Source organism: Gastrolobium bilobum, unplaced genomic scaffold (genome assembly GCF_033153095.1).
Source record: "Gastrolobium bilobum isolate Gb01-03AN ecotype WA unplaced genomic scaffold, APGP_CSIRO_Gbil_v1 utg3131, whole genome shotgun sequence".
Classification (NCBI taxonomy): Eukaryota; Viridiplantae; Streptophyta; class Magnoliopsida; order Fabales; family Fabaceae; genus Gastrolobium; species Gastrolobium bilobum.
This window is the reverse complement of record NW_026896554.1, coordinates 112,134-234,720: the sequence shown is the minus strand read 5'-3', so window position 1 is coordinate 234,720 and position 122,587 is coordinate 112,134. Positions and strand designations below refer to the sequence as shown.

Genomic DNA, 122,587 nt, shown 5'->3' with positions numbered 1-122,587 from the left:
TATTTTTAGGACGCTCCTAATCTAACACTGCTTCAATCTTACTCGGGTCCATTGCCACTCCTTCAGATGAAATGACATGGCCCAGAAATTGTATCTCAGAAAGCTAGAAATCACACTTTAACGGTTTAGCATACAACTGATGCTCTTTCAGAATCTGCAAAACAATCTTTAAATGATCAGAATGCTCTTCTTTGCTCCTTGAATATATCAGTATGTCATCAATAAAGACAACCACAAATTGATCCAGATAGGCTTTAAAGATCCGATTCATATAACTCATAAAAACGGCTGGTGCATTCATAAGCCCAAAAGGAATAACCAGGTACTCGTAGTGCCCATATCAGGACCTGAAAGCTGTCTTCGGAACATCATCCGACTTTATCCGGATTTGATGATACCCGGACCGAAGATCAATCTTAGAAAATATAGTCGCACCACGCAACTGATCCAACAAATCGTCTATACGCAGCAAAGGATACTTATTCTTGACAGTAACCTTGTTCAACTGCCGGTAATCTGTACACAATCTTATAGACTCGTCCTTCTTCTTAACAAAGATCACCGGGACTCTCCACAGAGATACACTCCGTCTGATAAAATTCTTACTAGACAAGTCTTCGATCTGCTTCTTCAATTCAGATAATTCCAGAGGTGACATCCGGTATGGGGCAAGAGAGATAGGCCCCACGCCAGGTAACAAGTCGATTGTAAATTCAATTTCCTTCTCTGACGAAAATTCGAAATTTCATCCTTATCACAGTCAAATTGAATGCTTCATTATTAATTCAAGCTCTTTCTGCCTAGTTGCGGTCCAAGTCTGCTGTAGTGCAGCCAAAATCGCTACAACATGATCCGGTGGTGGATCATGATTATTAAAGGTTCTACGAGTTCTCCTTGGAGGAACCATATCTCTGCATATATTACACTAAGGAATGAGTTAGCTACGCTCACACTCAGTGATCACACATGCATTATACAGCACTCCAAGAAAACACTCAAGAGCTTCCAACTTCAAATATCTTTATGCTATATATCATGTAACTCCCTAGAGCAACTGCTCTGATACCATAAATGTAACATCCCCAACCTCAAGCCGGTTCAATTAACATGCATATGATACTTAACAGAAACAGCGGAAGACTTAACTTACAAAAATACGAACTAACTTTTTCTTTTTCTTTAATCCTTTTTCACATGACATATCACATTGCATACTTCTTCTAATTTAATTCTTATTTTACGGAGACGAAAATCGAACAGAGTAACCTCTGTAAATCGGACAACTGGGGATTTTCCAATCCCACTCTCAAGAGTTCCTGATAGACAGTTTAAACAATATATATTTCCAGAAGTACCAGTCATGCAAATATACTCAGATACCCATCTATGGGCGCATGCTGAACTTGGCTCCGTGCCACAAATCTAATAGCATGCAATCCAATACATAACATAACTGAATACTACATAGTCATATCATCATGCCTGAATACATAAATGTACATGTATCGAATATGAACATTATGCAACAATACATCTTTTCCAAAAATACGTCTAAAACAAATAGTAGCATCCGACCACCCAGAACTCCACATCCCCATACTAGTACCTCTAGCCACGGTTAGTGTCCTGGTCCCATGAGGCTCTTCAATTAACTGTGTTCCTGAAATCATATCCCCAAACGGGGTTAGAGACGAATCTCTAGTAAACTCCAGGTTTATGGAAAACCCTCTATACCCTGGGCTCACTTCCTGCATGACAGTCAGATACATAATATACAAAACATCATATAAGCAATTATCATAACTGAACAAAGCATATATACATATCTTATCAAAGACAAACGCAGTCATTCCTAATGGATGACCCCAAGCGAAAATCAACGCACGTAACAAATATCTTTTACAAAAATCATCACAATACTCATATCAGAACAAACGTGTTATATCAGAGACGTACGCAATCGTTCCCAAGGGATGACCCCAAGCGGAAATCAACGTACGTAACAAATATCATTTACAAAATCATCATACATATCCCATAAAACATGTCATATAATCAAATATCATAACTAAACAAAACATATACACATATCTTATCAGAAACGTACGCAGTTATTCCCAAGGGAGGACCCCAAGCGGAAATCAACGCACGTGTTCCCAAGTGAGGACCCCAAGCGGAACCAGAACATATCAGAGGCGTACGCAGTCATTCCGAAGGGAGGACCCCAAGCGGAAATCAACGCACGTGTTCCCGAGGGAGGACCCCAAAGCGGAACCAGAACATATCAGAGGCGTACGCAGTCATTCCCAAGGGAGGACCCCAAGCGGAAATCAACGCACGTGTTCCCGAGGGAGGACCCCAAAGTGGAACCAGAACCTATCAGAGGCGTACGCAGTCATTCCCAAGGGAGGACCCCAAGCGGAAATCAACGCACGTGTTCCCGAGGGAGGACCCCAAAGCGGAACCAGAACATATCAGAGGCGTACACCATCAGTCCCGAGGGAGGACCCCAAAGCGAACATCCGGGTACTATACAATCAATGGCCAGATATTGTTACAGAAATCATATTACAGAAGTCATATCATAACAAAACATATCATATTAACACATATCAAAGTAAATACATCAAAACAAAACATATCATATTATCATATAGCTCTATATGAATGCATCTATATCATATATCTCATACATATCATACAACCTGACCACAGTCCGTACACTATGGCGGAACACAAAGTAGGAGCAAACCCCATAAACATAGAGCTTACCTCTTGGAGCTTTACAATTTGCTTACTTGAAGAACAAGCTATTTATCTTGCTCCACGAGAATCCAAACGTTCACAGTCTCTAGGCACACCTAGAGAAGGAATTCAACACAAAACTCAATAAAATGATATAATGCCATGTAAATATACAAGACACATACTTTATTGTTTATTTTCTTTTTACTTAATCATATTAAGTCATGAGTGGGTGGTTCTTTGTTCAACAAATCCCTACAAAATTCCACATGTTCACTTAGTCTTAGGATAGTCCCAAAAGGCCTTTAGAACACTCATTACTCCTCTTACCACCTAAAAGCCTATTTTTCCCAATTTAAGGCAGAATGCCCATTACAAAGGAGCTATAAGATTTCTCTTTGTCTAGTGCCTAAACCCAAGCTTAGCCACCTATATAAATTATTTTACACATATAAGTGTTCTTACTTTGCGAAACAATATCTCCGCACATATACTTCCTTTGAAAATGGCCAAAACTCATTTTAAGGCCATACAAAGGAACTACCTTATTTTCTTTTTTATTTCACCAAAGCGAAGGTCTATACACCTTAAAATATTATTCCACGCATAAAATTATGCTCGCTTTGTAAAACAGTAACTCATAGCACATACTTCCTTTGAAAATGGCTAAGAGGCACATACAAGAAATCATGCCAACTTCATGATTCCAATGCTTTAGTCCATCAAATTCAAGCTTATCACACACCTTTAATCCAAGATTCATTAATTCATATATATACAGTACTGTTCCTCTCTACATTACTATTCATGTATACGTCATTATTCACGTATACGACACTATTCAAAAATACGTTATCTTTAATTTTTTCAAATACATTTTCACCGTTAAAATTCTCATCTAAACACTTTTCTCAACATGAGCTAAACTTGAATCAAGCTCTAACATGCTCAATCAAAACAAATTTTCAAAATGAAAACCTAAATTCAATCTTCATAAAAACATGAAAAGGAAGGGAATTTCTTACCACAATGCACTCTAGAACAAAGGAGAGATGAGTTCCTAAGCTCCCATGGCCTCAAGCTCCATCAAAATCTATCTTTTCCATGAAATTCGAAATCTTTGGGGGAGAAGATCTCTCTCTACAGTGAACCCCACCCAGAAATATTGGTACCAATAGGTTCCTCTCGAAATTTCTCACAGGTTTGGCTTTGGAACGGAGTGATTTGGAGGTCTCTAGCTCAAGTTATGAATTTTGGAAGATTTAAAACCAAAATCTCCATTCTTTCTTTCCCTTACTGTCGTCGGATGAAACGTAGAAGAAGGAGAATAGTGACTTAATTGAGTCAATTAATGAGTTTACTTTATCAGTGGGTATAAGCTTATCTATCTACACACCTCCATTCATTACCAAACTTTACCCTATGGACTAGAATATTTTTCTAGTCACTTTTTTATATTTACTTTCACTTTTTGGATAACTTTATTTACCCGCATTTTTACTACTTTACTGTCATTTTAACTCTCTTTTTCACCAAAGGTGACTTATTTCTTTTTCTTTATACTTATCCTTCAATATTAAATCCATAACTACTAATGAGGGCTATTATACCGTACATCTACACCGTGTCTGGAATCGAAATGAAAAATGAACTGCTGAAATCAAGTAGCTTATGATACTAATGAGGCACTTGTCTCAAAGCTATATGTGTATGGGAATTCAAAGTTCATGATCTATAAGAGGCCCTTAAACTTTCTGTTGAGGCTTGCGCCCCTTATTAAACTTTATTAGTCTTTAGACCCCCAATAGACCATCAGGTCCAATTGGATAAATTAATTTTCCTTAGCATATAAATAGAGAATTGTTAGTTAACTTGGTTTAATTTTCTCACTTGTACAAGTGCATCTCATCATGACAAAAACTTTTTGAGAGGACATCTTTTCCATAGAAATCATTACTAAATATTTCACACAAAGTAAAATTATGCTCTATTGCCAAAATCCTAACTATCATACCGATTTATTCAAATTCCAAACAGAGAAAGTGTCAGTGATGGTTAATGTTGACATGATGAGTTATAAGTGACAGCCTACCTACATATAATAGCAATGACATTAGTGAGGAAAGGAGGAAGGATTTCAAATGGTTCTGTAACAGCCAACTACTTTCTTCGTGCTTTTATGGGTAACTCATTACACGGTTGACCCCATTATGGTCTAGTCCCTCTCATAATTCATAAACCTAGCCAATATATGCCAAAATTAAATGTTTAGTGTGTGTTTAACACCATTATCTTAGTTGTAGTTCATGACATGTCGTCTTCTTATTCATTTGTAGTCAAACAACAACAGCAAACAGTTTGGAAGATGACAACTAAGTAAGCATCAAAATATTTAACCAAATACTGCAACAGATTTGGATAACAAATTAACAAAGGTCGGTTGTGAGTTGAGCTAATTCCTTCATTAATACCAAATTATGGTCCATAGAAGTTAGTACAATGCTAAAGTGCCCACCATAGTGACTTCTCGTTTTATTCCTCATGGGGACCATTATGATGGATTTGGTTGTTGAAGGAAATATCTATGATAATACTGCTGTACTATTCACTCAGTACATCTATCCAATAAAAAATGAGGAATGACTGTCATGCTTGTATGGAAAGGAGAGATGTATATACTACAGATGTACAGAAGATGATCTCGTCGTTGAATATGAATTCAAAACATGTAATTATGTCAAATCTTTTTCCTCTTATTGAATCTGTAATTACTCCATAACTAAAGGTTTCTAACTCCTTATACAAAAAAAAGGTTTCTAACTCCCATCATACCATTGTGGCAGTCATTCATGTAAGTTTTGGAGTTTTGACAGAGTGCTGGCTCATACCCCTTGCTAAAAAAATAATTGTCCCTCATAACTGAGGGAGCTGGAGTTCGAAATTCTAAAAGCTTTTACTGTAGATAGAAATAGAATAGTTAAAATCTCTGTCTTATTGAATGTAAAAAATCATGGGGTATTGGGTTAGTTAGTAGTAGTACTCTATTAACGGTCCCTCAACTGTCATATCAAAGACATGTCAGCAAATCCTCATTTATTCTCCTGCACTCTTGGTACTTCTTTTCATACAGTTAGATCTACGCAATTGATACAATGTTCCTTTTATGTTGGGCTATTTTCAACAGCAAAATGTGGACATTAATGTACTGATACAAGTTAGTTAGATAAAAAAAGGCTTTGGTGGTAATATCCCCCATTATTGCTGTCATTTTAGTTAAGTAGGAAAAATACTTTGTTTTTTTTTTTTTTATCATCTCTTTTTTTGGCTGTGTGAATCTCTTTACAAGAGAAAAAAAATCAGATTCTTATTACGGGTAAAACTGTAATTAAGAGAACCTAACCTCCCTCTTAATTCTAAAGTTTGAACTCATACAAGTGTTGAATGCACAAAATGTTAGGAGTTCTGTTGCGCTACATTTCATGGAAAATGGAGGGTATTGTGCTTTATTAAACTTGCTTTCTTTCTTGAACTTGATGATATCCCCTTACTCAGTTTGGTACAGTGATGCTTGTGTTCTTGGTGTGCCAAAACTGAATTTCATACTGAGGTAATATCCTTCACTTCCTGTAAGTCCCTATTTGAATACTTGCAGTCCCTAACTTGGAACACTTATTATGACATCCATGCTTGAAGATTGGAAAATATAAGGTGTTTCTTAGCAAGCTTGTCCATTTCTGGTTACCTTTGCTGCTCATAGTTTTAAATTGTTCTTGGATCCTGATTCCTATTAAAAGTTTTTATCCTTCTTCTTCTGCTTGCAATTGGAGAATTATTCTAGTATGATATATTATGTCTTCAATTCCTCTTCTCTCGTGACTTTGTTATTTTTAATGTTTTCTCTAGTTGGGAATTGGGATGATAGACAAAAATCTTTTGTTTTGCTTGCCTTTTTTTGGAGGAATAAGCAAGTTGTTTTTGTTGAAATGGTGATGGTATTCTTGCTTTGAGTTGTTTAGTGCAAGACTTTACCCATCTGCATACCTTTAATCACCCTATCTTCCTTTACGTGTCTAAATCTGGTTCCTTAAATAGTTTTCAGTACTACAAGATGAACTTTCTGCAGTAATCACTGACCAGATAAGGTGGCAAAAATGAGAAATCAACACCAATGATTTATTTTTATTTTTTTAACTTAGGTGAATGCCGCTACTTTTGGCAAATAATGCTTTTTCTTTATAAAGTACTAAAGGAGAATCAAACTTTAGCTTTTTCTTTTTTAGTTCTATTTTTTCTTGGATTCTCAATTATCACAATGCCTTTATTTTCCCCTTCTCCCTCCCTACCCGGTTGTTTCTGAAACATACAAGGAACAATTTGTGATGCGATTTCTTTATTCTCAGAGCAAAGTGCACTTTAGTCCTCCATAATTTAAAGTTCCAAGGCAAGCCTTTGGCTTTTTACTTTTTCTTTTTAAATGGAAGAGTCACTAAAACACTTGGAAGTATTGAAAAACGACAATGGCTCAACTGATGCATCTGAAAAGAAGGAAGTACCTTTCCTTCCTTACTTACCTGCTTCATGGTAAGCTTTGATATTCTTTTTTGTTATATGCAAAGCTGCAATAAGTGATGTTTTCTGAATAAACACAAATATTTTCGTACTCAACGTCAAAAAAAATTAGTGAAAGAAGTATGTTCAAATTATTTGAATTCATTTCTGTACAATTTCTAAATTCATAGCCCGTTTCATCCTGTAAACTATTCAATACCATCACTTTCTGTTTGAATTCTGCTTCACTTTAAAAATTGAAAATTATCACTGATTTTAGACTAGGTTCATGCAAACATACTTACCCCCAAATGGTTCCATTTGTTTGAATGAAAAATAGTTAATTTTAACTTTTATATATGTTCTATTTTCCTAGCTATATGACCAGCTAACAACTTAGCCAGGAAAGGATGAAGAACAGTTAAGCTCAGAACTTTGAACTATCAGTTGCCTCGATTTCTCACCAATCAAGACCCATGAAGTTGCAGTTCTTTAGTATTGCACTTGTTCTGTTAAGCTCCACCCTCTCTCTCTTTGGCTTGATAGTTGCTGACTTGAACTCTGACAAACAAGCTCTCTTGGAGTTTGCTTCTACTGTTCCACATGCCCCAAGGCTCAACTGGAATGACTCTACTTCAATTTGTACCTCATGGGTTGGTGTAACTTGCAACTCTAATGGAACTCGTGTCATAGGCATCCATCTTCCAGGAATTGGATTAACTGGGTCCATTCCAGAGAACACCATAGGAAAACTTGATGCTCTTAGGGTCCTGAGTCTTCATTCCAATGGCCTTAGAGGAAATCTTCCTTCTAACATCCTTTCCATTCCTTCACTCCAATTTGCACACCTTCAGCATAACTACTTTTCAGGTGTAATTCCTTCCACTGTCTCCCCTAAACTCATTGCATTGGATATTTCCTTTAACTCCTTCTCTGGCAGTATCCCTCCTGTATTTCAGAACCTAAGAAGACTCACCTGGTTGTATCTCCAAAATAATTCCATATCTGGAGCTATTCCTGACTTCAACCTTCCAGCACTCAAATATTTGAATTTGAGCTATAATAACTTGAATGGCTCAATTCCAAATTCCATCAAAACATTCCCTTATACTTCTTTTGTTGGGAACTCTCTCTTATGTGGGCCACCTCTAAATCATTGTTCTACAATCTCCCCTTCTCCATCTCCTTCTCCTGTTTACCAGCAATTCTCTCCAGCAACTACCCAAAACCAAAAAGCTACCACCCATAAGAAAACCTTTGGCCTAGCTACTATTCTTGCTCTAGTCATTGGAGGCATTGCATTCCTCTCTCTACTAGTTTTAGTGATCTTTGTATGCTGTTTGAAGAGGAAAAACAGCAAAAGCAGTGGCATACTGAAAGGGAAGGCGTCTTGTGCTGGAAAGACTGAGGTCTCAAAGAGTTTTGGTAGTGGGGTGCAAACGGCTGAAAAGAACAAGTTATTTTTCTTTGAAGGTAGCTCTTGTAGCTTTGACCTTGAGGATTTGCTAAAGGCTTCAGCTGAAGTTCTTGGAAAAGGGAGCTATGGAACAGCATACAAGGCTGTTTTGGAGGAGGGAACAACAGTGGTAGTTAAAAGATTGAAGGAAGTTGTGGTTGGAAAGAAGGAGTTTGAGCAGCATATGGAATTTGTAGGGAGACTTGGAAGTCACCCCAATGTCATGCCCCTTCGAGCTTATTACTTTTCCAAAGATGAGAAACTTCTAGTTTACAACTACATGCCAGGAGGCAGCTTGTTTTACTTGTTGCATGGTACGTTCTACACTATAGCAAAACTGTGCTCAGTTTGTTCAGAAGTAGCATTTTTTATTATTTCTACATGAGCCTCTGAGTTTTAACCAAACTAGGATAAATCAACTTTACTCACAATCAATCATCAAATTCAATTAGGAAATGGAAGTGACAATGAAAGTTTAAATATAATCAAGTTGGCTTTATGTGACTTGGGTCCATAATGTCATCGGTGATTTTATGCCAATATGGTTAGGTAGTTACTTATTAAATCATGCCAGTATGATGGTATGCTAGCTTGCAGACTACTGTATGCATTAACATATCATTACCAAAAAAATAAAAAAAACAAGATTATAAAAGCGTTGACTCATGAAACAAAATAGTGCAATGCATGCTTATATATGCAGCCAAACAGGTAATGTGCTAGTAAGAAGATTGAACATTTTTTAAATTAAGCTTTTAATTCCTTGAAAGAACCCTGTTTCCTTTTGAAGTAACTCTTGGAACTAATTGTCACATGTATTTACCAATGTGAATTGTAACAATTCTATATCTTTGCCTAATTCTTCTATTCCAAACAATAGAAAACCGTGGTGCAGGAAGAACTCCGTTAGATTGGGATTCAAGAGTGAAGATTTCACTTGGAGCTGCAAAGGGAATTGCTTTCATTCACTCCGAGGGGGGTCCAAAATTTCCACATGGAAACATAAAGTCAACCAATGTGCTCATAACTCAAGAACTTGATAGCTGCATCTCTGATGTTGGATTGCCTCCTTTGATGAATACCTCAGCAACCATGTCCAGACTCAATGGCTATAGAGCTCCAGAAGTTACTGATTCCAGAAAGATCACACAGAAATCTGATGTTTACAGCTTTGGTGTGCTTCTACTTGAAATGCTAACAGCCAAGACCCCAATGAGATATCCAGGGTTTGATGAAGCTGTTGATCTTCCAAGGTGGGTGAGGTCTGTTGTTAGAGAAGAATGGACAGCTGAAGTCTTTGATGAGGAGCTTCTGAGAGGCCAATATGTTGAAGAGGAAATGGTGCAGATGCTTCAGATTGCACTGGCTTGTGTAGCTAAGGTGCCAGATACAAGGCCTAGAATGGATGAAGTTGCTAGAATGATAGAGGAAATTAAACACCCTGAGTTGAAGAACAGGCCATCCTCTGAGTCTGAGTCTAATGTGCAGACACCATAAACTCTTTTGCCTACTAACTGCAGTTGAGAGAGTTTTAGGAGATAATGTCAAGAGATTGTTGGGCTTTCCTCGTATTCTGTTCTGTCCTCAAGCAATAAGCATATTTCATTGTGAAATACTAATGTTTATATTCATGTTGGCATTCAAAGTTTTCATGTTTCACTCTGTTTATTACCTTTTGAAACTTTTGGCTGATTGTTGTTCGGTCTATGGAAATAATTCAAGTTTCATTGTGCAGACCAAAGTGCCCGGTTAACAAACATTTTCTTTTCCTTTCAAGCATTTAGGGATAAATTTGTAGTCCCATTGTAATGGCACTACAAGTATAACACATAAATTTAACTATCTGCGTTTACAGTCATTTTCTCGGCAGCAGCTTCATTTCTAAATCACATAAATTTATTTATATAGGTATAGTATGTATTACATCAAGACAAAAAATTTACCCAACATTTAGATTCATCTTTACATAGTTTAATTCTTTTACTTCACTTATCTATTAGTTTATGGGTTAAAAGTTTATCCTTTTAAAAGATGTAACTTATGTCATTTCATCAATTTATAACGTACTAAGGGTAATACATAGTTATAATATTAAAGTTATTATTTTTTTATTTTTCACGTCAACAAACAGTGTCTGAAGAAAGAGAGAAAAATACAACTTAATATTATAACTATGTACTACCCTTAGTACATAGTTATAAATTGCTGAAATGACATAAATTACATCGTTTAAAAAGACAAATTATTTCCCCTTAGTTTGTATATATACAAAGATGATGATCATCTTAGTATAAGTTAGGGTATGTTTGGTAGAAATTTTATTTTGGGTTTGATGGGGAAGTGTGGGTGGGTATTGAAAAATACCACGTTTGGTTCAAGATTTTTAAAAAAAATACTAGGCAAATAGGATGGCTGGAAAATGATTTTGGTGTTGTTAATTTTTTTGGTGAAATTTACTGTTACAAAATACTACTTGAGATGTGGTGTTTTGAGATAACTGGGGAAGTGAAAACAGGTGCGAAGTTCCTCCGGAACATAGATTTTACAAATTTAAATAAATTTTTCCGGTAATATTTCGGTCTACCAAACATTTTTTTAAAACTTTTCTATCAAACTGACTTTCTTACCATTTTCTTAGTAATTATATTTTTCTGGTAAAAAAATTTTCTCCTCTACCAAACACCCCCTAATACATTTTAAATCTTAGTCTTTGATTTTACTTGCAACTCACTTTACTAATAGATTAGATTTATTAAATGTAGTAGGATCAACAATTAATATGGGAGGTAAGAGTTGTTATTCTTATATTAATATGCAGCAAGATCATTTTATAACAATATAAATTAAACTCTTAGTAATCTCATGAGAGAGACATATGGTACTCTCAACCTCCATAATTGTTTTATATGGGAGTGGATTATCTCAAGTTGAAAAAGATATGATATTGTTATGTGGCTAATCATAATCATACAAAAATTGATCAATAATGATAAAAGAGGAGAGAAAAAAAATATTGAAATAGATAATTACTAAATCATAATCGTTGATTTACTTTTGTATGGTTATGATTGTTTCACATAATCATTTCATTTTTTTTGAACATGAGAGGATGTATTTCCACGTATAGAGAACTATAGAATTATAATTCTGAATTAAATTAAAATTTCATTGGAAGACATTGCCAGTGATAATAGTCGAAGGACGGAAGTGAAGGTGATTGTTGACAGTGGTGATGGGGCACGGTGGTGAAGGGCAACAATGACGAACGGACTCCAATGGTGTAAAATCTTATATTATCATTTAGTAGACATTAAATATAGTAAATTTTTCTACACTAAGTTTATTTATATTAGATCCTAATTCTAAATAATTAATCACAACTATAAAATAAATAAAATTTTACAATTTAAATTTTGAAATCTCCAAATTCTTAACTATATTAGTATATTTTGTTAAGTATAACTAAAATAAAATAAAAATAATATATGCTTGCATTTGATTTATTTATTTTTTTCATTTTCATTTGATATTTTTTAATAATTACAAAAATGTCACATTATTTTTACTTTATTTGTTGTTTTCATGATTTTGCAAAGGATATGCTGACAACAAAATCATGTTTTTCAGTTTTTGACATTTTATTCGCTCTCTGTTGTCTATGATGCACGGACACGGACACGGGACACGGGACACGACACGACACGCCGACACGTTAATTCTAAAAAAAGGCATATTTGGACACGTTGGAACACGTTTTCATATTAAATAAAAATTTTAATATATATAATATGATTTATATTTAATACATATAAGAGTCCATAATAAGTAATATAATCAATTAAATATTTAAATTTCATAACATAAATATAAATATAAATAATTTTTCGTAGTTTGTTAATTTTTAATGTCTAATTTTATAACAGAAAAAAATTAATTTATAAATTATTTCTTTTATATTTAGTTAATAAAATAAAATTAAGATTTAAAAAAATAAAAAAATAAAACAAAAAAAGTGTCCCTAAATGTTGACCGCGTGTCCCCAAATATTGACCGCGTGTCGGAACGTATCGGAGAGTTGACCGCGTGTCCGAACGTGTCGGACACGTGTCCAACACGTAAATTTCAACAAAATTTGCGTGTCCGTGTAACGGAGTCTGCTGTAGTACCGAAGATATTTCCGTACTCATACCAGCATAGATTGGCCCATCCCTTACAGGCTCACACTCGATGCCCAACATGCCATGTGGATTATGAATCTAGTGGACCCCACGCTCGGGACCATATCATCTGTACTATAATAAAGAATTAGATTTGCTATTCAATATTATGTTAAAGGAATTAATGTTTCAGAAATAATTTTATTTTATATATATATATATATATATATATATATAAATAAATAAATAAACTCTATACGAAAAGAAGAGAGAGTTTATCAGAAAAAAAAAAGAAATAAAAATTGGTTCCATATATTTTTATGTGTATTTAAAAAATAAAATTATCTCCTATAATATAACAAACAATAATTTATATATTGAATTGAGCTAAGGCATTACCGATTTAATAAATCATTAATTAAATTAATACATAAGAATATATAATAAGGAAAAAATGTTTATCCTTTTAAATGACACAACTTATATTTTTTCACTCTCACAAAGAGGTGAGACTCACACCTTTATTTTTTTTATCAACTCTCTCCCCTCCTTTATCTATCTCTTTCTCTTTCTCTCTTTTAAAATGACATAATTTTACATCCTTTAAAATAGCACACTTTTCCCATATAATAATATAATAATATAAGCATTATAACAATCATACGGCATTGGTTTGGTTTAGTGGTAGATATTACATGTAAAAAAAAAAAACATCAACTCATAAATTCAATGTTAATGACCTAATTCCCAGTTGAACAGCTAGGGATTGACATATTTGGTCCGGTTTAAACAACATTGATGTTCGTATTCTCATAAAAACACCAATTCTTTTTAATCTCCTATTGACTATGATGTAGGTAGGATAAAATCATATGCTGTCTGTTGGAAATATTCTAATACGAATAGTGATAAATTTTCACATTGATTAAAAGTGAATCAAATGATGATTGTATAAATGCAAAAATTCCGTAGACCTATAATCTTAAAGTTTGGGTTAACATATAATGTCACTTCACTGATTTATAATTTGGCTCATTGCTAGATATATTTATTAATTTTGATAGTTATTCTATATTCCATGGTTTCATGTACTTGTATATGGTATACTTCCGAGCGCTTCTTTTGTGGACCGGGAGCACGATGCTCCATATCAAAAATAGAAAATAAAAAGGGATTGGGAGAAAAATATAAGAAAAGAGAGAGGTATAAGAGTAATTTTTTTACCAAAAAAAGGAAAAGGAGCACAAATTTGTTTTATACTCCTGGAGTATATTAAAAAATGTCGTGTACTTCTCCAATTAATAAATCATCACACGTGAATAAACAATTCTCACATTTGTACAAAATCGTAACTCCATCTAAAATTAAGTATCTCCCAATTTATACTCTCTTTTAAGCCCAATCAAAGTCACTTTTATGGTTTGTGTAAATCAGTTAATACAATGATTATGCAAGCATCATCCATCAACTTTAGTCACATAAATTCTCATGCATGTGGCGTATGCAAAGAACATGTTCTATTCTTATTTCCTATGCTTGATGCTTTTAATAGAAGTTGCATAGCTGATGAGGATAGGGATGGACAGTGACATTCCCTCTAAAATTCCATTATAATGATACATAAGCAAGCAATCCCAGAGGCTCTCTAGTCATTTTGGAAATAGATTATCTCGTGTGTAATTTAACATGATCATGTCATATGGAAGGATCTTAACCATTAATAATTAAATCAATAATAATGATTGTGTAACTTCCTATCCTTACATTTTTTTTTATTTTTTTTTGTAAATAAAGAGGGGCTAAGCCCCAGAAACAGAAAGACTATCCTTACATTTTTTTTCTCTCCTCCCTTATCATCATTGACTCACCCATGTATGATTATGATTGCTCCACATGACATGGTCATGTTAATTAACACATAAGAAGATCCACTCCCAGTCATTTTATTCTTCAATTATTTTTTTCTTTCTCCATATGATAAAAGTAATATATCACGATGATTAGTTTTAGAACGCCTTGTTTTCATCCCCACTCACCTATTGCTTTTATCGAATTCGATGCCAATCATTTCAGTTTATTCTATCCACTGCTCACATTTTAATAATACCAAACAAATCATAGGAGAATTGCATAATCATCATAACACAATCAATATTTTTGATAAATTAATTAGCAAATTGATTTTGGTGAGCAAAGAAATGGAAAATAAAAACATGGTGCCTCTGTACTCAACTAGTTGCATCCACCATCAAAAGCTGCGGCTTTTACAAGCAAACCAAAGAGGACAAATGGGGTGGAGAAGAAGGGGCTATGGTCACTGTCAAGTTCATACACAGTAGATGGTGGCCACCTCTTTATCATGGCTTCCTGTTGCTCTGGCTTCATCACCCTGTCATGTCTTGTCCTTATGTACACGCGTGGCACCTTCTCCACTTCATCATCCTCTGTGAATTGTGCACTGGTCAACGCTAGCAATGGTCCTGGCCTCAACAGCATTGCAGCCAAGGTCGAATCCTTAGGCATGATCAACATTTCTAAGCGTGTCATTACACTATTCATTGCTAAGATTGGTGAGAATTTTGGTGCACATGCATATGTTCACTATCTTTTCTAACTTTAAAAGCTTGAGTAGATTACAAATACTGGCTAGAATATTTGCTAAAGTTGTTATCATTTGAAAGAATTTTCTTTGTTTTTCTTCTTTTCCCAAGAAAAAATGCCATAAATGGTCCTACATGTGGCAAAAGCAGTGAATGAAATTGATGATAAACCAAAGCATATGTCATGTGGGGTACCCTACGGCAAAATGGCCCTAGAAAGTGACCAACAGTTTTATAAAGACTGCATGCTCAGCATGTCCTTTATATGTTTTTTTTCTTTTGTTTTTTTTTTTGGGTAGAGAGAAATACACCTCATGAGGGCTCAAAGGATAGATGATTTTGCGTTGAAATTCTTTCTTCACCAAAGCACTGGTTGGAGGCTTATCGTGTCCCAATCCAAATCCTAGCTCGTACACATCCCCAAACTCAGATAAGTCAGGTGCCCCCTGCTTGACACAAACCAGAAACATTTTCTAATCATCATTATATCTATGATTTACTAGAGGCACAAAGAAAACTAGCTACTCTAGTGTCATACAATTGTATCAATTAGGCTCATTAATTATTTGTTTCTTTTCAATTATTGGAGATACATTGAACACGATGAAAATTTTCTATTACCTCCGGAGGACAAGGTAGACCTATGGAACAGACACGGCTGTCGGATTGCACTCGTTAAGGTGGAGGAAAAGGAAGAAAGAAAGAGATTCTACAATTTCTTGTCTCCAAACAAGATAGCTAGCAAGGACGCTTATAATGACCAATAAAAGGATTGTTATTTTAAAGGGGTTTAGATGGCACACAATTATTGATGATAATTGAGGGTAGACACGGTTGGAAAGGTAAACAGGAAACTTTATTAGAATGAAGTTGCTACAATGATTAAGCATAAAAGACAATTAGCTTTGTCCGTTTACATTCTAGTTCTAGGCACCTAAGAGATTGGGTTAGTCTTAGATTCCTTTTCATCATTTTTATGAATTGAAATCAACATTTTATATAATGTAAACTACAAGCATCCCGGGTCAGAATATATACCCATTTTGTTTACCATTATTAAATTACAAATAGTTCGTTGTCAAAGCCTGAAAAAGAGGTAAGTAGACATCAAGGCCATTGACTATTGAGAACTCTAATAATAAGCTAATAAAATAAGAATTGTCTCCAAGAGAAGGGAGAGAAGACAGGAAGATAAAATAAAAGAAAGAAATTCCTAACTTTTTTGGTTAAAAAATAATAATCCCTTTTTGCTAAACAAACTCCCTATTGCTAAACAGCTGCTGGTTGGTTTGTTTATGGCGCTAACCTTAAGAAAAATGTGAGAGTAGGTACATGCATAACTGTAAAAAGCCTCTCAGTTGCCTAAGAACCAATGTCCTTTTGTGAAAACAGTTGGCAACCAATTATTTCAACAGAGCATCAACATCATCCTTGCTGGAAACCTTGAAGATTCCAGACACTGAACAACAATGGAAGCCAATACACATCACTATCATATTCACTCACCCCCCAAGTTTATGCACACACATGGCAACTCAATTAATCATCATAGTACTCTATTACCAAGCTCGGGTTTAAAAAAAGAAACACGCATGGCATAATGAATTAAATCTTAAGAAACAAAATAAAGAACAAGATATTCAAAGAGGGTAAACAGAACAAGGTTTTGTGAAAAGGACTCACATCTTTAAGATCTTCATCGGTCCAGCATCCCAACTTGAGCATAGTTGCTGCCACATACACTGCTAAGTTGATCTTATTGGCAAACTTATGACAAGCCTGAGTTATATTCAACCCTCCTGCGCTATGCCCCACCAATATAACCTATAGAAAGCACATGACTGATACGATCAGCTGGTATAGCCACTCTAGTTGATCAAATGTTCCCATATAATATATAAGGTGGAGAAAGAGACATATGGAGAGAATGGGACCAATACCTGTTCATTCTCCGGCAAAGCAGACATGAAATCCATGAGAGGTTTATTATAATCATCAAAAGTTAGAACAGAATCAGCATCAGATTGATCAATTCCCGCACTCTTTAGGTCTATGCAGGAGACCTTGTAGCCGGAATTCTCCATAAGACACCGAATTTTGTACCAGCACCAACCTCCTCCACCTATGCCATGTACAAGCACAAAGTGCTGTTTCAAGGGAATAGTTCCTCTAGGATCAACTCCTCCTTCCCCTTTCACCGGCATGGCTTTCTCTGCCTTCACTGACATTAAGCTTTCTCAGTTTCTTTTGCTTTCAACGATATATATATATATATATATATATATATATATATATATATATATATATATATATTATGTACGATAGAATAGTTTAAAGGGGTCGTGACGCATGACATTTTCCCTTTTAACTTTCCGTGCTAATCATATTATTGGAATATTCAGGAGCTATTATATAGAATATTTATACTATCATTTTTTTTAACTATCATTCATTATAATTATATATTTCGTGAAGTATATATTTATAGGAGCAGGATATATTTATTATCAAAATTATTTATTATTTTTATAATCAATCTAATCACTGTTAATTTCCGTCAATCTAACGATTATAATTTATTCAAAATTAATAATTAATTAATAAGTACAATCCAATAATTTTTAATAAAGTATAACCATTAGATTGACGGAAATCAACGATGATTAAGTTGGTGTAAATGTGGTAAATTTTTTTGATGGTAAGTATATCCTTCCCCATGTTTATATTTATAATATTAAAATTTTTTCTTTTCTCTCTCTTAAAAAACTTTTCAGAAATTTTCAAATAACTGTAGGCTAAAAAATTTAATTCAACGGTGATTAGAGTGATAATAAATTGGAAATAAAAAAATAATAGTATGAATATCCTACCTAATTATATAAGTAGATTATATTTATAATTTTTTTATTTACAAACTATATATTTTGGATAGTATATTCCTCTATTTATGTACTTTCCAAAAAAATTAGCCAAATTTGTTAAAAAAAAAATTATAAATACAACGTTACTCTAATTATATATAGGGAAATCATTTTGTGAGGTATTAAAATCTGTGCTATCTTCTTTTTATTTTTTATTTTTTTAACAAGTGATGGGACTTATCACTTGTTGTGTCTATAGCATGAAAAATATTATTTCATGTGACACGAGAAAAGAGAAACCCTTATATATATTTAGGGTTTTATAAGAGTTATGTTGTAGGAAAAATGATTGTGTTATGTTATAGAGATTCGTTTTGCGTGCTGAAGTTTTTTTTTTTTTTTTTTTGCTGCGGGCCCCACAAAATATTGTGTGTGTAGGAAACTTTTTGTGGTCATGTTAAATGATAGATGATAAACCCATATATTTATTATATTGTTGTCATTTTAATCCATCATCCGAACTTTGAAAATGTCAACATAGCTTACATATGTGGAAGATAACTCAGTCTTGCATAACACTGGCGTAGGATGCACTCAGCCGGGAAGACTTTTGCTCATCAAGTGGTTCAAGAGGGCTCCAAATTGCATTCCTGTGCTTTTCAGGATTGTGTCCTATAAAAAGTTTAAATTTTGGGTGTGCACAAGAAAATTTTTGTCATGTTTTTTATCTGTAAAAAAATTACCCTCATAATAAATAAAAGAGTATTATTACTAATAGACTCTTGTATTAGCGTCACTCTCATTTCATTAAAAAAAATTACTATGATTCAAATCGAGACAAATGTGAAAAAAACTGTGCCTATTAATTCACCTTTTTATAACTCTTATCCTATTCATTGTAATTAATTCATCATTTAGTAACCCTCCTTATTAATGGATTCCAATGTCAATTTTACTTTTCAACTCTCATCCCATTTATTGTAATTAATTCGCCAATAACTTTCACCATAAATTGATTTCAAAGTCATTGTTACGGTAGTTTGGTTCAAGTGAAAATTTTCGTTTACCAGATAAATGTAATTATTAAGAATCTACAAGAAAAGTGAATTAGATAGAAAAGTTAAAAAAAAAAAAAAGTTGTTTGATTAGGCCAAATATTACCAGGCAAATTGATTAAAGTTTTTGAAACTTATGTTTGATTGAGAATAAAATATTGATAGATAAATGGTATAAAATTACAAATATAATCCCATAAAAAAAGTGAAACTTTGGCGCTTTAGATGAGGGTATTTAGGTCTGTTAGTGGATTGCTCTTTTGCCATTTAACCGGTTAAATGTAAAATACCACCCGCAAGTTGTCATTACAAATAATAACTTTTGCTTGCTTTCTACGAATAAATAAGGAATGTTATGCAAATACAACATCTAGAAAAATCTTGTAAAAGTGTCTACCAAACATTGTTTTCTTATTTTTCCAATTTGATTTGTAGGTAAGTTTTAAGAAATTTTGAACCAAATAGCACGTAACATTTCCAGCACGCATCGATCAATTTCCAATTAATTAAAATATTTTATTTATAATTTAAAACATCAGTTCATAAATAATGCCCCGCACGCAATGTGCCAATTTGAATATGAAGGACAATTGGTTGGAGATGTAAATCTTCTCTCCACTAAGTTATTAAAATGAGGGTTTTATAAGAGTTATGTTGTAAGAAAAGTGATGGTGTAATGTTATAGATATTCGTTTTGCGTACCTTAATTTTTTATTTATTTTTTTATTTTAATAAGTGTGGGCTCCACAAAATATTGTGAGTGTAGAAAAATTTATTGTGTTATGTTAAAGGATAAAATGAAAACCCTTAAAAGAAAAGTACTAATATTAGTTTGCCAAGTTTACGAAAGAACTCGTGGTTGGTAAGCAGACGGGCATAGGTGGTGACAGCGACGTCACTTTCTTGATCCTACACCGGAGCACATTTTCTATAATTAGGGAGTATGTACTCTCGTTTCTAAAAATAAATAAAAAAATATAGAAGAGAATAATTATTAAAATAAAAGTAATATAATTTTTTTTTATATTTAATAAAAGATGTATTGAATGCTCTGATATATTTAATGTACCTAAAATATTTTTCCTATATCATAATTATAAATTCAATGAGGTGTAGTCCACTTCTCGTGAAGCTATGCTACATGGAGAAAAACTTTCTTGCATCGAGTGTTCATTTTATTAAAAATAAAGAAAATTAGAACTTAAAAAAAAAAAAAATTATATATATAAGTAAAGGGGGAAAAATTTATTTTAATAAAAAAGGAGCACCAAATAATACTTGCCGTGCACCAAAAATTTTCTCACGAGTTGCCAGCGGTGAAGGGGAAGAGACGTAGGGTGAGACGGTGCTAAGACAAGGAGTTAGATGGATTAGCGCATATTCCCTAATGTTGTAGTTGACATTCCTCCTTATTATAAGTAATTTTTCTAAACTAATTCTATGATTAAAATTATATATTTTCTGTCAGTTCTTTTGGTAAAGCAAATGCACATTTAAAAAAATTCATACGTCTCTTTAAATTAATATTTTTAAGGGACATGATTGGTATTTTAATAAATAGCAAAGAATTTAAATGACATCATATAATATAAGACTTTACCATAAAATTAAAATAGAAGAGAGGAGTTATATTTATAAATTTTTTATTTATAAACTCTTACAAATCGAATTATGTATTTCAAAAAATATACGCTTAAATATTTGTATTTCTGAAAATACAAAATTTAATTTATTAAAATTTATAAATATAACTTTGTAAACACAAGAAAAATTAAAAAATAGACATTCATGTAAAGAAGATTTTGCTTTGGAACTGGTGTTTCGTCCTTCAACAGGACGGCAAGAATTTTTATTTTTTATTTAATGCATAACTGTTAATTGCATTTGATAGTGGACACCGTCGGTTGTGCGACACATTATTTTGTTTTATATTAAATTAATCATCCGTTGCGTATATTGCTGTAACACATTGATTTGGTTTTTTATTAGAATATTGCTGGCCGACAATATCCTTCTTTTTTCTGTAATAATTTATTTGTTATTTACATATGCTTTATAATTTTACAAGATGACTCATACATAGAACATTTCCTACCAATCGATCGACATATATGATATGACTTAGCACTAGCTAGTACTCAAGGAAAGATATAAAAGAAACATACGACATTAATAGTATATTCAATCCCTAAACGCCATGGAACAAGGATAAAGTGGACCGCACCGCTCTCAACCTCATGCAAGCTTCAGATTCCTGCGCTGGCCTAACCCGCCATTTTTTGTAACGATGATAAAGGTGGAAAGTAAATAGGACACGTTTATGGCTGAAGAGCTGATTCAGCAAAATAATGGCAAGCTCAAGCAATAGAGAAGATGCCTCATTCATGGAAGTAAATAAAGGTTGGAGGAGATTCCCCATAAGTAGGGGTGTAAATGGGCTAGGCTGGGCTAGACTTTGACCTTCCTGACCCAAGCTTACGTAAAAAAAAATTCAGCCTATTTGGCCTACTGGCCTGCCAAAGACTTTATTTGTAGGTCAAACCCGGCCTATTTTTAAAAATAAGAAAGCCCGACATGGCCTACAGACCTTGTAGGCCCACCACTGTAGATACTAAGCAAAAAAAATAATTGTATAGAGCAAAGAAAGTTTCATTCATGAATGCACTAGTACTTCTCATAAGAGAAAAATAACAAACAAGAAAGAGTCAACATAATATCTCAGCTTTAGAATGTATATCATAGATGAATAGAGTCAAAGAAATGGGGAAAATAAGAAAAATACAATTATTGGGTGCTGAAATAAAGTCTACAAGAGAATGTCATTCATCTAAAAATTAGGGTTGGTATCGGTACTTTGTCATGCCACATAAAATAAATATTATTTTATTTTTAATAAATTAAATAGGTCAGCCTACAAGGCTTTGGGCCAGACTTGACAAAATTGGCCTACGGCCTATTTGTTAAAAAAAATTTCTTAAAAGCCTAAGCCTACTCTATTTTTCTGAAAGGCTGGGCCAAGTCAGGCTTAATGTAGGCCGGGTTGTAGGCTGGGCTGGGCCAGCCTGACCCATTTACACCCCTACCCATCGGGATACTGACCAAAATGCCATTGTTCATCAACTTTTTTACTTAAATGCCACGCGAACAGTGTTATTTCTCAATCTGCCACGGGGGCAAGTTCGCTTCTGACACAAGCGACCTCGGTTCGCTGACGTGTCACATTTTTAGTGGATAACAAGTATTAAATTTAAAAAAAAAATTCAAAAAAAATGAAGTTCGCCTACCATGTAGGCGAACTTGATTAAAATATTGTTGGAACCGAGATCGCCTGTGTCAGAAGCGAACTCTGACACCACCAGGAAGCTGACACATCAGCAAACCGAAGTCGCTTGTGTTAAAAGCGAACTTGCCCTGTGGCAGATTGAAAAATAATACTATTCGCGTGACATTTAGGTAAAAAAGTTAGTGAACAGTGGCACAATAGTCACTGTTCCCTGCCCATTAGCATAAAAAAGCCTTGTGAGTTCAACCAAGGTGTGAGGTTGTGTCATCCCTGATCTGGAAAAGATCATGCGTGCACAAAAATATGAAGGGACACATGTACTGAAAAGTCAACCACTCCTGATGTTAAGTTTGTGAGACCATATCGGACTATCATTTAGATTTTAGAGTACGTGGTGAGGCGATCCAAATCCAATCGGTTTAAAATAATTAATTTTGATGATTTTGTGGCCTCATTATTAAAAGGGAAAGAGTTTAACCGAAAAAGTACAGACTCAAAAAGTAGCTTATGGTGTAGATATATAAGTAATAAATTTAGATTAAATACTTTTTTCGGTCCTAAATTTTACGACGATCGTTTTAGTTTCTAGCAAATAAAAAATTATTTGTAGTCCTAAAAAATTCAAAATAAATTTATTTTAGTTCTTTTGATGAATAAATCTTTGGTGCTACTATTGCACCAAAGATTCAGTATATCCCACCAATAGAAACATTACATGTCAGCTAAAGTTTTCTTTTCTCTGCCAAATTTTTTCTCTTTCCTATGATTGTAATGCTCCCATTAGTGAGATGCACTAAATCTTGGTACAACAGTAGCACCAAAGATTTATTCTCTTTTGAGGGACTAATGTGAGTCTTTTTTTGAATTTGTGAAGGACCATGATTTCGACTAGATAGGTCCATTTTGAATTTTTTAGAGAGCACGGATAGTCATTTTATTTGCTAGGGACTAAAGCAGGTATCGTGAAATTTGTTGAAGACTAAAATTGATATTTACTCTAAAATCTAGTATGTTACCCAAAAAAAAAAAATCTACTAGGAGCCGTTTAGTACAAATTTTTTTTTAGAATTTTCGGTAAACTGAAAGTGGTAATTTTATCTATCCACATTTGGTATGAGATTTTTAAAAAAAATTTGAGAATCTGATTTTTTCGAAATTTTATTTTTGTGTGAATTTTTTAAAAAATACCATCCAAGAATACCACTCACAGGATGGTATTCTAAGATTTCTATAATAAAGAAAATTTTAATACAATCAAATATAATATCAAAAAAATTAACTCAATATTTTCATAAATATATTGTCCACCGAATAATTTTTTGATAATATTTTTGAAAAACTTACTTTTCAATCATATTCTTAAAAATTGTCATCCCCGGATAAAATAAAATTGATTCCCTACCAAACGCAGTGATTTAAAAAGGTGAAGTAATCTAATTGTATCATCTGCACACGAATCAAACGGATGATGACTAAAAGTAAAAAGTATGATGGTCAGGTCAGCTTGCAGAGTAACTACTAACTATAGCCATTCGAAAGGGAAACTTCAATTGGGCAGACTTGCACGATATCAACATGCCGTTTGTACTCATCATGCATGCATCAGATACAGTACTTACAAAAAGTTCATTGTCACGGAGTATACAATTTTTATAGCGGAGTTGTCCCTTTTCCCTTTTTTCTATATCTTCCTTTTTCTAATTTATTATATATAAATTTATTGATTTTATTTAATTATTTAAATTTCTAGATAATTGATTAATGACGTGATATATCATAGTCTTGTAATTATTAATTTAGAATTCAATTTTGTTGACTTATTCTTCCGATAAAGAAATAAACTTTCAGTATACTGCAGGCGAGTATAATTTAAAAGGATTTATTAAATTAATATTAAACTATTCATCTAATTTCACTTAATATTTTATGTTTGTTAAAGAATTGATTATTGACAAAGTTTTGTATAGATCTTTTTAAATCTCACTCTAATTGCAGGTTTTTCCTTAATATAAAAAACACCAAAAGAAAAAAAGTTTAATGAATTAATCACTTCTTTTGAATTTATCAAATAAATATTTAAGGTATTTTTAGAATAATACATTCTCTTTTTATAAAAAGCGTTGTTCATTGTTATAAGTATGTGTCATCCCGAAGACAAGACAACGATTATTTTCTCACCACTGGTACAATGGTACCAAACTTTTGTCAGGTCCAAAGAAAAGTCCGTGGCGGGGGACTACCATCAATAAACTAAGTTACTCCAAGTACACTAAGTGAGTCTGACACCACATTTCAACCCAAAACCTTAAGTCATTGGGTTCATAGGTCCTTTCACTTATATACTCTTCACTTAGCCCATTACCAACCAATGTGGGACTCATACTTGAATATCTCAACAATCTCCCCCTCAAGTGTGAAACCCAACATTGATATGCTCTCCCTCAACCGAGTACCTCAAGCGCAAAGTACTCGATCCGCCTCCTAGCCAATCACCATGCTAGCTCGAGCCCAACCCGGCTTTGATACCACTGTTGGAAAAAAATTGGTTCCCTCAAGCTCGGCTCAGGGGCCTTTGCGAAAGTCAATCAATGAGATCCTCGATCTCGGATCTCGGTAATACCTCGGTAAGAGGAGAAAAAACCTTTGTGTGGAGTAACGTGGAAGGAGGCACCAGAGTCAACAATCCAGGTGCAGTCATCATATGTAACATTCAAATAATTATCCTCTCCAAGGAGGAATATCTCGGCATCCGGGTTGGCAGCCACCGCAGTGGTGCTCTTGTCTTCCCTCTTCTTGGGAATAATCTGATCCGGCTTCACAGAGTCGTTCTTCTCGTCATTCTACAGGGTCCAGCAGTCTGGCTTCTTATGACCTGTCTTTCCACAGTAAAAGCATTTCAACTCATATTTCGGCTTTGACCGACCTCTGGACTTTTCTCGTCTGTCACGACCTCTACCCCGGCTTTTGCTTCTACCCCGGGAGTCAGATTTCCCTTTGTTCTCAACAACGTTGGCCTCAGACGTGCTTGAAACATCTCGTTCTCTTCTCCTGACTTCTTCGTTCAGGAGGCTGTCTGTCACGACATCCATCTTCAACTTTTCTTCTGGAGCTGAATTACTCAAAGTCACCACCAGAGTATCCCAGCTTTCAGGCAGCGAGCTCAACAGTAGCAAAGCCTGCATCTCATCATCAATTTTCATCTCAGCTTTTGACAGCTGATTCACAATACCTTTATAGGTGTTTAGGTGTTCAATCATGCTCATGTCGTCCTTGTATTCAAGCTTCACAAGTCGGCGAACCAGGTATGCTTTATTCTTGGGAGTCTTCTTCTGAATCATGGACTCCAGCTTCGTCCACAACTCATACACGTTCGTGAACTCGGACACGTGCTCAAAGAGGCTTTTATCAATATATTTCCTAATCGTGGCTACCGCCTTCCGACTCAGGATCTCCCACTTCTTATCAGTTTTTCCTGTCGGTCTCTCATCAAGGGTAATGGGCTCATGTAGATCTTTGCAGTAGATATGATCTTCCATCATCGGTCTCCAATAGGTGGAATTATCTGCTGTCAACTTAAACATGTCACCATCATTGGTTATGCCACTGGTCTCCATCTCGTCTCCCTCAGAACCCGTCGAACTCGGGATCTGATACCATTGTTGGGAACTCGGTTCCCTCAGATCAGCTCAGGGGCCTCTGTGCGGAAGTCAATCAACAAGATCCTGATCTCGGATCTCGGCAATACCTCGGCCTGAACTTCACCGGGTCAAGCAGCGCAGCGGAAAGATCAAAACAAAAAATCACAAAACAGGAGAGAGAGAGAGAGAGAGAGAGAGAGAGAGAGAAGAAGAAGAAGAAGAAGAACACAACCAGATTTAACGTGGGAAAACCTTCTTCAATGAAGAAGTAAAAAACCCATGGGGACCTAGTCCAGATCAAAAATCCACTATGAAAATAATGGTTACAATATAATCAGAATACATCAATGTGGTGGTTAACTCAACCTCTCCAACAATGGTGATAATCAAACTACCCTAGAGTTGTTTCGCTCAAACTCTCTCTAGAGATCTCTCAAATGCAAAGCATAAAGCTTTGCTCAAACAATTTTCTCTCAAATATCTGTCAAATAAAATTCTCTCATATGACCTAGCCTCCACCCACAACTAATGAGTATATATAGAGGAGGTGGAAATTAGGGTTAGAGTTTTTAGGAAACCCCTCAAATGGGCTTGGGCTTAGCATTAAAGGAGGAAGCCCAACAACTTTCAACTTTTTCCCCCCTCGACCCATCTATCGCTCTTAGTTATTTTCTGCACTTTTTATTTTATTATAGATTATATATATTCTTTATGAAAGACAATTTTATGATGATTAAGGCTTTATACTCTTATCTGTCGACTTCCATACACCAACTCAACTATTATGTTTCATTTTCTGCACTTTAATTGTTGATTTCCACCTCATATTTAAGACCTTTCTTTCTTTCAAATCCTCCCTTCGTCTCTCTCAGTGTTTGTACCATGTAGCTCTCTATTTCAACTCGTTTAATGTATTTCTTAACACACTTTTCACGTAAAAATCCTTTAGATTTTGAAGTGTGTGAATAATTTATACGATTATTATTTTATTCTTTTTAGTTATCTCAGGCTCAAATTTAACTTTTTTATTAAAAGAATGAGAAGTCAATCATTAAATTCTAAATCAGATTCTAATATTATGGAATAAACTCTCCCATGACAGATATATAACCAATGGCCCAATGTATCTAAAACAGAATCTAGTTAATTAGTTTTAACAAGAGCTATTAGTTGTTACTAAATAGATCTCTATTTAAATAGAGATAAATCATCATCTGTAACTGATCGATTCATTTTTACAATTCTGAGATTCAGAAACTCAGTTCAATTCCTTTCTCTTTCTTTATCTTTCTGATACCTTTCATGGTATCAGAGCCAATCTGTTCTATGGCTGTGCAAACTACTATTCATACATTCTCAAATCCAGTATCTGTCAAGCTGGATGAAGACAACTTTTTACTTTGGAAGCAACAAGCGTTAGCCACTATCAAAGGCTATGATCTGGATAAATTCATCACACAAGAAGTTCAAGATTTTGTACCTGCTGCAAATAACACCACTGGAGAAAGTGTTGAAGGCAATACTGCAACCAGCAATGAAGGCACACAAAGCTCAGCTGCACAAAAAGCTATCAATGCTCGACAAGATCAGTTACTGATGTCATGGTTACTATCTTCGATGTCAGAAACTCTGTATACACGAATGGTTGGCTGCTCCAGCTCTTTTCAAGTCTGGCAGAAACTTGATGAATCTTTTGTCTCTCAAACAAGAGCAAAAATTAAACAATTAAAAGTGCAGCTGAATAACACCAAGAAAGATGGTGATGTATCAAAATACCTGCTCAAGATCAAGAAAATAGTAGATTCCTTGGCAGCATGCGGTGCACCAGTAGATTCTGAAGATCACATAAATGTTATACTCGATGGTTTGAATGAAGATTATGATTCATTTGTTACTTCTGTTATTTCAAGAACAGATCCTTATACAGTAGGAGAACTTGAAGCTCTTTTGATGGCTCAAGAACAAAGATTAGAAAAGCATAGAAAGAATCTTGCAAATACTCTTCAAGCTAACTTGGCTCAACTTCAAATTAGAAGATCAAATAATTCCTCAAATTTCAACAGAGGAGGTTTCAATCAGAATAGAGGAAGATTTCATGGAAATAGAAGAGGAAATCAATTTTACAGAGGAAAAGGAGGTTGATTCAACAGCAATAACAGACCTCAATGCCAAGTGTGTGGCAAATATGGTCACTTAGCTTTGGAATGTTTTCACAGATTTAATCAAAACTTCCAAAGTCAGCTTGACAAGAATAATAACTCCAAACTGCAAGCAAATACAGCAATAACAAATCAGAATGGTGGCAGACAACAAGATGAAAATGCATCTGATTTTTTCTCTGTTATAGACAACAATTTGTATCCTGATTCTGGAGCCACAAATCATTTCACACCAGACTCTCACAACCTGCACAACAAATGACCATATAATGGTCAGGATGTTGTTCAAGTAGGTAATGGTTCTAACCTAAAAATCAAAAGCATAGAACACTCATTTTTATATTCACCTAACAGTTCTTCATTCTTTACTTTGTCAAATTTGTTACATGTACCTGGTTTATCTAAGAATCTGTTGAGTGTATCTCAATTCGCAAAAGAACATAATGTCATATTTGAATCTGTTGAGTGCTTCTCAGGCTACCAAGGAGACTCTTCTCCAAGGCAGACTTAAAAATGGACTTTATGCATTTGATAGAGCTTCAAAGTCCAAGAGTTTTTCTCCTGAAGACACTTCCCATTTAAACAATTATGTTTTCCCAAATACTCACAGAAATGCTACATGTAATAATACTTCTAGTATTTCTACCTTAGGTCTTTGGCATTCTAGGCTGGCTCATGCCTCTCTTGATACTGTAAAGTTGGTACTTAGGCATTGTAAAATACCATATATCAATAAAACTGATTGAAATCTGTGTTGTGCTTGTTGTATGGCAAAAATGCATCAACTTCACTTACCTAATACTGATACAGTCTACAATAAACCTCTTGAACTTATTCTTTCAGACATCTGGGGTCCTGCACCTATAGAAAGTACATCAGGTGCAACTACATAATATTTGTTGATGCCTTTTCCAATTACACTTAGATTTATCCATTGGTAAACAAATCACAAACTTATGAAATCTTTGTTCAATTCAAAACTATGATTGAATTACAACTAAACACTAAAATAAAAGCCCTACAAACCGATAATTCAAAAGAATATCTCAAACTAACTCCATATCTAAAACAGCAAGGCATTGTCTAACGTTTAACCTGCCCATATACTCACCAACAAAATGAAAAACCAGAGAGGAAACATAGATATATAGTGGAAACTGGATTAGCACTTCTAGCACAATCTCATTTGCCACAAATTTTTTGGGAGGATGCTTTCCTCACTGCTGCTTATGTCATTAACAAATTACCTACACCTACTTTACAGCAAAAGTCACATTTTGAATGCCTATTTCATATATTTTCTGACTATTTTTTTCTTAAGACTTTTTGTTGTGCTTGCTACCCTTACTTAAGACCCTACAACAAGCATAAAATTGACTTTCGATCAGCAAAATGTACCTTCATTGGGTACAGTACAAAACATAAAGGTTACAAATTCCTAAGTCCAACTGGTCAAACTTTTATTGCTAGACATGTATTATTTGATGAATCCAATTTTCCTTATCTTGAGTCATCTATCACTACTTCCACTTTAACATCCACTCATCAGTCTTTGAGTCTTGTCGTTCCTATCATTCCACATACTACTAACACTAGTCTTCCACATACTTCAATCATAAATGTCCCTCTTATTAATAATACTTTATCTTCTCTTACCAACTCAATCTTGGGTGCCCCACCTGTCAACTCACTTAGATATCACTCTAACAGTACAAATTTGAGTGTTCCTATACATGATTTTTCTATTAGATCTACTAATCCTACTTACAGGTCCCCTATTCCCTCTAATACTAACTACAGGGCTAATTCAAATCCTCCTCAAGTTTCAGTTCATCTAATGACTACCAGAGCCAAGGTTGGTATCTTTAAATCGAAAGCTTACTTAACAAGTTTAGAGCCTACTACTACAGCTGCAGCTCTTGCTCAACCTCATTGGTTTCAAGCAATGCAAGAAGAATATCCTGCCCTCCTACGCAACCATACATGGGAACTAGTTCATCTTCCTCAAAACAGATATCTCATTGGTTGCAAATGGGTATTTCGTACAAAATTTAATCTAGATGGAACCATACTCAAATACAAAGCCCGTCTTGTGAATAAAGGCTTCTATCAACAAGAAGGGTTTGATTATCAGGAAACCTTTAGTCCTGTAGTCAAACCAACTACCATTCGCATTGTTCTTTCAGGTGCACTCTCAAGGAATTGGCATGTTCATCAACATGATATTAATAATGCCTTTCTAAACGGTGATCTCCAAGAAGAAGTCTTCATGCAGCAGCTTCCTGGTTTTGTTCATCAAGACAAAACACTTGTATGTAAGCTTACCAAAGCACTTTATGGTCTAAAACAAGCACCTCGTGCTTGGTTTGAAAAGCTCAGCAACACTCTACATCAACTTGGCTTTGTCACTGCAAAATGTGACTCTTCTCTGTTCATATCCATTACTCAAACCACACTCTTTTTGTACTAGTGTATGTTGATGACATCCTTGTTACTGGCTCCTGCTCATCTGCCATCAAGTCTTTAATTCAGTCCCTGAATCAAGCATTCTCACTTAAAGATCTTGGTCAACTATACTACTTCCTTGGCATAGACGCTACAAAGACAACATCTGGTGGCTATTATCTTCATCAGTCCAAATACATACTGGATCTCCTCAAGAAAGCCAACATGACAGACTGCAAAACCATGCCCACTCCGATGATATCAACTTCCAAACTTTTATCTCGAGATGGCTCTCCTCATCCAGATCCTACCCAGTACCATTCTATAGTTGGTGCTCTTCAGTATGCTACAATAACCAGACTTGACATAACTTTCAGTGTTAACAAAGTGTGCCAATTAATGCACAATCCTTTAGACACTCACTGGAAACAGTAAAAAGAATCTTATGTTACCTGAGTGGTATGATGTCCCATGGTCTGGTAATCAATCCTTCCCCTAATTTTAATTTAGCTGCTTATTGTGATTCGGATTGAGGTTCAGACATTGATGATCGTCGCTCCACAAGTGGTTTCTGCATCTTTTTTGGATCCAATCTTGTTACTTGGTCCTCGAAAAAGCAGCATGTAGTCAGTAGATCCAGCACTGAAGCTGAATATCGGTGTTTGGCTACTACCGTTGCTGAGCTCACATGGATCTAGTCATTACTATATGAACTCAAGATTAACATTCCGCGACCTCCCACCATCTACTGTGACAATCTGTCAGCTGTTTTTCTTACTGCAAATCCTTTGTTCCACTCTCGTACCAAGCATTTTGAGCTTGATCTCCATTTTGACCGAGAAAAAGTGTTGGAAAAGAAAGTGTCAGTTCATCATGTACCTGCTCTAGATCAGCTGGCTGATGGACTCACTAAGGCCATTTCCACTTCACCGTTTATTCAGTTCAAGTCCAAGCTTCGTGTTCTGGACTCCAAGCCCACTCAGCTTGCGGGGGAATGACAAATATATAACCAATGGCCCAATGTATCTAAAACAGAATTCAGTTAGTTAGTTTTGACAATAGTTGTTAGTTGTTATTAAATAGATCTCTATATAAGTAGAGATAAATCCTCATCTGTTACTGATCAATTCTTTTTTACAATTGTGAGATTCAGAAACTCAGTTCAATTCCTTTCTCTTTCTTTATCTTTCTGATACCTTTCATCCCAAAAATGTAAGCACTTGGGAAAAATATATAAATAATTTTATTATATTTTTAAACATTTTGTGTGACTTTAGAGTAACTGATTTTAAAATAAGTCACATGATATACTCAGTGGCGTAGCCACATTGGAACCAGCAAGTGCCTTAGCACTAACTGGTTTCCAAAATTAGAAGTTTTTTTTTATCTTCAGTGACGGTAAATGGTTTGCTTTCTCCATAGTTGCTGGTTCTAGCACTAGCTTCCTTCATAGTTGGCTGATTTTTGGCACTAGCTTTTCAATTTTTCTAGCTCCGCCATTGGATATAGTTAAACTTTACTCTTTTTATTATTCATCATCAATGCCTCTTTTTTATGTACCTTGCCCCTTACGAGCAAGTATCATTTCAGTAAACAAAAAACCAAACAAGATATCGAATATTATCAAAGCCAAAGCGAAAGTAATATATACAGAGCAAATAAAATCCTATTATAAATTTTTGATGCAGCTAACTTTCCTTGTTTTAAAAATATTGGCTAATATCATCAGAATTCAAATTTGGAAAGATATATCAGTAGCATTTATGCTTGGTTTTGACTTTTGAAGAGTGAAAATGAGCTACAGAATCACCATATTTCCTATGTTTGGTGCTCTATACTGTGTCGGTTGGACACAGAAAATAATGTAATGGACTTAAGGGGATGATGGACCCCTTACTTTTTGCAATTCATAAGCGGGCGGGTTTAAAGAAAGAGGGCCTATTTAGTGCCCTATGTAAGAAGGAGGAATTGATAGTATCAGGATGAAAGTGGAATTTCCATTTTTTTTTTCTTTAATCGGGTTGTTTCTCATAAGATTGTGGGGGGGAGGGGAGGGGAGGGGAGGGGAGGGGAGGGGGTGGGTTTATATAAATTAGTGTATTAAATAGTGGAAGGATATTGTAACAACCAATTAGTGTTATTATTAATTAATTTCACCGTTAGATCAATTATATTGATCCAACGGTTATATTTATTTTCATCTTCGTGTGGTTATGATTTATCATATTTAATATTTAATATTTATTTTCACCTTTGTAAGTTATGATTTTTCATACATTAAATATGAAAAATCATAACCATACAAAAATGAAAATAAATATAACAGTTAGATCGACATAATCGATCTAACGGTGAAATTAATTGATAGTAACATTGAGAGTAATATTAATTAGTTGTTACAATATCCTACCCCATTAAATAATTGTTAAATATAATAGAATTTATTTATACGGTCAAATCCATATATGATGCATATTATATTAAATCTTATACTATGAAAATGTATAGGGTTACATTGTATTTAGAGAATGGGTTTCTCAAAATTATGTAACTATAATTTTCTTTAAGGTTGAAATGATATTTGTAACCACAACAATAATTATATTATAAGACGTCTAATTAAATTTTCATTAATTACAAAAATTATTCAAAGGATAGGAGATTTCAATAGTCATCATATCATATGTCAGCCTGAAATCAATGTTATTGGCGAAGATTATGGGTTATGGACCTTAGGTAGATGGTAGAAATTTGTTTGTTCTCCAAGGATATTAGCGTGTAAAAGGTTATTTTTTCTTGTGTCGTTGGAGATAAGAGTATTTTTCACAAAAATATTTTCAAGTGGGCCCCACAATATAAAAAAAATGAAAAAGAAAAAAAATTGATGGCTCAAATTGTGAAGAGTCTATAGCATGAAATATGTTTTTGGGTAATCTATAGGTAATGTTATTGGAATTTTTTTGGGAAATATTAATCTCATGTTACATGAGAGTAGTTCTCTCATGTTATAGAGAGAATTCAAGTGGGGTCTACCATTAAAAAGCAAAAAAGGAAAAAAAGAGAGGAGGTACGATTTTCGAAGTGAGAGAAAATGAGATAACAATCTCATGTAAAACGAGAGTAGTATTTTCCAATTTTTTTTTACGAGACATTTTATTGTGGAACCCATATATTATTTTCTTTCTCTTTATATCATTTTCTCTCTCTCAAAATGTGGTCTCTACAGGACAATATTTTTTTTTCATGTAACAGCACAAATGCATTCCCCTAAGTTTTTTCCAACAGATAAGAAAAACATTTACCGTGTGAAATGTCTAAAACTCCTAGCAAAGCGTAGAGTGCCAATTTTGGGTGGACTATAAGATAGGCACGAGTAAGCCGCTCTACTTATGAATGAAAGTAACTAGAGTACTTGATTGTATTGCTAATGAACTAGGTCCTATTTTGGGATTTGATTCGATCAGCTTCTAGAGAGGGGAGCATCCACTTAGTACAATAGTTTTGCCCATCACATTATTCTTCCCTCTTGATAATAGGAGAGGCCATTCCTGGAGTTCCTTCTAGAAAGAATATTACGACTATTGGGTTTACGTTAGTTCCATGTTAGTCCTATAGTGGAATTCATCATAAATTCATTTCAATGATGGTGATCCTCTTAGAGGTGAGAACATAAGAATATTTTCATGAATTGATACTCTTCAGTGCCACACCTTTCATAATAAAAATGTCGTTTGAGTAATTCTTCAAAGAGAAAAAATTCCAAGGTCCTTCGGCAATTTTAAAAGCCATGGTTGAGATATTACAATTTGGGTTTTTAATATAATAATTAGATTATTTATTTCAATAGTTAAATTAATTTAGTTATTCATTTCAAATAGTTTAATTTCAAAAAGTTTTAAATACTACTGCCCCTAATTTTGTAAGTCAAACTCTAACTTTAATCATTAATTTAATATGCTACATTTCTAAAAGGACATAAAGTGAGGCCACAATTGGAAGTCCCCATGAGTAGGCGATTGTGGATTTTTGCACTCGTCCACTTCTCTATGACTTTACGCGAATAACTTAAAATATAAAGAAATCTGTTCATTGCACGAAAATAATATCTAGTTCATACTAAAGAAGAATTATTACAAAATTTGAATGTGTTATCCGATCATTCCTGGATGTGGCTTTAGTAATTTTGACTTAAATAAGGGTACACATTATTCTATATATTAATTATAGAGTTTAATTTCAATATATTTATTTCATTGATGTAATTTCTTTCATTATTTTTTGATTATAATCAAACTCACTAAATAATATGGCAAAATATTATTAAACCCGACTGTAAAACTTTTTCAATGCTAATGATTGAATTATTGTTTGAGTTTAATTTTAATGTATTATTAATATAAAATTTTGTCTGCTATAACACTCGATTATGTATTGGATTTGTAACTTTTTATGTTGCATGAGAAATTGAAACTTTCATTCCGAGAGAGAAAGGGGCACACCTTAAAAAAATAAAATAGAAAAGTGGTTGTCATCATGAATGTGCAAAAGAATCAAAAAATTGAACCGTAATTAAAATAATTAATTTTTAAAAATCAGTTCATGAACCAAATTAGTGTTTAAAGAACCGCTTTAAGAACAAAACTGGTTTTTAATATTTTTTTCTTTAATTTTTTAATTCTTAATTTTTAAAATATGATCGACCCAAACTGATTTTGAACCAAATTATTTTTTAACCAAACTATTTTCGAACCACGCCGTTTAAATCAATTCGTTTGGATTCTTTGAAGAAATTGGTTTAATTTGATCCATGGACACTCTTAACTGTTTCAAACATTAAAATAAGGGTAGGAGAAGAGATTTTTCTCAATTGCAGGATAAATCGAGAAGAGTTTTGGTGTTTCTGTACCATCAAATTTTAAGTGGTCCAAACTAATAAAAATGTGACAACTAATCAAAAAAGAGGAAAGAAAGGAGAGTAATTTTTTTTTTTTTATACAAATGTCAATCTCTCAATGGAAGAAGCATATGAGGGCGGGACCACTATAAATTTTTCCGGATAAATCTGTTTTCCTTATATATTATCACGGTATAAGGAAACATGCTTTTTTTAATGTAGCTATTGTAAAAGCAAACCTTTTAAAATGACGTATAACCATGTGATTGAATAATTGCATGAAAAAGTTGTATGCTACCTAAAACTAATAATAAGGAAAATTAAACTAATGATCAGGAAAGAAATGCATTGTATAATAAAATTATTTTGTGGGCTTTTTCTTTGGTTAGATAAAAATCCCACCAACTCTTGAGTAATGGAAATGAGCGTTGAGGGCTTGAGGCTAAGAAGAAAGACAATTACTGACGAGTGACGGGTCCAGTGACAAGTACCCCCGACATTTTCGAAGTTCTACTTGTTTCTTTTCCCGCCAGAAATTTAATCGTTTCGCGAGCATCGAGAAATATGGGTGGGCCATGGCCCACACTTTAAAGAGCAATTCAATCAATTATTAATGAACCAAATATATTATTGGCTAATTGGATTGCCAAAACAAACATCCCTAAAAAAAAACACTATTTAATTTAAAAGTAATTGGTTTATCAATTAAAAAGAAGAAAAAGAAAAGAAAAATTACAATTAAGAATAATAAATAAATTTCATATATAATTTTAATTATTATTCCATTTACATCTAACGTTGATTTGATTTTAAAAACTTAAGAAGATTGAATTGAATTTTGAGATGATGGAAAGGCGGGATATGGTACCCGAACCGAAATTGAGGGGCCACGTCACTCTGTCGCTTTGCCTTTTGGTTTGGCTCTCTATCTTTTAAATCAAAGGCAACCACTTTGCTTTTTCATTTGTTCTCTCTTTTTTGTTCACATTTGTTACTTTTCTGCCTAGAAAATTCTGCACTATCTCCTCTTCTTCTTCAATCTCTTAGTCCTTCGACTCAGCTCGGTAGAGGTTAGTGAACTTCATTTCTATGCCTATCTTCTCCATTATGCTAATCTTCTGCTTTTATTATTCCTTTCTTGATTTCAAGTAATTCAGATTTTGCGTTACGATTCACCGCCCCAACTCTGCATCTCGAGATTCAGTGGATTTGGTTTGTTGAATTCATTTCGATTGTTCAATTGACCTTTTATTGATAATTTGAAATGATAAAATTAAAATGTTATGCTGTTTTGTGGTTTCATCGTGATTCACTTTGTTTGAACTAGTATACTGTAGATGAGAGTCTGATATCTGTTCAAGGGAAAACCGAAACTACCGTGACTGTGGTCTTTTCATTAAATTGTTGTGGAGCTTGAGCTTTGGGTTTTGGTCATCCATAGAGCAATAGTCATGGTTGTAATTTGTAAATGAAGACAGTAATATATGTAAATACATAATCAAGCTTGTAAATTAGGGGAAACATGATCAGTAATTTTCTCCTCATAACCACATTAAGGGCTTAGAACTAGAGGGAGTGAGTGTCTGAGTGTGTATGAAGAATAAAAATGTATTACTCTTCTACTAATGCGAGTACATGAATTAAGAAACTCAGACAGGACTAATAATTAAGCTGTGATTGTGATTCTTTAACTTTGTTCACTTGCGCAAATGAGTCGTAGGCTCAATAATGGAATCGAAGGAAGAGAATCTGAAGTTTTTATGCTCATAAGTTTCATTAAACACAGTGATATTTATATATGTTAGGGAAGGTCACTCGACTAACAAATGCAATCTTGCAGGGAGAGATAATTTTATAGAATTTAAGATGTCATCTGCTTCAAAGAAGTATATTAGCAGAACAAGATCACTTTACAAAACTGAATATTCATTCAATCAAAATCAGAAAAAGATCAGGTGTACAATGCTGAATTTATACAAGGAGAAAAATGCCGTAACAGAATGGCATGTGTGACAGCTAACACTAACAAACCAGCACCACATGTGCAAAAATAAAAAAACCGAATAGAATAGGCACCACTAAGCACTATCCTAACAGAAAGCAATCTTAACAGAAGATAACAAAATAAAATAGCAAAATATACTAAAAGCCCCCCTCAAGATGGAGAGTAAATATTTAAAAAACCCATCTTGGAGACCAGAACAGAGAACTTTGAAGGCAGTAGTGGCTTAGTGAAGATATCAGCAAGCTGTTTGGATGAAGGAACAGGGAAAGTCTTCACATGCCCTTTGAGAATATGCTCACGGATGAGATGACAATCTATCTCAATGTGTTTTGTGCGTTCATGGAACACAGGATTTGCTGCTAAATGAAGGGCAGATTGGTTATCACAGAAGAGGTGTGCAGGACTTGGATGCAAAACTTTAAAATCTTTGAGAAGAGAAAATAACCAAAGTAATTCACAAGTGACATTAGCCATTGACCGATATTCTGCCTCGGTTGAAGAACGGGAAACCGTTTGTTGCTTTTTTGACTTCCATGATATAAGTGAGTCACCAAGAAAAACACAGTATCCAGAAATTGATCGGCGGGTTTCAGGGCATGTGGCCCAATCAGAATCACAAAAGGCATTTAATTGAATAGAAGATGTAGTGGGAAAGAAAAGACCTTGACCTATGGTATGTTTAACATATCCAAGAAGCCTGTAAGCAGCCTGAAGGTGAGGAATTCTTGGAGAAGTCATGAATTGACTGAGATGAGTAACAGCATAACAAAGATCCGGCCGCGTAATGGTGAGATAAAGGAGCCGTCCAATGAGGCGTCGATACATGGTTGGATCAGAAATAAGATCACCATCTGTGGAGGTTAAACGAAGTCCAACATCCATGGGGGAAGTGCGAGTTTTACAACCCAGTTGACCAGAATCTTTGAGTATCTCAAGAGCATAGTGATGCTGACAAACCGAAATGCCTTTGGAGCTTCTGGCAACTTCAAGGCCAAGAAAATATTTCAAACAGCCAAGATTTTTCAACTTGAATTTGTTGTGTAATTGATAAGAGATAAGCTGCACTTCATGAGGATTGTTAGAAGCAACTATTATGTCATCAACATAAACCAATATAACAACAAGGCAGGCAGTACTAGAACGAATAAAAAGAGAATTATCTGAAGCAGATTGTATGAAACCAAGCTGAAACAAAGTATCAGAAAATTTTGCAAACCACTGTCTTGAAGCTTGTCGAAGGCCATAAAGGGACTTGTGTAGACGACATACTGCATTGGGAGGAAGAGAGGCAGACTGAATTGAATATCCTGGAGGGAGATGCATATATACTTCCTCATGTAATTCCCCATGAAGGAATGCATTATTAACATCCAGCTGTACAAGAGTCCAATGGTTGATAGCAGCAAGGGCAAGAAGAGTTCTGACAGTGGTTAGTTTGGCCACTGGAGAGAAAGTATCTAGAAAATCAACACCCTCCTGTTGATTGAATCCTTTAGCGACCAAGCGAGCTTTGTAACGCTCAAGAGAACCATCTGAATGATATTTAACTTTATAAACCCAACGACATCCAACCGCATTCTTGCCAGGAGGAAGAGAAACAATTGACCAAGTTCTGTTTATCTCAAGAGCAGATATTTCTGCAGCCATTGCGTTCTGCCATTCAGGTAATTGTGAAGCTTCTGTAAAAGTGGAAGGTTCATAATGAGATGAAATGGAATTGATGAAGCCCAAATGAGAAGAAGACACTTTATGGTAAGATAATGAATTTGTAAGGGGGTGAATAGTTGAAGAGGAACAGATGTAGTCTTTAAGGTGAGAGGGTGGGTTAGAGGCACGTTTTGGACGCTCTGAAGAAGGATTAGCAGTATCAGGAGGTTGTGAAGGTAAAAAATAAAGGTCAGGTTGTGATGTGGATGATGAGTTGTGAAAGGAAAAGGGGAAATTGTCCTCATAAAAAACAACATCTCGTGAAATGAAGGTACGGTTACTCTGCAGGTCAAGAAGCTTGTACCCTTTATAACCAGAAGGGTAACCAAGAAAAACAGCGGGAAGAGCTCTTGGGGAAAATTTATGTCGGTTTTTTGGTAGTGTGGAGCTGTAACAGAGGCAACCAAAAATGCGCAAATGAGCATAGGCAGGTGGTTTGTGACAAAGCAGTTCAAAAGGAGACTTAGAAGATAAAAGAGGGGAAGGGGTTCTGTTTATCAAATATACAGCAGTTGAAACACAATCCTGCCAGTAAGCCAAGGGAATATGAGACTGAAAATGTAATGCTCGGGCCACATTGAGCAAGTGCTGATGTTTTCGCTCAACAACAGAGTTCTGCTGGGGTCTGTCAACACAAGAATGGAAAACTTGAATTCCATTAGAAACAAAAAAATGAGATAAATTGAACTCAGGAGCATTATCACAACGAACTGATTTAATGGAAAAATTGTATTGAGTCCGAATTAAGGTGTAAAATGAAGGAAAGACAACAGAAAAGTCAGATTTAGCACGTAAAAAGTAAACCCATGTGAACCTAGTTGAGTCATCCACTATGGTCAAAAAGTAACGAGATCCCTCTACAGAAGGGGTGTGAAAAGGACCCCAAATATCACAGTGTATAAGGTCAAAGGGAGAATCAGATAATTTGGGGTTTAAAATAAATGGAAGGCGTTTCTGTTTGGCAAGAGGACAAATAGAACAATGATGCGAAACTTGCAAATTATCAGTAAATCCCAAAGTATTTTTCATTGAATTTAAAACTGAAATAGATAAGTGCCCTAAACGTGAATGCCAGAGAACTGGATCACGAACCTTAAAAGAAAAACAAAGGGGTGGGGGAATGTTTACAGGGGGAAAAAGGTTGTGACTATCAAGCACATAAAGATCCCCGTGTCTTCTAGCAATCCCAATCGTCGTTGCTGAAGCACGGTCCTGAATAAGACAATGGGAAGAACAAAAATTAGCAAGAAGAGGAGAGTCACGGGTTAAGGCACTAACAGAGAGAAGATTAAACATAAAAGATGGAACACATAGAACATTTAACAAAAGAAAAGAATCGGAAATAGACACCGAACCAACAGTGGAAACAAAATCAGAAGAACCATTAGGAAAAACAACCATAGAATTAGAAGGAACGGAAGCAACAAGAAGATCAGAGGAAATACAAACATGGTGCGTAGCACCTGTATCAAGAACCCAGCAAGAACTTGGAAGAGAACGAGGAGACATACCACTGAGACTAGCAACAGAAGGAGTAGTCGTGGTAACGGACGGAGCTGAAGAAGTGGACGCCGGCGCAGAACTCTGTTGAATGAGCGTCAACAATTGATTGTATTGTGTGGGGGTAAAGGCTAGAGGAGAATCGGCGGTGGAATTAGGTCTAGGGAAATGAGATGGAGATTGAGGGTGAGTCACGGAATGGAAGGAGTGGGCCTGAGGTGTATTTTGGGAAAAATTGGGCCTGATGGGTTTGGGTTTATAACCGGGTGGGTATCCGTGGATTTTAAAACACTTGTCACGGGTATGACCCGGAATATTACAATAGGTACAAACAGGGCGTGAACGGCGTTGGGTGGTGGCAGCCATGGATGGGAAGGAAGAATTAGAGGTAAGGGAATGAAAGGAAGGCGTTTCTGGAACAGCAGAAGCAGGGAGAGAAACAGAAATTTGTCGTTGTCTCTCTTCTTGAAGAATCAGAGAAAAAACCTTAGCAAGCGAGGGAAGAGGTTCCACCAACAAAAGTTGAGCACGGGCTGATGAAAACGAATCATTGAGTCCAATCAAGAATTGCAAAACATGATCCTGTTCGCGCTGTGTTTGGATCGTGCGGAGAGCACCACATGTACAGGAAGGAAGAGGAAGATAGTCGTGAAGTTCATCCCACAGAGACTTAAGCTTGGTGTAGTAGCCATTGACATCCAAAGAACCCTGACATAGAGACGAGATTTGTTGCTTTAGCTGGAAAATCCGCGGTCCATTAGCCTCAGAAAAACGAGTTTGCAAATCATTCCACACTTCGTAAGCATTGGAAAAATAAAGAAGACTATCTGCGATCTCCTTCGAAACAGAATTCAAGATCCATGAGATGACCATGGAATTACAGCGAAGCCAAGACGCAAAAAGAAGATCTGAAGTCGGTGGTCGAAGAACAGATCCATCAACAAAACAAAGTTTATTCTTGGCAGTCAAAGCAAGAAGCATAGCCCGACGCCAAGAGTTGAAGTTGGATCCAGAAAGTGTATGGGAGACTAAAATAAGACCGGGATGATCACCGCTCTGCAGAAAATAAGGGCTGGAGCTATCATCCATGGTTGCTGAAGAACCAGAAGAGTCAGCAGTGGTGGAACGGTTAGTATTGGTGCCACGAGCCATGGTAGGAGGCGAGGGCTAAAGGTATACATCTGATACCATATTAGCAGAACAAGATCACTTTACAAAACTGAATATTCATTCAATCAAAATCAGAAAAAGATCAGGTGTACAATGCTGAATTTATACAAGGAGAAAAATGCCGTAACAGAATGGCATGTGTGACAGCTAACACTAACAAACCAGCACCACATGTGCAAAAATAAAAAAACCGAATAGAATAGGCACCACTAAGCACTATCCTAACAGAAAGCAATCTTAACAGAAGATAACAAAATAAAATAGCAAAATATACTAACTTTTGATCTACAAAATTGTGCGCTTGAGAATTGAGATTCAAAGCATGCTATGCCGGATATTTTCCATTTGCTATCTATCTTGATTGTAGGATTTTGAAATTTTGTAAAGCGCTGGATTTGTTAGTGGTTTGTTTGAGTTGTACGATATTATTTTATAGTTACTTCGTGTTTTAGGAATATAAAGAGAAAAAAGGGTGATGGCTGGTCGCTAAGTGATTTTGCAATCCGGATTCATGTTATTTCTATTTCTTTTTAAATTTCTATAATTTGAATGACTTGTTCCTTGCTGATTGTTGATGTTTAGAATGAAAATGTTGTAACTTTTAGGATTTCTTTTTCTAGTGCACAGTTCTTACCATAGACTATATCCTCAGAAACTCGGATGGAGGGCTCTGGCAATTCTGATGTAGGTTGTGACCAAGGAAGTCTATTGGTGACTCCATATTATACTCCGTATCAGAAGCAGATATTGCAGAAGTCTGGACTTCAACCTGTCAATATGGACTTGTCTCCTAGCACAGGTGGTGATAGCACTGTGGTTTCTACCAAGGAGGGCTCTGGATCGCCTTCCTCATCATCCTCAGATTCAGAACCTGAATCTATTATCCCATCTGTAGTCCATTACCATGGCATGCCAGTGAATACGGATGGCGAGGGACTCCCTGAAGGTATTAAGCTGAAGGAAGAATTTCCTGATCTGGAGCAACAAATTCAAATAGTTGGTGAGGAAAAAATAGATAATATATTGTGGGCGAGAGGGAATGAAAGTTATGATGAATTGCTCAGAGAATTCATTAAAAATGAGGAAGAGCTTAAAGTTTCCAACTTTAAACTTCAGCTCTCAGAAACGGAGATTGTCAATTTGAAGAATCAAATTGAGAAAAGAGAGGATCAGCTTGATAATGTGCGGAAAGAATTAAAAATGAAAGAGGATAATCTTGAATATGAAAAAGGGAATGTACTGGAGTTGCAAAAACAAACGGCTGATTTGGAAACTCATGTTCCAGATTGTTGCTACAAGATTGCGAAGTTGGTGGAACAGCTGGAGTTAGCCAATGAACAGCTTAAGACATCGAATGATGAAATTGCAAGATTAAGAGAAGAACTTAGGAGTAAGTCATCTGATACTCATGAGTTGCAAGGTCAGCTTGATGTGGCACAGGAAAATGTGGCCACTTTAGAATGCCAGCTTGATTCAGGAAGAAAGCAGATTGGGGAGCTAGAAGACAGGATTACATTGTACAAAGTTAATGAAACTAACCTTGAGCTTGAGGTGCAAAAATTGAAGGCTGAAATGCTTGATGCCCAGGTACAGTTCTCTCTGGAGAAAGATCAGTTGCATTCTGATTTTGTGAGTTTATCAGAAGTGAAAATACAGTTGGGCTCTAGACTCGAGGAATGGGAGTCTCGAAGCAATGCATTAGAAAACAAATTAAGGCAATTCGAAGCTGAGAAATTGAAACTAGAAGAGCTGCATGCTAGTCAACAAATGGTTTTGCAAGGTGAAATCAGTTGTTTGAAGGAAGAACTTGGTCTGAGAAGACATGATGTAGAAGCTGTGAATAATGAATTTGACAGGCATAAGCAGAAATATGACCTGCTCATGACTGAAAGAGATGGAGCCAATGCTAAGACTCATAAACTTATGGCTGAGGTAAGCTTCCGAGACAATCAAATTGCAAATTTTGAGAGAGAGCTATTCCAGCTAAGCGCACAACAGGCAGAGTTGATCTCTGGGTCTGAAACGAGACTGAATCTAGTAAATGAGTTGAATCTGAAAGTTGAAGAGCTTGAAAAAGAGGTGACTAGACAGAACGCTGTGATCTCAGATCGGGCTGAGGAGAAGAGGGAGGCAATTCGGCAACTATGCTTTTCTCTTGATCATTATCGGAGTGGATATCAAGAACTTCTTCAAGCATTTACTGGGTACAAGCGTCATGCTGTTATAGCTTCCTAAGTTGTGTTCAGTTGTGTCTTATCGTTTTAATATGTACTGTAGATCTTTGCATATTATCAATTTTGCATGACTTTCTATTATTGCTGTTGAGCATCTAAACATTACATAATACTGTCTTGATTCCTATCGAGTTAGGTCAAACAGTTACGTTGGTAATTGGCGTTGATGAAGCCTTTATGTTCATTTCTCATAGCCTTTGTTTCTGGAGTTGGAAAATGATGTTTTTCATAGTCCAGACTTACAGTTTTAAAAGAAATTCAGTCTAGGTTTCTGGTGTTGAAATTCTTTGTCATTTTGTTTTTTATTCCCAATTTTAATTTCGTCTAAAATGATGGTTTTTGGGGAATTGCATTTTTTATTTGAAGTTAATATGCGTATTATGGCTATACTATAAACCTAAATTTAATTTCAATTTCTCTATTGTTGATTTTCTATTTCATTACTTTGGAATTGTGTGAGGTATCCAAATGTGAAATTATTCCGAATTTGGACTTTGATTTTCATCAATTATTTTAGCACAATTGCAGAACCTCAAGTGAATATGCTGCTATTGTTATCATTGTTGTTTAATATTGTTATTCTGCACACACATATTTATGTTGTTATGACTGTTATGGATGGAGGCAAGTTGGAACCAAATTCATTTTGTTCTGCTGAGATTTTTTGATTGAATCCCAGTAAGAATGTTAGGCAGATACTCTTAACCATTTCATTTGAAATTGCATAAATGATCACGCTTTTATGTATTTTTCTATATTTCACATTTTACAGTTTGGTTGGGTCATTGAGATTTGAGTATGTTACTACCTCTATTGTGATTTTATATATTATTAAGGTATTTGTGTCATGTTAGGTCAATAGTTGACAGCATGAGTTGATTTTGACATCTTAATGTGATCACATTGTTTGATTAATTCGGTGTACTAATTTTTTATTAAAATAAAAATAATTTGATTTGTGTTTTCCAAGTAGGAGCGTGTAAGATATTTTGACGTGGACTAACATAATCAGTAATGTATTTTATACCAAATGGTGGTAGCTAAGTTGACGCATGGGAACTGAGCAGGTGAGGGTGAGAGCATGTGTTCGATCCTATCAAGTACTACCTTTGTGAAGGATTTAAAACCTTAATCCTGGACCCGCCCCGAATCGAACTAGTCGCAAAGCAATGAATTGATTGAAATATTTTTTTAAAAAAAGTAATGTATTTTATAAAACTCAAATTAATTGAATGACAAAATATTAGAGAGCACACTAATTATTTTGGTTTAATGCAGAACCGACTCGGTCATTGATTCAGTCAAGATATTGCGTCATTAGTTCAATAGGTGGATTACGGGTTGAAACACATAACCCAAATTAGTACATAAAAAGCTATATTTTATACATAAAATTTATAAAATATTTAAATACATGTAAAAAATTATTATATTAGGCTACAAGCATATATAGTTTTTGGGTGTTGTTTTTCTTTTGTTCCTTGAGAAAACAACACCCTTCCTGCACATATAAGTTTTAATCTTGTTTTTTAATTATTATTTTTTATTCTTTTTGACTTATGGGACCCACAAGGTTATGTTTGTGGAGGAATGAAATTTTATTTTCCTGCAAACGGAGAAACAAATATCCCATAATAAAAAAGTCATATCTGGTAACCACATATGATATATTATAAAAAATAAACAAAGAAAAAAGAAAATTTAAGTATCAAGTAACCACATATAATTCTTCTACCATGTATTCTCAACTAACCATATTTAATAATTATAAGGCATTTATTAACGGGTAAAATGTGTATTATTTTAAAGGATATAAAGTTGTGTCATTTTAAGTGAGAGAAAGAGATAGATAAAGGAGGAGAGAGAGTGGACAAAAAAATATAAAGGTGTGGGTCCCTCTTCTTTGTGAGAGTAAAATGACATAAGTTATGTCATTTAAAAGGATAAACATTTTTCCCTTTATTAATAACTCTTCCCATAAAAATGGATTTGCAAGGAATTAATGTCACATTCTCCTATTCCGCAAATTGCTTCAGTCGGAAGTTGAAACTTGATATTATTATAGGAGAGTATACCATTAGTAAATAAAATTACAAAATTTTTTGAAAGAAGTTACTTACTTTTTTTAGACAAGACGAGAATTTTATTTTATTTTTTATAAAAATATACGATTCACTGATTTTTATTACCCGACCGGGTCATTAATTTTGAATTAGTCGTGACCGAGTCCAATACGTGACCGGTCCGCTACTTGATTCGAACCGACCGATGACCGATTTGCCAAATTTTGAGTCGACCTAACCGGTTCGAGTCGAATTTGATAACACTTGTTTGACCTAATGTAGTAATCAATATTGTTATTTGGCTTATTGTGCAGCACTCCTCAGTCCTTACACATAAATTTTGGTGTACGGCCTTTGTATCTATATGAGCTTAGCTTAGGGTGATAAGTGTAGCTTATGCATGTACAAGGATATAGACTCTTATTCCTTTCTATAGAAGTATGGAAATGGCTTACTGAGAGCAAGAGAGAGAATTCGAGTCTCTTTCAAGTTTCACCTTATTTCTTTGTGATTTCTTTACATGATAAAACTAGAGATGTCTGATGTGTAAATTTTTTAGGCTATGATTTATGGATACTGCAATGTTGGCGATATATCCGATATCAATACTCGTATGATACATCTGCATGCATATTTTTGGCATATCCCTTCTTTATTTTTTTAAATGGGAAAATTTTTATTGTATTTAAACCAATATTTTTATTTTTATTTCCCTCTAAATCTCAACTTTTTACCCTTTTTAGATCGAATGCATGTAAAATAGGAATAAATTTTTAGTATTAGCGTTCCATTGAATACTCAGTGCGATGGTGGTATTATAACTATGTATTTCGGATAATACATAGTTATAATATTAAAAAAAAAATTTATATTAGCCGACAAGTTTATGAAGAAAAAAAAACCCTTAATATTATGAATATATACTCTCCGAAGTACATAATTATAGGGTTATATTTATCTTATGTTGCATAAAATAAACAAACTTCCTACATACAATAGATATTAGTCCCTCACCACATCTATTTTGTTTTCTCCTCTTATATATGAATCTCACTTGTAATTTTATTTCTATAATATGAGATAATTTTTTTTCTATAATTAAGATAAATATAACCTATAATTATAATACCATTATTGCACTAAATACTGAGTACAACGATAGTATTAAAAATTTGGTGTAAGACAGGAGTACCGAAAATTTGTTCATCACTCTCAAAGTACTATTACTTAAATTTGAGATACAGACTCAAGTAATGTCCTTTCTAATTACTTGCCTCAAAGCAGATTCTCATTCTTCCTTTGTTGTCCTTCTGTACTCATCCGCACAAAAATTCAAACATTCAGCATCGCTAAACAAGTAGGGAAGCGGGAAAATGCACGAGACTTGGGTTTCAATAAACACAAGTTAATTTTATTTCTTCATTATGTAAATATAAATACGAAAAGGGTATTTGAAATATTATTGAATTGTGTGAATAATCTGTACAAAAAGATCTCTATTTATAGAGAATGAAAACCCTAATACTTGACCTAATGAGTTTGGCCCAATACAACAAATACTAATAATAATAAAATAACAAATATTTACAACACTCCCCCTCAAGCTGAGGAATAAATATTTATCATTCGCAGCTTGCTAGTAAGTTCTTGAAATCTGTCTGAAGGAAGTCCATTTGTCAATAGATCAGCTAATTGACGCCCAGTGGGAATGTATGGAGTGGTAATCAACCCGCTATCAAGTTTCTCTTTGATGAAATGGCGGTCGACCTCAATATGTTTAGTCTAATCATGTTGAACCGGATTATGAGCTCTACAAATAGCGGACTTATTGTCACATAGCAGCTTCATAAGTCCCTCACATTTTATTTTGAGATCATCAAGTATAATTTTCAGCCACAGTAACTCACAAATGCCTTGAGCCATAGCTCGAAATTCAGCTTCTGCACTTGATCTGGCGACCACATCTTGTTTCTTACTTCTCCATGTCACCAAGTTACCGCAAAGAAACATATAGTAACCAGTGGTAGAATGACGGTCAGTCACGGATCCAGCATAATCAGCATCAGTGTAAACTTCTAAAGAGAGATTGCCATCACATCGGAATAACAATCCTTTACCAAGGGTAGCTTTAAGATACTGCAGAATTCTCTCTACTGCCTGCATGTGTTTCTCCTTTGGATCGTGCATAAACTGACTGACAACACTAACAGCATAAGCTAGGTCTGGTCTAGTATGAGCCACATATATCAATTTTCCAACTAGCCGTTGATATTGTCCTTTATCAACTGGAGGACTCTCTTCTTCATAGCCTATCTTGTGATTCTGCTCAATAGGAGTATTAGAGGGTTTACACCCGAGCTTTCCTGCTTCTTTGAGAAGATCAAGAACATATTTCCTCTGGCTAATAAAAATTCCTTTCCTTGAATGAGCTACTTCTATCCCTAGGAAATATCTCAGTTTCCCAAGGTCTTTGACTTCAAACTCAAAGGCAAGCCGTGTTTGCAGAATCTGTTTCTCCACAAAATCATCACCTATGATAATAATATCATCAACATATACAAGGAGCACAGTAAGCTTCCCATTATGGGAGTGCTTGAAGAAAAGAGTGTGATCTCTTTGACTCTGTCTGTATCCTAAGGTCATCATAACCTTAGTAAACCTTCCAAACCAGGCACGAGATGACTGCTTCAATCCATACAAGGCCTTTTTTAATCTAAAAACTTTATTTTCTCCCTTCACAGAATCAAAACCAGGCGGGATTTCCATGTAGACTTCTTCTAACTCACCATTGAGGAAAGCATTTTTCACATCAAATTGATTTATATCCCAATTGTAATGGGCAGCAAGGGATAACAAGACTCTCACCGTATTCATCTTTGCAACTGGAGCAAATGTTTCTTCATAATCAATGCCATAGGTTTGAGTGTAACCTTTGGCAACTAATCGAGCCTTGTATCTCTCAAGAGTTCCATCAGAATTATATTTCAGGGCATAAACCCATTTGCACCCTACTGTTTTCTTTCCATTAGGTCTATCAATAACCTCCCATGTTTTATTTTTCTCCAACGCATTCATTTCCTCTTGCATGGCTTGAGCCCAATTCCTATCTTTCAAGGCTTCATGTACTGATTTTGGGTGCAATAGAGTCTAGTGCTGAAACAATGCTTTTGTGCTGCACAGAAAGATTAGCAGAGGAAACAAAATGGGAGATAGGGTATTGAGTACAAGAGGGACAAGATTTCTTGGGACAAGCTCTTTTTCCTTTTCTAAGAGCAATGGATAAGTCATCAGAAGTATTAACATCATGATCAGAAATATGAGATTCAGGACTTACCAGTGGTTCAGACGATTGAGGTTGCTGCTGAGACAATGTGGGTTGTTTCCTTCTTTTAGGTGTCATAATCTTCCGTATCTCTGGTGTACTTGATGTATCAATCACAGGAGAATCAGTCACAGGAGGATTACTCACAGGAGGATCAGACACAGGAGGAACAGACACAGGAGGAACAAGACCAAGAGGAGGATACACTGACACAGGTAAAGGAGTAGACACTGAAGATTCAAACTCAAAGAAGGGAGGTGATGAGATTTCTGGTGAAGGATTCTCCCCCTGAAGATGAGGACCTTGGAAAAAGGACTCAGATTCCTGAAATGTAACATCCATAGAAACAAAAAATTTCCTACTACTAGGGTGATAGCACTTGTAGCCCTTCTTATCAGGAACATAACCAAGAAAAACACATTTAATAGCCCTAGGGTCCAACTTACTACGATGATGTTTATGAACATGAACAAAAGTAACACACCCAAACACTCGTGGAGGAAGACTCATAGTTGGAATAGAAGGGAAAAAAGAAGTCATAGAGTGAATAGGACTTACATGGTCAAGTACCCGAGTGGGTAAACGGTTGATCAAGAATGCTGCAGTAAGAATAGCATCTCCCCAATAGTATTTGGGTACATGTGTTTGAAACATTAATGCACGAGCCACTTCAAGAAGGTGACGATTTTTTCTTTCAGCAACCCCATTCTGTTGGGGGGTGTCAACACAAGCAAGTTCATGAATCATACCGTTATTTCTTATAATTGGGAAAAACTGTGATTAACATATTCAGTACCATTATCTGTTCTTAATCTCTTGATTTTTTTATCAAACTGGGTCTCAACCATTTTATAAAATTGAAAGAACAGTTGTGGTACCTCAGACTTTTCACGCATTAAGTACACCCAAGTTACACGAGTGCAATCATCAATAAAAGAAACAAACCATCTATTTCCAGAAGCATGAGCGACTTTAGAGGGACCCCAAACATCAGAATGAATAAGATCAAAAGGTTCAACACTCTTAGTAATACTAGAAGGAAAAGACACACGATGATGCTTAGCAAATTCACAAACATCACAATGAAAAGACTCAACAGACTTAAACAAAAACAATGACAGAAATAAAGATTTGAGTAAACTAAATGGAGGATGACCTAAGCGCTTATGATGAAGCCAAATCAAAGAATCAGCAGTTGATTGACCATGAGACATCAAGATGTGATCTGTTACTTTATTTGCAGGAGATTGTGACACCAGATAGTACAGCCCACCTTGCTCTTTAGCACTACCAATCGTCTTCCCCGTGGCGAGATCCTGAAAAACACAATGGGTAGGATAGAAGGTTACAGTACAATTCAAATCTTTTGTAATTTTATGAATAGAAAGAAGATTCGTGGAGAGTTTAGGAACATGAAGAACATCCTTAAGATGTAAGGACTGCTGTAAGTTTATGTCACCAGAACCCGCAACTGATGTATGAGAGCCATCAGCTACGACTATTGTATGAGTTCCAATGGTAGGATGATAAGAAGTAAAGGAGTCAGCACAACAAGCCATATGATCAGTAGCACCAGAATCAACAACCCAAGAATGTTTAAAATCATTACATGAAGAAAGGAAAGAATAAGTTTTGGAGCTCATACCAGTCATAGTCAAAGCACTAGTATCAGATGGCTTACTCATAGAATCAAGAATGGTTCGGAGCCGTTCCAACTCATCTGGACAAAATGCAGTTTGGGTCTTATTAGGTGCAGGAGTTATTTCAGAGGAAGTAAAATGCGCTTGACCACACAACCTTGCCATCTTTTCTAAGACAGTTTGCTTTCCATGGAGGCGAAAACATAGATCTTTGATATGACCTGTTCTTTTACAATAAGAATACCATCGATCATCTCTTCTAGAAGATACACCATCAGAAAACTTGGTAAAGGAACTCCTTTGAGAAGAGGCCATACTGCACAAAACTTGTCAAAGAATAGCACCAAGTATCCAAAAAATACGAAGAAAATACCAAACGACGTCCGATCTGAGAAAAAATCACAGATCCAGAAAGAGGATGAAGAGACGATCAGAACGCTGTTGACCGGAGCTGGAAAGAAGCAGTCACGCGCCTCCACGCGCCGATAGAGGTGTCTGCGAGTGGGCCTCACTCGCCAGGAGTGTGGCAGCGCGTGCGGCGGCCGCCGGAGCTGGTATTTTCACCGTGAGGTCGTCCGGAGGTGGCGGTCCCTTCTATGGCTGAGCGGAGTCCAAACGGTCACCAGAAAGTACTGTTCCAGTGTTAAACAGTAGTGGGTTTGAGTCGTTCTTAAGAGATCCGGCCGTCAATTGATTGTAAAAGGTCTACAGACTGATAGATCAGAGAAAAAAGATTTGAAAACAGGTCCTCTCGGTCCAAAAAAAGGTCCCCGGAAAAAATTTCCGGTGGCGACTGATTGGCGGCGAGAAGAGGAAAGGAGAAGCGGTAATTGCGGAAGCAGAGCCCTCAGGATCGAGAGCTCTGATACCAACTTGAAAGAAAAGGGTATTTGAAATATTATTGAATTGTGTGAATAATCTGTACAAAGAGGTCTCTATTTATAGAGAATGAAAACCCTAATACTTGACCTAATGGGCTTGGCCCAATACAACAAATACTAATAATAATAAAATAACAAATATTTACAACATAAATAGTTTATTTTTATTTTGGTAAACATAAATATTTTATTTAATATGTATTGTCGTACCCGTATCTTATATTTTTTTAAAAATTATTATCTTTATTTGTTATATCATACACTCGTACATCCATATAACAATTTTGACCAGGTAAATAATCCGATAGCCTATTCTATGAATAAATTATATTGATATATATTCCATATTTATGTTTAAATTGATATGGGATTATGTGTGAATCTTGTTATCTGAATTGTAAACCAATTCTAGCAATAAGCTAATTACCAATAGGTGTTTTTTTTTTTAAATCCTTTTTATGAATTTTTATGGGTGTGTGGTCATCTTCGAGATCTTTCGATCGAAAGACGCTCTCAATTCTCAATTCTCAATAGTCAAGTCTGAATCACTTAACATAAGACTTTGTCTAGGTCCGTTGTCAAACTCCGCGGGAGTCATGCTTCTTAGTAATTACGAAGGCCCTCTTGCTCGTGGCTGCAAATGAATAAATTAAATGTCATTGAAAAATGTAAATGCAGCTTACGCCTGATATAACTCTCATCTTAGAAATAATATATATAGATCACATTATGTTATGTTATTTATCAATGACTGAAATCATAGAAGGATCCATACACCTAACGTGTTGAATAAGTTCCTTTGTCATGCTATTCTCTGGAATACGTAGGGAGTTCAAACAGCATTGAATTTGAAGTCATAGAAAGAAACACGAGTTCCGCATATATATTAAAGCTCAAAAGAACAGAGAGTTTATGAACTCCACTGTTTCACAATTAATAGACGGAGTAAAATGGGTATTTGACTGAAGCATTTGTCTCCATTTGAGAAGTGGAGAGCATTATCTTCGGTGGAACCGTCGCTCCGAGTGCTCTGATAACTATGAATTTTATGGAATATATAATTATAATATTAATTTTTTTTTTCTCTCTTTATATCAGCTGACAAATTTTCAAAGAGATAAAAAAAATAATTTTAATATTATAATTATATATTTTTTAAAATACATATTTATAATAATACCGTCCTACTGAATGCTCAGTGTGATGTTTGCAATAAAAATATTGGGTTTTATGTTTATCATTTAACATAATATAACTTCACTTTCCTACACACACATTAAAGAGGTGGGGTCCACATATTTTTCTTTCTCTTTCATCATTCCATTTTTTCTCTCCTTTTTAATGTGAGAGTTGGAAACAACACTTATATTATGTTACATAACACTAATAAAACCCAAAAATATTTCCTAGTTTAAGAAACTATTTAAATGGCTTTTGATTTTATTTTAAAGCCAGAATGAACTCCGGATAACTGCTAATAATTTTGTGGTCCGTTATAGTTATAGAAGGCTCCACTTGACTTAGGCTTTTTCTTCAAATGGGTCATTTTGTATATTTTATTTTCTGTATTTTGCATTTTTGCATATATACAACAAAGAATTTTGTCACAGTTACGTCATCTTAAACGGAAAGTTTTCATTAGGAGAAACAGCACCTGAATAATAAATGCAACGTGTCATATGACAGTTGGTGATTGACCCATAGGACGCGTTCTCTCCAGTCCCCACTCTTGGGTAAGTTGACCTAATCTCAAATTCAATTTTCTTGACGGGTTCCATTTGCTTTTCTCCTTTTTTTTCCATGTAAACTGATCAATGTTTCGACGTTTATTTTTGCGTTCACGGGTTGAATTATGTGGAGCCATAGTCCTCTTAAAATAAGATACAGGCTATCGGTACTCGCAATCAAAGGGCACAGATTTTAATAGTAAATAAGATCTTTTCATCATTGCTTTCCGTCAAGCAAAACTCAAATATTAAAGGAAAATACATAACTTTTTTTCTTCTTTTTTTAGTCTTCTTAATCGATATTCATCTGTTGGACTAGTCTGATTTAAATGCTCTCGAATCTTATAAATGAGACGATATTTTTTTCATTCACAGAGTTTGAATATGATATCTCTAATTAAGGGATACAAACTCCTTACTATTTGTGTCAATAGATTTTGGTAAAAGTATTTCACTTTTTTTTTTAAATTGTATTGCAATGTCAAAATCGAACACCTGTCTTTCTTTATTTTCAATTTTTACTTCTCGAAGTGAATTTTTATATTATGGATATATTTTATTAAAAATTATGACTCCTCACCTCCTAATATATATATTCATATTGAAAAATTGTTTGATAATATTACAACTTATGATCATTAAACAATAATACAATTCCAAGCGTCAAATTAAGGGTGCATTTGATTGTAATTTCGTTTTTTCATTTTAAAATATTTTTAGCTGTAAAAAGAATTTAGAATAAAAGAAGAAAAAATACATTCAATATCATTGTCTTGAAAAAAATTTAAAAGTAAAATTTTTTTCTGTTTGATAATTTTTTTGTGAAAATACAATTTTAAAGAAAAAAATTGAAAACTCATTTAATTGGTATTTTTTTTACTTCATTTAATGATTTCTTTGTTTATATGTGAAAAATTATATACATTTTTATTAAATATATTTTTAAGACGAAAACAAATCATGCTGTAAGTCACATGTACGACAGCGTACCCAGAAGTAAACACCAAAACTATATTTAAAAATATATAATTGTAATATCTACGAAAGTAAAGTCTATAATTAAACAAGCAAAAGTGGATAAACCAAATAAGAAAGATATTACGTTATGCTTGTGCCTTATGATGCACGGACACTCGGACACTGACACGAGACACAGGACACGACATGACACGCTGACACGTTATTTTTAAAAAATAGCATATTTCGACATATTGTGACACGTTTTGATATTAAATAATATTTTTAATATATATAATATAATTTATATTTAATACATATGACAGTCCATAATAAGTTATATAATCAATCAAATATTCAAATTTCATAACATAAATATAAAAAAAAAATCGTACCTTATTAATTTTTCATGCCAAATTTCATAACAGAAAAAATTGATTTATAAATGATTTTTTTATTTTTAATTAATAAAATAAAATTAAGACAAAAAAAAACGTGTCCAAGCATTGACCACGTGTCAGAAAAAATTGACCGCGTGTCGAAAAAATATGTCGGAGCGTGTCGAAGAGTTGACTAGAACAGTGACCATTTTGCCACTGTTCCTCATATTATTTACCAGAATGCCACGCGTACAGTAAAAATTTCCAAATTGCCACGCGGGTTAATTCGCTACACAGTGTAGCGAAGTATGCCTGCTGATGTGTCACCTCCCCAATGGTCACGTAATTCCCTACACAGTGTAGCGAAATACGTGGTCAAATGATCAGACTCCCCAGTCAACATGATGGACACGTGTCAAGCCACCAATATTTCGCTATACTGTGTAGCGAAATACGTGGCAATGATCACCTGCTCCACTGCGCATGTCAGACATGTGTCAACCATGCACAAATTCGCTACATAGAGAATTATGTGCAGCTGTTTTTCTATTTAAACTCCACGGTCCCCACCATTTCCTCTCAATCTCTACCTCACTCCCTCTCTCTCTCTCTCTAAGTGCTTTCTCACTCTACAAAGTTAGTTTTGTTGTTGTTGTTGTTGCTTTTATAATATATTTGATTTATTAATTATGCTTTTATAAATGTGTTATATTCTTTAATATTGATACTTGAAACATTAGGTTAGTAAATATGTTATGTTATTTAATGTTGATACTTGAAACCTTAGGTTAGTAAATGTATTATATTATTTAATGTTAATATTTGAAACCTTAGGTTAGTAAATATGGTAATTTTATTTCATGCATAAATGGTTAGGTATAAATTATTTAATTTATTATTTATGCCTTAATACATTTGTAATGTTATTTAATTGAGGTATTTGAAACCTTAGGCTAGTAAAATGTGTTAATTAATTTCACGCTTGAATGCTTAGGTCTAATTTAATTAATTTTTTATTTATGCTCGAATATTTTTTGAATATTATTTAATGTTGGTATTTGAAACGTTAGGTTAATAAATGTGTTAATTTATTTTACACTTGAATGAATGGTTAGGTCTACATAATTAAATTTTTTAATTAATTTTTAAACGTTAATAATTTATAAATATTTTTTAATTTTGATATTTGAAACCTTAGGTTGGTAATTATATGAATTTATTTTAATGCATAAAAGGTTAGGTCTAATTTATTTAATTTTTTATTTATGCTTTTATATTTTTTGAATTTTATTTAATGTTGGTATTTGAAACCTTAGGTTGGTAATTATGTGAATTTATTAACGCATAAAACCTTAGGTTTAATTTATTATTTATTCTTTAATACATTTTTTATTAACGTGCGTGTTGATTTAGAAACGTTAGGTTAGCAAATTTTTTAATTTATTTCAAGCATAAACTTAAATTGGGTTTAACCTGTTTAATTGTTTTGTATTAATTTATTTAGTTAAGTTTTTTTTTTAATTCTTTGTTTATGAATAATATTCGGGGTTAATAATTTAATTCATATAGCTCCATAATTAGTTAATTTATGTAAGTCATAAAAAAATAGTTGTAATCCTTTAATTGTTATGCATTACATTTACTTCATTAATTTTTTATGCATTGAAATTTTTTAAATTATCGCTATCATGATTTAATTATTCTTTTTAATAGATCTATGGAGCATGATGAGGCATCTCGTCCTAGGTCTCCACGCAGTGTGATTGACCCTGGGCCAGTAGACTGTACTCTTTTGACTCTTCAGGATAAACATATATCCACACATGTGAGGAACACCTGTGAGGACCCGAATGTCCAGGATCGTGTGATTAATGTGCGACATGTTGCGACGCATAATCACCTTGACATTTCCGAGGAGATTCAACCATGGCTGATGCAGGCTGGGTTTTACCATATTATGCGTTTGCGCAACCATGAGGTTAGTAAATTTTTTATTGTATCACTACGAAAAAACCTTGGAATATGGCATTGTTCTAATAATATTTTCATTGCTGATTGACCATATATTTTTATGATTTCAGATAGACCATGCACTTGTGTCTGCGCTTGTCGAGCGATGGCGCCCAGAGACACGGACATTTCATATGACTATGGGCGAGGTCTCCATTACCCTGGAGGATGTGCATCATCTACTAGGATTGCCCACTGATGGTGAGGTTGTGTCCGGGCGCCACAGACGACATCCATTTAGGCAGATAATCAGTGGCTTTTTAGGAGTTAATCCACAGGCTAGTAGGGATCTGTCTGGAGGTTTGTTGGGTCTCCACTTCCTACGGGAGAGGTTTCAGCATTATGGTGGCCACACCAACCCATTGCACAGGGTTACCCGAGGCACATCTAGCGGTCAACCGAGCAAGAGTTTGACCACGTTGTAATCTCAACTTCTTGTATATTATCTTCTTCAGCTCGTGAAGATTGCATGTTGGGCTCATGCGAAACATTTTTGCATCACCTTCAAAAACTTGCCCGTTAGGACCAAAATATTTTCTCCCATTATAATAAACAGTAGCTATTAAATCATTCCTACCCTCACTCATCCTACAAAAGTAGAAAAAAACTCAGATTCAACAACAACACAAAAGTAGTAAAGCATACATAAACGGAAAATTTCCGCACTTGGTGGTTCACACCTGAAATGGAAACATATATAGTACATAATTCGCTATGTGGGGTAGCAAATTATTGCTCATAATTCGCAATGCCCCCTAGCGAATTACTGGGGGGATGACACTTGGCTCTGATGTGTCAGATACGTTGCTAATTCGCTATGAGTCACAACAAAAATTGTCCCATAATTCGCTACATGGTACAGCGAATTACGTGGGGTGCTGACATGTGGCCTGACTTTGACTTGACATTAACTGACCCATCTTGTCCAACAGGACTGTGACACGTATCCATCATGTTGACTAGGGAGTCTGACCATTTGACCATGTATTTCGCTACACTGTGTAGCGAATTACGTGGCCATTGGGGAGGTGACACATCAGCAGGAATAATTCGCTACACTGTGTAGCGAATTATCCTGCGTGGCATTTTGGGAATTATTACTGTGCGCATGGCATTCTGGTAAATAATATGATGGACAGTGGCAAAATGATCACTGTTCCGAGTTGACCACGTGTCCCAAAATGTTGACCGCGTGTCGGAACGTGTCACAGCGTGTCCGTGTCGGACACGCAATTTTTTTGTAAAACGCCGTGTCCGGGTATCTTAGCTTGTGACCATATCCATTTTTTAATATCATAATGATATTGCCATTTTTGTTGTACCTCTATGGAATTACCTTCATAAGTTGTCACCTATGCTGTATATATCCACAACTTTTATTCATAGCTCTATTTTAGTTATGTGTTATTTATTTTGAAAGAAAAGTTATGTGTTATTTAACATTACTATATCATGTGAGATAATCTTTATTATACAAGAATGAATTAAGGATGATGATTTTATAATCACTTATCCTAATATTTTCTCTCTATTTTTATTATAATTGATTTTAATTTATATAATTATTATTCTCTCACATGACATTGTTATATTAAATAATATATGAGATAATCCACCCTCTTATTTTACATTTTAAACACATATTTTAGTTGTTTTTATTTTTCATGAAATCTCTATTGCAAATTTCAAACTATCAGCTTCATCGAAGCCACCTTCATCATCCTTAATTACTATCGAAGCTGTCACCACTCACCACTTCCATTTCCCTTATTGTTATTACCTACGAAGCATCGACACTTCAAAAATCCTGACGTGTCGTGTCTGACACTTTCTGACACTCCTACACTTTTCGACACTCCAATACTCGTTGTAAAGATTAAAAAAAAGTTTAAAGGTTACGTTGCGTTGTATTTTGAGTTCCAACTATTAGATTCGTTATATTATGATTACGATTTTATTGAGTTTAATATAAACATTTGGGATATATTATGTTTCTTTACAAAATTGATGGGTATTATAAGTTTAGCTTTATTTTTTTGTTAAATTATTGAATACTAAATATAATATACACTACATAAATTAGAAATATTATATAATATCAAAACATATCCTAACGTGTCAGAATTTGACATTTTTGATATTTTTTAGAATTAACGTGTCGGAGTGTCGTGTCGTGTCGTATCCCGTGTCTCGTGTCGGTGTCGGTGCAACATAGGTCATCACTCGTTACAATACCATTAAATTTTCAAAAATTTTCTGAAACAAATTTTCACATTTTTGTGGCCTAAAATTATTCCAAGAAACAATTGGATGGAAATATATACATACATATATATATATATATATATATATATATATATATATTAAAAATAAAATTGAATAAAAAATACCCTAAATTTTTAATTATATCACCTTGTGTGGGACCTTAAAAATCTTTAAAAATATTGAAATAGTGAGCAAGATGGGACCCATATCCTTCCAGGTTGTCCTTTCGAATCCATCACACACAAAACACAAACACGGCTAGGGAGAAAGAGAGAGAAACCCACTGAACAAAAGGAAAAATTCAAAGCAAAGAGTAAAGAGGTTTTGTTCAGAGTTGACTTTAAACCACTCTAAAACACGAAATAGAAGACTCTTGTTACCTTTCCACACAGCAAGAACAACAACAACAATGACAGACCTATCTACATCTTTGCACATTCTTAATTTGGTCGTAAACTTTGCGCCAAAGAAAAGCTTTTCTCATTTCCCACTTTCCCAACAGGTTCCTGTCTGTCTTCAATAACATCTTTCATTAATTTCTCTTCAATTTCTCATAATATATCAATGTTTGTATATGTATACTTGTCTTTCTTCCCTTCCACCTTGTGGTGTTCAACTATTTACTTAGACTTTGTTAGCTTCAATCACCTATCCGATCTAAGTTTGCTATAGCTACGGTACCTTCATTCTAACATTTCAATGGCCTCTTCTTCTTCTTATTCTTTTTTTTTTTTCTAGCTTTTCACTCAATGGGACATGGGTCTCATTTTCTCTAAATCCCAGTTTTTATAATCTGTTTGAATGATATCAAGTATTTACTTATTTTAGTTTTTTCATGCGAAAATATAAGTTTTTATTTGTTGGGCTTCTCTTTGTTGGATAAATCTGATAAGCTATATGCCATTTTTTTTATTATAAACTCTGCATATTTCATTTTGTGGGGTTATTTAAAATATTTTGCGATATATATAGCTATCACCTATGAAACATGATTGCCTGTGCGTTTGTCAGTGAGATTAAACTTCTTGTTGTTTGTGCGTTTCCGCGTTTTTAGTTTGTCGTTTTTCCACTTTTTTTTTTTTTTTTTTTGGGTGAATTGTCGTTTTTCCATTTGTCTTGCAGCATATTACTAAAGATAAGAATATAAGATAACTGGTAAAGCTATGAGATCTATATTTTTATTTGTCTATGGATTACGGAAGTACCGTAGAAGAGGATGAAATGGATTGATAAATTTCAGAAATATGGAATTAGCTATAAATTACGTTCAAGCTATTTTGTCGATTTCCAGAAATTGGAGAATTTTCCTTTTAAAGAGCAATTTTTATTTGTCTATGGTGTATTATCTATAGTAGTAATGTTCAATTTATACTTGGTTAGAGTTTGTACAAGTAGCTGACTCAAGACCCATAAAGGTCACCTTTGTCCCAAATTACTAACTATGGCGGAACTTTTTTTTTTGTTATAAATAGTTACGTTGATTTGCTGGATCCTGCAGTTTCTTAGTACAATTTTCATTTTTTTGAATATCATACTTCTCCTCCTTTTACATAATTAACCAAATAATTGTTTATAATAATTCAAACTAAGCTTTATTTTTATTTTTTTTATGCAGATACAGGGAGAGCATTGGGATAGCTTTGTTTTTTTTTTCAGACTTTGACATCTACTGGTGTTCAAAAATTTGTGGCCAAGACCCAACCTTTGGACTGTAATTAATTACATATTTGGACTAAGATGTCTGGTGAGTTGGTTCCCAAACTTCGGGTAGTTAAATGTCCTAAATGCCGGCTACTTCTTCAAGAGCCTACAAAATATGATGTGTACAAGTGTGGTGCATGTGGAACAACTCTTCTAGGTGAAATATCTAATTTTTGTATATAACATTGTACTTTTCAAATTTTATTCTGTTGCAAAACACTATGCAGATTTTTTTTTATTTTTTATTTTAACAAAAATCATCTGTTAAGTTTATGGCCGTTGCACTTCTTGAACTCTTACAAAATTTAGCATAGCTTTTAATATCTTATTCTATTCTGAAATTTTTCGAAAGAAATTAATTTTTTTTATGATATGGTTTATTCTCCTTGCTTGAAATGTCTTATGTGCACTCTATGAATCAAATGCTGCTGCTTTAATCTGTTATCGGTACTCTCATGTGTAAACTTTTGCTAATATCCAAACTATCAAATGAGGGTATTGATTTTATCCTATACATCTACCTCTTGTAATTCTGAATTACTGAAATCCATTTGTTTTTCTCTCCATACAGCTAAGAAACGAGAAAGTGTGACCGTGAACTCAGAATCTAGTATACAAGAAACTGATGCAGTTCCTAGAAAAGCATTGGATATTGTTGCTAAGGGTAAAAAATATAGCGATAGAAAGCATCTGGTTCCTACACGGGAAGATAGTTTGAAGGCAAAAGCAACTACTTGTTCAGGAGAATGTTATTTGGATGGAAATGTTGGAAGGGGTCAAAATGAAAATGGTGAATACAATGGGGGTCAGCTTGTACCGTTTAGTTTATCAGATGAAGAACTGGAAAGTGAGTTGGATGTCTATAAGTTGTCACACAGAAGGCATAGAGTGTCCAACAAAGGTTGTTCAAATGTGATCACACACTCTGAGATTGAGGAGATAAATAATGGAAACTTGTTATTTGAAGGATCGAAAGATGAGTTAATTTGTGCATCGGATGAAGATGGAAATCATGACAAAACAGCTCTGGTGGGGGTAAAATCTGATGTGGAAATTACTGAAAGTGATTTAGTAGGAACAGAAGATTTAAGTAATAGAAACTTGTTACTAGAGGGAGTAGAAGAGGAGTTAATTTGTGGATCAGATGGAGAAGATGCCAATAAAGACAAGTCAACTATGGCAGGTGCAAACCCTGAAGTGGAAATTACTGGAAGTGGTTTAGAAGGATCAGAAGAGTTAACTAATGGAAGCTTGTTACTAGAAGGAGCAGAAGAGGAGTTGAATATATGTGCACATGATGGAGAAGAGCCCAACAATGACCAATCAGCTATTGAGGGTGCAAAATCTAAAGTGGACACAACAGAAAGTGCTTCTACTACTAAAAGGGCAAGCACTGCGAAAGGAAGCATCTTACGTGTTACTCCTGGTAAACTTGAAGAAGGTAAATCTGGTAATCCTGTATCTTCTAATAAACAACAGAAGCAAGCTCAGAAAATTGTTCACCATAGCTCTGACCGTGTAAGGTCTGTGGATACATTAGATACTACAGAGTTAATTAATCCCAGTTCAGAGCTTAGTGGTATTTTTAAAAAATTGCCTAAATCTCCAACCACCAGAAGATCTTATGCTTATGATGGCAGCCTCTCTTCTTATGATGGAATGGATGGGAGGTCCCGTATCCAACATTTAGATTCTTCTGAGAACACTTATAATAAAGTTGCTAATGGTGTTTCTGAGGGAAGGACCAGAAAGGGTAAAGGCCTTGTTGATAGCCTTTTATATGGAGATCTTGGTACTCATCGTCAATCACATTTGCCCAATGAAAAGCATCATATAATGAAAGACAGAAGAGGGAATAAAAAAGAAGTGCTGGAGACTACAAGACATGGTCATCAACGTTGGATGAGAACAAAGAGAGATGAGTTTCCCCCAAGAATGCCTTTCCATCGAAGTGGTTCTCAATCTCGTTATGGAAGTGGAAGCCTATCAAATCAAATGCATCATAAGCGCTACTCCAGCTCAAGCTTTCTTCCACCTGAATCCTTTGAGGACACTGACCAGGAGAAGATGAAACTGTTGAGAATGGTTAATAAGTTGCAGGATCAACTAAACAGGACTCGCTCTATGAGTGAGGAAACAAATGGAAGAATGTCTACAGGTGTCTCTTACAAGGGAAATCATATTTCTTCATATCATAGCCATGACCTTCACGAGGGAAGGTTTTCTCATGGTTTGGATTACCCCAGGTGTAATGGAAGGTGTAGTCATGGAGTCAACTCCAACCAAAGGCATAAATTTTCAAGGATACCTTATTCAGCTGAGGCAACAAGCAGGGCACCCCATGTGGATCATCCTTGTTTCCATTGTTATCCCCAAGAGCGGCATTTCTTAGCAGATATGTATCCACATGTTCTTTTCCAGCATGAAGAGTTACGTAGGTCCTATCCTGGCCAAGATTTTTGGTCCTCTCACCGCTCTTATCCTTCAAGTCCACAATGGTTCACAGACTCTAAACTCCCACTGTATGGCCATGAAACAAAATCTGATGATCAGAGGCATATGGCTCCCAAGGTGAAGAAATATTTAAGGGAGAAAAAGAACCTGGTTAAGCAACATTGCAAGCCAGTAGCAGGTGGAGCTCCTTTTGTCACTTGTCATAAATGCTCAAAGCTGCTGCAGATGCCTGCGGATTTTCTCCTTTTTAAAAGGGCATGTCATAAGCTGAAATGTGGTGAATGTTCAGAAGTACTCAAGTTTTCATTGCAGAATGGAAGTCTTATTGTTTCTTTTTCACCAAATGCTCTAGGCCCTCCATCAAGTGACCTTAATGACCAAAGAGAGGTGATTAGTAGGAGCAATCTACCTTCAACATCTCATGCCTACTATTACAAATATTCACATTCAAATCCCATTTCATATTATGAAGATTATGGGCTTTCTGTCTCTAAAAGCTACTCCTCAGAAGGAGATCCTGTTTCTCTGACACAATTTCATCCCTTTCATGGCAGTGAATATGACAACCCAAGTTTCTCTCAAGGTACATTTGAGCCTATAAAAGAGGAGAAGATTGCTTCAAGATATTCTAGTACAACCGAGGCTCCAGTGGAGACATATGAATCAGCTTTCCTTTCCTCCAATATGTCTGGTTCTGGGAAATTGTCATCAGAAATGAAGGCACGGCCACCACCAAAAAGTTCAACCCTACATCAACTGATGGGTTATTCTTCACCAAGTCAAGTGATAAGAGGAACTCAACCATCTGTTGAAGGTAAGAAGCTCATACTCAAATTGAGAAAATGATCCAGAGTCAAGAAAGAGAATCATAATTCTCAACAGAACTAAGATGTTTGGTGTATCTAAACTGAAGCTGGGAAGATCAAGAATGAGGGAGTTCCCAGAGTTTGAGATGTGGTGATAAAGCATTCCCATGATGACTTGATGTGGTTTTGTTTCATAGTCTCTCCTTAAATATTTGTTATCTTGAACTAGGCAATAGGTGCATCAGAAGCAGTTTAGCTCCTTTATTCAATTTTCAGTATACCACTACCAGTTTTGCAATAGGTGCTGCGCACGTGTCATGCACAGAAATTAAGACAATTGTTGTAAAAATATGATTTTGGCGTATAAAATGTTTAATCTGCGTATTTTAAAATACTCTTAAAAATAAAAGTTACTTTATCAGTTGTGAATGTATAGAAATGTTTATGCGATCACTGATAGATATTCACGTGAAACTTCTCAAACTTATGTAATAACTTCTAATAAAAAGGGATTTCATTGATTTAATCATTAAATTAAAAATAGTCTACATGTTATGTAGTTGATTTCATTTTTTTGGTTTCAATTGTATATTTTACATTAACTATTAGATAAATCAATGGCGTACTTTACAGACTTAGTGTTGGGTTGGAGAGACTTGAGCAAGTGAAACCAAAGTATGATATCGTTTTAGATACTTGGACTTATTTCATGCATAAAACTCGGGCGGAAAAAAAGGCAAAATGGAGCTGGTAGACCATTGATGAGTCTAAACAAGCAATTATGATTGGAGGAGTGATGGCGTCAAAAATATTCCCACATACATAAGGATGGAAAAAGTCCAAAAATAAATTCGGGCCATGTATCAATAGAGTAAAATTTCAATACTTTAATTAAGGGTGAAAATCCTTATCCGTATAAGTAACGTATATATATATATATATATATATATATATATATATATATATATATTGTAAATGAAGTAACGTATATCTTTGTATTGTCTAAATGTAGTAAAGGGAGTCCAAGCTGTATTAGCATTGAGCTATACGTATGACTTTATCTCCTTGGGATCACATGCTATAATGAAGCGGCTCACAATTACTTTCACATTTTCATTTATGGGTTTTATTAATGTTATGTTACATGATTTAAGTGTTGTTTTCAACACACACAATAAAAAGGAGAGAGAAAGTAGAATGATGAAAGAGAAAGAAAAACATGTAGACTACACCTCTTTAATGTGTGTGTAGGAAAGTAAAGTTATGTTACATGATAAACATAAAACCCTTCATTTATCTCTTCGTAATATATTATTCATGTTCTGAGGTGTAAAATTATCAAGCAAATGATTTATCCATTGTGTTTTATAATTTCACAAGTCAATGCAATCACGTATTCAGAGCAATTAGCCCATAAAGACAGGACAGAAACAATTTTTCACATGCATTAAGCGTGTGAGCCTGACTAGATAAATCAATCATCTTTATCCGAACTGGATTCTGAATCTTCGTTAGCTTGCAGCTCAATAGGTCTCATCCTGTTTGTATTGGCTTCCAATGGAGGTAGTCCATCATCATCACTGGCATCTGTCTCGTTCCCTTGTTCGGAGGTAGTTCTTTCATTTGAATCATCTACCATCCCATATTTAAAAATTTCAGGCCTATATGGCAGGCATATAAAATCCAAGTTCAATATAGAAAGAAGTATATGATTATTCAACAAGGGAGCACAATGCAAGTAAATCAGAGCTGTAAACAAGTGCACACCATTCTGGAGATTTCTGTAGTGCTCGGACTTGTTCATAGAAAAGAACTTGAGAAACGAGACATGCAACCTTGCTACCTGATTCAAGAGCCTTCTCCTTTCCACTTTCATCAACTACAACAAAGCTCCCTGCACATTGAGCAAGCATATGGGGTTGGTTGATCAACGATGTGAAGCCAGACCAAGAAAGTAATAGTTTTGAAAACTCAATAGACATTTCAATTTTTAGATCATGTTTCAGCCTCAAATTCTTTAGCAGATGGCTTGGATGTAGATGAATAGATGGTTCTCTAGCCAATTCCCCAGACAAGGCAAATAGCCCACAATCAATGTTTCAAGCAGTATAGATAAAGTGCTTGTTTGGATTCTCTTATTTTTAAGTTAGAAGCTACTTATAAGCATAAGCTAGGCCAAACAGGTTTTGGGAAAAACTCTTATAACGAAAAGCTCTTTTTTTTATAATGAAGAAAAAAGCTAAAAACTAAAAGCTCCTAGGAGGAGCTTTTTTTTAAGCTCTTATCTATTTTTCTTGAATTGTGTGCTTTTTTTTTAAATGAAGAGTGATAAAGATAGAGAGAAAGATAATTTTCTTGAAATATGTGATTTTAAGTAATTTTTAAGCTAAAACTTTTATGTAATTTCCAAACAGCTTTTAGCTTATTTTTTTAAGCTTATTTTTTTAGCTTTAGCTTATAAGTAACTTCTAGCTTAAAAATAAGAGGATCCAAACAGGCTCAAAGACAATAAATATGTTCAAGTTTGATAAAACTACATATTAGATTGACAAAATGGGTTGGTGGAGTGAACACATCTAGTTAGTTAAAGTTGACAAGAGAGGGCCTATCCATTCTATGATTGAGAATACTTTCACTAATGTCCAGAGCCTAGTGATAACACAAAATCATTGGCTCAACGAGAAAGACATAACACTGTCAGTAAAGCAATTAACAAAAGAAAATAAATAACATATTGAGTAGCTTTTAAATTAAAACAATAAGTACTGCATTGCTTCTTAAATAGGACAAACCTCGTTTTATCCACATGCTTTTCTGAAATTTAGCAGGAAATAGAGCTAGTGATTTCTCACCACGTGCATCCATGACCTTGAGACAAATCAAGATGGAAACATAAATAAGAACTATATACACAATTAAACAACGATACGGTGAAAGAAGGGGGGAAACTGAGAAGATTGAACACTTGTAAAGCAGTACCTCAATGAGATTGGAGCCTCGAAGAGACACCACCTGCATGATGCTTTGCCCATCTTGAAGGGTTATATGCTTTTCCTCGGTTGCCCTCTTCAAATTCTTCCTTCCTCCTCTCATGGCCATCTCAAACCCTAATTTTCCAGTTGCCAAGATTTATCACAAAACTTTGCATATGACAATTGGAAGCTAATCAAACTCGTTATGTGAGTTTCTGTTATTATTCTTATGTTTGGGATTTAGAGCGGAACTGGAGTCGTCTGGTACGCGAAATTTTTTAGGATTTTCATAAAATTAAATTTTTCTAAATTTTATATTTTTAAATATTATTATAAACTGAATGAAAAAATTATATTTTTAAAAATTAAAATTTTCAGATAATTTTTTTTTTATCTTGTACCAAAAACGTCCCCTGAGAATGACCTTCTTTGTTAACCACTTTAGGTTAGGGTCGCAATCTCTTCCGGATGCAGAGAAGAAGAATAAAAAATAGTTTCTTCACACTCACCCGCATGGGTCGGTTCGGATCCAAACCACAAAAATAAAATATTATATATAAATTGTTTCCTTTGAAAAATATGATTAGTATAAAAAAATAGTAAAAATATTTTTTTTTCTCTCATCTCTTCACAATAGAATTTACTTGTTTTTATGTGAGTGTAATAAAGACATATTTTCTGTTGCAACAGTAAAAATGTTAATCCTAAAAAATAATTAGAAAAAAGTTCAAATAATTTGTCTTTGAATCACTTATCTTATTATATTATTTTTTTATCATTTTACCTCCTATATTTTTTTTTATTAAAGTCCCTCCTTAATAATATTAGAGTTTCTAATTAATAGATTATTATACCCTTTTTTAGTTACCTTGTATGATGTATCATCTTTTTTCTCAAGCTTTGCACGAATTTTTTTTACATATTTTGTAAAGATTTTTTACCATACAGAATTTCTCGAGATTCAAACAAAATTTATGGAATTCTTGTAATAAGGTAACGAGAACGAAAACTCAAACAAACCACTATCTCGATCCTCTAATGTGAAAATTCACATGATCATGTAATATGAGAAATCCTAACCATACAAAGGTTGATCAATGGTAAAAAAGGAGGAGAGAAAAAAAATGATAAAATAAGTAGTTACGAAATCATAACCATTAAATTACCTTTGTATGGTTATAATCTTTCCACATGACCATATCATATTTTTTTGAAACGATCCATTTCTAACAAACCATTAAAAGTTAAACCAGTGTAATATCTGTATCGTGATGCTCAGATAACACTGCCCTAAAATAGTGGTTTCGAATCATTTGTCCTGAGTGAATAAAAGAATTGTATAAGCACTGTTATTACCAGTACGTAGCCATATTTACGCCAGCAAATGCTTTGTCACCTACTTGTTTTAAATTTTTTATTTATTATATATAATTATACAATTAATTAAAATTAACCAAGGTTAAAATTATAATTTAGCACCACCTAAATAGAAAATCAAATACTCAATACAAAGTCACAACAAACCATCTAAATTTTTTGCTTTGATATATAATTAGTGGCGATTGTTCATTTAAATTTTCAGTGTTACGTGATATTATTTAATACATAGTTTAGATAACTAAACCAGAATTTCATAGTAAATTTTTTCCTCATAAATACTTTGATAATTTGATATATCAATTTTTTTGGCACCACCTAAATTTTTGAGCCGGCTCTGCAAGTGGTTATTACTTCAAATATCATAATCAATTAATCACAACATGAACTTTTATAATAGGAAAAACTTCAAAAACTTCCCTATAACTTTCTTCATAATCATTTATCCCCTTTCTAAAATTTTGAATCATTTATCCTCTGACTTAAAGTTTTTTTATCACTTACCCCTAAGTGAGGGGGGTAAGTGATAAAGAAACTTTAAGTCAGGAGGGGGTAAGTGATAAAAAGAAAATGTAAATAAAGATGTAAATGATTCAAAAAAATTGTGAGGGTTAAGTGATAATCAAGAAAATTGATAGGGGATTTTTAAAGTTTTCCCTTTATAATATTACGCTAAATTTAACTTTCCAACTGGCTCTCGTATTTTGCTTAAACCTTCAATCATTCTAAATACTATTAACTATTAAGTGTTGAAGTCCTTAAATAAATAGGAGTAAAAATTTAAGGGCAAGTTTTAAATGAAAAATAATATGCAAAATATACATTTGAATTTTCACTTAAGAGATGACAAAATGATTTTAAGAGAATTAGTAAGGAACATGCTCCTTTCCTCCGCAATTGCACTAAATGAAATCCTGTTTTTTTTATTTTTTATCTTTTGACACAAAATTCTGCTTTAATAGCTTGAAATTTTATACATAAACTATTTGCAGCAAGCGAGAAAGGAAAATGTATTACCTTAATATTGGAACTTCACAAATTTTATCTGAAGCTGGAGAAATTTTTTATGTTTAGAATTAGAACCCCTTGCAAAAACTTGGAAAAGAAAATGACACAAGATAACTGAAGTGTATATTTGTAAGAAGGGTAGAATAATTATGTTAATTAAAAACTCTAACAATGTTAAGGAGGCTTAGGAGGGACTTGGATGAAAAAAATATAAGAAAATAAATAATAAAAAAAGTGTAATAAGTAAGTATTCAAAGGCAAACCATAAGCAAAACTCACTTGGGTCTGTTTGGATGGACTTATTTTAGCCAAAAGTTTCCTTTAAAAAAAAAACCACTTTTACCATAAAGCCTGTTTAGATATCTTCTTTTGAAAAAAAGTAAAAGTTATAAAAAAAAGTCAAAAACTTGCTTTTTTTAAAACTAATAATATTAGCTTCTAAACAAAATAGAAGTAAAAATCAAAAAATATTTTCAATTTTTTTTTAAAAATCTAAATAACTTTAGCTTTTGTAAAAAGCACCTCTAAAGGATCTATTTGGATGAGTTTTTTTTTTTCTTTTCAAAAGTTTTTTTTTTTTTTAGAAAAAAAAATATTTCTCACTGCAAAATCTGTTTGAACATCTGCTTTAAAAGAAAAAACAAAAAAGTCAAAAATTTATTTTTTTTAAGCTAAAAAATTTAGTTTATAAAAAAAACTGAAGTCAAAAATTAATTTTTTTTTTTTTAAATCTAAATAATTTTAATTTTTATAAAAACAATTCTAAAATATATGGCATAAAAGTAACTTTTTTTACAAGAACATCCAAACAGGCATCACTCGGGCCGGAATTGCTTTTTAACTTTTGACGGACGTCTTGGTATTGAACCAATTTTTCAAGTGTTTATTCAATGTTATCTTTATAATTAAAACCATTCTAAATATAATCAGCAGTTAATAAAATACTTAAGTGTGTCACAAATCACAATCAAGCTAAACCAACAGGACCACGGATTTAATTTTTTTATGCTTAATGTCACTGTTCACAAATATCAAATTCAGTTCTCTGAGTTTATTATTCTGCTGTATCAATCGTTGGAAGCTGAAATCAGATATATGTCATGCTGGTGTCAATATATATGTGTGTTTTAACTTAGGGGTTTGCATTTATCATTTAACATGACACAACAAAGTTTCCTACACACACAATATTTTGTGGGGCTCACACTTTTTCAAGCAAAAAAAAATACGGCACGCAAGACGAATCTCTATAACATTACAGAATCACTTTTCCTACAACATAACTCTTATAAAACCCTTTAACTTATCGTCTATATTTTTTTTTAAGTTATCACAATCTTAATTATTTCTTTGAAACGAGTTAGTTTCTCTTAATATCTACTTAAATTTTGATTCTTTGAGTCGACTATAAGACTAATTCATAATAAAACACGGGTTAGAAATGAAGATATTTAAATTTTTCTCAAAGATAATATGTAATAATCGAATCGAGATACTTTTCTTTTCACTTACTCATTTCTTTTTACTAAATGACCTATCACCATTTGATCTTATCCTCTATACTTTTATGAGAAATCATTTGGTTATGTTACATGAAATCTACTGTTCCTTCCTGCAGACATATCGATATCTATGTATCACTTTTTTGTTTTTTGTTTTTTATAAAAATTGGTAAGATTCACTTGCATTGTGAGTGTAGCATGATGCAAGCTTCATCCAGAGACATGATATTTATAAATCCCTACTTTTATAGGGCAGAAATAGGAACAAAACCAATCCCGTTGTAGAAGTAAAAGCTTTTGAAGTGTGCTGAAATTACGTGATTATTTCTTTCTAAGACAACCTACCTTATCCCATATTTTCTCCCATCCTCATCCTAGAGTCTTCTCTATATCTAGCAATGAATTCATTATCATACATGTCATTACATGTATTTGGGTGATATCACTGGTTAGAAAAGTATAAAATTATCAATGTAATTTTACTTCGGGTTGAATTGATTTTTTACATAACTCTTTTCCTTCACTTTTGAGCAATTTATATAATTATTTTCCTTCACTGAAATTATATATATCTTTTTATATGATTTTGAATACTTATCTCTTTTAATTTATATTTTTATATTTTATTTGAATTATTTACACAATTTTTTATATTTTTAAATGTTTTTCAGTTAATTAATAATTTTACATTTTATATTTTATATAAATTTAAAAATACTGATAAAATGTGTTAAATACTTGTTACGTAATATTAAGATTTAACAATATTTAGTTATTTTTTATTATTTTAAAAGGGTTAGAAAATTATGCCTACTTATTTTTATATTTAATTTTTCTATTTCTCTTCAATATTATTAGATCTTAACTGACATTTATTTTTTCTCTTTTCTCTAGAGATTATGATATAAAAATAAATATAATATTCAATCCTTATTAGGATCATTTGACATTTCGTCTTAGAACTATTAGATAAAAAAAAAATCAACGACTTATGGTCAAATATCATTAATGAATTTTCCTATTTTGGAAGGTTGTGGCTTGCAAGTAGGAAACACTATCTTGTTGCCGTATCCAAATTCGTTTGTACCTTGTGGTTACACCGTCACAGACAGCGCAAATTTTCACAAAATGTTTAGACAATATAGGCAAATGAAGACAACACTTTGAAAAACGAACTCTTTGAATTCAAACGCGTGCCCTCTCCACCTCTTGTTGTCAATACCCTCCATAAATAGAATCCATCCAATCCAAGGCCTTCAAGCTCGGGGAACTTGAGCCAAACCGTGAAGGGGTCTTCGTGTCTTGCTAATACACACATGTCCCTGCCTCTGAGCAACGCCAGCCACCCTCTTGTTCCATGTCAAAGTCGTGTCCCTTGTAATGTGAACGCGGGCAAGGTGAGAAATATGGTTTTCAAGGTGAATATCCATTCTTGGCCAAACCATGCTTCTTGTCTAGTACAGCAGAGAAAGGGTAACGGGTTTGTGAATATGGGATGTGCAAGCTGGTGTTCGGTGGCAGAGTTGGAGAGAGAACTGGAAGCTGAGATGAACACACACCAAGATGAAGAGAAGGCAAGCATTGGAATGGCAAGGTTTAGGCACAAATGTGAAGAAGGGAATGGGGTGGTGGAGCTGTTGGAGTGTTTGGAAAGGGAAGCAATTATGGGTGAAGATGTGGGAAAAGAGCCTAAGGATTACAACCGAAGGGCTCGTATATTTGATAGAAGCTCTAGAGTGTTCCAAGCTCTTAAGGAACTGAACAGTGATGTTCTTTCTCAAAAGTAGGCAGTGACTTGGAATTTCATTGTAGTTGAAATAAATGTTACTATCTAGTTAGGTTTTGGGATGGGTTTTATATTTGACTTTGGACTCTCTTACCTTACTAGCTAGATAAGCCGGTTTATTTCAATAAACCCCATCAAGAAAATAGTAACCGATTGTATCTTCGAATGTAGAAGTTTTTTGCTACATTACCTTGTACACAGACGATAATATCACTGCCCGTTATATTTTTCTGTGGTTGCTACTTCTGTTTCGAGCTCTCGATGTGATTGTGCTGCATTATTATTTCATCCATCGTGAATAGCATAGCTAAAAATTGAGCATAAGAGCTAGATTTATTGGGCATATTGACATGGTAACCTTCACATCAAATGCTCAATTTTTCCTGCAGAGATTGATTAGTTAACGGCTTCTACTTTATTCGCAACAATTCTTCGGCGCACTTTTGATTGAGGAGAAATTTTTTGAATACTAGAGAAATGTAATTAACAAAGAAATGGTTGGAAAGTGAATTTGGTAGGAAAATATAAAAAAAATTATTTGTTTAGAAAAAAATTTACTGGGTAAATTAAGTAAGATTTATAAAGTCTATGTTTGATTTGAGGTAAAATATAGATGGAAAAATAACTTCAAATTACAAATATAACCCCATAAAAAAAAGTGAAACCTTTACACTTTAGATGAGGGTATTTAAGTCTATTAGTGAGTTGCTCTTTTGCCATTTAGCTAGCTAAATGTAAAATATCATCCTCAAGTTGTCTTTCTAAACAGTAACTTTGTCTTGCTTTCTATGAACAAATAAGAAATGCTATGCAAATACAATATCTAGGAAAATTTTGTAAAACCATCTACCAAACATTGCTTTCTTACTTTTGCCAATTTGATTTGCATAAGTAAGTTTTAAAAAATCTTCAACGAAACAGCACGTTAGTCTTTTCAAGAACCATCCAAAGGGAATCAGTGTGTTCAGCTGTAACGGTGACTTTCTATCAGTCTGTCAGACACTAATATTGAATTCTCTTCCTGGCAGAACTCATCTTCCAGGGCAATTAACCAAAACATCTTTTTTTTTTTAAATAAATAAATAAATAACCAAAACAACTTATTTATTTTAATTTAAAAGGAGATATTTTACATGCTTGAAAGGAAAAAATGTTTCCCCTATCATTAAACACTAAACCCTTATTGAAGATCTGATTTGCGTTTAAAAACACTGTACTTACAAAATGTACACTTTTTCTTTCAATCCTTTCTTCTGGAGTGAGTGATTTTAACTGCTTCCAGTAACTTCTCAATGTAGCATAAAAATGTCATTTTAAGAAGTTATTCTGGTTATCTGAGCTAGTGATGAGAAAAATGGGGAGTCGGTACACATTACTAAAATGGCAGCTTAGGACCACAAGGTATGGCTAAAGTTGGCAACTGATCTGTCCTGCATTGGAAGAGTTCGAAACTCACCAGCAACACCTTGACACTAAAGCTATGCTGAAAACCAAACGAAAACAAATACTCTAACCAAAAAAGAATCATGTGCAGCAGCGGAGTACAATGTATCAGGATTGGATGATTGGGCTTGTACCGAGAAAAACCAGGGACAAAAAATAAAATAAAAAATACAACTGTGTTTTGTGACCAAGAAAACCTAGCTCTGGCTGACCGTTTTGTTATGCGATCAACTAGGTTAGATGACATTAGGTAAATACTGCAATAATCGACAAAGAAAACTTGAGAAAAACAATTGTGCAATTTTATAATAGACGAAATTACAAAGTTATAAAAAACTACTTAATGCGAAAACTTAAGCTAGAACTTGAATAAAAAGTACATTCTTCCCTAAAAAATTTCTACATGTAACAGTTCTGAGAAGAGAATCCTCACACGACTGCAGTGTGGAACCATAATGACAGCCACTGCATCAAACCCTAAATAAGTAAAAGAATGTCAACAGCTCTTGAGATACTCACCAGTCATCATCATACTAACAGAACTTCCAACGGTTATTGCAAACAACACAAGTGACATAGGTTGTCATAGGTTCATCAGCACTGCGAGTCTGCATTTGATAATAGGTGCACTTCCTTTGCCCACATCGACCACACTTAAATTGATCAGTTGTGGCTTTTGGTTGAGCTCCACGCTCACAGTCAAATAAAGCTTTCTCTTTGATTTTCTCGACCTCCTGCTTCCTTTGCTCACTAGCCATTTCTGCTGTGCTCATGTTGATCAGCCGCTCTGGCTCAACAACCCCAAGTAAAACTTTTCTCCGGAAATCAGGGTTGTTTTGATCCTTAAGGTTAAACATTAAGGACCTGTACTTAACCTTTTGAGCCCCATTCGAAGGACCCCACTTTTCAAATAGTACAGACTCCACTTTCACAGCAACACGAATAGGGTCGCACGCATTAACTTCATCCATGATATCTTCATCAGCCTCTCCAGAAACCCTGGATAAAGCTTCCTGGAGAATTTCCCTTATTTTGTCTCGTGTTGCGTCATTAGATTTAATCATACTCTTTAGCTTCGGAGGATTGGCAGAGGTGGAAGACATTTTCTTTGCTCCAGAAAATGGCTTTTCCTCTTTGGCTATCTTTTCCACCTTGACGCTTGCGACATGATCAGTTTTCTCAATTTTGACATCCCCATTTTGCACCTTCTTTATATTTTCTGAGCTTGACCTTGGTGTACCATTCTTATCAATTTTCTCAACCTTAACAGTTTCACCTTTCTCAACCTTCAAAGATGGACTCTTTTGAATTTTCCCAGGTTTAGCTCTCTCCCCATTTTCTGTCTCACCCTTATTATCAGAGCCCCCATTCTTATTTTTGCTTGTTTCCTTGATAATTATGCCTTTCCATATCTCAATGAGGTCAGTGGAAAAGGCCCGAATTTTCTGCCTTGGGTGCTTAGTGAGAACTTTAAGATGTTTGCCCACCTGATTAAAAAAGAAAAAAACAAAAACAAATCTTTAAGTCATACAGATCAAGCCATGAAATCAATACAGGTGTGGGGATCAGTTAAGAGTTCCCCTAATTTTTTGGGGTTGGGTTGTGGGGAAACTCAGGAACAGCTTTATACGAAAAATCCATCCCTAAATTATTTTTCTCCCCAAAGGGGATACCTAGCTGCCCCTTGAAGTCATCATTATGCCATCAACCCATCACATGACAAAGATGCCACATTGTTCACAAACACAGAAGTCTAGAGCATAAAACTATCCATGATTATTGCAACTTTCTACTCAAAAGAAAATCTATAAAATTTTCTTTAGTTTTTAGTAAAAAAAATACTTAAAAGTTTCTGCACTTTCTATTTCTTTCTAGGGATAGGATATTTTACCTATCTTTTTTTCATGCTTACCTTATCTACTAATCTCCAATACAGTTAGATCAAAATCTCAACTAACTTTCACCCTTTCTCACCCCTCTTGAGATTCTGATCCAACGGCGTTGGAGATGAGTAGATAGAGTAGGCATAAAATAAAGTAAGTATAATATCATATCCCTTCTTTCTAAATTATAGATCACCTCTTTAATTTTTCCTTTGACCTTTTTTTTATTTTCCCATTTTACCTCTGAAAGGATGGAGCATCCACTGTCACCCTCAGATAGATCAATAACTTCTGATTTTAAAAAAATAATGGTAGTAGTAATAATAAAACCTTTGCAATATTGACAATATACATCTGTTATGATTATTTGCAAAGAAACCCATTTACTAAGAAGGGATACAGAGATTCACCAGCAGAAACATTGGGGGGAGAAAGAGGGAAGGGGGTGGGATATCATTTAATTTGTAAATCAAATCTTGTGATGGAATGTAATTCCGAAGCAGTAACCAATTGGCTAAACAGAAGTAAAAACAAATACAAGGATTGCGAGAAAATACTATTCTCTTTTCTTAAAATTCTTTAACCAAAAACAACCAAATAACAATAGGGTTCTCCAAGCCTTAAATAGGCAAAAACAGAATAATAAAAAAAGTAAATAACTATAATCATGCGCAATCAAAGGAGATAACGCACAATCAACGCACACTCAAACATAATCTTAAATAACAAAAAGGAAATAACTAATAATTATTAAAATCCCTAAATAAAGAAATAAATTATGAAAAAGCCCAATCCAAGCGAGTCACCCAGGTGCATCATTCTCCCCTGCCAAAAGAAGATTCGTCCTCGAATCTAACGGATCTTCATGGTTATTCTCGCACGTTATGCCCTCTTCATCATCATGATAAGGAGACAAGTCAGCAACATTGAAAGTACTAGAAATATTGTATTCCCCAAGAAGTTCAATCTTGTAAGCATTGTTATTGATCTTCCCGAGCACCCTGAAGGGACCATTAGCTCTAGGTAGTTTAACAATCCTGCTAGCCAGAAAATGTTCCTTCTTAAGGTGGATCCATACCATATCGCCTTCATTGAAAATGGCTTGATCTCTATGATTGTCAGCCTGCTGTTTATATTTCACATTCTGCTTCTGAATATGATCATGAACCTGTGAATGTAACTCCTTTTGCTCCTCAGTGCTCATCCTATATGTAGCTTTGTCGAAAATAACAGCTCCTAGCACAAGGTCAATACAATACTGGATGTCTATCATAGGTGGCAATTCCAATGCCATCTCCTCAGGAACCACATCAACGAAGTCCTCTAGCAATGGCTTAACCTGTAAAGGAATGTCAGAAACACCAGAATTTTGTTCTATCACCACACAAGCATATATCTCAATGGCATTAGTAGATTCCTCTTGGGAACCTACTCTAGACAACATAATGTTCTTCGCCTCCCCCTTTAATTCAGATGGACCCAAGGTAATAGTTAGTCCGTCCTTCTTGAAAGTGTAAGTATTTTTGAAGCCATCGTGCTTCGTTTTCCTATCAAATTGCCATGGCCTCCCCAACAAGATATGACACACATCCATCGGAATCACATCGCAACACACCTCATCAGTGTACCTTTTGCCGATAGAAAATTGTATGAGACACCTCTTGTTCACCTTCACCTCACTTCCTTTCTTCAGCCAAGCAAGCTGCTTGTATGGTTGTGGGTGTTCCTCTGTTTTCAATCTTAGCTTCTCGACCATGGTATTAGAGACTACATTCTTGCAGCTCCCTCCATCAATGATCATATTACACACCTTACCGCCGCTGGTGCACTTGGTGCGGAATATATTGTGTCGAAGCCACGACTCATCATTAATGATGTCCACATTCAACACCCTTCGGACAACCAAGGCTTCGCCTGAATCACCGAAAATAATCTCACATTCTTTAGACCTTCCATCCACCTCATGTTCTTCATACTCATCATAGGTGGGGCCTATATCATGGGCTTGAGTATCCGCAAGAGTAACATACTGCCGGTTTGGACAATCAGCAGCGAAGTGTCCTAAACCCTGGCACTTGAAACATCTCTTTGTCGTAGTCCTTGTCTTGCTTGCTTCACCATTGATCGCTCCCCCCTTGCTCACTAGTTTCGGGTTAGAAGATTCCATCCCCGCACTAGTGTTGGCTGTCGAGTTTGATAATTATCCTTTGTCACAAAATCTGGGTTGGAATTTTGAAGTACCTCCTCTTCTATTACACTGCTCCTCTGCCTTCAAAGCTAGTCGACATACGTCCTCATATGACCAATATTGTTGTAGGTATACAACATCTGAGATCTCAATTCGCAGTCCTCCTAGGTAACGAGCAACCAGTTGTTCGTCCTCCTCTGCAATATCACAGCGCATCTGTAAATGATCAAACTCAGTTGTATACTGTTCAACTGATAGGTCTCGCTGCTTGAGATTATGGTACTCAATAAATGCCTCCTGCCGATAGCGAATGGGTAAGAATTTTTGTTGTAACAGTTTCTTCATCTTATTCATCATAGATCGGGACCTTCTGGTCTTCTGTCAAGTCTATGACGTCAAAGACCTTTTCGACGGTGTGTGACCCGTCGATAAACTCATCTGGATGAGTAGTGCCCTCGAATTCTGGGATCTCAATCTTCACCTCAATATTAGCAAAAAAGGATTGATTTCCAGGTTGACTTCGTCCTCGTCGCTCTTGGTTCCAGATCCAGAATCTCCTTTCCTCCTCATGAGATGATCTTTCAGATTCCCATCCTTCATCTGACTCGGCCAACTGTGTTTGGGCAAACAGTTGTTCGAACTCCTGAATTTGTCTACCATGTTCTGCCAATGTAGTAGCCATTGCTACCATTGTGGCGTCTCGCGCGTCGATGTGTGGTTGTTCACCATCACCATAAAGGGTGTTACCACGCCCTCTACCGCCGTCGTCGCCTCGACCCCGTCGTCCACGATCTCGACCTCGACCGCCATTGTTCTGTTCAGCCATTTAAGTGACAACCTGGCTCTGATACCAAATAATGCCGGAGCAGTAACCAATTGGCTAAACAGAAGTAAAAACAAATACAAGGATTGCGAGAAAATACTATTCTCTTTTCTTAATATTCTTTAACCAAAAACAACCAAATAACAATAGGGTTCTCCAAGCCTTAAATAGGCAAAAACAGAATAATAAAAAAAGTAAATAACTATAATCATGCGCAATCAAAGGAGATAACGCACAATCAACGCACACTCAAACATAATCTTAAATAACAAAAAGGAAATAACTAATAATTATTAAAATCCCTAAATAAAGAAATAAATTATGAAAAAGCCCAATCCAAGCGAGTCACCCAGGTGCATTAGAATGATATAGGAAACAAACTTATTTCTAAAAAGAGATAAAAATTATCTCCTACAACATGAGAGACATTAAACCTTTTCTAAAATCCACTTTTTATTCCTTTTTTAATGAGTTCCAAGCATGAGACTTGGTTTCAAAATCAAATTAAAAAAATTCAATTTAACTCAAATCATTTTCAATTTTTAATAACTCCAATTTCCAAACACAACGGAATGTATTTTTTACCAATTCACCACAAACCCAATAACAAATTTTGTTATTCATCAGTCAAGGCAATCCAAAGTATGAAACAGAAGCAACAATTCATTCTGTCTGGCAACAGAGAAAAAGGGACCACTATTTCTACATACACTCTATCGGGTCTTCGACATATGATCTAGTGCACTATGCGCGACAAGAATGGATTTCGATCATCTCTTTTTACCCAAGAACATGACAGTCTCCTGTTATGAAAGAGAAAGAAGACACAATTATTATTTGTATAGGGCCAACTATTACCTTTACAGGGTCTACAGATTCAGTAGTAGTTTGTGTCATTTTCTCTCATAAAATGACACTGTCATATGTCGAAGGAAAAGGAGAGGATCCAAACCCAACAGAAATGACATAACCGGCACTATCAAATAGAAGATCCCAGATACAAGGACAACCTCAGGAAGCTATGGTAGTTTAGATTTACATGAACTAATGGAACATTCTGTAACTTCAACTTCATTCTACCATCCAAAGTGATACTAAAATTCTTCAGTTAAGAAGTTAATCGAGGCAACACTTGCAAACCTTCTGTAACCAAACATGATCAAAACTTCAATATATAATTCTTTTAAAATTTCAACATGCCCACCACACCTCAAAACTGCATGACTCATTTCTCTAATGCATAAAAAACATTACCCCCAAGCATCCTCCGCAGCATAAAAATGAGTGAACTGCATCCCTAGAAAAAGTACTATCTGTTCCCAAGTAACCTTTTGAATTATGATTGATCAGCCCAACAATAAAAATAAAATAAAAAAAAGATACGTGTTTCTTTTTACCTCTAACTATTTACAGAACCTAAAAGTGAAAATCACAGCTCATCCAAAAATACAAATGTATCACTTTGTGTACTCAACACAAACCAAAATGAACAACATTATCACTTTAAATACTGTCCTGATATTGAACCCGGACCCGTTATAAGATGCAAAACATATCCCCACACAACTTAACCTAGCATTCACTTGTTTCTCTCAAAACCTTCAAATTACCAATTCATTTCTAGAATTTCTCATTTAAAATTGATTAAAAAAATTTAAAAACAAAAAGCTTCATCCAAAAACATGAACCAATCAAAACCATGATTTTTTTTATTTTTTGGAAAAAAAAAAGTGGGAAATAGGAAGAGAAAAATGACCTGGGTGTTGACGAGAATCTTATAATTGACGGGGAATTTCTTGAGCTGCTCGAGCGCATCAATACATCGGCTTTCTTCGTGTTCGCCGTCGGTGTTGGTGGACGAATCCGCCGCCTTCTTCGCGGCTTCGTACAATTCAACCAACTCCTTCTCCATCGAACCCTACCACTTCTTCGTGATCCTAAAACACGCAAGAAAAAAAAACAAAAAGATCAAAAATTAAAAAAGAAAAAGAAATACAACATAAAAGAAATAGTTCGATAGGCTTTCAAAGTGGGGAACGACGCATTTGCGGAGAGAGTGAGAACTCACCAGAACGGTGTCTGTTGTCTCCTGCGGCTGCGGTGTTGGCAGTGAAAGGGAAAAGAAGAAGACAAGAAATGTTCAGAGTTTAACATATAAACTAACGATGATCAGAGATCAACCAGATCGGACGGTTGTTGTTGGGTGTTATGTCCATTGGGATAGAACATTCTCGATCCGGTAATTTAGATAGGGTTTTACTTACCTGGAAAAAACGAAAAAAAACTCTTCTTTGTTTTTTTTAAAAAAAAAACAATGCTAGTTTAGCATTTTTATCATTTAGATTTTTTTATCATTTATTATTTAAAATTATAAAGAGCTATTAAATTTGGAAGTATTATTTACTAATTTTTCAAAAATTAAATAAATAAAAACATATCAATTAACATCACCATAATCCTTATTTTAAACTAATTAGAGTGACAATAGGTGAATCCATATTGTAATATCTCAGAAAATGAATAGTAATAATAATAATAATAAACTACAAATTAGTAGCAATAATATATAAATATATATATTTATATATTTGATAGTGATAGATAACAAAATTATAATATAAATTTTACTTTTAATAAAATGATTTAGTGTGATACGAGTGTTATTGAAAATATTTTGATACTTTGTAATACTCCAGATTGATGGTGATAGATAACAAATTATAATATAAATTTTAACTTTAATAAAATGATTTAGTGCGATATATGTGCGATATGAGTGTTATTGAAAATATTTTGCTACTTTGTAATACTCCAGATTGATGGTGATAGATAACAAATTATAATACAAATTTTACCTTTAATAAAATGATTTAGTGCGATATAGGTGCGATATGAGTGCTATTGGAAATATTTTGATACTTTGTAATACTCCAGATTAATAATAATAAAATAATATATATATATATATATATATATATATATATATATTAGATGATTAATTGTGATTAATTGAATTATTAATTGATTGGTCATTTATGCATTAATTGGTAATGTTTGATTGGATTAGGATGATTTTTTATGCATAAATTGTGCTATTGGAAATATTAGATGATACTAGTAGCAACTTTGGGAAGAAGTGTGCACACTAGGTGTTTTTGATAATGGTCAAATTGTTGATATGTGACTGACAGGATATCCGGGTCACATGGTAGACTAGCAGAATCTCCGGGTCTACCATGGTTCTCTTCCCACTAAATACACTAAATGAACTTAATAAAGATAAATATTATATGATGAAATTGATATTAATTTGATTATTATTATTATATATATATATATATATATATATATATATATATTAATATTTGATTTGATTAATGTGGAATTGATGTTGATTTGATCATTATTTGATTATATATATTGATATTTGATTTAATTTGATTATCAATTACATTAATTGTGTTTTGATTAGGATTACTAGTTTTGCTGACTTTTGTGTTTGTTTGACTCCAATGATCCTACGGAGAGCAGACTTTCACTGAAATAGGTTTCAAAGAATCGGGCTAGCAGTGGGCAGTGAAAATAACAACTCAGAATTTCTAACTTGTTTTAAATATTATGTATAAAAATGTAGTCTTAGATTTTATTTTGTTAGCCTTGCACTTGTCCCTGTACAGGTGCCTCGGTAATATTTTTTCAAATTAGTTTTAGATTAGCTTTCGCAATATTTCTATTATCATAATTATATAAAACATGAATTTTGACAAAAAAAAAAGTTTGATAAACAATTTTGACAATTTATTTATGAGGAAAACTAATATTATATAACATGATATAAAACTTTTTACCTACTCACCCATTGGTTTCCGCACCAGCATTTTTTATTTTTTTATTTTTATAATATGTATGGGACCCACATGCATTTTTGTTTGAGTAAGAAAAATTATTTAGATTATGTTACATGATAGTAGCTTTACCCTTTATTTATTATAAGAATGTTTTATAAATTGTTAGAAATTTGAGAGTGTTACACATATAAAGGTAAGAGTAATTAAGAAAAATAAATAATAAGTAAAAAAATATTATTATATATATAATAAAATGGGAGAAGTATTTATCATTTTTAAAAATATTATTTTATGTCATTTTAAATAAAATGACATCATTTTGAATAAAATGATGTCATTTTGAATGGAGGAGAGATAATATAAACAATCACCAATTATGCACCAAAATAACATCTTTTTATTTAAGAGTTCTTTTTTGTAGTCAATGTAGATAAGTTATCTACATTGAATCCAAAATGACGTCAATTTGGGGCAAAAACTAATGTACTTTTGTAATTATAATTAATTTCATGGTTATAATAGTCTTTCTCATTATAACTTATCTACATTCACCTTAGAAACATTAAAGCCTTCATTTTTTTTTTGGTAAAATTAAAGTCTTCATTTAAATGACACAAAATGATAAATACTTTTTAATAAGAATTATATATATATATATATATGAAAAAAATATGTATTTTAAACAAAAAATATTTATCTTTTTAAAATACATAAAATTGTGTCATTTTAAGTGAGAGAAATATAAAATCCAATTTTTTTTTATATTAAAAAAAAACCACTCACTTTCTCTCCCATAATTTTCAGTGCTTATGTCTTTCTCTCATTTAAAATGACATAACTATGCCTGTTTTAAAATAACAAACATTAAACCTTATATATATATATATATATATATATATATATATATATATATATATATATAGGGTCAAGATCATTTTACACCAGTGTAAGTTACACTCTCAATCTTGATCATTGATCCCACTTATATCCAAGGGCTATAATTTTTTAGTAATGTGAGCCATTGGATACAAGTGGATCAATGATCAAGATTGAGTGTATGACTTATAACTCTTACACTGATGTAAGAATATCATGCCCCTTATATATATATATATATATATATATATGAGGAAGGTTATACTTACAATCTTTTTTTTTTACAACCTCTTTCAACCATATATCATAACCGTTGATTTCCGCCAATCAACAGTTGTCATTTACTATGAATTAATAATTAATTAATGAGTTTAATTTGCAAAAATCATAATCGTTGATTGGCGGAAATCAACGGTTATGATATATGGTTGTAAGAGGTTGTAAAAAAAAGTTGTAACTATAACCTCTCCCTATATATATATATATAATAAAAGTTTATTGATAGAAAAAATATGTTGAAGAATTAATTATTCTTTTTAATGTTTTATGAGAAATTTTAAAAATAAGTAAATATTCTTTACAATAAACTAATCAATACACGCATGAAATATGTTATAATATTTTTATTTTTGGAAACTGGGAATTGAAACTTGTCATAAGGTCTTTGTACAAATGGGGTGGACAATTTTGTTTAATTTCAGTTGTGTCGTCCTACTTTTAGGAGGGCCAGCAAAGGTCATCCAGTTAAGAAAAGAAATTTAAAGAAAAAAAATCTGAAGCAAAAGAATTGGTTTTATTTTAATTTTGGGTTTATAGTAACTAGGAAGACTCGGGAGGTAGTTGTAGATTTTTTTATTTTTTTTATTTGGTAATCAGTTGTAGACTTCTAGTTGTGGTTTTTTCAGTTATGTTGTTTGCTTTTTTTGGTGGGAAATAAGAACCTGAAAGATACTTTGCGTCTGTGGATTCAAAGCAACAACTTAAAAAGCGGATCACCTGGGTGCTATGTGAAGGAGTTCCCCCAAACTGGAAAGAAAAGAAACAACCTCATCCTCGAATTTGAAGGGGAATTTAAAACTCAATATATATGGCATTGATAAAGGAACATGTAAAATAAATATAAATAAAGGAAAAGTATTTCTGTTTTTGTTGTTTTTTTTTCTATCAAACTCACGTAAAAATAAAAAGTAAGTAAGTTTCATTATATTCTATTAGTTTTTTCTTTTTTTTATTATAATAAGACCCACTCATTTTTATATAAATGTGACAAAAATAATTTTTACAACAAAAGCAAAAATATTTTTTCCTATAAATAAATGTATTATCTTTTTAAACATTAATAAATGATGCACATGGATGAGTGAAATAAATACAAGTAAATTAATATATATTTTTGGGTTCACTTTTTCCACAGTCAATGTAAATAACTTATCTACGTTGAATTTAAAACGATGTCGTTTTAAGGCAAAAATCAAGGTATTTTTGTAATTATAATTTATTTCAGGGTTATAATAGTCTTTTTCATTATAATTTTTTAACCCAAAACAACATCATTTTAAGAGTGAATACAAATAACTTACTTTAGAAACATTTTAGTACAAACTGAGGGCTGAAACCCAAGGAACAAAAGGCGCTAAGACAACGGGAATTTGAATACGATCTTCATCCAATAGTCTTGTAAGATCTTGCAGTGCTATGTCAATAATATGCAATCCGCTTCCCATTTGCATAACATATCTAGCTAACCAATGCGCGTAGGAGTTAGCTTCACGAGATACTTTTGACCCTTGCACATTCCATCGCTTAAGGAGCCATCGTTTATTTTCCGCAGCTAAACATTAAGAAGTGATATTCTGAATCTTTGATAATAAAAATAATGAAATATTTTTCTAATTTAAATAAGCAGGTAAAAGGCCATTCAATTATCCAAATTCAGAAAGCATAAAAGCACACAAATAAAGTTATAAAGGGCCTCTTTGTTTATGTTTCCAAACAATTTTATATATACTCCAATGTGACCAATTGGAATGGATGGCAGTCCCCATGAAGAAAAGGATTCGGATATGACAGATAACAATGTTACTAAATTCTAAGGTCCCCAAAAGCTATTCTTTATTTAATAAAGGGAATTAATGTTTTTTATGTTATAAAAGATAATTTATCTCCTACATACACATAAAAACATGTAAAACTCTTCTTCTTTTTTCCTTTCTTTTCGTAATATAATCCCGTATAAAATCCACACACTTTTATATATATATATATATATATATATATATATGTATGTAAAAAATATTTCTCAAACTGCTTAAGATAAATTAATCTTCGGTCATCCCAAAATTACGTCGTTTTGATTATTTATTTTCTTATATGTATTGATTCACTTTGAATGGTTATGATTCTCCTTTTCTCTCTCTTCCTTTATTACCATTGATCCATCTTTGTACGATTATGATTTAGTAGTCAAAGATAACTTTATCTCCGGCAACTTGAAAAATGATAAGCCCTATATATTATATATATATATATATATAAAAAAGTTATTTATTATAATATGACATTAATTCCTTAATAAAGAATCTGAGAATCAGTTCTTTTTTGTTACGAAAAGATATTTATTTTGATTTTCCGATGAGGGTATTTTGAAACATACTTATATTCAATTATAACTACTTTGTTAAAATATACAATTTGGAAGCAAAATATTAAAATATGCCAAAAAGATAAGACGTCCCACTTGCAGAGTGTTTCGAGCACCTCTACCCGTCTCTTGAGCTTAAGTATTTCTGCTTTTATCTATGTTATCAAGTCTTTCGAACTGTGAATTTGCAGTTCTTCATAAAGAAACATAAGAATTCCCCCAAATATATCTGTGCATATTTCATCCTCAGTAAAGGATGCTAATCGCCAAAAATCTACGGATGAGTCGTTCAACATGGAGGAGGAAGAACGAAGATAAAAATAACAGAAAATCTCCGGTAAAAACAACCAGCACAAACATTAAAATTTATATCCAAATCCATGACATAACATCAGAAAAAAAGTGAGAGAAGATCTCAGCGGAAAATAACATTATTCGACTGTTATTCAGTTACCCATCCTTGACATGATCCAAAAATTCAAACCATTATTTTCAGATCCCAACTCATTTTTGCTCCGGCTCTGGCTTCTCCAAGAAGGTCTTCCTCAACCAGCCCCACGGCTGTAAATGATTGAAACAAAAATGCATTAGAACTGCACTAAGAATCAACAAGAAACCAGATATGAATATGGATGGAGAAGCAGAGTGTTAAATATTGACACAAATTACCAAAATAGAGTAAACCATGAATAGTCATAAAACCCAGTTAGGAAGGATATTTAAGACAACTTTTAGGCAATATAATATAAAAAATCAGTTCATGGAAGTTGGCCAAAAGCGCTGAAGATGCTTGAAAGAACTAAACAAAGATATGAATAGAGCTCTAGAACCTAGTCTCAAGAAACTGTTCTATTTAAAGACTAAGCATATCCAACTTAGAGTACATTCCATTTGGAGCCATTACCACAGTCCTTTCCTTACAGCTAACTATGCATGCCTTTTTCCTCATGTTACAAAGATAAAAAGTAAAATTTACGACAAACATCAATTCCATTAATATAAAGATCCATATTAAAGGGTTGGGGTCATTTTGTAAACTCAATCGACCCATAGTCTTACTTTTCATCCTCATATTTGAAGCTGGAGAATATGTAATGACAATAAATGTAATTTTTCGACAATTTATTAGACAGCATTCCTTTTTTTTTTTACTGCGACCAAGAGAGAATGCTAAATTCAACAAACAATGCACTCAATCAGACACCCATCTAAAGCAGATCATATGAATCAATCTTTGTTGGAACTTGGAGTACAACTTCTAAACAAAAAGATTTCCATCACCATCGCAAACAGAAACTTGCAATGATACATCATACATCCATGCGAAACCATAGTAGTTAATTGCGCCGCAATAGCGCTGCGAGCCGCGCCGTATGGGCGTTGCGGTGCCTCGCCGCAACAAACCGCGCCGCGCCGTATCGGAACGCAATAGCAGCCATTGCGATCGCATTTGGGCCATATTGCTGTCATAATGCAAAATGTCAATTTTGTCCTAAATTTAAATGTGTAACAGAAAAAAATTAAGGGTTTTTTAGCCTATCCACATCTCTCTCTGTCACTTCTGCTATCTCTGCCTTTAAAAAATGTTTCTTTTTGTCATTATTTCTGTCATATATCTATTACGCTATTTCCGCAACCGCAACCCGCTATAACGCTATAGCGTTTTTCGGGGTAGGCCGCGACATGCCGCAATCCGCATTTGATAACTATGTGTGAAACGTGTTTGGTTCACCATAAAGCAGAATAGAAAGTTAAAATTTATGAAATCATATTGTATTAGACACTGAATAAAAATATCAAAGAACACAGAAACCTAAAAAGTAAGATATAAAATCATGCAAAATCAATTTCAGGCAACTGTTATCGGTGAAACTGAAATGTACATCTCCATAGCTTCAATGCACATCTGCTAAAGAAGCTAAGTCTACCTACTTTGTAAACTTCTTCACTTTCTATGAATACCAACCAGAGAGAGAGAAAGAGAAGAAGGGGGAGAGGTAGAAAGAAGCACACAAAAGCAAAAAGAACAGAGAAAAACAAATTCTGTTTTTTTTTACCTATTATTTTTCTTTCTTCATTCCTTTTCTGCTTTTAGAGGATTTCTTCGTGTACACTGTTAGAGTACATGGATTCCATCCCTTATATATTTATTTTTTTAGCAAGGCTTCATTATTATAACACTTTTAAGGGGATAATAAACTGAAATTTATATGAAAAATCACCCCCGAATTTTTTTCACCTCCAGGTTTACAGGTGTAACAAAATGACTCGTAGATTATGTTTGATGCATATTGAGAGACAGCACAAACAAGGTTGAAGTCACAAGACAATTTTTTATGTTGTTAGCTGTTTGATTACCAATGTAAGACTAAAAATTTTATGATATCCATGGATAGAATAAAGCAAAATTTATAATAATACTCTTTTTGTTATGTGTGTTATTTGCGCATGATAAAGCTAAGATAATCGAATAGGGTTCATTGATCTCTTTTTCTCTTTTCGGGCCATGGACAAGGTTTTGTAACTTGATTTAGTGGTAACAAAAAAATTAGAAATTTGTGGTATCCGTTGAGTGGTTTTTTATCCAGTACTTATACAATTTCAACAACCATACAACATACAATTTTATTTTAATTTTTGCTATGTTTACCCTTATTCTTTAGCAAATCAAACTGACCCATTATCCAGGTGTTAATGCAATTTATGACACAACTGCAACTAAAAAGCCATTAAGGCAATCTCCAACACGTGATTGTAGAATCAACTAATAAGACACCTCCATCGGCCATCAGAGGGAAACAGAGAGAGAATGCTCCAACATGTAAAATAAATAAAATTATAAATTAAAATTAAAATTTTAAAATATGAATTTATGAGGCAGTTCGAATGTGAGTTTAGATCAGAACACATAAAAACATAAAATCGAGATCAAAAATTCAGATCAGTACGGAACGTCACCAAATTGAGGAGTCAAACAAGGTACAGTGTACAAATCCTTAACATCAAATATAATATTCGGTAGGCAATTTCGAAAGCCGGAAAAAAAATGAAAATATGAATTATCAAAAGAGAAAGAGGATGTTTACCTGAACGAGGTAGAGAGCGCCGGAGCCGGCAGCAACGCCCCACATGGCGGCGGCTTTGACGTCGGTGAATTGGAGACGAAACTTCGCAGGTAAACCGGCCATTTTCCTCAAATCTCAAATTTTCAATCTCTATTGTCTACGATGAAAGGGAACCCTAGGAGCAGCACTTCAATTAATTCTTTCAGTTGGAGAATCTTCGCATCTTTGGAATAACTTAATTTTAATTTTCTTAAAATAATTTCCTTACAAAAATTCAATCGTAATTATTTTCAGTTCACTCTAAAATAAATAAATTTAAATACATATTACATTATTTTTAAATGAAATATCCAAGAGTTTCATTTCAATAATTTTATATTCTCTTTTAAAAAAAAATTCTTAAAAACAAAATATTAAAAACTTTTATTTTTTAAATTATTAAATGCCCTCTTATCTTTTTATTTTAAATAATTTAAAGGTCATTAATGTGATATGATGTTACTCTTTAAGTTTTTTAAAAGGGTTTTCTAAGGTTATAGTAAATTGTTAAAGTTATCTTTTTTTATTTTAAATAATTAAAATGTCATTAAGGTGATAAAATGTCACTCTTTTTATTTTTTTAATAATAACTTGCTAAGTTTATTTTAAATTGTTAATGTTGTAAACTTTTAATTATGAAATCCGTATTTAATTTTAAGTTACTTTGATGATTTCATGTGTAGGCATTAAAAACGACAAGATTATAGGTTTTGTTTTTTAATATGCATAAACATAGGGGTGAGAGGTGATTTGTTATAAAGTGATCGAATGCCATATAATTAAGATTAGGGGTGTTCATCAACCGATTCAAATCACGTGACCGAACTGAAAAATCGATAACTGAATAAATTGAAAATCGAAAAATCAAAAATAAAAAAAAATCGCAAATTTTAATTGAATTGGATCGGTTTTCAAATTGGTTGATGAAAATCGATCCAATCCAAATCGATCCAATATATTAATTCCTCTCTACCTACTTGGGTCTTTCCCCAATTATAACCCAAAAATTTCTAAACCAATACCCATTAACTTATCAACTAAACCCAAGAAAAAATCAAGTCACATCTCATCAACAAAATTCCATATTGTATATGTATATATTTAATTGTTTATTTACACTTTTGCATGTTCATTGATATGTTGTGTCTTTAGTTTTTATGTAAATTACCACGGTAAATTTTACATTGTAAATTTCGTGCAGTAAAAATTCTTATAACTTAAATTTTTTCAAAATCTACCGTAGCGATTAGAGGTTCGCGGTCTGGATTGGATCGATTTTGAAAGCAAAAATCATTTGATCCAATCCCTTTGGTTTGATCATGTAATCATTCATTCAATTTGGATTTTTTTTCAAATTCAATGCAATTCAATCCAATTTTATTCGATTTGTATTGGATCGATTTTCGATTTTTTTAAAAGCCTAAAATTTGTATGATGATTTTTGTGCAAATAACATATCTTTTGTATGTATCGACTTTGTAAGGGTTTTGATAATTATTGTGCAATCTAAAAGCATCAGTAAATGATAATCTAATTTTCAATATAGTACATCAAAAAGTTGAATTATCATCTTTTACATCCAACAAAAGATTTACAATGTGGTTGCCTAAGATACGGAGTAACCCGTATTTTCATCATATAAAGGAGGTGTTGACCGCCGCGCGTGACTTCCGGGTCACCTAACGCTACACCTCACTTGATCCGTCCAAGATGTCGTCTAACCTATGGTAACTATTCGGAGAATAGGTTGCAACACTGGATATTCCGTATTAGTCGATGCAACTCTGACTAAGGTGGATCTGGATATGATATTGACCATAAAGCAAAGCGGATACTGACTTCGAAAGTGCTCTTAATCACTTTTTTCTTGGCCTTCTCTTCAATCCAATAGCAAGAGAAGGTAAAGGAAGACAAACCTTAGGTCAAAGCTTCATGCTTACTTTTTTACCCTACTTCCTACATGCCTGATCTTAATGCTTGCTTGGAGAGCGCAAATCCTGTAGCGGTAACTTAATAGCAGCGGAAAGGCCGACAACACCTGCTTTTCCGTCTTGCCTTTGCTACTTGAGAGAATGCCTTGGACCGAGACCGAAACTCTTCCCCTCATCTCATTAGCAAGAAAACCGCTTGAATCCATTATTTAAGTAAAGCACTACTTATTTATTTTTATTCTTATTCAACCCCAAAAAAAGTCTCTTTCATGCTTCAATTGAGAATGCTTGTTGTCAGGCTTTCGGACCGAAACAGCTGACTTGCTTGCATCCCTTTGATTGCTTAGTCTCTCCTCCTTGCTGCACTATTATGGTACATCGGTCTAATCCTCTGATCCCGTGACTTGCCTTTCATTTACTTGTCTTTATCTTTCATCTTTCTATCCTATGCAATCCACATATATATAGAGGAAGATTCTACGAATATCCCCATCCATAGTCAAGACTCTTCTCAAATACGCAGTTTCCAGATTACACTAAGCCATTCTCAGTGTGCTAATTCAACCTTCTTTATAAAGAGGATATGCCATATGGTGCCCCGAGAATTAGAGCCAAGAAATATACATCACATCGATCTAGCGTAATAAACAAGGCTCCATTCCGGCTTAATTCATTATTGCCTCCTACTGTATGGCATCTCCTCTACTTTAATTCAAACTAGCCCTTCGCCCCTTTCCTCTTTCTTTGCTGCAATAGATGAGATTGGCATTGGCCTAGTTCCAATCCTTTGTCAAGTCACTTAAAAGTAGCCTCCTCATTTGCTGCAGGTGAGAAAAGGCCTTGCTTTTCGCTGGCCTGATTAGTAGTAAGAAGACTGATGATCTACCCGTCTCTGAGGGGGTAGACCTGTCGGCAACTCCTACGACAAAAGAAAAGCGAACTCTTCCTTCCTTAAGCAGCACTATGCTTCATCCATCCTCAAGGTCAACAATTCTAGCCTCCTGAACCGTCATAATGGACTTATAAAAAGCCTCTTCTGCCATTTTTATCGATTTGGCTATTTGGGCCGTTTACTCATTTCTTTGATTACCAGGGCGACTGCCTGCTCTACCACATGCATAAACTAATTATCTCATGATAGGCCAAAGCGTGACCTTTTTTATGGCCAAACTCTGTGACAAGGATATAAAGAAGGGTGTAATCTTGATTTCTCTAAAGCGCTACTTTCCCGGCCATCATGCATCGCGCCAACCTCCTATTGCCACAGCCTTACAAGCAAGAAGTTAAAAATATCAATAGGGACCTTACTACCGTTCCCAGCTTAATCGTCTACACCTCCCAATAAAGTGAATGTACCTTATGGAACCTCCGATAGGGACTTGGGTGAGGCCCCTTATTGATAGCAAAGGGCCTTCTCAACCTGCTCTGTAGATGGGTAGAGCTACCACTTTCGATAATCATTTTGGTCTTATTTCCCCGGCCAAAGGCACATCACATTCGAAAGAGATCCCTCAGACTCCAGTCCTACCCTGTCTTCTTAGGATTAAGGTTGCAGCACAGTTTAATGTAGAAGTGGCTATGATAACAAAGAGCAGAATCTGTTTCTTAAATTCAGATAATAGTGGAGAGCACTGCTAGAAAGATAAAGATGGCGATAAGAGATTCGTTCTGTCTTTCTTCACTTCTGATCTTTATCTATGATATTAACTTGAACTTGAAGACGAGGCTTATTCATAACTAGAAAGCAGATCGAAAGAAGCATAGGTACACTTCACACTAACCCAATCCAGATGAAACTACTATTATAGTATAGGAACTCAGCTTCTCTTTTTTAGTGAATAAAGATGGAAGTCTCTCTTACATTGACTATATTCAAAATCTTTCTAATTTATCATATGAAAGAAGGAGAAAAGGGGTTGTTACTGCAACCAAGCAATTGGTCCAGACGCTCTACGATGCAATAAGACAATGAGAGAACAGACTCTCTTTCTATAAGGGACACTTCCTCATTTTATTCCACCCTCTGTGGAGGGGGAGTACCATGTAGTTAGGAAGATGATCGATGCCTAAAACATGTCTACTTAAGATCTGTATCCTTTCTGGTGAGAAGAGAGACCTGACGGCGCGCCTTTACTAGAAGAGAAGGAAATAAGACACTTACTAGAAATCTATTCCACTGGAAGACTACCGCTTGATTTCTCTCTGTCCACAGCCATGACTAACCCACATTTCCATCCCCCTCAAAGATCCACCCGATCGATGAAGACTTGAACCGAACTCGCAGTGATCAAATCGACTTTGGAGAGTCAATCCTCAGGGCAAGCCAAAGGAAGGACAGGATAGAGCTCAAAGACAGGCTGAAGGCAAAGAAGGATAGACGAGACAATAAAGAAAAAGAGAGAGAAAAGAAAGATCGGAATAGAATAGAGGTAACAGTTGAATGAACGGTAAACCCAACTCTGTATACTTAGCCGGAAGCAGGGCATTCCACTGATTCCACTTAGGGAGAAAGCCTTTCTCGTATCTATTTGAACCTGATCTGCAAATTGATATCCGGTAGACTTGGTAAGGTAAAAGGGCCCCAACTTATTTGATTTCTAAAATTAGAGTTCGACCGCAGCTGCCCCTTTTTTTTTGGGGGGGGATCAAGTTCCTTGCCAACTATCAACCCCGATCTATTTTCATTTCTTTCTTTTGGGTATTACTAGCCTAGCCTTCGTCAATCACACTAAAGCAGAGCACCAATTATGGCAAGGCCCCCTTAAGGGTTAGGTTAGTCAATCCGGCCCTAGACACATTCGTTGACAAAACCGTCGTAGGAATGGAGACCTTTCAATAGAGCGGAGGTGAACTTATCAATGAGAAAGAGGCCCTACTCACCACAAACGAATACACCACAAGATCGAACTGCACTCATGCCTCTCCCGCATTAATCAAGTTGACCGACCCCCTACGTAGTTCTTCTATCAATCATGTACGTAGGTAGGGTCCTCCATTCTGATTGGTATATCATGAAAAAAGAAAGCCATTTGCACTAGGCGCACTGCGCTTTCACTTGCCTAGATGTTTGATAAACCTTTGGATTACCATGTTTTTAGGTTAAATTATATAAGAAATATATCATGAATTGCATGGGAATTAGGGTTTTATACCGTAAAGTCACAATAATTGAATATCTTGCTAACATGTTGTCATAATTTTTATTTCAAGGGACTTTTGACACCTATTATGGCCCTTTGGAACCAAAAGAATGCAACAAGATGAGTTGAAGCCTTAAAGAAGCAAGATTACAAGTACTTACAAGCTGGAAGATGACGTTTTGGCGCTCATGAGAGCGTTAAAACACTCTAAAAAAGTAAAATAGCCAAAATCCACTGGAAGAGAGCGTTTAAACGCTCAACAGCACGCCAAAACGCTAAACAACACGTTTAAACGCTAAACAGCACGCCAAAACTCCCATAGGCACACAACAACAAACTGTGAGAACGTTTTGGCACTCTAAATGCACGCTAAAACGTCCAGGCACGGCCAAATCTAAATCCAAAAGAGATTTTATATCTTTATCAAGATGTGCATCAGATTTTTACAAAAATACAAAGTGAAAACAAATCAATCTTGATTGAGAATAGATATAAATCCATGGGAAGATATGATGGAAGATCACAACAAAGATTCAAAGCTCAAATCTGTCAACCAATCTTCAAGATTTAATTGCAAAGAGGAAAAAATTGTGAAATCAATTACAAATCTGATATGGATTCGTTGGGAGATTTAATGTCGGATACAACTCCAATGGCTATAAATAAGGAGCTTGGGGTCAAGACCTATTCACCAATTCAGAAACCAATTGACAATTACAAAGAGCTTGAAGGAGGAATCCTGTTGCGGAGCGCTGGAACACTGAGGAACCAAGTCAACATCACACCAATGGAGGCTTGGGGTTCTCTATTCCTCATTATTTCTTTTCAATTCAGTATGCTAGAGTAGTCTTTTATGTAGTTAAGGGTAGATGGAACCCAATTGAATCTTTATGTTTATGAATTAAATTGTCTCCGAATCCTGTTCTTTTTATAATTGAATAAATTATCCGTCTTTAATGCTTTCTATGAGTTTGTTCCTTATAGAATGATTTTGGAGAATTGTATGACAATAGGGATGTTGGTGCATGAACCTTGACTTGATAATTTATCATAATCCTTGTGATCTAGGAATAGGAATAGGAATAGACATAGGGTAATTATGCAATCTTGTAATTCTCGATCTTAATGCATATTTTCTTGGGGAATAATCGGGGAACTAGAGTTCTTTCAAGATTACATAGATTTATGGTAACAAAGGATTGAGTCGTAATTAACTCAGATAGAATTGATTGGCAATATTTTAAGAAACAGATTCTTGGTCATTTAATTCATAACATATTGAGGATATTGGGGGAAGTCGAAACCTTAACTACGCTTGTTTTAATTCTTAATCAAACATCATCTTCCTTCATTCTTTTAATTCTGAATTTTCATAATTGCATGATTCTACTTGTTTTTACTTTTAAGTTCTTTGAACCACAACTCTCTTCATCTAAATTCTCTCAAACCAAACCTTTGATTGTCCAACTAAAACGCAATTAGCGAACTAGTGCTTGAAAATTCTGATCCTCGTGGGAACGATCTCGTACTCCGGTACAATTTATTACTTTACGACCGGTGCACTTGCCGAGTCGCAACAATGTTCGCCTTTCTAAGTCAAGTAATGGTGACCCGTCGAAGACTGAAGCCTCATAACATGTTGACGAAGACCCCCGAACTGAGGATTCGATCAGTAGAGGGGACGACTTTGCCTCCCCGGAAGAAGAATAACCTCGCTCTCTAGCCGACTGATCCCGTTGATCATATAACTGGGAGGGAACATGTCACATTAGAGGTGAACGATCAGAGATGTCCGATAATTACCACGATGAGGCTGGTCCCTCTTTGATTTTAGTAGACTAAGCTATGAATATGAATGAAGAAATGAATGTCGGGCTCTTTCTTTCACTGCTAACCCCAATAAGTTTCTTACTTAATGCTTATATTTTCTGTTTCGTCGAGCCCCGAGCTTGTGGTCCTCCTTTGAGTGTGGATTCCATTGGATGAATCTCTCAAGTCAAGGTTCACGTACATAGCAACAAGAATGGTCGCCTCGCTCGGGGGCCAAAACCAACACGCCTTCTACCTATTGTACTGGATCTTCAACCAAGCATTCTACCTTGTCGAATCGGAACCAACCACCACTGTATTGCGCTTGAACAGTTGAGCGGCTATCAGCCAACAACTTCCGTACCGTACACAGATATAGATTCATTCTTCGTACCTGGTCCAACTTCACAACCCATCGCGGGTTGGTCAGAAGTCAGTCTTGTTTGGTAAGACTCTATTGAAACAAGCAAAGAAAAGAGAGTGCTCGACCGGAACAACGGCCAACAAAGACCATAATTACATAGATAACTGCTCTTCGCTTTCTTTTAAGGCTTTAAGGGAACCCCGTATGGCGGCCGGAAAGAAAGACAACCTCACCTCGTAGAAGGTGTCATTGAGAGCAACTTGAGTATCCCTTGTTGACCTTCTTTTGTAGATAGAATCTTCAATGAGTGGAAACAACTTTAAAGTTGCGATTGTTGAGTAAGGCCATTTTCTTGCAGGAGTGCTAACACGCGCCCTTATTCTTCGCTTGCTCCGCAGTACGAGCCTCATACAGAGCTACGCCCCTTTAATATGATGAGGAGAAGAGGGGCCGCCCTCTTTTCTGCACCAATCTTTATTTACTACTATATTTATATATTTGGGGTGTATAGCTCAATTGGTAGAGCATTGGGCTTTTAACCTAATGGTCGCGGGTTCAAGTTCTGCTATACCCAAACAAACCTACCTTACACTATACCTATAAATGAATAAGGATGCGTAGTAACGTTCAAAGATCACTCTTTGGCCTTTAGACTCGCTTCAGCGACTTTGCCCTTTAAGTGAGAAGGGGGTGAGGTAAAGAGTAGTATAAGAGTGGTTCGGTCATCAATAGGCCTCTCCTTATTTTATTCATTCTATAGGGCGGGGTTGCAGACCAACAATCTAGCAAAAGGGCTTAAAAGCTCCTTTATCAAACCTGCCCCTTTTCATAATAATAAGGTAAGCATCAAAGCTCAGCAAACCCAACCTATACAAAGAGCTCTTTTCAGCCCCTACTCCTAACAAGTGTGAAAGTTGATGGCACCCACCATACCTTGCTTGCTTCGGGGCCGATCTCTTGTATCGAAGCAAACATATATATATATATATTTTATTGATGGAGTTTGTTCCCCCACAAATCGATTTCGCCGCATGGATTGGATAAAGTCCCATAATCTCGACATCCAAGCACGAATCCCTTTTTCGCTCTTTCAAAAATTGAAGAGCTTCGCCTGAAGAGAAGATGACCGCTCGCTTCACTTGTGTATCCCTTTGTTATACAGGTTGATGGTTTTTCTTTAAGAGCACTCAATTCTACAGACATCTTATGATTCCATTAATGTCAAAAAATCTTTTTTTCATTTTTAGAAAGTCGTTACTACTCATTTTGGTTGGTCTTGATAGGTCAGAACATCCGATCTGCTGGACCTTTCCTGGCTTGAAGAAATCTGTTCCACCTAAGATAGATGAGGGTAAGCTCTCAGCTTCCCGCGCGCCAAATAAGGATGCAAGAACTGGAGCTCCTCTATCCACAACATCCATCTAAAAGGGATGCGTTTACCTGGGTGTTTCACCAAAAAGAAGCATTCCTCCAATCGACTCCTTTGCCTCTCTTCTGCAGCAGCAGGCGAAACAAACACAGGGTGGTTTCCGGGCTCCTTTACTAAGTCGAAGATCCCTAGAAGCCTTTTCGCTTCCAAATATGCTTAAAAAAATCCATCTATCCCCCCACGCCTTTGGAGAAAAGCTCGGGGGATTGACTACTAGTAAACTTAGTGAATTTATCCCCTTCCCTTCTTTAGCTTATGAACTCCGTTTTGTGAAGAGGTTTATAAAAGTGACAAGCTTGGTGGAAAGCTCTTTGGAGGGAAAGCACCTTCATTTTCCTTCCTTTACCCGTTATCTTACCCAAAATAAAAAACATAACATATATCAAGCACAACCACTTTCTTCGACATGATGGGTTAATGGTTAATCTTTTTCTCCATGATTAGTTTGTCATGACTTATGCACTCATAGATAAACACATAGAGTCTTGTATGTTAATAGGGATGTTGGTATCTTGATTCTGATTGATTAATTGCTAGGGTTTGTATGATCTAGACATAGGCTTACAAATTCTACGACTTATTAGTTCTTGCTTTAAATTCTACGACAAATTCTAAGGAATTAGAGGGTTTTGAATAAAGTAAAAGATTAAATCAACAAGAGATTGGAGTGTTTAATCATCTTAGAAAGAATCGTCCATAACTTAATCTTGAATATTGATTGCATGAAAGGATAGACTTGTTAGAAAAATATTGGGCCTAGCTACACTTATTTTAATTGATTTTAAACTCGTTATTCTGTACTTGTCTCGTTCTTTTCCTTAGTGATTAATCTTGAAAATAAAAAATGTTGTTTTTAAATTCCATTCTTATTAATTCAAAATTATATTTTTCAAAACTTACAATGTCGATCCAACTTTGGTTTTATTTGGGGTAGGATATTGTAATAACCAATTAAGGTTATTACCAATGTTACCACTAATCAATTTTACCGTTAGATTGATTATGTTGATCCAACAGTTATATTTATTTTCATCTTTGTATGGTTATGATTTTCCATATTTAATACTTTATATTTATTCCACCTTTGTATAGTTATGATTCTCCATATTTAATGTGAAAGTATTAAATATGAGAAATCATAACCATCAAAGGTGAAAATAAATATAACTGTTGGATCAACATAATAGATCTGATCTAATGATAAAATTGATTGATAGTAATATTAGTAGTAACTCTAATTGATTGTTACAAACAATATCCTACCCCATAAGTTATTGCTTGGTAAATCAATTATTGTGGGAACGACAACCTACTATTTATCATTTTATTATTTGTACGACCGGTGCAGTTATCGAATTAGTATTATTCATATAAAACAATTATCTTATTCATGTATTGTTGCTAGCAGCCCTGGTAATCAGTACCAAACGGTATCACCCAATTTATATATTCATAATGATATGTCTCATTGATCAGCACAACAATAATTGCCGATACTCGTAACGATGAATATTAATACTGTTTTGTAACTGTTTGCGCATTGCAATAAGCCTCTGGCAAATATAGTTTTATGAACCCCACCCATAGAAAACAATTAGCTTTTTCATGTATCATTTGCTAGCAGCCCAGGTACTTAGTACCAATCAGTATCACGCAATTTATATCTTCGTAATGATGTCTCATTCAGTACAACCACAATTACCTAATGATGAATATTAATCCCATTTTGTAAATTGCACAATATTGCAAATTGCAATGACGCTCTAACGAAGTAGTTTTATGAACCCCATCCATATAAAACTATTGGTTGTGGATATATATTATTTCATATTTGTAGTGTTTATCAACTTAACTTAGACTAAAATGTTTTAGGCACCATGGGTAGTACTGTACACGGGTAATTAAGGTTTTGGCTTAAACTTAGAGGGCATTTGGTACAGGAGAAATTTTTATTTGTCTGGAAATCTCAATTTTCAAAAATATGATTTTTACATTCAGTTTACGATAATATTCGAAAATTTAAAATTTAGAAAAATTCAATTTCCCGGGAATCCGGCCAAATGGCGTACCAAACACCCCTTAGTTCAAACTAAATGGTGGGGATAATAAACGGCGATAGAGCTCGACAAACAACAACATATATAGACTTACGAAGTGGGGGATGTGCCGCGAAATGGAAGACAAGAAATGGAGTGTTGCGATGAACAGCAACATAGCTCTCGACGAACAACAATTATGAGATCCACGAACTAGGACATATGGCTGCTAGGGTAAAAATAAATAAATAAAAGAACAGACAAAAAAAAAAAAAATATGAGATTCTAAATAGAAAACTAGAACCAACCCGAAAATCTGCAATTTTTTTTGGAAAGCTTTAAATTATTATTTAAACAAAAAAAATATTTTTTATAGTTTTTTCCCCGCTAAATCATAGTTTTGAGATTCTAAATAGAAAACTATATATATATATATATATATATATATATATATATATTATTAGGGTCATTATTTTTTCTATCAAGATAATTTATCTCATGTAATTTGAAACGATATTTTGTAATCGAATTTTTTATATATAATTTTAATTTACTTTATGTTTATATTAATTTTTATTGTGATAATTTTTTTTCTAAATCCAAAACAATATTATTTTGGAATCACAGGAGATGTTTTTATCTCAGGAATAACGAAAATCAATAACTCCATATTATTAAATCGTGCACGCCTGTATAATGATGTGGAATTATATGTTAAAAAAATGAAAAGAAGCAGTCATATACTTACCCAAGTAAACACCTAAAAAAGTAGCAACTTGGCATTGTCGGTTTTAAGACAACATGTCTTAAGAAATTAAACTACATTATCTCTTGAATAAAAAATAATTAGGCATTAATTGTGGCTATCAGTTATCCTCTTTTAGGTTAATATAATCGATTTCGAAATAGCATTGGCCGAGGGTCAATATTTCTTATAGCTAAAAAGGCTAGAGATTCTTAGAGGTACACATTTAGAGGTTGCTGATGGCCTATGAGCTCACCTACTCCAATTTTAACAAGCTCAAGTGGATCAAAGTTACAAGCCTGCCTGTGTGCATAAAAAATAATAATAATAATAAATAGTTAAGAAAGAGGAAAAATACAAAAAAATTAAGGAGAAAATATGTGAAATAAAGGAAAAAAAATAACTGCAAAGATTGGAAAACTATTCAGAGATAATGGTTTGAGTTTTATCTTTTGTGATTTACTCATTAAAAATAATAAATAGTAAAATGTTAAATTTTTATTTACTTTAATTTTTATATAAAAAAATAAACATGGATTTTTTTATAAATTCTTTATTAGTAGTAATAAAAATATTTTCATTTGAAATCATTGCTTCCGTTTTTTATTTGTTGTTTTAGAGCTCTTTTATTTTATTTGTCATTTTAGAAAATTAACGAAGTATTTTTTTTCTTATATTTTTCTTTTTATATATATAAATAAGAGAGGATATTAATTAAATGAAATTCTTCCTATTTTAAATGTGTCATTTTTGGAAAGGATCATACCTCATTTGATCTATCGCTTTAAGAAGAATAAAATATATTGATTAATATTTTTTATCTTTTATTTTTGTTAAATGAAATCAGAAAGAATATAATGGAGTTTCTGGAATGATTATATTTTGAATATTCAATAAAATATAATTTAATTATTGTATTTAATTTTTATAATTAAAATTATTTCATAACATTTTTAATCCTTATTATGTAAATAATTTACGTAAAATGAATATATTTTTAAATGGTTTGAGTACTATTAGTTTATTGATGAGGGTAGTTTTTATTTGAAAAATATTTGTTGCAAGATACTAAAATATTTAAAAATGTACAAAATTCTAATGAGATTACTTACAATCAGATAATCAAAAATTGATAGTGTTTACCGAAAAAAATAATATGAAAAACTGATAATAAAAAGGTGTATAAATGTGTTCGTTTAAGATAACTGAGTGGATTTAAAGTTACGGTACAGCATTAATTACAATTATAAATTAAATTGATAAACACAGATGACAGTGAATTTTAACAGAGCTCATTGAGTACTAATTAATAAGCATAAAAAAGATAGGTAACATCTACGTAGCACCGATATTGACACGGGACACGTGATACGATACGACACGACACTCCGACACGTTAATTCTAAAAAATATTAGATTTCGACACGTTATGACACGTTTTGATATTAAATAATATTTTTAATTTATGTAGTGTATATTATATTTAATATTCAATAATTTAACAAAAAAATGAAACTAAACTTATAATATTTATCAATTTTTCAAAGAAACATAAGACATCCCAAATATTTATATTAAACTCAATAAATTGGTAATCGTAATCGAACGAATCTAGTAGTTGAAACTAAAAACTCAGTGCAACGAAACCTTTGAACCCTTTTTTGAATTTTTATAAAACTTGCTGAAGTGTCGGGAAGTGTCGGAGTGTGTCGGAAAGTGTCGGACACGACACGTCAAGATTTTTGAAGTGTGGGTGCTTCGTAGGGTAAGATCGTTACATCACTAAGCACAGCAAGTTGTACTCGATCTTTTCATTTGTAATATTAAAAAAAAAAAAAAAAAGTTGCCACGTTTACAATTTTCTTATGTGGAAAAAATTTCTTATGCGTCACCATTGCATCACAAGGGAACGTCATGGAAAGCTTTGTAAGCTAAGTAATTATTTGTGGAAAAAAATTCCATCTCTTACATTTCAACATCATTCTTCCTTTCCAAACATTTTCCGTTCACTTGTATCTCTCTTTCCTCGCAAAAGCCTATCCCTTTCTTTCTTTCTTTCTTTCACACCGCCCCCACACACACAAGCTATATTTTACTCTATTTAGCAAAATCCAAATCCATAAAATTTCCAAGTAAATTACTGAAACCCAAACAGACCAATAAAGTTGAGAGCAAATGAGTTTTCTTTTCCCTGAAAGTGTCTCAGCAAAGAAGAAGAAGCTCATCAGAGAGCTCCTTCAGGGACAGGAATATGCTACTAAGCTCAAGCTTTTGCTTCAGGAGCATGTTGGGGCTGATGGGTCTCTCTCAGCTAAGGAACTCGTTGCCAATGTGCTGAGATCTTTTGCTGAGACTCTTTCTGTTATGACTTGTTCTGAAGATGAGGTTGCTGATCAGAATCTTGTAAATTCCGGCGAAGATGGGTCCCAGGTGGCAGCTTCCACCAATGATCTGAGGTCTGAAGTTTCAACTGAGAGTAGGAAGAGATCTTTTCCGGCCACAAAGGATCGGAGAGGTTCCTACAAAAGAAGGTCTTCTTCTTTTCCATTCTCTGATCTATTCTTTACCGTGATGTTATGTATTGTTAGCTCACTTCCTCACTCAACAAAAGCTTGTTTTGTCGGCGATTTTGGGATGCTGGGAGTATTTGTGGAATTGAGATATGTACGGACAAAAGAATGAGATGTGTACGGACAAAAGTGTCAATAGATATCATATATGAGTAAAGCTATTTATCTACATAGGACAGGAAAAATAAAAAATAAAATAAAAAATTGAAGCTTCGAGGTTGAGTTGGACTTAGAATATTTTGATACTATTGAGTTATATAATGGAGTGAATTCTCATTTGTTGATTTTGATTAGTGCAAGAAACTCTCAAGGGTTCTGATTCAAGTGGGTTCCTTTTTATATAGCTTATTAATTAGAAGCTCTTGCGGTGAAATAATGTACAGATTCTGAATCTTTATATATAATACCCGAAATGACATGCATGGGATGTGCTAATTAATTGTTGCGCAGGAAGACTGAACTGACAAGGACCGTTGTTTCCCAAACTACCGATGATGAACATGCATGGAGAAAGTACGGACAGAAGGATATCCTGAATTGTAAATTCCCCAGGTAATCATTATTTTCGTGTACAGTTTTTTTTTTCCCTCGAAATTCTCCTAGTAAAGATATACCCGTTTTCATTTATGCATAAATTGAATCTCTACGCGTTTTCTTTTTCTATTTTTGGTTCCTTTCCTTTCCTTCCATCTCATAAAGACAAAAAAAGCCGAGGGACAGAGTGATCTATATAGAAATATAATCTTAAAAATATGATTTTAATTGATTTGCTAGAAGTACTTCCTTTCTTTGTCTTTTCGGGTGCATGAATACTTCCTCTCTTAATTATCATGCCAAAAGTAGGAATTAAACAACAGAAGCTAATTAATGCAAGAACCAGACCAAGGAAACTTCATGAACACTGAGACTACTAATTATTTCAATTTATTTGGTTTAATTAGGACATTTGGCACTCAAATTTGTTGAAAAATAAAGTATACAACTTTTATTAATCGAAACTCAAATTACATCTGCTTTCACACATTTGAACTTTACAAAGACTACTTTGAGTTACACGGTTATACCCATTCACTTTTACTATTTATTCTCTCAAGCTCACTTTCACTCTGCACTCTTTCTTTCTTCTTTCTCACTTGTTGCTTCTTCTCACTTGTTGTCAACTAAGAGTCTTTCCTCCTATTTATAGTTGCCTTATGATATCTCTAGATTTTTCTTCATCTTCTTTGCATGTATGAACTCTCTAGATTTTTCTATTTGTTTCTTCATCTTTCTTAACCTTTTAAGTTCTCTAGATTCTTCTCCTTCTTTCTTCATTCTTCTTCATTATTATGCACCAAATTTTGAAAGATTAATCTATGAAATTTTCTAGAGAATTGTAGAGAGTAAAGGAGAGAGTAGTTGGTGCTCATTTCAATACTCCCCCTCAACGACAACTCTCTCTTAAAGTCGATCTAGTAATCATACCAAGTTGCCTTCTAAACTCTTGAAGTTTCACGCTATTAAGTCCTTTAGTGAATAAGTCCGCAACTTGGTCTTTAGTCTTTATGTATTTCATCTCAATATGTCCTTGTAACACCTTTTCACGAATAAAGTGATAATGAACTTCCACATGCTTGGTCCTCACCTGAAAGATTGGGTTCTCTGCCAATCGTGTAGCTAATTGATTATCACAATAAAGGTCTACTACGTAGTCAACAGGTTGATGTAAGCCCTTCATAAGTTGCATCAACCATGTACATTCTTCATCATCTCCCGTGATGACTAAGTCATCCACATAAATTAGAATAATTTCAAGTTTTCCGCCTTTAGCTTTGAGTAATAAACTCGAATCAGCTAGTGCCAAAGAGTACCCATTTTGAATAAGAAACTTTTATTTTACCATACCAAGCCCTTGGTGCCTGCTTCAATCCATAAAGTGCTTTATTCAATTTGCACACATAGCTTGGATGCTTCTTGCTTTCGAATCCTTGGGGTTGCTCCATGTATATGTCATGATCTAGCTCTCCATGTAAGAAAGCATTTTTCACATCCATCTGCCAAAGCTTCCAAGTTTTACTTGCCGCTGGAGCAATTAAAACACGTATTGTGGTGATCTTTGCTACAGGACTAAAAGTCTCATCATAGTCTATGCCAAATTTCTGCGAAAGTCCTCGAGCCACCAGTCGTGCCTTGTATCTTTCTATCGATCTATCCGGTCGAGTCTTCACTTCGTACACCCACTTGCAAGATATTCGTTATACATTTGCAGGCCTTGGTACCAGCTCCCAAGTTTCATTTTGTTCTTGTTCTTGAATCTCCTCATCCACGACCTTTCTCCATTCTTTCACCGTGTTGCTTCTTCATACGAAGTTGGCTCTTGAATTATTTCTTCTTCTATTAGTGATGCATTTGCATACTCAGGATTTGGCCACCTTTGTCTTAAAAGACCTTCTTAGTGTTGGATGAGAATCTCCCATCTCTTCAAATTCTTCGACTTGGCTTGGTCTTTCTTCTTCAAAAGTTTGTTGTAGCGTCCCAGTTTGCCATTAACTTTTTGCTTTATTTAGAGTCCGATATCGATTTATTTCGTGGTGTTCTTGGGATTCGGCTCCATCCTATTGCAATTTTTCTTCAACTTCATTAGTATTTCGTAACACCACCTCCTTTGTTGGCCACCAAGATGATACTCCGTCAAACACTACATTCCTTGAAGTGTAACACCATCTTGTTGAGGGATCACAACACTTCCATCCCTTCCTTTTGTTGTCGTAGCCGACAAATATACATCGTATTGCCTTTTTATTGAACCTTTGTTCTAATATGATCAGGCACGAAATCATAGCAGACACAACCAAAAACTTGAAAATGACTCATCGTGGGCTTCACATTCCATAACTTTTCGTGAGGTGAAATAAACTCAAGCCTTGCTTGAGGTAGCTATTTATAATATGTGTTGTTGTCTTCATACACTTGGCCCAAAATCGAGGTGGCATGTTTTTGGCATGTAACATGCTTCTACATATCTCTGCTAAGTGACGATTCTTCCTTTTCACAACTTCATTTTCTTTGGGTGTATTCGAACAAGAGAATTGTCTTCGTATCTTACAATTGCGTAAGTACTACGTGAATTCTTTAGATGTGTACTCTCCCTCATTATTCGTACGAAGACATCTTATATTTCGTCCTACTTCTTTTTCTACCTTCTCTTTGAAATTCTTAAACTTAGAAAAAGCTTTTTATTTTTTTCTCATAAAGTCAAGCCACACATACCTCGAAAAATCATTGATGAAGGTGATCATGTACTTGAAGCCTCTTATGGATGGTTGGTTCATGGACCCAAATACGTCTGAACGAACCAGGTCGAGCTGCTCCTTAGCTCTATAATGTGACTCCTGGTATGACAGTTGATGTGTTTTCCGTACTAGCATGCAACACACAACGTGCTTTCTTGGACTTCTAATGTGGGAAGACCTTTCAACATAATCTTTTTCATCATCACCTTAAGTTTATGATAACTCACATGTCCGAGTTGGGCATGCCACATGTTAGTTGTTTCATCCTTCCTAGTCTTGTCTATGTATGTCGTTTGGGCTAACATTTCATAGACAGACTCCAAGCGCCTTCCTTCCATGACTGGTGTACCAATCTGCTTCAGATTTTTATACATCTTTACACAGTCTGGACCGAACACCACATAATTCCCTGAAGTTGTGAGCTGTGAAACTGAGAGTAGATTTTTCTTCATCCCTTGCACATGGAGCACATTCTCCAGTGGTGTTTCGCTAGAACTAAATCGAGGCACTATTGTTGCCTTTCCCACGTGAGTGATGAGCAATTTTGCATTATTTGCTGTAACAACCACTCATCGTTTTTTATACTAAGTCATGCATTTCAACTTCTTCATATCTCCAGTCATATGATTGGAACACCCAGAATCTACGATCCAATCATCATTATATATAATTAATTTATCATTCATCGTGGCAAGTGAAAACTCTTCCTCTGGTTCCATGACACAAGAAGTAGCGAGCTCTGTGCGTTCTTCTACTGCAAATAATGCTTGTAAATCCTATTCTTCTTCACTGTTGTTTTCATTTTGCGGTGGAGGTTAAAACGTTACTTTCTACTTTCTTGAACCAACAATCTCGTGCAAAGTGTCATATCTTACCTTAGTTGTAGCACTGATTATTTTGACGATAATCTTTCATTTTCTCGGCACCTCGTCCTTGTTGAATTCCCCCGTGTTGTGAGCCTCTTCTGTCATGTCTTTGTTTATCTCTTCTTTCTTGATATTTGTAGTTCGATTTTGGTTTTGATCGGGTAGCATCTCCATTTAATTGCTTCCTCTTGCTAAATAGGACCTTTTCATTTTCGTTTGTCGAGACATTAGACATTAGTTAGTCTGACGCTTCTTGATTGGCTAGTAAGTTTTCCAACTCTGTAAAAGTTGGCTCTTTGGCCCATCCACATGTTGCCGTAATAATTTCATTATATTCCGGTCTTAACTCGTGAATAATTATTCTCCTCATGTGTGTTTCTGATATTGCATTTTCAGGATCTAACTTTGAAATTTCTTCACAAATAGATTTAATTTTGGAAAATATTGACTTATTGTTTAATCCTATTGCGTGGTTGATAGAAGTTCATTCTCTAAGCATTGGAGCTTTGCATCATTTGTGCGTGCTATCCTATGCTTGCTTCAGAGTCTCTACACTTTTAATATGTTGTAGCAATTCATCTTCAACTGTTACTGCGAGAAAATACATAGTTTTTCTAGCTTCCAACTTCCACTTTCTCAATTCATTCGCCTTTTTGGGTGCTGTGGTCTTTCATTATTTACTACGTCAGGTAGAACTTCATGCGGACGCTCCAATTATTATAGTTGTCGTTGTTGAGTTTCTTAATCCCGCTGGCAAGAGTTGAAAATATCTGCCATTGTAACTTGGTGATTCCTCACACTCTACCAAGCAAACTTGATCCAAATCAAATAGCTACACAATCCTTGATTGTGCATCTACAGAATATTCGTATGGTGTTCCCAGTCACTAGCCTCCTCGAGAGTAGCTCGGTCCCGGACAACCTGGCTCTGATGCCACCTTTTGAAGAAGAAAGTATACAACTTTTATTAAGAGAAACTCAAATTACAACTACTTTCACACACTTGAACTTTACAAAGACCACTTTGCGTTACACCCACTCACTTTTACTATTAATTCTCTCAAGCTCACTTTCACTCTACACTCTTTTTTTCTTTTTTCTCACTTGTTGCTTCTTCTCACTTGTTGTCGACTAAGAGTTTTTGCTTCTATTTATAGTTGCCTTATGATATTTCTTGATTCTTCTTCATCTTCCTTTGGCTTTATGAACTCTCACTACTAGAAAAAACCTGTATAACGACGGAATTGCTATGGAAATTCCGTCGCTAATTTCATCCTCGTTAATTTTATCCTCGCTACTATTTTTCGTTGCAAATGATTTTGTGAGGGAATTTACGACGGAAAGTAGTAGCGAAGATGAAATTAGCGACGGAATTTTCATAGCAATTCGGTCACTATACATGTTTTTTCTAGTAGTGTCTCTTGATTTTTCTATTTGTTTCTACATCTTTCTTAACCTGTTTAAGTTCTATAGATTCCTCTCTTTCTTTCTTCATTCTTCTTCATTATTATGTACCAATTCTAGAAAGATTAATCTATGGAATTTTTTAGAGAATTGTAGAGACTGAAGGAGAGAGTAGTTGGTGCTCATTTCAATAAAATTTACTGGAATTAATCCTTTTGGTACACTGATTTTTAACTTGTATTGTTGTTTAAAGAACTTGTATTCTAACTCACCTTTTTAATGATAATTTGTAGGAGTTACTTCAGGTGCACTCGGAAGTATGATCAATGTTGCCGTGCAACCAAACAGGTGCAACGAATCCAAGATAATCCGGATATGTACCAAATTACGTACATTGACTTTCACACATGCAAAGACACCCTCAAGCCTCCACAAATGGTCACATATTCTGATACATTGGACTCATTTCTTGTGAATGGGTCCCATCCTGATTCAAAGGTGCCAAATGAACAGGATCCCCCTATTAGCTCACAAGACCCAACTATAATAAAAGAACATCCCAAACAAGAGACTCCGAGTGATCTTACAGACAACTTGGATCCTACCTTGTGGTCTGATTTGAAGGATTTTGAACTATCCAAGCCTGCCACTATACCCTTAAAGATGGCATCTGACAATGCAGATACTGTGTATTCATGTACTGGCTCTCAAAGTCTGGACTTGGATTTTGGGGTATTTTCATCTCATTTCGGCATCCACTTTGATGAAAGTAATTTGCTTTAGTTTAGCTTCTTAATCTTAACTATTAAGAGTGAATATTTAGATTTTGCTTTTGGCTTTGCATTTTCCTAGTTTGATGCACTGTGTGAGATTGACTTTGATCATTCCCACATTAATCAATCTGATGTAATGTGTGTCTGTCTACGTCTACTTTGAAAAGTTTGTGATTAAATAGCATAGACTAAATGAACTATTTTATTTACAAAAAAAAAAAAAAAAAAATGAACTATTTTAGGTTTTATCTGAGATGCACAGCTTTTTTTTTTTTTTTTTCTTAAATCTCTTTATGGAGAATGATCCGTTTATAAATTTTGTTTTACAAATTACTCTAAGTATGACCGGTCATACACTCTTGATTGAAGTATAATCGGTCATACTTAGTGTAATTTGTAAGAGTTTGTAAACACAAAATTTGTAAATATAACTTTTCATTCTCTTTATCCACAAAAATTAACTATATGGAAGGTTTATTGCAAAGGGTTGTGTGGCATGAACTACGGATCCAATAAGCCATTATATGATTGTATTAGTTTCTTAATTTTAGAGTTTTTTTTAATTAATAGCTTATTGAGAGATTTAAAAAATAAATATTTCTTAAATAAATAAAGCATGTACCAATCACTGTATATATGTGTGTGGTTTGAAAATGGTTGTGATAGGCATGAAATTGAACAGACGATTTCGCCAATCAAATTTGACGTTGTTTTTTTTTTTTTTTTTTTTTGATAACAATTTGACGTTGTTTTTAACTTAGTCACGTACACGGATTGTGACGTGTACGACAAAGACAAAGGGTGATTTGAACAATTGGGACAGAAATGTCGCCAAATAAGTGGAGTCCAAGGACGTGCGTATAGTGAGGGTAATCAATGGGTGGAAGATAATCAGAGAACAAGATGAGCTGTACCTCAAGCTAGCTAATGAACAAAATTGGTCTTTTTCAGAATCTAGTACGGTCAAGTGTCAAACCTTTGTTTTATATGTCCATCCCCAACACCATAACGATGGCACAAAGAAGAGAGTAATCGATTGTTTCCAGATGTGTGTTCCTTTCAACAGTATTTGTATTAAATTAATTATAAAACAACTAATTCAATTCAAAAGTTTAAGAAGGTTCTATCATTTTAGATTTGGAGTTATACTTGACTCATTTTAGACTCGGTTCACTTTAAAAATTATAATGGCAACGAGTTGAATAAGACATGGTTTAGATTCGGTTCATTTAGTAACTGTACTCATTTTCTTGATTTAACTACAACTCATCTTAATTAAAACTAACAAATTATTTGAGTTTAATGAGTCAATATCAACTTTTGTATTAATCCAACTCTTTTTTTTTTTTTTGATAACATTAATCCAACTCTTTAAACTCGATAAGTTGTGTTCATTTAAAAACAAATTAATAAATCGAACTATGAGAGCTAAAACTTATACATTAGATTTATACAATAACCTCATATATTAGATATTATCCTAAAAAAACACATGTAAGTTTTGTTTGAGAGGTTATGCTTACCACATTTTTTTACCACCTTTTACAATCAATGTGGTTATTATTGAATCAAAATCAAATCAACTGTTATAAAATAACATCAATTGAGAGTTATAAATTTGATTTTTTTCAAATTAAAACAAAATGGTTGTATGGATAATGAGTTATATAAGTATTGCATTTTTTTTGTTCAATCATAAGCAATAAATAAAGTTAATTACAATTTTTTTTTACTAAAAAGCTAAAAAAAATCTCGAAATAAAAATTTCTTTTCTACACATAATGTTCATAATATTTTTCTTCTCTACGAATGTGTGTTGTAGAACAATTATTTGGAGACACACACAGACAAATTATTTGGATCTCACCCAGAGACAGCTATATATACAGTTTCTAATAGGATTATAGTGTAAATAACGAGAATATAAACTATTTATCTGTACATCTAAAGTTGGTAACGGGACCTAACTAAGGAGAAAAAGAGATAGACATGCAATTAATTATAAAGATCGGAAAAGAAAATACTTTGAAGAAAATGAAATCTTATCCTCACGAAACGAGGATAATCTCCATTTTAATAAAAATAAGTGCACGACCTGCGCGCAGTTTATGATCTAACTGTTCTCATTTATTTTTCAATTCATAATTATGTTTTATGATAAATAAGACAATTTTTATGATTTAGATTTTATATAATTGTTTGAAAATGGCAGACATTAATAATGAGAGTTCAAATAGTTTGCATGAAATCATAAGTTGGAACCTCAGTATCACCATTGTATAAGGAAAAAATAAAATAAAATAGACATTCCAAATCCATTTTAGCATATGAAGCCCCAATGCCATCTATTAGTTATTTAGCTACTTCATAGGTTTGAGAGTTCATGAACTTCATATTGCCGTTGATAACTTAAATTAAGAGTTTATTTATATCTTCTGTTAGTAAAAAAAGTTTTTTATACTATTATTTAACTAAAAAAATGACTTGACTATGTTAATAATTATATCATGAATTACCAATTTTTTTAAAACTAATTTGACAATATATTATTAGATGTAACTATACTCTCTCTTTTTTCACTTATACTGCATTAAATTAATATGCTTGAAATTGATTGTAGTTAATATTGAGAAAATTCTTAAACACTTAAAAAATATTAGACTTGTCCAATCCTTTAATTAAGTTAATTCAAGTGTTACAACTTTTTATTTTATTTTTTCACAGGTGTTTTGTTATCAAACTCTAACCAAATCGTTCTTCAATAATAAGTGATTAATTAAGTTGTACGATTAAATAACTATACATTAATTGTATAGTTGGATCAAACAATTATCATGCTCTATAAAATCATTTCCTAGTTACAACTCTAAAATAATTCCCTTTTCAGCTGCCATATTAATCATAATATTCTTCAGTTTCTCTTCTCTTTTGGTTCCCGTTTATCTTCAGCGGGAGCGAAAAGATATTCCATACTGTTACCGCTGCTGCTACCAGAGTTGAACATGGCATCAGCCATATCTACCACTGGATAATCACCACCATATCTTGCACCGCCACCACCCTGGAACCTGAGGTTCATTGATGACAGCCACAGACCGGAAGTGGAAGCTGATGACGGAGACAACCGTGGGGAAATTGTACTTTGTGTCATGTGATCCTGCTGTGAGATGTCCACCACTAGTTGTTGTGGTGGAACTGATGATGATGGTGCTGTGGAGGACATATGGCAGGTGTGGTTACCTATATATGTTACTTCAAATATGTTATGATACCGATCAAGTCGCTGCACTTGCTTCTTGGCTTGGCATTCATATAATTTCTGGTGTGTGCATCTGTAGTAACTCCTGAAAAGATAAAAAAAACATTTCAAATCAAGAAAGGGAAAGAAAAAAAATAATTTAATTAACTAATCAAGGCATTTTTTTTTTAATTTTTTTTTTTGAGGTTGATATACATAATTGTCAAAAGGGAATATTTGTCTTGTTCGAACAATTTGCTAATCAAAGTGATCACGCATGTATGGGGCCAATTTAGGCGTTTCAATAATGCTTGGCAGCTAGCTAGGTGACAAGTTGCTTTTTTAAAAAAAATAAAAATAAAGTAAACAAAATTAGGGTTCAAAGTCTAATTAGGGAATTGTTGAAAGGGTTTTATAAGAGTTATGTTGTAGGAAAAGTGATTGTGTTATGTTATAGAGATTCGTTTTACGTGCCGGAGTTTTTTTGTCTCAAAAATTGCGGGTTCCACAAAATGTTGCGTGTGTAGGAAAGTTGTTGTGGTCATGTTTAATGATAGATGCAAAACCCTTGTAGAAAACACTAATAAAGTATGAGATCTATTAATCTCATGTTTAATGAGATAATTATCTCATGCAACAGAGACAAGATAATGAGGTGAGAGGTCCACCATTTGTAAAAAATAAAAATGGTGGACCTCTCACCTCACTATCTTGTCTTTGTTGCATGAGATAATTATCTCATGTCAGTCATGTAACATGAGATAATTATTTCTCATAAAGTATATTACTACCAAGCTAAAGACCTGTTTGGATCCTCTTATTTTTAAGCTAGAAGCTACTTATAAGCTAAAGCTAAAAAAAAAGAGCTTAAAAAAATAAGCTAAAAGCTGTTTGGAAATTACATAAAAGTTTTAGCTTAAAAATTACTTAAAAGCACATATTTCAAGAAAATTATCTCTTTCTATCTTTATCACTCTTTATTTTAAAAAAAAGCACATAATTCAAGAAAAACAGATAAGAGCTTAAAAAAAAGCTCCTCCTAGGAGCTTTTAATTTTCAGCTTTTTTCTTCATTATAAAAAAAAGAGCTTTTCGTTATAAGAGCTTTTCCCAAAACATGTTTGGCCTAGCTTATGCTTATAAGTAGCTTGTAGCTTAAAAAAAAGAGGATCCAAACAGGCACTAAGCAATGGAATTGATTAATTAACCATACCTTGGGTACTTGGAGCCAAGTATATCTTTCTGGCCATATTTTCTCCAAGTGTAGCCATCCTCCGGTGGCATCTCCGTGTTTCCAAACTGTGGTGCAGGAACCGTAATTTTTTCCTTCTTCAAATCAACTTTCCTGCTACTAATTAATGTAATGTATATATTACGAGATAATCATCAGGCCAAAATGTCAAAGAAACTACTTTGTAAAAAGAATTGTACCAATCAACGAGGTTGCCAAAATTATGCAAAAAGATAATGTGAAATTGATTAGAAGTATCTATATATAGTAGCTTGTTGCCTAATTACTAAGAAAGATCTTGGAAAGTTTCGTTCTACTTTTTTGAGGACAAACCCCTTTAGGATACATATCAATAATCGAGTACGGACTTGTAAAGGCAAGCTAGCTGGAAAAACCCCAAAAAGCCTTCCACTAGTAAACTTTTGCTTTCTTCTTTCTTTCAATTATTATGGGTATAGTTGAGGTGTAAGTCATCTACAAGCCCTTCTGCATTTAACTATACTAGTATTTCACATTTCCAATAATGCAACTACTAAAATGCTGTTAATACTTATAATAAAATTAATTTTAAAACATAGTTTCAATCACATGTATTCTTTAGTCACCACCATCAATAAAATAATCAAAATCATTCAAAAAATAAAATTAATTATATGAAAGATGTATACCTTCTTCGTGGTTGTGAGGGTGATGCTTCAATACCCTTCGATCTCTGGGAATCTTCCACATCTCTCTCACCCATTTCACCAATCTGCAAGGTGTCCCTAGACATTATTAGCTGAGAGAAATCCACCCTATTATCCATCATCTTACTTTCAACCAAAGCCCCCACATCATGAGGTGTCGTGCTCCTCATACCTTGAAGTTGCTGCATTGGAAACAAGTGATCATAACTAGACCTTAGCCATTCCTGCATTAGAGTTGCATCCATATGAGGATGCTGCGTTTCATGAAGCCACATCTGAGCTAAGGAAGATGCTGCTGATGTTTTGTCATGTTGACAGATTAATAACTTTTCTTTGGCAGCATTCAATGTCTCAACTATCTTATCAATGGAAATGGATAGCATAGCAGGCTGATTGGCCAAGTTGGGTAGGTTTGATTCAAGATTTTGAGCTAATTCACAAGCGTGGCGAATAGAATTTATTACATCTTCCATGGTTTCTGGGTGTTTCTGCTTTACCATGAACTTGAACACTGTCTGCCAGTGAAAATATAAAAGGGTTATATATATAATTGTCAAGGGCAAGTTTTTTGTTAAGCTTCTAGGTTGGTGCTGTCTCTTACAGTTACAGGGAAAGAATGCTACAATATAACATAGACTAAAGCACATATGTTTCCATTACACAGTACTACAACAACAACAACAAAAAAAGGTAGAATGGGAGCGTGTGTTGAAGCGAAGACTTGGTCGTTGGTCATAAACTTCTAGCTGCTTGGAATTTCAAACTTGATTAATTTTTTTCTTTTTCTTTGGATTTAGAGGAAGACTCTTTTGCCCCATTGAAACGATTACTTTTTGGACCCTTTGATGAATTTTCTAGGTTGGACCCAACTTGGAAATTTTCTTTTGGTGAACGTGCATTCAGCGTCTTGTCCTCAGTACTTAGAATGATCCTTCGTTCTCAATTCTAAGCATTACTCGGCGCAGTGGAACAAGTTGATTGAACAAGGTCAATATTCTTCGGCCCCATGACATGCATACCAAAACAAGAAGGACCATGAATCACGAACTATAACAACTTTGTTTGTTTTTATTTCTTTTTTCTTTTTGGTAGACTAACAATAACAACCATGGTAGTTAAAATTAAAATTTTATTTAAAATTAGAAAGGAAATAAAAAATCATAAAACTTAAAATTTTAAAGTAAAAAAAAATCGTAAAAGCGTTTAAAATTTTGATAAATGATTGAAAAAAATCATAAAATCGTAAAATTACAGATTTAAATCGAGATTTTAACTACCATGCATGCTAACAACTTTGTTAATAAATTTAAACTTATATACAGAACAATATTTGCGCAAATGATGAAATTTTAAAAAAATTAAGATTAATTTGTATATAACTATATTTATTTTATAACTAAAATTATTATTTCTTCTATAAAGGTTTCTCCCCCCTCCTCCCAAAAAAAAAAAAAAAAAAAGAAATTGAACCGTAAAGCACTGTACCGGATGAATATCGTTTTGAAAGGTCAAGGCTGTAGCTCCTCAATGGCATAGTTCTAGAAACAAATATAAAACGCCAAGGCGGTACAATTGTTTTCCGTTAACTGTGGACTTCTTACTCCTTTTAAAATTTGTCACCAGGAATTCTTTCAAAATTAAAAGTGTCATGATCAATTACTAGCCCAAAACAAATAAAAATAGGGTTTTATTAATATCATGTTAAATGAAATAAATTATCTCATGTCATAGATATAAATTTCTGAGCTCCACCACCTGAAAAAGAAAAAAAGAAAAAAGTGGCACAGTTATCAAAGGATGTGTAAAAAAAAAAACATATGAGAATAGTTTTTTCCATAAAAATACATTATTTAACACTCTTTTAAACGCTGTTATTGTGTGAAATTATATATAAGCTGTACTAAGTATATAAGCTGAACTAAGTAACCATTATAATTTATTTAATAACAAAAAAATTGTTAAAAATATCAAGGAATAATGTCAAATAGTTACTAGCATTTCTTTATGGAAAAAGTGTATATCCTTTTAAAGGACATACACTTATATCTTTTTAAGAAAGATAAATGAATAAATTATGGAAGAGAGAGAGAGTGGAAGAAAAAATTTGTAATTTAAAATTTTAAAAAATACATTACATTCATTTAAAATGACCATCCTTTTAAATGACAAGCACTAAACTCTTTCTTTATTTGGAAACATGTATTTAAGCATATAACTCTCCACCTTTTAACTTATATATATATATATATATATATATATATATATATATATATATATATATTGATCATTTTACATTGGGATAAGACTAATAAGTCTTACACCACATCTCAACCGTTGATTTTCGTCCATCCAACGATTATAATTTAGTAAATCATACAAATCAATTAATAATAATTAATCAATAATTACACTACAAATACCAACCGATGACTTTCGTCCATCAACGGTTGAGATGTGGTGTAAGACTTGTTAGTCTTACACTCGTGTAAAAAGAACCCTGCAACCAACGGGGGTTGGCTCAAGTGGTAAGGTACTTGGGTTCGCTTAAGCAAGGACTCGAGTTCGAGACCTTGTGTATGCAGAAAATCCTCGCTGGGAGACTCACCTGCCAATGCTAGGTAACCTACCCGGGTCGGACTGGACATAGTTGGGGCGAAGCTCCAGAAACCAGTGGAGCAATCCAAAAAAAAAAGAACCCTGCCACACACGTATATATATATATATATATATATATATACACACACACACACTTATATATGGGGCATGATCTTTTGACACCGATGTCAAACTTTGAAATTTGACATCAAATCATAACCATTGATTTCCGCCAATCAACGGTTATCATTTATTGGGAATCAAACTTATTAATTAATATTAATTTTAAATAAATGATGACTGTTGATTGACAAAAATCAACGGATAGGATTTGAGGTCAAATTTTAAAATTTGACACCGATGTCAAAAGATCCTGACCCTATATATAGGGGTAGATCCTTTGACACCGGTGTCGAACTTTAAAATTTGACTCCAAATTCTAACAGTTGATTTCCGCTAATCAAATGTTGTAATTTATTGGTTGGCGAAAATTATAACTGTTGATTAGCGGTAATCAACGGTTCAATTATCCTTTATTACTATGTACTACCGGTAGTACATAGTTATAACATTAAAGTTACTTTTTTCTTTCTCTCCACCTCAGAAAACAGGTTCTGAAAAGTGATTGAGGAGGGGAAAAAAGTAACTTTAATGTTATAAATATGTACTACCAGTAGTACATAGTTATAAAGGGTAGCTGTAGATAACTTTATCTAAAGTGGCTGTAGAAATATTTACCCCAATATTTGTGCTATTCTCTTTTTATTTTTAATTTTTTTAACAAATGGTGGACCCCATCACTTGTTGTGTCTATGACATGAGAGATGTTATCTCATGTGAAATGAGAAAAAGAAGCTCATAAATATAGGGGAGGGTTCTTTTGACTCCAGAGAAAGTCTTAATCATCATCTTAGTCGTTGATGGACAGAAATCAACGGTTGTCATTTGTAATGTAATTAATAATTAATTAATTAATATGACTTCCTAAACTATAACCGTTAGATAGACGAAAATCAAAGGCTGAGATTGAGGAGTAAGAGTTATAAGTCTTACTATGGAGTCAAATGATCTATATATATTCAAAATCTTCTTCTTCTACTGATTATAACTACTATGTACTCCGATGAGTAGGGGTGTAAATAGGTTGGGCTATGTTAGACTTTGACTTAAACAGGCCAGACTTGTGTAAAATACTTTAGGCCTGACCTAACCTCTTAGCCTTATGTAGGCCTAAATTACAAGTCTGACCTGACCTATATTTAAAAAATAAAAGCCTTGGCCTAGACTTGTTAGCCTATTAAACATTCAATAATTAAAATAATATTACTTTAGTATTTAAAATTATTAAAATAATAATTTTATTTATTTTATTTAAAATAAATAATGTGATATAGGTCGGCCTGTAAGCTTAAAGACCCGACTTGTAAAAAAACTATAGCCTGCTTTCTAAATAAGTGTTTTTAAAAGCCTATGTCTGTTCTATTTAATTAAACACAATAGACCAAGTTTGGCCTGATATAGGCTAGGTCGTATGCCCCTATAAGCCAGCATAGTCCATTTACACCCCTACCGAGGAGTACATAGTTATGATATAAAAATTATTTTTTTTTCATTCCCCCTGTCAGCCAACAGCTTATGAAGAGAGAGAAAAAAAGTTTTAATATTATAATTATATACTTTTTTCGAAGTACATAATTATAATCGGTGGCAGCAAAAAAAAAAAAAAAATTGCAGCAACATAAGTAGATTTCCCATATATATTTATATATATATATATATATATATATATATATATATATATATATATATATATAGAGAGAGAGAGTTATATCAATATAATTTTTTCTGTTTTTCAATTTTCAAGATTTCAAACCTTAAATAAATAGTTTTTTTATAGTTTTAAATATTATTTGATTAAATAAATTTAAAATTATTTTTTAATTTAATATCAAAGTATTAATATCAATTTTTTCAATTCATCGAAATAAATATTTGCATGTTATCATTCTTTTTTTTTAAGTAAAAAAGAAAAGAAATTAATTATCAAATTACCATTATTAATAATAAATTAATTTTTTTAAATTTATAGAAATTCTGAAATATTATTATATGTATAAGAATTATTTATATTTTTAATTACTTAATTCAATGAATTTAATATTAATTTTAATTTAATATCAAAATAATAAGAATGGAGTAGGAGTGGAATTTAATATGGATTATCAGGATTTTGACATGTGGTAAAATGGATTGGTCCTGCTGTCACACCCAGTGGTATTAATCAGCTTCTATCACCTGGCAGCCTGGTCTCGCTGATTAGATCAACTAAATGTCTTGAGCCAATTTAGGCTTCTTTTTTTCTTTTCTTTTTTGAAAATAAAGGGAAAAAGCCAAATTACTGAAATTAGGCTTTGATATGAATATTTTGAGTCCGATTTGATCTATTAATATGATGTAAAGTAAATTATAGGCCTGAATATCAAGCTTAAATGCCTAATAATTTGAAAAAACATATAAAATAATATTTTTGTAGTAATTAAAATTTTTAAACAATTATTTTATTTTACCTTAAGTAAAATAAATAGAGAGAGGATCCACTTACCACCAAAAAAGTTTACAACTCTTACAACTAATTTAATCACCGTTAATTTCCGTCAATCTAACGGTTATAATTTATTGGGAATTAATAAATGTGACACAATAAATATTATTAATTTATAACCGTTAGATTGACGAAAATCAACGATGATTAAATTGGTTGTAAGAGTTGTAAACTTTTTTGGTGGTACGTGGATCTGTTCCCAAATAACTAATACGATATAAATCGATTTATAGACTTGTAGTGCAAACTGCAAACCATGTACAAATAGGTCTACAACCCATACTTAATATAAGTTGGACCGTAGGTTATACGTGATTGTGCATGTAGTCTTCAAGACCTTCTTTTCCCCTTTTTTTTTCCGTCCTTTTTTGGTGTTTAATGGTCATTACACATGTACACCTAAACAAATACTGATAGGAGTCAGTTTGGCTTCCTCAGAATTAGGAGTGAAAAAATAAGGGATGAATTTTGCACTTCTATTTTTAACGGTACAACAAGCTGACCCTATATGAGGAAATTAAACGTGCTTTCCTTCTGGCCAAATAAACAAATAAAAAATCTACTTTCCTTCTTCAGTTCTCCCTTCTTATTTAGCATTAGGGAAAACGTTTCTGGTCCTTTCCAGCTTACATTCAATTATGTGGTATCAACTCAAAAGTAGTAAAATACTTATGGTTATTTTGTTATAAGATATTAAGATGTGTGTGTGGGGCTTATATTTGCGAAAATTACAAATACTTAAGAGAGTGGGCTTTCTTAAAAGGTGCTATATTTGTTTTGCCTGTTCAAGTTACCCGAAAGTGAAATAGTTTCTTTCAATCTTATACAAAAGATTGTTGGTTCTTTGTCAAGCCTGCAACAAACATCAATGGTTTGTTATTGGAATCAATATACGCGAAATTGTGAGAGTCTGTTTCTTGGGACGGTGTCAAATATGCATTACCACTTGATGCCCGCTTATCCCCGCCAAAGTCAACTGAAGCATAACAAAGGAATTGTTGAATAAATAACTTGATTTAGTCCATTGTTAGTTATTATTTGGCTCAACTTCTAGAATAATCTTTAAGAGTAGTTTAGCCCAAATTCTAGAGTAATCCACTCTAGATTACTCCATGGAAATATCTAGAATAGTTCAACCTAGAAACTACCATGGAAATATCTAGGCTAGGAAAATTGTGGAGAATTCTAGAGAATGATTTGTAGCCATTAGATGAGAATTGTGTTGGCATAATCCTAGCCATTGGTTAAGGAGGTGCCACTAGTATAAATAGGTGTGTCCTCCCTCATTTTGTAACAAGCCAAAAAGCCAAAAACAAAAAAGAGTTGTGTAGTAATAAAAGTGTTCTCTTCCTCCAAATCTTTCTAAACCTTTCATTTTCTCAAATATCCTCCTCCCAATAAAGTGGTATCAAGAGCCTTAAGATCCTTTCTAGAGAAATGGCAAGTAGCAACATGGTTCCTTTCCAAGTCCCTATGCTCACCAAGAGCAACTATGATAATTGAAGCATCAAGATGAAAGCCCTCCTTGGATCACAAGATGTGTGGGAAGTGGTAGAGAAAGGCTACGATGAGCCAAAAGAAGGAGTCACTCTATCCCAAACTCAAAGGGATAGCTTGAATGATTCAAGAAAGAGAGACAAGAAAGCTCTCTATCTCATCTATCAAGGATTGGATAGAGATGCTTTTGAGAAGATTTCGGAGGCAGCCACCGCAAAGGAAGCATGGGAGAAGCTACAAACCTCTTACAAGGGTGCTGAGCCGGTCAAGAAGGTACGTCTTCAAAC

The 122,587-nt window shown here is 34.0% G+C and overlaps 10 protein-coding genes, 1 long non-coding RNA gene and 1 other non-coding gene across 12 annotated transcripts in view; 7 read left to right on the top strand and 5 right to left on the bottom strand.

The window, feature by feature from the left end:
* Positions 1-1,363: 1,363 nt before the first annotated feature.
* Positions 1,364-4,045, bottom strand: LOC133300522 (uncharacterized). The gene is made up of 3 exons (XR_009750065.1): positions 3,771-4,045; positions 2,773-2,861; positions 1,364-1,748 (listed from the first exon to the last, which is right to left on the bottom strand). It is a non-coding gene; the product is annotated as an uncharacterized LOC133300522 (long non-coding RNA).
* A 3,215-nt stretch (positions 4,046-7,260) lies between these two features.
* On the top strand, positions 7,261-10,448 carry LOC133300504 (probable inactive receptor kinase At5g58300). The gene is made up of 3 exons (XM_061500067.1): positions 7,261-7,326; positions 7,670-9,063; positions 9,630-10,448. The coding sequence occupies exons 2-3, from the start codon at positions 7,770-7,772 to the stop codon at positions 10,244-10,246; spliced, it is 1,911 nt and encodes a 636-aa protein (XP_061356051.1). The 5' UTR covers positions 7,261-7,326; positions 7,670-7,769; the 3' UTR covers positions 10,247-10,448.
* A 4,649-nt stretch (positions 10,449-15,097) lies between these two features.
* LOC133300517 (methylesterase 17-like) lies at positions 15,098-17,738 on the bottom strand. Its single transcript, XM_061500079.1, has 4 exons — positions 17,447-17,738; positions 17,190-17,330; positions 15,818-15,952; positions 15,098-15,420 (listed from the first exon to the last, which is right to left on the bottom strand). Exons 1-4 carry the CDS (start codon positions 17,732-17,734, stop codon positions 15,139-15,141), a joined length of 846 nt encoding a protein of 281 aa, XP_061356063.1. The 5' UTR covers positions 17,735-17,738; the 3' UTR covers positions 15,098-15,138.
* Positions 17,739-42,883: 25,145 nt separating this feature from the next.
* LOC133300514 (protein NETWORKED 4B) lies at positions 42,884-44,545 on the top strand. The gene is made up of 2 exons (XM_061500075.1): positions 42,884-43,091; positions 43,194-44,545. Exons 1-2 carry the CDS (start codon positions 42,884-42,886, stop codon positions 44,456-44,458), a joined length of 1,473 nt encoding a protein of 490 aa, XP_061356059.1. The 3' UTR covers positions 44,459-44,545.
* A 12,599-nt stretch (positions 44,546-57,144) lies between these two features.
* On the top strand, positions 57,145-57,862 carry LOC133300513 (serine/threonine-protein phosphatase 7 long form homolog). The gene is made up of 2 exons (XM_061500074.1): positions 57,145-57,405; positions 57,509-57,862. Exons 1-2 carry the CDS (start codon positions 57,145-57,147, stop codon positions 57,860-57,862), a joined length of 615 nt encoding a protein of 204 aa, XP_061356058.1.
* An 8,054-nt stretch (positions 57,863-65,916) lies between these two features.
* On the bottom strand, positions 65,917-67,889 carry LOC133300519 (uncharacterized). The gene is made up of 4 exons (XM_061500081.1): positions 67,643-67,889; positions 67,456-67,531; positions 66,431-66,557; positions 65,917-66,324 (listed from the first exon to the last, which is right to left on the bottom strand). Exons 1-4 carry the CDS (start codon positions 67,760-67,762, stop codon positions 66,138-66,140), a joined length of 510 nt encoding a protein of 169 aa, XP_061356065.1. The 5' UTR covers positions 67,763-67,889; the 3' UTR covers positions 65,917-66,137.
* Positions 67,890-72,530: 4,641 nt separating this feature from the next.
* Positions 72,531-73,522, top strand: LOC133300512 (uncharacterized). Its single transcript, XM_061500073.1, has 2 exons — positions 72,531-72,635; positions 72,758-73,522. The coding sequence occupies exons 1-2, from the start codon at positions 72,531-72,533 to the stop codon at positions 73,307-73,309; spliced, it is 657 nt and encodes a 218-aa protein (XP_061356057.1). The 3' UTR covers positions 73,310-73,522.
* A 1,402-nt stretch (positions 73,523-74,924) lies between these two features.
* On the bottom strand, positions 74,925-81,761 carry LOC133300505 (transcription elongation factor TFIIS). The gene is made up of 3 exons (XM_061500068.1): positions 81,714-81,761; positions 81,402-81,582; positions 74,925-76,238 (listed from the first exon to the last, which is right to left on the bottom strand). Exons 2-3 carry the CDS (start codon positions 81,555-81,557, stop codon positions 75,285-75,287), a joined length of 1,110 nt encoding a protein of 369 aa, XP_061356052.1. The 5' UTR covers positions 81,558-81,582; positions 81,714-81,761; the 3' UTR covers positions 74,925-75,284.
* A 16,098-nt stretch (positions 81,762-97,859) lies between these two features.
* Positions 97,860-97,932, top strand: TRNAK-UUU (transfer RNA lysine (anticodon UUU)). Its single transcript has one exon. It is a non-coding gene; the product is annotated as a tRNA-Lys (tRNA).
* A 5,765-nt stretch (positions 97,933-103,697) lies between these two features.
* Positions 103,698-110,629, top strand: LOC133300516 (probable WRKY transcription factor 70). The gene is made up of 3 exons (XM_061500078.1): positions 103,698-104,099; positions 104,589-104,690; positions 109,973-110,629. Exons 1-3 carry the CDS (start codon positions 103,744-103,746, stop codon positions 110,460-110,462), a joined length of 948 nt encoding a protein of 315 aa, XP_061356062.1. The 5' UTR covers positions 103,698-103,743; the 3' UTR covers positions 110,463-110,629.
* A 2,734-nt stretch (positions 110,630-113,363) lies between these two features.
* On the bottom strand, positions 113,364-116,106 carry LOC133300510 (WRKY transcription factor 55-like). The gene is made up of 3 exons (XM_061500072.1): positions 115,589-116,106; positions 114,903-115,040; positions 113,364-113,796 (listed from the first exon to the last, which is right to left on the bottom strand). The coding sequence occupies exons 1-3, from the start codon at positions 116,104-116,106 to the stop codon at positions 113,364-113,366; spliced, it is 1,089 nt and encodes a 362-aa protein (XP_061356056.1).
* Positions 116,107-122,315: 6,209 nt separating this feature from the next.
* Positions 122,316-122,587, top strand: part of LOC133300509 (chromatin modification-related protein EAF7-like) — a 1,554-nt gene continuing 1,282 nt past the window's right edge. The window contains exon 1 of the mRNA XM_061500071.1: positions 122,316-122,587. This exon is cut by the window's right edge and continues 44 nt beyond it. Coding sequence (XP_061356055.1) covers positions 122,316-122,587 — 272 coding nt within the window.

What these genes read in the sequence shown, in the direction of transcription:
- LOC133300504 (XM_061500067.1), top strand. Translation starts at nt 7,770, where the DNA reads ATGAAGTTGCAGTTCTTTAGTATTGCACTTGTTCTGTTAAGCTCCACC. An exon ending in CTTGTTTTACTTGTTGCATG is followed by an intron (nt 9,064 to 9,629) that starts GTACGTTCTACA and finishes TCCAAACAATAG; the next exon opens with AAAACCGTGGTGCAGGAAGA.
- LOC133300517 (XM_061500079.1), bottom strand. Translation starts at nt 17,734, where the DNA reads ATGTCAGTGAAGGCAGAGAAAGCCATGCCGGTGAAAGGGGAAGGAGGA. An exon ending in CTTTGCCGGAGAATGAACAG is followed by an intron (nt 17,331 to 17,446) that starts GTATTGGTCCCA and finishes TGCTTTCTATAG; the next exon opens with GTTATATTGGTGGGGCATAG. An exon ending in CCGATGAAGATCTTAAAGAT is followed by an intron (nt 15,953 to 17,189) that starts GTGAGTCCTTTT and finishes TGTGTCAAGCAG; the next exon opens with GGGGCACCTGACTTATCTGA.
- LOC133300514 (XM_061500075.1), top strand. Translation starts at nt 42,884, where the DNA reads ATGGAGGGCTCTGGCAATTCTGATGTAGGTTGTGACCAAGGAAGTCTA. An exon ending in CTCATCATCCTCAGATTCAG is followed by an intron (nt 43,092 to 43,193) that starts AACCTGAATCTA and finishes AGGAAGAATTTC; the next exon opens with CTGATCTGGAGCAACAAATT.
- LOC133300513 (XM_061500074.1), top strand. Translation starts at nt 57,145, where the DNA reads ATGGAGCATGATGAGGCATCTCGTCCTAGGTCTCCACGCAGTGTGATT. An exon ending in TGCGTTTGCGCAACCATGAG is followed by an intron (nt 57,406 to 57,508) that starts GTTAGTAAATTT and finishes TTATGATTTCAG; the next exon opens with ATAGACCATGCACTTGTGTC.
- LOC133300519 (XM_061500081.1), bottom strand. Translation starts at nt 67,762, where the DNA reads ATGGCCATGAGAGGAGGAAGGAAGAATTTGAAGAGGGCAACCGAGGAA. An exon ending in GAGGCTCCAATCTCATTGAG is followed by an intron (nt 67,532 to 67,642) that starts GTACTGCTTTAC and finishes ATTTGTCTCAAG; the next exon opens with GTCATGGATGCACGTGGTGA. An exon ending in AAGCATGTGGATAAAACGAG is followed by an intron (nt 66,558 to 67,455) that starts GTTTGTCCTATT and finishes CTCAATGTGCAG; the next exon opens with GGAGCTTTGTTGTAGTTGAT.
- LOC133300512 (XM_061500073.1), top strand. Translation starts at nt 72,531, where the DNA reads ATGAATTTTCCTATTTTGGAAGGTTGTGGCTTGCAAGTAGGAAACACT. An exon ending in GTTACACCGTCACAGACAGC is followed by an intron (nt 72,636 to 72,757) that starts GCAAATTTTCAC and finishes CTCCATAAATAG; the next exon opens with AATCCATCCAATCCAAGGCC.
- LOC133300505 (XM_061500068.1), bottom strand. Translation starts at nt 81,557, where the DNA reads ATGGAGAAGGAGTTGGTTGAATTGTACGAAGCCGCGAAGAAGGCGGCG. An exon ending in AGATTCTCGTCAACACCCAG is followed by an intron (nt 76,239 to 81,401) that starts GTCATTTTTCTC and finishes TTTTTTAATCAG; the next exon opens with GTGGGCAAACATCTTAAAGT.
- LOC133300516 (XM_061500078.1), top strand. Translation starts at nt 103,744, where the DNA reads ATGAGTTTTCTTTTCCCTGAAAGTGTCTCAGCAAAGAAGAAGAAGCTC. An exon ending in AGAGGTTCCTACAAAAGAAG is followed by an intron (nt 104,100 to 104,588) that starts GTCTTCTTCTTT and finishes ATTGTTGCGCAG; the next exon opens with GAAGACTGAACTGACAAGGA. An exon ending in CTGAATTGTAAATTCCCCAG is followed by an intron (nt 104,691 to 109,972) that starts GTAATCATTATT and finishes GATAATTTGTAG; the next exon opens with GAGTTACTTCAGGTGCACTC.
- LOC133300510 (XM_061500072.1), bottom strand. Translation starts at nt 116,106, where the DNA reads ATGGTAAAGCAGAAACACCCAGAAACCATGGAAGATGTAATAAATTCT. An exon ending in CCCTCACAACCACGAAGAAG is followed by an intron (nt 115,041 to 115,588) that starts GTATACATCTTT and finishes TACATTAATTAG; the next exon opens with TAGCAGGAAAGTTGATTTGA. An exon ending in CTTGGCTCCAAGTACCCAAG is followed by an intron (nt 113,797 to 114,902) that starts GTATGGTTAATT and finishes TTATCTTTTCAG; the next exon opens with GAGTTACTACAGATGCACAC.